The sequence below is a fragment of the Manacus candei genome, unplaced genomic scaffold, assembly GCF_025592945.1.
Source record: "Manacus candei isolate 608988 ecotype Guabito, Panama unplaced genomic scaffold, ASM2559294v1 h1tg000014l, whole genome shotgun sequence".
Classification (NCBI taxonomy): domain Eukaryota; kingdom Metazoa; phylum Chordata; class Aves; order Passeriformes; family Pipridae; genus Manacus; species Manacus candei.
This window is the reverse complement of record NW_026138062.1, coordinates 36,568,471-36,690,080: the sequence shown is the minus strand read 5'-3', so window position 1 is coordinate 36,690,080 and position 121,610 is coordinate 36,568,471. Positions and strand designations below refer to the sequence as shown.

Sequence of the window (121,610 nt, the reverse complement as noted above, 5' to 3'; positions counted from 1 at the left end):
CATGCTAGAATATTGTAAAACTGCAGCAGACTTTTCTGATGTGGACTAAATCTAATTACACAGAAAATATCAGTTAGAAAAAACACACTTTGGGTCCCAAGAATTCTGTATTAGATTTCATCCATCACTAACTGCTTAACTGTTTCCTGTGATAAAACTGTATCTGTACAGTTGAAAGGCCAAAACCTTTTTTGTGTTAGGAGAGGAGATTCCCCACTAAAAAATAAGTACAGAGGATAGGCTCCATCTCAAGTACACTGCAGGTGAGTAAGCAGGCTAGGTCTTAACTTCTAGATGCTACGAGAAGTTTATTGAAGTGAGTCCCAGTCCAAACAATTTATACAATTACTGTTACTCAGTTTTCCCTGTGCCACACGTAACAATCACCTGCAAGAGCTGCTAGTCCATGGAAGCACCATCTTCCATCTGTGCAGCTCAGTGCTGATGGAACTTGATGGCAAGCCCTAAGCAGAAACCCTGGATAAACAAAAATTTGCATTTCCAGAACAAGAGACTGAATGTTGACTCAGTGTAGTGAACGAGAATCAGGAATAACCAGGCATGCCTTGCACAAACATAATTCCTCAGAGGGCCACACTCGCCAAAACTGATCAACCTCTGAATGCACAGCAGAGTTATCTTTTACAGTTGAAGGAGCATGACTGCAATATTTTTACAGAATAAACATCCTATGCAGCAATGCATTTGCCACATCAAGAATCTCAAAACTGGCCTTTAATTCATAGTGGAGAAAGTCCCTACACTACATAAACACACACTTTGGAGTGTTGTTGGATGAAGAATGGAAAGACTATGAGCTAACCAGAATTAACAAGTTAAACAGAGAATGAAAGTCATACAACAACTACTTATCTTGGTGCACAATTATGGACTGTGCTCTCTATGACTCAGTCTAGCATAACAGTATTTTTTCAGTGCAATTTATGTAACTTCGTACAAAGCCTAAAATAGCTTAAAGAATAAAAGATTCCCTTTATGATGTCAGATTGAAGTTTGTAACTGTGTCTTTTGTGCAGATGCTTCTCCTCAATTCTACTTGTCTTTAGATCTGTGTTTCCTCAAATTGTGATGCTTCTATCTCAAGGGAATCCTCAAAGGAGAGTTCAAACAAGGTCATAAAGTGTTTATACTACTCAGAGAACAGCTAATTGCCTAGCTGCTGCCAGCAATTAGAGGTAGTTACCTGTTCCCCAGAGAATGTAAATACTTGCAGCAGTTACAACCACTTTTCCTTCCTCCTAATGTGGAAGAACTTCTTACCCTCTGAGCAGAGGGAAATGATAATCAGAGGGGCTCAAAAGGGAGACAGACCCACAAAACTGGAGAAACACTGCATTGGATGATGTTTCAGCAGCCTGGCATCTTACGGTTTCACTACTGCATTGTGGGGTTTTTTTCCACACACACTTCAGGCAGGGTGAAGATGGACCTTGAGACTTCACAGCATAGAAAGCAAAGTCTTCATCGTAAAAGGCAGTAAAATGACCCCAAACAACAACAACAAAATGTCAAACCACGCAGCATTTAACATGTAGTAAATACCCAGAGGGGCTACCAGGTAAAACTCTGGCTAAACACTGCCCTCCAGCAGAACTCATCTGTCTGCCCACACACTTTTCTTATACAAATCTGTCTGCAACAAATTAGTTATTAGAGCACATGGATATATTTGCATGATGTGGAGGAAAAAAAAAAAATCTTTTGTTGCAACTCTTGTCCTGCAGGCATTAGTTATTGGAATAATTTTGAGGTTTTCAAGTAACTAGAGCATGTTCTGGGAATTCCTGGGAGTTGCAAACCAAGATTAGGTAAATGGAACATAATCAGTTTCTTCAATCCAGTAAAACAGATGCTTTAGCGTAGAGCTTCAGAAATTGGATGACTGAAAGTACTACAGAACTGCAAAATCTCAGTGGATCAATAGAATGAGTATGTTGGCAACCTCCTTCTCGTCACACTGCAACAAGTGCAGAAAGCTTCCCATGGTTACAAGCATCTTCATGTTATCTTGTTCAGAAGCCTGTTTTCCTTTTTTAATCTTTACCCTCTTCTGTGACAGACTTTTTAGCTGAGCCAATTTGCTTCCCAGTGTCTCTTAAAATCCGTGTTTATGTTTTAGCATGAGCAACTGTTTGATAGTTTGTTAGTGAACAACTGTTTGTTAATACTTAACATTAAGAACTATTAGCTACGCAAACATTTGTCGATCTTCAAAATACCCTTCCATCTATTCTTTCTCTCCACATTACTCATGTTGAAAAGGTTGAGTATTAAATGTAGTTTGCATTTGTTTGGAATTGTTTTTTTTTTTTTTTTAACGAGGTCATCACATCATGGATTTATATCAGTTTCACTTCAAATGTGGTGTGATATTTTCCAGCTTCTAGCCCTCTGGTTACAGCTGCTGCAGCCTTGCCTTTAATTTGCATGGGGGAGGGAGGGTTCATTGGAGTTGCTTCAAGGTTTCACAAACTGTTGACAGAAGGCAGACATGAAATGCCTCATTGAACCAACTCCAGCCCCAATAAATGCAAACAATTCAAAGCTGGAACTATCTGGCAGCTGCAGCTGATTTGAGAAAATTTTTTGTTGTGCCAGGAAAATCTTTTCCTTCAACAAGGTTGTCCCTGGAATATATTAGAAGCCACAAAACACAGAACAATATCCTTGGTAAAGACATTATTTTCTTCTCTGTAGTATCGCTTAAGATAGGTTGGAAAATTCCTGTCATTCAGGAAGGTTGAGAAAAGCCCGAGATGCTAGTTTTGGTTTACTTTCCAGTCATTACCTGAAGATGTTTGTCTGAATAGGTAAAGATCTACAGCTGCAAGTGTACATGGAATTGCATGGGGGAACATGAACACGAAAGCCACAAGGGGAAAAGGGAAAAAGGCTGTAATGTGGTCACAAAGCATTAACCCCATTAATCTCCGTGGGATTAGGGAACAGCCATAACTACCTGGACTAGGGCACAATGGAGATCCAGTCAATCCCACGTGTTTTGGTGGCACGAGCTACCACTTGGTTTTGCGGTACTCCCATCTAAGGAGGCTGCAGAACATGAGCAGACCCAGAGCAGCAGCACAGCTCTGACAGTGGCTGACGAGGGGCTTCTGCAACCTGTTTCCAGCTGCCCTGTTTCCCATCTCAGTGCATGGCACTGGGGCTGCTCCCAGGCAACAAAGGCAGAGTGACCGAACCAACCATCAGAGATACCTCCCAGTTGCTCTGGTCCAGAGGGGCACGGGCAGATGGGTGGAAGCAATTGTGTGGCAGAGACAGGCTACCTTTGCAACACCAAGCCGAGGGTGATATTTTTAACAGAAGTGCAGAACTTATTGGCAGCAGTACCTTGGACTTCATGCAACTGCATTTCCAGAAACAGTTCATTTCTCATCTGGGGTGAGGTGCAGGCAGCTGCAGTGTATTCTATTCACCCACGGCCACCAGCCTGTGAACAAGCCCCCACATTTTCTCTGCCAAGTGTCCCAGCCATACCAGCAGCAGGGCACTGAGATGTCCTACTCCTGCACAGTACCTGTTACTGCAGATAAGAGGCTGTAGCACAGGACTCTGTAGTCATAAATGCCCCTGGAAAAGCAGCATGGTGCTAACACTCCACCAGTCTGCTCCAACAGAAAGTCCATCCATGAGACATCAGCAGTAAGGAAAATCAATCACTACTTGACACTGATGTTTTTATTCATAATCCTATTACAGAAGAGAGATTTTGTTGTCACATAATATTTCTTAATGTTACCATGATGGCACAAAGCACAGATTCACTATGAATTTTTGTGACTTGTACCTTCTCAGAAATAGCTTCTGCCTTGGAATCATGTAGGACAAAAACAGCTTACCTTCCATCACTGATGAAGTCTGTAAAAGTCACCAGTCAAGCTCTGCTTGGGCAGCTGCCTGCACTCATCAGGTTTTTAAGAGGGAATTTGGTGGACAACGGGCTGCTCTGTTGAGTGCATCTGCACAGATTTATATGTACTCTCATTTTCATAACTGTGCATCTTCACAGTGCCTCTTTTCAAAGCTGTCTGACCTACGTGTGAGAAGCAGCAGTTATTTTCTTGGAAGTGAATTTCTTGGTATAACTGAATGGTGCAGTTTTATTTTTTTTTTTAAGAAAGGTCTCTGATGAAGCTATCAAAGTTGTCTTTTGATTTTGCTGTAGAGAGCCCAGCAACACACATTTACCAAAATAAAGCAAACAACTGAAGGAATTAATAGCAAAGCAGCAATATCGGTGAAGCTTCGATTTGAACAGCACATTCTAATTTAGGTGGATGGCAGGGGAAGAATATCCTCCCTTCTGACAATCATACCTGTCCCCCTTGAAGCCTCCATGGAGTTATAAACAAAGTTTCATGAGTTATTTCATTGTCTCCATCTGCTTGGTAATAAATCAGTTTACAATTGTGAAGTACAGACTTGTGCCAATAACCCTGCAATTAACACTCTGGTTTGCTTTTTTTTTTAAACTGGCCACATAAAAGTGATGGTGAAGCCTCCTGGAAATAAACAGATTTCTTGGAAAATGGAGAAGAGAGCTACAGTGGCTTGGATGGTTATTTTTGAACCACTGTTGTGTCCAGCTCAGGCAGCACGATACTCTGAGCACTGAGAGAGGATTATATTCTATCTACATTATTCCTCCTCAGTTGTTTACTCAACCAGATGGGAAAATCTGCATGTAAACAGCAGGAATGCACAGAAACATGAGTGTTATCTCTACCTTATAAAAAGATCTCGTCTCACAAGCTTAATAAGGTTTATTTCCACTGCAAAATAAATTTCTCAATACTTCATTTTAGGTGATACATTTTGTAGATGCAGCATTTCTGGTAGCCTTTTACACAATAGGGCATATAAAGACAATTACTTCTGTTTTGTACAGTGTATTTATAGATTATAAACTGTTGAGTGCCTTGGAATTTATGAACCAACTTTCACCTAAAAATACATTAGTAGTGTAGTTAGTCAAAAATAACTTTAGAAATTCCCAGTTACCAAAAACATCTACTATCCTAAAGCAAAATTTTTCTAATGTATGATCTATTTTGATTGAAATATAGTCCAAACCTTGTATATAAAATCTAACATTTGAAACAGTGGGAGTTTATCCATACATTACATTATTCCTCAGCGGCCTTTTAAGATTCAACAATTTCTAAGAAATTCAACAATTTCTACTGCTCTGCTGTTGTCTGTGGAACAGGAGAGAAAGAAAACTGGGCAACTGGAAAAAAACAAACTGTTTTTGTAACTATAAACTTGATATACCTGTAAATCATCTTTAGTTTGATATTGAAATCTATTAAAAAGCAGGCAATATATTTAATCAGAACTGCTATGATTCAAGATTTAAGGGACTAACATTACTACAGAAGTATCAAGTTCTTTTGCAATGACAATTCTGATGTCTGCAAAGCAAGACATGTGTTGTTATAAGCAAAAATCACTTCAAAAAGGTCTCTGAATGGTAAAAGTTACCAGTTAGAATTAAATTCAAACAGAGAAGTTCCTGTTATCCAGCCCCTGCATTGTTTGGTCCACATTTACCTAATAGGTAAAATACAAACACAGTAACTGCAAATGCTTACTCATTTAAAAGAGAGAGGCTAACACATGTTGATTAAAGCTAGTCCAGGAAATAGTACTCAGAGCTAAATATTTCAGCACTGAGAATTGTGGAGTCACTGATAAAAATCAGAAAGCAGCTTGACTGAAGAAGTTGTAGATCTTCTTATGAGAATCAGTCCAGTCCAGAAGCATAGTTCACATAACATCGAAATTCATTGGCTAAATTTCGCAAGTGTTTGGGAATAAACTTGCACATCTTCACACCAAGATGCTTTGCTGCCTGTTCCTCCATGATGGCACCTGCAGCAAAAATAATTGGCATTCAATAAGAAAAACAGTAACAGAATGTTTGGACTTTTTTAGTAGCTCCTCACAAATTCATATATAACAGAGCCTGTTTTTTTTTTTACGGAAGGAAGGCTTAAAGTAGCTACATTGTCAGCCCTCCTTAACAACTGAATCTATTGAGAAATTTAAAATAAATCTAAAAGAATGGAAGACACCCCAAGGAAACGAATGTCCAAAAACTTTCATAAAAATAGGTAGAGGGTATCAGTGCCCTTTTTACAGAAAAGAAACTCGAACTCAGTCTTCTTGCTACATGCCAAGTATGTAGCAAGTTAAATGGTAGGGAGCCATGGGAAATGCAAACAGATTACATATACTCTTCCACTTAAATAAACCACAGCTATGCACTGAGAAATCACTTCTTGAACAGTATTTCTCAAACTTTGTAAACTGAAGGACCACCTACCCATTTTAGGCAGAACCACCCTTGTGAGTGACTGCCATGAGCAATTAAGCCAAGAAGTAGACTTTCTATGGCCACGTTTTGTTTTAATTTTTTATTTACTTTGCCTGCTTGGTTGACTTCCCCCAAGCTGTATGTAAAAAGGGCTTTTGTCCTTTGCTTTTTGCAAAAGTTTCCTGGATGTCTTCAGATGTCTTGTAATAACAATACAGTTTAGGAAATGACACGACTAAGGCAGATACACATCACTTCTTAAGTCAGCAAGTGCATTTTCATAAAGAAGGACCTGCAAGTACAATTATCTAGTTATCTAGTTTCACTGCTTTTATCACTGGTTTTTAATTCCTCCTGTTGTATTTCAGTGCCTATGATACCAACAGTAAGTTGCACCTATGTTTGCCATACTCCGACTTCAATCATTCCAATTACAGAGAGTGGTCTTCTTACAAGAGAAAAAGTATTTCTGGAACTTTGCAAGATGATCTTATAATTCTTCCAAAATTCAGTAAAACTCATAATGCTGTAAGAAAAAAACCTGACTTTCAAAAGTCCTATTAAAAACCATTTCCTCCAGTTTAAAACAAAGTTTGAACTCAAGTATTCAAATATAAAGCTTAGGACACATACTGCCCCTTAATGATAATTTAATATTACAGAGTTAGTATTTCTCTCACATGAGTGAGTTTGTCTTTTGAGAGAGAGAAAAAGATCCTTATGGGGACCTAATATTTTGACTAGTTATACCTGTGCAAAGCAGTATCTTTCCTTTGGTCAAGTATTTGATCGTCTCTGCAGTTTTCTGAAGACATTCCTCAGACAGATAGGGTGGATCTGCTATTACAATGTCAAAACTGTGTGGCAGGAGATTTTCAGGTAAGTTCAAAGGCTGGTTGTAATCATAGAAGATAAATTCTTCTCCATATACAGAAAACCTTCTGTCGTACTCAAGTATACACACTGAAAAATCTTTACCATCCAGTTCTTTCAGTTTCTGGTACACACTCGGTGCACTAACACATGCTATCCTGAAAAAGACACAATAACTGAGAATATTGATTTAAAGGGCAAACAACAGCAACAAAACCCCTACTCCAGTCGTCACAGCTGCTTTGGGAAAAACATTTTTAAACATTAGTCCCCAAAATGTAAGCTATTCTTTCTCCATTCTAACAACTAATTACTTTAATAACTTTAAGCTATTACCTATTCAACCTCCATGCTGCACAAAGACCTTAAGCCTAACTACAGAGAAAATCTTGTTTCAGAAAAGCAAGAAAATATACTTGAAAACTTAAAATTAAAAATGACTTCTTATAGAAATAGGAAGAAAACAACTTTTTGCATCTGTTCTACAGAAACATTGTATAAAACCAGAGAAAATAATTACAAGTTATTAATATGCTCTAGAGCTCTCTGTATTTCTCAAAAAATAAAAAGATTCATAGTAAACTTTTAACAAGACACAGCCTACAGCATTCAGTAAAATGGTAAATGGGAAGATCAGTATAAACTATTAACTAAATAACAGCAAAGCAGTTCTGTAATACTGCAGTTGAACAAAGGTGAAGTACAATAAGTAATGAATTAAACTGCATACTCTATGTAGTAGAAACAAAAGACATGTTAAGTCTGCAATGCCATTATTAATTCCTACCTGCCACCTTCTCCAGCTGCCACAACCGCTTCCTTGGCCAGGCATGATGCGGTTTCATCACTGTACCAAAACTGACTCAGTTGCTGAGAAATAATGCACAATTACAAACAACATCAAAACTTCTGACTGTGTTATGTACAGTGAGGTGTGGTGAGTCATAACTGAAGAAAACCAAAATCCACAGCAACCTCCCAGTTCATAAACTGTAATGCTGGAAAAGTAACTGTTTTCCTGACAGTCTTTCTACTTCTGTAATCCGGGTAGTTTACACCACATGTTTCCAAAGCATGTATGGCACTATCAGGAAAACCAGGTAATCCAAACCACTGACAAGGCTATTTCAAACCCCATGTGCAGATGCACAATACTTATGTGCTCTTAAATTGAGTTACTTTAGCAGAAGAAGAAAAAGGACCTTGAAAAGTGACAGTATAGAAAGAAATAAAGGATAAACTACTAAATCAGAAGGGATCAGGAAAAGGAAGAGAAAAAAAACCACCAAACAATCCAGAGACAAATAAAAAGTCAGTCTGTCACAAATAAAAACAAGCAGTGAAACAGTCATCCACAAAAACAAAGAAATAAAACACAGAGAGAAATATGAAGTGAAAGGAAAGATCACTTGATCTTGTTACACTGTGTTTGTCTCAGTCTCAGGGAGGAGTCTTCACTACCTTCACATGCCAAACTCAGGTTAAAATTTCCAGAAGGGACAGATGTTTCTGTCAGCAACTTTATTCCCCCTCCATGTACTTTCAGTTTGTACTCCCCCACACACGTAGAAGAGACAACTATACCCAGATTAAATAGTAAAACAAATCTCCCTACAGTGTTGCCATCCATGAATAGGAACATCTTGAGTGTTCCCCTTTTTAATTTAATTTCATTATCCATCCACAAAAGAAACTCAGTAAAGGCTACTCCTCCATCTGTGCTTCATTCATCGAGGTTTATAGTTTCTTACCCAATCTTCTTCTATTGAGCCAATGGAATATTGATTAAACCCTTGGGAGGTCTTCATGCCCTCTCTCTGCTGCTGTTCCAAATAGAACTCCTGGAGGGCAGCCAACGTATGGGATGAAAGCTGAGGAATGTCATCGTCATCATCATCCATTTTCCTAGACGTCAAACAGAAAAAAATAAATTCACTAAATCAACCTTTTCAATGGTGAATGCTTTTAATAACAGCATAATCTTCTGAGATAAAACAAATTCCACCAACAATGCAGCTAAAAATAAAAACTGCCTAACAAAAGAAAACATATTCCTTCTACTTAGGTGGTCTTAAATCAGTGAGAGGCCAATCGGAAATAACGTCTCCACAGAGAATTTAGGAACAGTAGCAACACTGTTCCCTTTCTGTACAACACAGATTTGGCTTTTATTCTTACAAGGAAGTTGTCATTACAGTTCTTGGTTTCCTGAATCCATATACTTTGTATGTATCACCTTTCAAAAAAAACTCCTTTAGTGGATTTGAAAAATCCCATAGAAATTATTCCCTTTTCTCCTAGAAATATCGATAGCTACTGGTCATTCCTCTCCATGTTCAAAGTTACACAATTTTGACTCAAAATTAAGTAAACCAGCATTCTAGGTCAGCATCACCTGGCTTTAGCTTCCTTGCCATAAAAAGATTCTTCTGAATGCCAGAAACTTTAAAAAAAAAAAAAAAAAGGCAGGCAAGAAGCTCATAAAGATGTTTTTCTAACCCTACTCCACTGAAAACTTGTGCATTTTGCGTGCAAAAACCTGGACATAACTTGTATCAAGAGACACGGTATATACTAATGGAAAAGTACAGCCATTTCCAGAGAACTCTTGACATGGGTTCTGCTGCGCAGAATGCCTGAGCCCTGCTGACCCCAGGCAATGCAGCAGAGTTTGTGTCCTCTGCAGAAGGGACGGTGCCACCTCGTGGAACGACAGTGCCAGAAATGACCCAACACATGGAAACTACTGGACGAAACCGGAAAATATTCTTCTCTGAAGAAACCCATTTTCTCTGCACCCAATCTCAGAACTAGCACACGAGCAATGACTTCAGCAGAACCTGGAAACGGGAGTACGCCTGACTTTATGCAGAAGCCACTGAGAACCACGTATCACCTGAACAGTGCGTAAATGTGAGTCATTTCAAGTAGAGCCACTCAGGGTTTTTCTTCTCCCTGTCCCCTGGACTGCAATGAGAACTCCAGTCCCCTCCCCGTCAACCCTTCCTTCCACTCTTGCAGAGCTTTCAAGATGAAGTTTCCTAAAACAGCTTCTCCCTGCTTGCTGGAAAAAGATACCTTAACCTGCCACCGTGGGGTGACTCACACAGTTACTCTACCATTCCGGTGACACCGTACGCACCTACATGGGATAAGAGGAAAGCACTTGGCTTTTCCAGAATATTGCTTACTGACTTGCTGGCTTCTCAGGCCAGGCTTGCAAAACAAGGGATCATTCAGAGCCTAAAAACCCACCTATGGTGTTAGCCTCAAGCAAGAGGAGAATTTCAAAGTCAAGCTACCTAGTAAGACCAAGATCGTAATTTCCCCCCCTATTTTTAAAAATAAATACATTATTAAATTATGTATTAAAGTATTTTTTATAAAAATGACTGCAAGTTCAGACAGATAATACAGTTTCTAGACACAATGCTCTTAGAATACAAAACACTATGATCCATTTTAGGCCCTATACAACAATGAATTTTCATTAGGACATGTAAAAAATTTAAAATCACTCCTTAACTCACAACTTTTTTTTTTTTTAAGTGACTGATACATGTAGTAATCTGGTTTGCTATTATCCCCTAAGCAAGGACACATCTATGCTTTGACATTAAGAAACCGAAACAGATGCAAAGTTGCAGTTCTTAAGTCAAAAGCTGGAATCTTTATTTTCTCTTCAGTGAGCCCATACAGGCATTTGCAAGGACTAAATCCATGCCCATGAAATGAAACCCTCGCAGACAAAATTGCTGATGAAGAGTTTCCCACTGTTTCAGTAGATAAAAAGGCATACTCCCATAGACATCTTTTATCTATTAATAATTTTTCAGTTTACTTTTTAATAGCCTCCCTTTTGGTTTGTAAATTAAAGCCTTAGGAACTAAGCAGTAATTAACTGTGAGGTTCCAAGGAGAGGTAACTCAGAACATATGGTAGAAATATATTTTACATCTATTAAGAATACTCCCAAAATTCAATATATTTTTCTGAATGCACGTATTCTGATTTAGGTCATTAGCATGAACAAATTCTTGTGCTTAAGAACTACATCAAAAAACTATTAAAGTGAGTTTATGTGAAAAAGACTTGTAAATCCTTTAAGGGAGACAGTTCTGCTGTTTGAAAGCCCCTCTATACCCCTTCCAGTTCACTGCTCTCAAGTCCAGAAGCAACCCTGAAACATTTGGGGGAGGATGGGAAGAAGCACAGAAACCCACAGTGCCTCTGGCTCTTAGAGAACCTTTACACTCTTAATTCCCAAGGCCCCTGAGGCTCCAGCTGACCCATCTGTGCTTGCCCCAGGCCCTGGCTCCCTCACCAGCAGTCCTTTCTCTGTCCTCATGTAGACCCCCTACATGAGCCACACAAGGGTTCAGGGCTGTGTTTTAGGAATACCCTGGGATTCAGAGCATTCATAATACATACAGTGCTGATCCAGCCATTCTACCTACACTAAACCCTTGTGTTAATAGGAATGCAAAGTTTAAAAGTAGCAAAGTGACAGATCTTCTTTACTATTAATTCTTAGTTTACATGAACAGCTCAAGAACACTGCACGAAGTTTAGGAAAATAAGACTCATGGTGAAGTCAAAGTTAGCCTAGAGGAAAGGAGGAAAAAAGGGGGTAAGCTTGCACAGATTCAGCGGAACAGGAACTATTTCAGGCAGGACTGTGTTCATACAGTAAAATGGCAAATTTAGATGCTACTGGTCTCTAAAGGGCCAGATCTACCCATAAACCAGTAAAAGTGAGGTGACTACAACTGCACCACATGGCCTACAGTGCAGCAGGCAGGAGGAAGGGGGTGGAGGTGCCTGCAGACTCCTTATTCCCTTCCCCTCTGCACAGCTCAATCCCTCTTATTAGCTCATGAACTGTTCAGGCAAATGTCATCACTACAGAGTGAAAGCTCTTCAAAGAAAAGAAAAAATAAATTAAAAGAGATAATAGTAGCACAGGAGACTCCAAGGCCTTGTCTACACAAGAATCCTGTACCTATTTAATGACAGTTTCCAGATGTCATGTATGAGAACTCTAATCTTATACAGTCAAATTCTAAAACTGAGGGAAAAAATACCCTAGGTTAGAAGGAACATAAGTATCAATGCTATAGGAAAAATTAACAGTCTTTGGTCCCCAGTACATTTGTTCCACCTGTAATTATGATCACCTGAAAAACAGTATTCTCAGAGACAGAGCACAGCCCTTACGCCCAAATGGAACTGTGCCCCTGTCCAGAGGTGTCTGGAAACCTGCAGTCATAGGTCAGCTGAGATAAGTGCCCTACATGCCCTTGCACCACTGCTCACCCCACAAAGACAGAACACGTAGCTTGCTCCAGAGGTTAGATCTTTCTAGATCCACAGCACTACTCAAGAGGAAACTCCTCTCATACAGGTAAAAGCAGGCAGGAGGTGGGATCTACATTTACAAAGTCACCTCAAAAAATACTCTCCTGGTAAAGTATCCAATTGCTGCTTCAGAACTTTTACCAAGAGACTGCACCAAAGGTGACTCCAATGTCTCTCTGCCGAAGAGGCTGCGTCAGCCTAAACCCATACCTGTAAGTCAGGGCTCCCTGAATGCCCACACAACTTGGAAATACCATTTGCTGGGTGTACAAGCCACTTTTCACTGCTCATTCTTTTGTGGCATCCTAAAGATGCCATCTCATTGTAGCAAAATGTTCCTTAGCTGAAGGGGAAAGGAGAGACTGCTGAAAGGCCGTGGAATAGAAATACAACTGGAAAGCCACACTGTTCATAGCTGGGAAGGGGGAGGAAGAAGACAGCGTATGCACCTTAGATCTTTTACCGACAATATAAAAAGCACATGTGCAACTTCAGAAAAGATCTTATTCTAGAGTAACTTAGATCTAAAGACAGAGAGCATGAAATGGAGTTAAGTGTAGCCGTTTGTATTTCTTCCAAGCTGCCCAAGTCAGTCTTTGAGACAAGTAGCTCATCATCTATGGTGTCTGTAGCACACACCAAGAAAGGCTGGGCAATGGTGCGCAACCATAATGAAAATCACCTGGAAGGGGCTCCAACCACCTGCCTGGAGGTAAACAAGCCCTGATCTGAGGGACTGGAATGGTTACTAAAGGCCAGACACATGCCCTGATACTTCAAAAGCCAGAAGATACTGCACTCTGCTCAAGCTTGAGCTTGTTATCATGTACAGGAATACAAATGCTGTGTCCGCAGACAACCTGCCACAGATCTGAGACAGCTCCATTTCAGGATTAAGTTTGAATAACTTTTTGTTTATGTCCATGGCAAATGGTTCAAGAAGAAAGCTGTACTAGTTCAGGTCAAGCGTTGATACCAGTCATTCTTGTGTCCTCAAGGGTTGATACTGGTCATTCCACCCTGAAGACAGCCAAAACCACTGCCTCAAAAGGACTGAGGTAAGGCAAATACATGTAATACCTCCCCACTCTATACTCTCACAGCCTTTAACCATTTTCTACTAAGGAAGCTGGTTTTGCATCCGAAGTGGTTCATTCCATGAATGCTGTTCTCGGAAACACTTGTCCAGTATCCCTCAAATTCCCATAAAAGTTTTTCATCTACAATGTCATCTAGTAAGAAGCTTCATTTTATCAATCATTTTATGAATAACTATCTCTTCTTGCTGTGACAGCATGCACTCGCTTCACATGGTGCAGACACTTGGTGTGTCAGAACAGAAAGCAAGTGGCTGAGCCCTGCACTCTCTCCACGTGTCATTTCACAGACACCTCTAAGACATCCCCCTTCCCTCACTCAGCAAACTGGCTCTTTTCTAGCCTGAAGGGTCTTAACCCTCTCTGATGTGTTGACAACAGTCTTTCAATGCATTCACTCTTCCTTGTTGAATCCTTCTAATATACCCTTTTTTTGAGGAGACTAGAACTCTACACAATGTCTAAGATACGAGTGATCACGTTTATGCTGTTGTTTCATGATGTTTTCTGTTACATTCTATTTCTTTTCCCAAAAAATTCTACCATTTGATGTGTTTTTCTTGGCTGCCACCAAACAGTGATTTTGTGTTTTTTGAGAATCATGTATCATAATCCCATATCTCCTGACTGTGTGGAAATTGTGTCTGATAACACGATTAAGTAGAATTTACAAAGAAATTTAAAAGGAGCTGTCAAGAGCTCCAAGTTACCAACACATACAGAATAAAACTGAATAGCAGTTGTGGTCTCTTTATCTCAACAAAAAACAGGGAAAATACTGAAACTAGAAAAGGTTCAAGAAGGGTATTGAGACATCCAAAGACTAGAAAAGCTTTTGTAGGACAATGAGTATGAGGAAGGAGTAACTGAGAAGGAGTATGACAAGAGTCTGTAATCATGAGTGGCATGAACATCACGGACAGAGATAGACCACAGTTTTCCAAGGCAAGAATTAAAAGGCCAAATGTAGGCTGCAACGGCCTTGACAAAAAAAAAACAAACCCAACCAAACCAAACCAAACCAAAACCAAAAAAAACCCCAAAACCCCAAAACAACAATAAGAAAAACACTATCAAAAGGAGCTGGTTCATGACACAAGGTGTTGCTGAGCCACGGAATCCCTTGGTGACTGAATTTCACAGCGCATCAAAGTAACACAAGAACAGTTCGCAGCAAAGAAACTGACTCAGAGGATTACTGAAGATGTGGAGGCCTAGCCTATTCCCGCTCTTCTCAGAGAGCACGGAGGGACCGCCGTCAGGGCTCAGCACCGCCAGGACCCTCCGACACGTGAACGAAAGACGGGCACAGGCGGCGTCTGGAGAAGGCCCATTTCTCCCGTCCCCTCCAGTGTGTATCGCTCTGAGGGCGCCCTGCAGCCACAATAAACCCCTGGGGGCTACAGGGTGACGCCGGCCCGCCCGCCCGCGCCTCGGCCGACACCGAACCCGGGCAGCGGAAGGGGCCGGCGGGCAGGAAGCTCCGCGATATCCCGGTTCCGGCCTCCGCGCCCCTGGAGCGGGGAGCCCGCCCGCCCTCACGGCGAGCACGAGCGGACGGACAGGGGGACTCCGGTCCGCACCACCCCCGCCCCGCGCCCGCCTCCTCCCCCACTCACCACCCGTGGATCCCTCCGCGCGCGCGGAGATCGCCCGGCCGGCCCCGCCCCGAACGCCGCGCGTGGGGCGCGCGCGCCCCCTGCTGGGCGCTGCGGCGGGAGGGGGCGGGGATTCCCGATCCCACCGGGATCCCTCTCCGTGACCCGCGCACCGCTCCCGGCGGCACACGCGCTCTGCCGGGGGGTTGCTCGTGTCGCTGTGCCCTCGCCTTTCCCGCTGCACAGCGGTCGGCGGAGCGGCTCCCTCTCAGCTGAAGTACGAGCTGCGTGCTGCCGCCGGCGCTGGACGGGCTCCGGCGGCTGAGGAATTCCGCGTCTGTGGAGGGACTTCGACAGATACTGAAGTCTGAGCTGGGCTGTGAGACAGCGAAAGGCGCCCGTCATGTCAGATTGGGAGATGACAGGTTATCTCGAGAGAGAGTGACAAGTGTTCAAAAAGCGACGAGCTTCGGACTTACACCGCAACCCCGTGCCTCAGAATGGTTTTCTACATCTGGCTCTCCTGCCCAGGCTTTCCATTTCCGTTAAGCATGGGCAGGTTGGAACGACCTCGCCTTCTGGCATACTAACAGAAGTCGAGCTGATTCTTGGATACTTGCAAAGAATAGCAAGTTTTAAAATACTTTCCTTGTTTAATTTCATAGAATCTTAGAATGGCTTGGGTTGGAAGAGACTTTAAAAAGCATCTAGTTCAACCCCCTCTGCCATAGACAGGGACACTTTTCATTAGACCAGATTTCTCAGAGCTCCATCCAGCACAGCCTTGAACACTTCAAGAGATAGGGCATCCACAGCTTCTCTGGACAACCTGTTCCAGTGCCTCACCACCTTCACAGTAAAGAATTTCTTCAGAATATCTAATCTAAACTTACCCTCTCCCAGTTTGAAGCCATTCCCCCTTTGTCCTGTCAGTGCATAACCTTGTAAAAAGTCTCTCTCCATCATTCTGACACCTGCACAGTATTATTGAGTGCAGCAAGAAATGCAGTTTAGATACTACAGAGAAATGACACTTAAAAGTATTTCCTGTTTCATGTGTATTTGTAGCACATTTTATGTGAAAAGTGTTTTGTACAGGACTGAAAATGAAAAGATAAAGGAAACTGGGACGGCACATACTCTCAGTCCAGATTTCACAGAGCAAGTCTACCCCTGACAAGCGATTCCTCTTCACCCGAAGAGTTACAGAGATCATGTAAGGGCACATGGCTGTGGGGGGGCTTGAGGGGTAGGCGGGGCAACACTATTTAAGTTTTGATACCAGACACTACTTGGAAGCAAACAGACATCTCAAGACCTTGCTTGAATCCTGTTACAAGGCAGTTCTAGAAGGAAAGCTTGGAAGGAGCTCGAGTGACTCTGTAGGAAACAAAAGAGGTTCTCTTGCAATGCATTTTCTTTGGGATGTAAAGACAAACCAACCACAAACATGGGAGCACCTGTTAAGTGCACCCTGCAATAACTTTCTTATTAGTAATTGGGTTTTATTTTTCCTAATATTTTTTTGCAGGAAGATGTTTCTAGTTAAGCTATCGCCCCTATCCTTTCACTGACAAAGTCATGTCACACAGCAGTGACACCAGTGTCCTTAAGATGAATCTGATGACATAACACCACTGCCTCTTCACAAATAAATTTGCTGTATCAGAAAGTTTTTAAAAACACAGCAAGAGTAACTTGTTACTTACAAGGCTTTTGTGTTTTGATGTTTATTATTTTTACTTTAGTTTTTCTCAAGTAATGAAATTCTATACGTTTCTTCCTCTTGCTACAGGCACTAGCCATAGCCATATGAAAAAGTATAATTAGTTTTAATTAATATGAAAATAGATTATTAAATTCTAATTGTAGAACTTCTTCTGCTCCCATTAAGCCTAAAATAATTATTAGCTTTCCCCCCCAAAAAAAACTCAACAGTTTTAGGGCTGGCAAGCCAATTGTACGTTGATTTGGAAGGCAGCCAAGCAGGCAATGCTTTACAACCATAAAAGGATTACTTCTAGTTAATGTCAACAGAACATGGATGATGGAAAATAACAGAAGTGGAAATATTCTACTTTTGCAGAACAACCTGCAACAGCTCACCTTTGTAAGCGAAGCTTGCTGTGCTTTGTCCTTCAACACTGAGCTGTTCTCCTACAAATGCAGAATCAAAGGTGCATTGGAGCCCCATGGGGTAGCTGTGCAGGCCAGGTGCATCACAGCTTCCTGAGACCTCGGGGCACACAGGAGGACAGACTGTTAGTCAGCCTCTTAAAAGCTTGCAGTCGCTACATGAATTCAAGTACAGTAGTGAGTTTCCATCCTCAAACAGTTTACGGACTCGCAACTCTTTCTCTATGGGGATGCAAGTCTTAGAAACATGACAGTGATACATGATCCCTGTGACTTCTGTTTTGCCTGGCTTTCTGGATCTCTTGGAAGTAATTCAGGGGCCACAAAGAGGGCTAAATCTTCAGATTGAAAAATGCTCTACTTAAGTCACTCTTTCGCATCTAGTACTGACATCTTAAATGGATTTTAGAAATGTTTAAAAGAACCCCCAAACCAACAACCCTGAAACAGAATTACCAGCATCTATACCTTTGTACATTTTCGTATCCCCATCGATTTTACCACTGCTTCTGATTTATGCAGTTGTCTCAAAAAATGTCCTGAGATATACAGTAACATACAACCTTTATCGAATTTTCTGGCCCCAAAGCCTTCTTATGGTTGTTTTTGATTTTTGCCCCAAAAGATGTAATCACTCTGCCATCACAAGAAGCAGGAAGGAAAATATATAAAATATATTTAGCAAAACCAGTAAAATTAAAGTGGAACAGAAAATGCAGTCAAGTAGCAAACATGTACAGCAGCAGATTTTACAGTTTTTCCTGCACATACCTCTGCACTTATTTCATACACGCTTTTTAAGGAGAAGAAAGAAAATAGAAATCAGATAGTGTTGAGAAAGAAAACATTTTTTTTCCTGAACACTAAATGGGGTTTATTACTGCTTTTTGCTTTTGAAACTTCAATTCAGACTATATATATATCTCTAAGAAAAATAAGAGGATACCCTTTTCTCTGTCCCTAAAGCAAAATTACAGTCCTCATTTTACAGACTATACTGGTATCTTAAATAGTTACACTCACAGGATCTAGATATTATCTGGCCATCTAAAGGGATGCATTTACAAATGCAAACATTTAAATCAAGATACAAAACAGGTATCCGATTTTTCCAGCTTTCCTGAGGCTGACTGAATTGTTTAAATACATGTGCGCTTATCAAAATCCATGGTACAGTACATTTTAACAGTAGTTTGTTAAGAAATCGTGAAAGTGCATAACAGCCTAAAAGCAGGCAAAAAGTACTTCAGAAGAACAGTCTTTCCTAAAAGTGGTAGAAGAATATAAGCCTTCCCCAAAGTAGTGTTGACCTTGTGTGAGGACATCAGTGATCTTCCTAAAGACTCCACAGTGTGGTGGTGGGGTTTGGGCCTCAGGTTAGTTTTTTTTCTGAGTTACAACAATCATTTGAATGAACGAAAGACCATTACCAGTACCGGTGCAGTTCCAAAATTAAAGCAAATGTGCTGACAACTTGTTAAACTGAGTTACGAGTGAGGCTTTCACATCAATACTTGTGTTGGAGTCTAGTGATGACTTTCATTCAGTAAACACCAAACACAGCAACTGGAAGCAGTTTGAATATGCCACAAATCTAAACTGCAGCATCCAAAACAATAAGTTAAAGCAAATCAAACATACATGTCTTTACAACCATGAACAGTAGGTCAGACACAGAAGGAAAGAAAAAGGGAAGTACATGACACTCATAGCTTTGCTCTACTCTCACTTGCAAAGGCACCAGCATGTTAGAAAAATCAAATGTGATACCATCTAATAGATGTTGAGGTGAAAACAGCTGTTCCATAAGATTCAAATATAGAAAAGAGAAAAACTAGTAATGAATCACGTATCAGTCACAGTCGGTAACTTCAGCGTTCTCTTTGGAGATGCAGATTTGTCTGGAACGTCTTCCAAAATAAAGAAGCATGTATTATTTAATTAACAAAACTTACACTGATAATATTGCATTTCATTTCACAAAATTCCAAAATAGCACTTTCTCTTTTCCCCAACCGTGTTGATGGAACGGCAGGCTTTTATTAATCCTATCAAGATGTTATGGGTTACAAAGTTACGGGATAACACTTGTATTATAAATTTCTTTTTCTTCTTGTAGAGTAGCTTGATTTGTTTTTCTTTCTCCAGATAACGTTGCAAAGTTTTTCATTTCTTCTCCTCCTCCTTCCCTCTTCCAGTTCATGTATGACCTCCTCCTCAGCTGACGGGCCAGACAAATTCCACTTGGAGGGTTGAGCTTTCCAACATTTCTGCTTGTAAGACATGGCAAATCACTGAAGGAAAAAACCCACCACAACTCCACTACTCACAACTGAAGCAAATTTAAGTTTCATAAAGGCAAAATTGATGGAGTTTTGTACACTTAGACAGACAAGTCTGAATGAAGGCTTTGTACCCAAATCATTCAAGTTTATTCCAGACCTTGTATTTAAGGTAAATCAGAATAGTTCCATTTTCTACATGAAAAGCTGCTTAGTTATGCTGCTGTTAGTCTTACCAGCTGCTTTAAGGAATTTCCTCAAAATTACCTTAAATGTTTCCATCCTTCACCAAAATGTTCACTAAACTAAACCATGCCAATATAAATATATAACTGCAGTAATTTTACTTCTGAAACCAGTAAAATTCTAGTGCTACATACAGCCAAGATATATAGCAAGCTGTCACCACCATACCTGTCGCATAGTTTTACTTTCAGGATTTGTGAAGCTTTTTTTTTTTTTAAAAAAAAGATGTGGGTGCATGGAAGTAAGAAGGGAGCAATAGAAAATAACTGTAGTTTATAGCACATTAGGAACTGCTGCCTGTAACTGAACTTTTCTGATATCCATGAAGTAACATACTGTTGATGTCCCTTACATGGAAAACACTTCTGTGCCAGATATCATCAGAAACAGTTTAGATGAAATACACACACAAAATTAAAGACCCAGAAATCATTCCTTCTGGGTAGACAAATACCACCAATAATAGTGACCTGAAAGGTCACTGTTAAAAATTTTTTTGGGAAGATGGGGGGGAGATTAATTTGATTATATATTTATTCATGGCCATTTCTGGTAATTGCAGTCCAGTGTGAGATACTCCTGTTGTACCCCTAATCACACATTTTTTCTGTTGATGGACAAACTCATGCCTTAAGTGCCAATGCAGATTAAAGTTACCCCATCAACTTTTAACCTAATTACTGTGCATTCATTCACTGTAGTCAAAGAGCAAAATGTGTAGCTCAAGGTTTCATAATGTTCCTATTTTTGTTTCTACCATAAGGAGTTATAACAAGTTCTATTTCAGGGATTCAACACAGATGAGATTTTAGAAAAATATTAAACAAGAATACACACAAATCACACATGGCCAAAACAAAATAATAAAAGTCTTTAGTGGAAAACAATTTGATCCTTCTCCTGCTTATGGATCTTAAAAATACACAAAGTGATCATTTCAAAATTGAAAAATCAGTTGTGATAAGGCTTGATTACACAGCCATTTCCCAAGTCTTATTGCAATAAATTGTGAAATACTTCTATGCAACTTCATATTTTCAACTGTACAGGTAAAACAATACTTGAAATCAACTAGCACTTCAATCCCTGTGTTTTTAATATATAAACTCAACACAGTACTGAATGATACATTCAAAATATTTACACACTTGACCAACAGCAGTACTAGCATTTATTGCCTTAAAACTGCATGTTCACTGCATGGAGGTTCCTTATTTTGCACAAAGGGAACAAATAAAAGAGGATAATATTTTTTTTCATAATTATAAATTCTAGAATGGTTCAATGGGAGATTGAAACATGCTGGGGAATGCTACTAGAAAGGTTTTTATCAATTTCAAGTATCAAGCCGTAACAGATTGGAAAATCACATGGGTAGTATCTTTCTATTGAGGTTGGAGTGGTCATCCAAAACCACTTTAGAATGGCTCAAAAGGACAGGAAAAGCAGGACAAGGAATGAAAAAACAGAATCAATTTCAACCCACTGAGGAAAAGGGAAAGCCAGGGATATCTCAGTTGCTAGGGCCCCAAGAAATCTCATATTGAAAAAAGTGTTTTATAAGAGAGCTGAGCTTAAGGCCCTAGAGCAAAACACACTTCATGATTTGCTTCATGATCAGTGCCAGAAAGCATTAATCTAATTTGCTGTAAAAAGGGCATAATCTACTCATATTAAATGCAAATTTACGGGGTGGGAGGAGGGGGGGGGGCAGAGATGGTTCCTTAAATTTAGTTGTTATCATTAGGCTTTGGTTATACTGAGAGACTGGAACAGACATGGTAGAAATGAATGGTGTTTGTTCCTTGCAGAAAAGTATAAAAAACCCAAGACCAAACCAAACAAAAAACCCTACCACAAGCAGCACTTGTCACAAGTAGAGGTACCAAAGCCTGAATAAATCAACAACTGTCCTCTCCCTGTGTAGACCAGAACTGAGGCACACTGGTGGGGAATCTCACCTTATTGAAGAAGAAGCCACTATTTCAATCAGCTGTAATTGAAATAATGACAATTTACAACAAGCATTCCTGTACTGCAGTAGATCAGTCCTGGGGAATACTGCACCACTGCTGCCTCTCCTGGGCTTTATCATTATGAAAATCTGTTCTCATTACAGTAAATCTTACACCTCACAAACTAAAGTATATAATATTTACATAGTATCTCAGATCCTCAAAGGATTTTATACGCATAAACTAATCCTCACAACATCCCTGTGAGGTAGGCAGATGTTAATGCTATTTCAACAACACAGTTCTAGCTACTTGCCAATGGCCACAGAGGATCCAGTGGAAAAACTTATTAGAAAATTAGAGGAGCCTGGCTCCTACTCCTGCGCTTATATTCATCAAGCTACTTCCATTAAAAAAAAAAAACAACAAACACTCCTTCTTATGTAATTACTTAACCAAAACTGAAGTTACTTGAAGTGTTTTACAAGAGAAATGCTGCAATTCGTACTTTTAATAGTTTTACAGACCACAAATTAGAATTTGCTCTCCCTTTTAAAGAATTTTATATTTTAAATGGACAACTGACTGCTCTGAGCAAGCTTATTTTCTAGAACTACATGGCCTAGACATAAAGGGATTTGCCCAGATAAACACTGGGGCTTTAGTGAGCACTATGCACTATGAAAGAGATGACTCCAGTTCAAACCCCCCTCTTTCAACCAGTAGGATTTGGACATGCTGAGAAAGCAAGTTTCTTGTTCCTGAGAAAAAGGTGAGCTCTTTACCACTAAACAGTGAAACACAAACCTCTGGGCAAAAAGTAGCAGATTCTGGCAGTGATTCAGTGAAGTTAATTAAGGCATAAATGCATGTGAAAGTGGAGTTTTCATGTGGAAGTAGCAGTCCACTTCTGCCTGTCCATACGCATCTGTGCTTTCTAGGTCTTGAATTTTATGATTTAACTCGATGGTCATGCTTGTCAACATCAAAAATGCTATGCTGAACAACAGAAAATTATTATGCCAGCACTAGAACTATTACAATGGGAAGGAGATAGCAAAATGGGAAAGCTACTTGATTTTTAGCTCTCAGAATGAAAACACTGGATCAATAATCTGTTTTAGCAAGAGAAGTCCAGACAAATACATTAGTTATAATTATATCATGCAGCATTTATAATTCGGTTTGAGTTGCCTTTTTTTCCTTCAAGAAACAGGTGCATATTTAGAACCATTATTCACTTTGCACAGTGAATGGAAAAATCAATGCAGTGATGCTGTAAAACTTTTAGAACACTTTATGGAGCCAGCTCTCAGTGTTCATTAAAAATGGTCTATGAGTCTTTCCTGTGGACCTCAGTGAACTTCCACATGCCGATTTATAGCAATTGGATGTGTAGAAGATCAGTGAAGGACTTTTTTTTTTATCTTTTTCTTTTAGTAGGGATATAGAAGCCAAATAGTTCAGATAGAAGCAGCCACCAAGCCAGCAGGAGTATGAATGAATAAAACTTATTCCCAATTTCACTGATGTCACTGAGCGGAGACATCTTAGAATGTGCTCTAAAAGAAACACAAAATGGCATGGAAAGATCCCTGCTGAATATATGAGAATGTAAGAAAAATTAAGAAACAGGGAAGTATAACATTGAAGCAGGAAAATTACAAAAACACCCCAAACCCTTACTAGGACAGCTTCCCTTTAACATGAAATATTGTTTTATGTTAAGGGAAAAGGAAATTCTTAAATAACCTTCAAAACTAGTCTTTGAAAAGTAGGTATTCATACTTAAGCAAGACTTGATACTCAGAAGATGCTATGTGTCTCTGATTGTTACAACACAATGGGCCTGATTAGAACAATAATGGGTATGCACATTACTTTGTCCTGAATATGAACTCAATTTGTGCTCCAATTCTTTAATTACAATATGCAAGAGGATTTCAAAATTTTTAAGTTAATAAATATTTTTAAATAGTGAGTCAGCTTTAAGATTTATGAAACAATAGTGACAGAGCTAGGTATAAAAGAAATTAGTGAAATCAGTTATTCAGTCAGATCCAAACAAATTGAAAGTATTTGCTATGATGTCTTTGAAGACTTTGGTCAAGGTATTTGACATCGAGCACATCATAACAAACTAGCAGCTCCTACTGCTGCTTATGTTCCCAGGCTTCAGTGCCCTTCATCTGGAAAAAATGAGTTTCAGAACCACTGCCCCATCCAATGTACAAACTCAGAAAAACTCCAGAAGCAGTTTCAAAAACCATAGCAAATCCCAGACAACTAAAAAAAAAAAAACAAAAAAAAAACCAGCCAGCACAACAGTTTGAAACAGAAGGATCTGCCAAGATCATTATCTTTTGTGCAAGTGCACAGTCGAGAAATCCTTTAAAGAAATGCATTAGTTTCAAGAAAAAATTGAGAGTAATACTCCTGTTCTAAAATACTATGCAAATATCTTAGAAATAAAATACTTGTTGTGAAGGTACATTATTATCTAACAAGTTTTATGGTCACTTTGTAATGTGTAAATCTGCCCTTGCTTAGTTTTCACATCAATTAAAAGAGAAAAGTATAATAAAGAGATGGCATTTTTGGCCTTGTGGATCCATGCTTGAGATACATATGAATTTAACTTAAGGAAAAAAAAAAGCCTTAGATCACTTATAGTACAATATTAGAGATTTGTGTCTTTTAAAAATTCTGGCTATTGTGACTAATTTTGAGATGAATAGCTGAAGAATGCCACAGAATTGCAAACATGAAGTTACACATTGCCATATAAAGATGTATACTGTACATTTTATATAAATTTAAAAAACACATAGGAAATATTCAACAGCATAATCTAGCAGAGATCTTAAACAGAAGGGCCCACTTCTTCCTCCATGTATTTCCACAAAAATAATTTTACTAGACATGCAGCATTTGTGTTTGCTTCAGTTTTCTCTGGCTCATGACAGGAGAAAAGCAGGCCTTGCTTTCATACTCATGTGCAGCTCTGCCTTGTTGGTTCCCTATAATCAGGGCACTATATTCTGCTATTCTAATAGCTAAAGTGCTGATACAAAAAACCAAGCAAGAGCAGAGCAGTTGGGAGGGCTCTGCAGAAGTGGAGCTAGATTCAGCAAAACTAAAAATCTCCCACACCAGTAGACATCCCCAATTACCTTTCCCTGCTGGAGTCAAACAAACACAAACCTTGAGTAAAAGGGTCTGATGCCCCTGTGCTACCATAATTGTTTTAGCTAATGCCCCAACTTTACAAAGTTTGCCGGTAGTTCACACCTTTTGGGTTGTTATTGCTTAAGCAAACAGTTCAGTGTAGAAATACATTGCAGTGTCGTGCAACCCCTTAAGAATCAAAACAGATACTGAAAGTAAAATTACACACGAGCCTTGCATTAGACACTCATTCCAAAATGACACATCATCATGAAAGGCTGCAACACGTACACAGCAGCTCAGTGCCAACATCCCAAACCAACTCTGAAGAGTCAAATCTTGCCTTAAATCTTGCCTTATATTTCTTACCTAAAGTATATGAGCTTTTTTCTTCTTTTAAATTAAGGCAATGAAATGGCTACAGTTCCTAAAGTTCATTTTAGGGGAACAAAAATATACACCTTTTTTTCTTTGAACTTTAGGCAGCAGAACATAATGTAAAAACATGCATTGCATTAAACATGCAATGTTGGGTTGATGTAGAAAAACAGAACTGAACACAAGTTAAAATGCCATTTGGTTTTTCTTCCCCATTGGAACACAAACTCAAAGAGAAGAAAAATAAAGCTTAAAATCAGCTAAACTGTTTAGAGCTTTACATGTATCTACATCACACTCTAACATGATTTTGGGTAGAAAAGAAATCTGTATGTTTATATGACCACTCATATTTTAAACCAGTGCAGGGGGAAAGGCACTGCATTTATTTTTCCTTGTGCCCATATCTGTTTGCACATATATGGAAAAAAATTAAATTCAAATTTTCTGTTCATTCTCTCCCACACATAAGTATGACAGATTGCAGCTAACACATAATAGCAGAAGCTGATTCAAAGTTGACCTCTCCTATTCCACTGTGTTATGTTCAAACTTCCAGGCTCTCTAGAATCTGAGATGGCTGCAAAGAACCCAGAGACAGGTACAAGATTTAGTCAGCATTCAGCATTTCTCAGTGCATTTCGCAGAAAGGGTCTAAATTAGGCATAGAGTTTTGTTGTTTATTTTACACAGAGAAGTCCACCAACATTTGCCATAAATTCTTCTAAACTCTTTAAGAAGGCCATCTTCTGCTTACGGTCCAGTGTAGGAGGAGTGCTGCTTGCAGTAAGTTTGTTGAAGGCATCTGCTAACCGCTGGTAAATTACTGGATCTTGCTGAGTTGATAGCAATGTTTCAACTAGCTCTGAATATTCAGCCTGTTAAATAAACATAAAAAAAAAAAGATACAGTATATACAACTTCTCTCATCAGGACAAGATCCAGAATAAAAGTTGTGACAGAAAACTATCAATACTTCCTCACCTGTTAGCCAGTTTCATTGACTATTGTACCAGCAGCAACTATGGACCCCACAGCCTTTCACCTACCTCCAAACCAGATAAAGTCCTTCATCCAGGCTGGGTATTTTTGTAAGGCTAAAGAAGTCTTCAAAGCTAGGTACAGTGCTTTGCAGTGCAGAGTAAGATGACAATTTCAGGCACACACTCAAAGGGCCTTCTGGCTCTTTCTTAGCATAGGTTTATTCCTGCAAACTGGACTGCTCTTTTTTCATGCCTGTCTTGTGTTTGGTGTGCCATACCAACCATCTCCTCCCACAGGGTCTCCATTTTCTAGGGTCCCCTCTCTGGGATAGAGAGGTTAGATTCCTTTCTAAGAGCTTCCTACTTACTGTCATACTTACTTGGACAGAAATAGACAACAAAGAAACATGTCAAACATGACTAGAAGGACACTGCCAAGGGACACACAAAACTGGAGTGATTCCAAAGTGACTGAGATCTGGGAGCATGGGTGAAGGACACAGGAGCCAGAATGGCGTTCCTTTCAATTCTGCCAGTGAGGGGTTGGGTGGAGGTAGACACAACATGAATTTGCCACCTCTGGGTGATATCATAGGATCTTTTTGTCTTACATGATCACAAGTCCCTCTTTGAGGGATAAGGTTGCTAGCAAGAGAGAGGATCCCTAGGACAAAGCGGCTTAGGAACATCTTTGCCAAAGGCTTGCCAACCTGGCAGGAAGGGCTTTAAAGGGTATGTTGGGGGATGGTGGTAACAGCTTGCAGATAAGTGAGAAGACAGAGACCAAGAGTATTAAGAACACAAAGAAGTGTGATGGGTTTAATGGTGCTCATTGGGAAGTATTAAACATGATAAAAGGAGGCCAGTCTCAAATGTCTGTGTAGCAATACATTCAGCTTTGGAAACAGACGGAGCTAGAGCTCCAAGTGCAGGTACAGAGCTGCAACATCACTGCAGGCACTGAGATGTGGTGGGACAGGTGGCATGACTGGAGTGTTTGAAGGGACAGATGGAGGCTCTTTACAGAAGAAGACGACAGAAGCTTGCCACTTCTGTGAAAGGACAGCTCAAATTAAGGATGCTCTTCTACAGACAGGGCAACAATCTAGTTGAGTGTTTATGGATGATGATCAGAGGAGAGGTGACAAAGATGACATCATGGTGGGGTCTTGCTACAAATCAGTGGTTTTTAGTGGACTGAGTCATCTTCAAGCAACTTGAGGAAGTTTCCAGATCAGACTTAAAAGAGATTATCTCTCTGACATTTGCTCAAATACCAGATGGGCTACCAGCCAAGTACAGAACCTGGACATCATGAGAGCAGATTTCACCTTATTCAAGAGACTGGTGGGTGGTATCCTGTAGGAGTGAGCTCTGGAAACAAAAAGCTCAGGAGAGCTGACAGGTCTTTAAGGACAACCTCTTCCAAGCACAAGAATGGCCTGTCCAGACACTGAAGAAAGCAATATAAACATGTAAGGACACCAACTCAGCTAAGCAGGGAATTCACGACTGAACTGCAGTGCAAGGACAATACATGCAGGAAATAGAAGCAGGGACAGCTACAAAGGAGGAAAGTAGAAACATTGTCTGGATAGGAACAATGACAGAAAAATGAAGTTCATCTAAAGCTGAATTTAGCAAGGGACATCAAAGACAACAAAAGCAGCTTTTACCAGTACTTTAACAGTAAAAGAAGGAATACAGAAAATATGGGTTCTGTTGCTGAATGGGAACAGCTGCTTTAATGATAGTAGACAAAAGGTAAGGATGAAGGAATCAATGCTTTATTTGCCTTGGTCTTCACTGACAGGTTTTTCCAGACCTTTGTGACTAGAGACAGGGTTCAAGGAGGAGAGGAACTATCCATAGTAAAGAGGATCAACCCAGTAATCTCTTGAGAAATCTTGATGCATACAAGCTCACGAGACCTGAGAGAATCTATCCAAGGGTTCAGAAAGCTTGCTCACATCATTACAAGGTTGCTCTCTATCATCTTAGAATGACTGAGAAAATTATGAAGTACTCCTGGAAGCTATCTCTGGGCATGTGAAAGAGAAAAGGATTGAGAAGAGCCAGTGTGGATTTACCAGTGATAAATCATGCTTTACCAAAGTGTCTTCTGTGACAAAATGACTACATCTGTGGATAAGCAAAGAGCAGTGGATGCCTGATGTTAGCAAGTCTTTAGCAGTCACACACAACATCCTTGTAACTAAGAGGGCATTTTCTTGTCTAAATGGGTGGGCTACTACATGGGTGAAAACACACCTCTATCATCAGCCTATAAAGGCTTGAGGTTAATGGCTCATATTCCACCTGAAAGATGGTTACAAGTAGCACTCAGAGCTCTCATCTGGACTTTGTCCCTTTAAGTGTTTTAGTCAGTGACCTGGATGAGGAGAGGAAATTCACTCTCCTCAAGTCTGAGATGAAATCCAACTGGGGAATGCAGCCAGTACGTTCAAGGGCAGGACTGACATCCAGTGCCACCTACTCAGGCTGGAGGAATGAGCTGACGGGAAACTCACAAAACTCGACAAGGACACATGCAACGTCCTGCAGCTGAACCAGACTAACCGCCTGCAACAATACGGGAACTGACAGGCTGGGGAGCAGTTCTGCTGAAAGAAGGGCCTGAAGGCCCTGGGGACAGCAGGCTAAGCAAGTCAGCTGTGTGTCCTGTCAGCAGTGAACACTAACTGCATACTGGGCTGTATTTACTGTTTGTCTTTACACTGCACTTGTTAGATTAGATGTGGAATACTGTGTCTAGTTTCGGGCTCCTTAAGGATATTGATGAACTTGAATGAATCCAGTGGTGGGTCAACAAGTCTGTCTGGCAGGTGCTAAAAGCATATTATATGGATAATCAAGCACTTGAATAACGGGCCACTTAAAAAGGCTTTGAAATATCCATCTTGCAGGTTTTCAAAACACAGTTGGAGAAAGTCCTGAGCAGCTTGATCTGAATTAAACGTTGACTCCACTTTGAGCAAGAAGTTGGACTACAGACCTGGTGGTTCCCCCTTCCAACCCAACTGATTCTATGATTTACCAGGCACACAGTAATTAACTACTCTCCTTTAACAAATTACTTCTTTTCAGGGTGTGTCTAAATGCCATACCTGATGCAAACACACTAATGTGTAGAATGCTTCACCTGCTGCAGTTGTCATTTCTGTATTGTGCTTCTGAAGTACCAGCATATCAAAAACCATCTGAAATCACAAAACAGAAGTAGTTACATAAGTGTAAACTTAACTTTCTACTTTATCAACATATGCTGCTGAAAGTCATCTTCACTTCTGGTAATAATAATGAACATGTACTTACAAGCATGCAAGGTTGCTGTTTGCTTTGTTGCCCCCTCCCCCTTTTTTTTTTTAAATTGAGGTACCAGTAATTTGGAAGCCAAGTTCTTTTAGAAGTTAAGTCTTGGTTTAACACCTTACATTCATATCTTAAAGCACTGAAACCTTTTGTTGATTTATATCAACTGTTCTTCAGAGAGAAATGGCACCTCTTGTATTTTTCTCCAAAAGCTGCAGATATGCCAGAGAAATAATGAAAAAAGCCATCGCTCTTCCAGAATAAAACATAGAACTTTTTCCTCAAGTTTTGGAGACTCACAGAAAGTCAAAGAGGGGACAGATTAATAAAAGCAGTATTATAATTTTAAGTGGAAATTTAGAAATAAGGCACGAAGCTATGTTAACTTAGAAGATACATAAAGACAAAATTATTCAAGAGTTTCCCATTCTCTCAGCTTGGTTGATGCATCCTTTTAATAGCAATCCCCAGAAGTTCCAATATCAGTTTCGTAAGAAAAGACTTCTTAAGCGAAGAACAATATGTGTTTTAACTGAAGTCTATACAAAAATCAGACGACAAGCACACAAATTCCACAATTACTTTGTTGCTAATTAGTAGGAACCTGATTGCTACCAGGTCACTCCAAAATTCGGTCCAACTGGATGGTCCTAAAAGGAAAGTACTAAATGTGATATTAAGAAAATTTATTAGATACACTGAATAAATATCAGCATTTTCTTTCTAGTTCTCAACTATGAACTTTTTTATGTCTTTTGTTTTAGTGCTCTACTCAGTCTCCAGTTCACACAATTCTGGTAGCTTTCTTTTCACAGTAGACATAACTGCTAAAATTGTCAATCAGTTCTAGAGCTCACATGTGGAGCATTGGTAAATATAAATTGCATTCTGAGAAGCTCAGTCTTTTGTTTATTGGCATTAAGGGATTGCTTCCCTTTACACCTCTATCCTCCTTTGTACTCTAGACCAATATCTTCAGTTCTTCATGCCCTCTTTCTTATTAAACTGCCTTTTTTTTTTTTTTTTAAGGTAATAGGCTGTTTCTTACTATATGTGTGATCCTGATTAATCTGGATTTCATCACTGTCTGGCCTCTGGATTCAAAAAAGCAAAGTAACAGGAAACACAGATGCCTTACCTTAAGAAAGTGCCTTGTTGCTAGAAAAAGAGTTGAATCTGTTTCTTGTGCTTTTGCACACTGTTCTGCTAATGGTGTTACAGCCTCCAGACAGAGCTGGCAAACCTCTGAGCTCATTCTGATAATGGGCATTAAAGAATCAAAGTCAGATTTCAATTAGATTGTGAAAAAATTACCCAGGTGTGACAGAAATAGAAAATATTTTAAATGCTTGTATGTTCCAAGGTTTCTTTTCACTATAAAGCTGTCGATAAAAAAAAATTAAATAAAAAGAAACTCAAACAAACAAACAACTAGAAAAAGAGGGGGAAGAAGAATTTAACTTCATTGCCTTCTTTTATTAGCTACAGGCCCTAAGGTAACATAACCCTCTCTGACATAACATTTTCAGAAAGAGTCCCTTATGGTCAAGCTCATCTGTTTCTGACACGTGCCACAGATTAGAGAAAATGGTACTCTCATTATGAGAGGGAGAGCCCATTGGCACCCTGACAGGAAATGCTCTGGAGCCAGCCCAGTAGAACAGCAGCAATGTTTTACATTACCAGCTGAGAAACTAATTCAGGAATGGCTTTGGGATACCAGCTGAAGGCTTATGAAGTTACACACTATGAAATGAAGTAATGGAGCAGGCAGGAATGGCTGCCAGAAAAAACTTACATGCTAAACTACTTAAAGGCTGCCCCCAAGCACAAGTCAGAGGCAATTCAGCTAATACGAGAATCTCTAATAGACACTACAGTGAAACTGTCAATCCCCAGAGAGCAGAGTAAGAGTCAGTTATCAATATACAATTATAGATACAGATACTGATAGAAAAGGAAAAAAAAAAAGATAAAAAATGAGATTTTTTAACATGTTCTTATAGTTGTTTATAGCAACTTAGATTTTTTAAAACACTCCCAAATTCTATAAAGGATACGATGACATCCCTAACTCCAGTGAGTACATTAGGCTCTTAAAGAGGTCTTCTGGAAGTTGTGGAATTTTCTCAGGGAATATTTCACAGATGAAAGTGATTAATTTGTAATATTGATTACACAGGGATGGAAACTGTCAAAAGAAAAACATGTTATTTTTAGATTTAATCATATAATTATTCTGGCATAGTGTTCAACTGTACAAAGAGACAGGACTGATGCTCTGCACTGAAGAAGAAGAGACAATTTTAGGAAGCAACTTCAGTCATTAGAATGGCTACAACTTTATTAGCAAACACTGCGGTGCAATAAAAAAAGATTGTGAAAGCTAAACAGTTGATGGTGAGAGTCTGGTATCTGTTCTACACAAATTCTAAGAGTTTTACTTCAGACATTAACAAATGTAGTTCTGTGGGGTAAAACCCTTGTGAGCATTTGAAGCACAACAGAGGGGCTCTTCCAGGGTACATCCTTTGACTTGTTTCATCTAAAATGGGCACAGCCCTCTCGCTCAGCAAGTGTACTGGATGAGAAGGCATGTAAGGAGGGGACAACTGAGATGCACAGAAGTCTTCCCTGATTCAAAGTAAAATATTAACACAGTGCACCCCATGAAATGCTGTCGTCCCATTGTTTACTGTTCTACTGACAAGTTGCTGATGTTGACAATATGAAAGCCATTTGTATTGTAAAAATAAAGAGTTACTTTTAACTAATATCATTGTTTATGCTTCCCATCACATTTCTGACACTATCAGAAAAAGGATTCTGTGAGCCACATCTCAGGTTTGGCTGTGGATCTGCTCACTCGCTCTTAGAAGAAAAAAGTTTTGTTTAGAACCTTCAAGTATACATCTTCTCAGCTTATAACATTTTCAAACAATATCTAGAACTATGGAACAGTTATTTACATTTATAAAGCCTAGAAAACTCAACTTATGGAGGTAGAATGCATATAGGAATGAATTCTGGGAACTCATTACTATAAAGCTTTCATATTCTAGCAGCTCTGTGTAAAAACATACTTACCTTCAGCAGATCTTGGGACATTAGAGGCAGAACTAGATTAACCCCATATAAGACAACATCTGCTGCTGATACAGATCTATTTGTAGCTTGCCCAGGCTCATGTCCTCTAAATACTTCGTCTACAGAAAAGACAAAAACTATTTTGTGTAAAAGGAAGATTAAACATATTGAAGGAAGAGTCCTATTTCTTTATAGTAAAGACATTTTTAAAAATAGGACTATTCCCCTCTCTCTGAACAAAAACATGAGGCACTGTATCAAAATAGAAACTTAGTGAGTGGAGGCTGTCACATCACTCTATATTTATTCACTAGGACTAAGCATTTCATAATCACTTGTACCAGATGGCATGCTAAACTAGAACGCTTCAGATACTCTGAGGGCTCCCTCCCATTACAGAACATTGCATTTGTTTCTAGTGATAGCTGCTTCGTGCCTTCACACAGACAGTTAATACAAATTATTAATTTGTATTACTGCATTTTTATACATATATGTGTGTGTATATATATTATATTTACATATGTTTTAATATCTTTTATAAACAGAAGGAGAAAAAGAATAGGAGAGTTAATACAGAAAATTCTGTAGTTTGGATGTTGCCAAGTTTTCTCCAGTTACAGGCAAGATCTACATTTCTCCCATCAGTTGGCAGTGACCTTCCTGCATTGAGTCAGCAGCAGTATGCAGACAACTTGCAAAACATTTGATCTCTGGGTATTACATTTAGGTTTTGTTCACATTACTTAGTTTTGTGGTAAGTATTTTACAGTGTTTTCCACACAATTAACATCCAGATCTCAAAGAGAATACATTACATAGCACTGGGTTGTCCATTCAACAGACAAAGTCTAAATCTGGTTCTGTATTTGTGTTGTGCATGCAGGGTGAAAAAATAGAACGAAATAGCACTGAATTTTGGAGCACAAGGTTCTCTCTTCTAAGATGTACCTCAGAAAAGCAATGAACAACATCAAAACATGCCTGGTATCAAACTGAATCTGCCTATGTTCTTTTCTGTACAAGATGTATAGGACATGGTGAGATCTGAACTATGCAAATCTGGTTTCACTTATTCAGAAGCGATGCACAACAGCTAAGTTAGAACTGGCAGATGATATTCAGGAGAAATGCAATTTTAAGTGGCAAATACACGTAAAAAAGTAACAGGCTGCGATACAAAAAGGCACCCTTAATTACACCCACAAACCATAAAACACCTTCTGTGAAAGAGGAAACAGAAGACCCTCAAACATCATGGAATTTTAATGATCTCAACAGTTCACAAAAGTTGAATCCTATACTAAGAAGACAATCCACCTGCCCTCTTGCACTAATTTACTACTCCAACTTCGCTATGGGCTTTTAGTTATAAAACTGCTGCTACTACATGTTCAGACTTGCAACATTCAAATTTCAAGCTGTTTTATATATGCCCTATTTATTTTATGAGAGCAATAACATTTTCAGATGCCAGAATACTAGGGAAAGTCCTTCCTTTGCTACTGACACATTAAATAGTAATTTCCATATCCTGATCTAGTCAAGCCTAAACTTCAGTTTTCACTTTACGTGGATTGAACACATTTCCCACAATGGTTCTTTCAGTTCAGAACACAAGTTGTGGTTTAGCAATTACCAGTTCCTTAATACCTGTATCACTGAAATCTATGAATTCTTTTGATAGAAGATTAGTGAGAAGCTCCATAATAAGAAGGAGATCCTGGTACTGGTCTTCTTCTGCTGTAACATCTATCCGTTGTCGACCTAAATTATTCTTAGAATACACCTGGAGCAGAGTTAGGCAGGCCTCATACAAGTTCATGGCTTTGGCCTATAAAACAATGTTACATAGTAAGAAAACTTCCATATGCTAAAAGTGACACACTTTGTTTTAAGATGGCATTACTTGGTAGACAATTCTTCAAGATTTTAATTTCAATATATGACCACTTTTTGTAACAATTGCACACAAAATCATCAAGGAAGCAGCCACCTTAAACGGTCAGAACACTATTGATTGAAACAGCAGAACATTACTTTTATCGATTTCTCAATCTTAACAAAAAAAACCAGATGAGTGGCTTAGGACAGGCTGACACACTCTCACAAACTAGATTACCAACAAAATCCCTTGGGGACACACTTCAGCTACAGAAGTTTTGAGCCACACTACACTGTGCATATCCAGTTTGGAATAGGTTGGAACTCTTCTAGATGCAATAGCAAAATTAGCCAATGGTGCAAAGATGTAAGCGTACTGCACTGACTCAAAATTTATTTTAACTGTTAACTTCTTGATATTACTATTAATGCCTTGTCTAGGACCAAAGCACTGTCTCTTTGACATACATTTGTCACAGTGCTGCAATTCTCCTAGACCAGACTTTCGAAAAGTTTGATACAGTTAGAAAAAAGTACTCAACATTGTCCTCTTCTGTCACCTATGCATAGTTACACTAATGATAAATTGTGCTTAAATTTATTGGTATATGAACAGTCTAAATATCCTGGTTTTAATCTTTGCAAGCATATGTTTTAAAACAAAGGAATTCCTTAACAGATGTGAACACATATTCTTTCTTTCTCTATACAAAAATCACCACACCTTATTTTGTTTAAGGAATAGCACTGTATGCACACACACACGCAAACACTCTTCTCCCTCCTTCCCCTTCTGGTTGTATTTACCTCTCCAAGATAGCAAATTTGTTTATGTGCAACTTCAACAAAGACTTCTATTATGAGATTAACAGTCTCTGGTGTGTTTTTGTATACTTCCATTAATCCAATGCAATTATTAAGGAAGTCCATTAGGAAATTGAAGAGAATTGCTACGTTATCAATCTGGGTAGCCTCAGCAATGCCACAGAGTGCTTCTAATGTAGCAGTGATTTCCTGTTTCACTTCTTCCTCCTGACAGATCTGCTGAAAGTTTTCTTGGTTTATCACATTCAAGAATCGCTGCTGAAGTGGCTGAAGAACCTTGAAATTTTTTAGAAAAGGAGCATTAAGATATGCATACTACCATATGAGATGTAAGGTTCAAGTAATTTGGCAAGCTCATCGGTTGCTTTTGGCATGGCAGTACAAGAATCAATCACTTCCAGTTTCCAATGGTTCAGTTATGTTATTGTCAGCCACATTAACATAAGTTCAAGTGGTACTGATTAGTGCTTCTCATTATCCATCATTACTTGCCCACAGGTTCCAAAATGGCACCTCCATAAGTATTTTCGGTTATTTTGTAGCGTTTAAACCAATGACAATGACCTTCTCTGGCTCACACTATTTGGTTCTCTTCCAAATGCAGTATTAGGGGTAAAAATTGCTAACAATGAAAGCATAAGGATTAATGTTCACAGTTATTGTTGCCATATTATGATTCTAAATAGCGCAATCACTTTTGTCATCAGCTGTGTTTAGAAACAATTTAAAAACTTCCATAAAAATAATTGTTTTTTCCAATTACTTCCAGTGCATTATAGTCGTACCTTAAATCACTAATTTCATATCTCTGCTAATAAAGGCCAGGTTTTCTCAGAAGGTCAATGCTTTACAAACTCCTCTGGTGCTTCCTGATCACATTTCAGCTACTTTCTTGCACCAGCCTTTCTGGTAGTAAATATCAGAGCTTTAATGGAGCCAGGGCAAAAAGAGCTGGTCAAGGCTCTTCGTTATGTTCCATGTTAGCTTTTTACTTACTGTCGTTATCATTAAGTGAATAACTAAATAATTCATAACACCAACAAATTAAAATAGAAGAAGAAATGGTACAGTTCAAGGAAAATTATTATATCTTTTATAATAATCTCATTTAAGCATATTGTTATCCCGTTTGCTTCGCAAAGCTTCAAGTTAATTATCAGAGGTTTCTGTTTAGGTGGAGATGTTTTAGATACAATTTAGATACAAGACATATGACTACTGACCTTCAAAAAGAAAATAAGTTCTAAAATTAGTGAGATATTAAAAATAAAAATATGCTGTATCAGTTGACTTTGTGCCACCATAAAATTCCCTAAACTAACTTGTTGTACTGCTTGCTAAGATGGAGGTAATAAAAGCATCAAAACAGCTTACCTCTGTCCAGTATTGTTGCTTTGTTTCTGTATCCATATGAGCAAAACCTCCTAAAACTAAAGCTTTCATTAGTGTTCTCTGCACAGAACTGGACAAATAGTGAAGAGGAGGGCTTCTCCTTGCAAACTGTTTAGCTAAATTCCACCAGTTTTCACACTGAATGACTAAGTTTGCCCTAAAAGACGGAAAAAACCAATTTAAATAAGGATTTCACAAAATTATATGAATAGAGCACATCAGGTTGCTAGCAGTTGTCAGAAGTTTGTTAGGTTTTTTGAAAAAAATTCCTTTATTCTAAGGCTAAATTGCCTTTTGATTTTCATCTTACTAATGCCGCAGCTCTAAGATTTCTAAAGCATATACTCTGAAAATAGATCAAGTCATATGGGAGAAAAGCAGGGAAGTGCTTTAGTTTTATGCACATATACACACACAGAGTTAATGGACATATTGCATGGATTAAAAGCTTAGTCTCATTATGTCATGATAAAATAAGCAGTTTATTCCAAAACTGGTTCCTGTGGGTTTTAAATTTTTTTAAAAGAAAATTCCTCAAGCATTTAAAATCCTCAAGCTTCAGAACAGTCTTTCATCAGACTGTGAATGTATGATTGCATGTAATTTCAGAGAATTAAAACATTCATGAATTTCCTGCTTCACAGTATGCAATACCAAAGAAAACTTTCTGTAATTTGTCTGAATCCACGAAATCCTGGATTTAAAAAAAAAAAATTTATATGTTTAAAAAACACATTTTATACCGGCTTAGCCAATATCTGAACTCTTAATCAACAAAAATTAACAACACAAAAATCCTTGCAATAAGAGGGGAGACCAGGAGAATTTTCCTTTCTCACTTTAAGAGTGAGGCGCAAAGATAAGGTAAGGAAAGTACATGTCTAAACAATAATAAAAATTTGGTGATGTTTTGTCAAATATAGGTCTCCTCACTTTGTTAGACAAGTTTGTTGGGGTTTTTCTCAGTTATAGTATGTTACTAAAGTAATTTGACTTACAGAAACATAAATATGAAGTGCCCTGTATCTGGATTACTTTGGCCAAAAAACTTTAAAGGAAGCAAAAGAAATTTTTTGACTTCCAGAGGTATAGCAACTTACCGCTCTCTCCTTTCCACTAATGTTACTAGCAGTTGTACAGTATCATTTGCAAGGTCCTGCTCTGAACTCCACACTGCCAGGTTACTGATCACTTTTTCTAAAAGGTAACCCACAATCCACTGGGAACCCTCTGTATCAGCACCAAATGCTGTACTAAATGGCAGACTTATCTATAAGAAAAGCATTAAAATGAGTGAGTTTTACAGAAGCCAGAAGCCCAAAGTGTATGGTAATCATTGTCAGCAAATTCTTTTCAGGCTGTCACTTCCTTCCTACTTAAATTACACAAATGTTACACAGACAAAGGCAAAGAATACCTGTAATAGAAAAGTCTTTGCCAAATTTATTTTGCAATTTTAAGCACAACACTTAAAACAAAAAAAAGTTTCTACCTCATTACAAAACCTGGTTTGAGTATGTCTAGTTTTTAAGGCCAAAGAAAGTTCAAAAGCTTTAATAATCAAAAGAAAGATCCCAAAAATCACCTCCTGGAAGAGTTTTCATGAATTTAAGACAAAATTCCTCAAAATTCAGCAGTAAAAATTATTAGAAATAAATCTAGCTCTTGATTTAGATCAAATTTTTTAAAAATCTATTTTCAACTGAATTTTTCTGCATCTGCTTTCTGCAGATCGTTCCTTTAATCTATACATCTTTTAGGAAAGATGTCACACTATGGTCCTGGCACATTAAAATATGCTTCCTTGAAATTGCCTGTTCTCCTGTCATTAAAAAAAAGTTTCTCAAGAGTGAAATCCAAAGACTTCTTTAATTGTGCAGTGGCTTTCTGTCAGCACAATCACTAGCACTTCTAACTTTAAAACTCATGATATATACATGACTGAGCATAAGGTTTAAATAGAGGTTTCAATCACTTCCATATGTCAACACAAACTAAATGTGTGCATTTCCTAGATACTTTGTTTTGTTTCTTCACATCATTTTTCACATGTATCCTAACGTGCTCTCCAATTCTTCCTCAGCTGGCACCTTTACAAATTCTTAGCTGTGCTCTATGTAAAAGCTAAATAGTACTATTCCAAATATCTGCAAGTCTATGGTATACCTATTTTTGTTAAGGAGGGGCCTCCTGAAGCATTAGTATTCTTAGTTGCTTCAACAGTGGAAATAAAGGGGAGGAGGAGGAGGTGGCTTCCTTCTTGAAAAGTTAGAGCCAATAGGACCTCCTCAAGACAAGTGGCCTCTGTGAGCCAGCTGGATTACAGTTAGTTCGATAAGCAAAATCAGGATCAAATTCTAATCATGATTAGTGCTGTCCAAACATGATAAGAGGTTGCCATTTACAAAGAATGTACCCTTGAAATCATGGTATATTCAATGAGAACGAGGACAGGAGAGAAAGTAGCATGACATTAGCTAATGTATACTACTTTGTGATGGTGTTAAATATCTCAATCATCATCAGGTTACTCATTAAATCATCCATCAAGGGCAACCCCTGTATTAGAGATGAAATGTAAGATGGACAGTCAGAAGTAGCCTATAAAATTCCTGTAGTCAGTGAGTTTCACCCACTATGTGGCCTGAGAGCATTGTTATTCTGCTATGGTGATGGCTACCAAAAAAAAAAAAATTCTCGAATTTACAGCAAAATGTGCAAGAAGAGTCCCCTCACAACTTATATATTTCTAATTAACAAATGGAAGAAACCATCAAATTTCAAATTCCAAAATAAACCACAACATATTTAACACTAAAAATGCTTTAGCATTGCACTGTTAAATAGTTACACTGACATCTGCATTCACAGGATAATATTATTGCTAATACTCACCAATTAATTCATAAAAGTTACATCCTTACCTGATCATACAACTTTTCATCTACTAGGAGGTAAGTCTTTGCCCAGCGCTTGAGGAACCACACAATATCTTTGCCCATCTGGGGGCTCAGGAGGTGTGTGAGATTTGCCCTTATTGCTCTAGATTCTACTTCTGACACTCTTAAAATAGCAGATAACAACCTGCAGATTTAAAATACAATGAGGACGCTGAGACTGGTTTTTGGAGAAGGAAAGCAACTAACAAACTCTTCCATTTTTCACCAAATACAACAGGAGATCAGGATAACACAAAGTAGTTCAACTCTAATCAGGTAAAAAGCACCTGAATTTATTGTTTCTTGAATGCAAGGAGAAAGGGAGGGAGACAGACAGGATAGACTGGCAAATATCCTCCAAAAAATCATAATTGTGCTTTAAAAGGTGAACTTTGACATCAAAATTATTGCAACAAAGAATCCTCACAAGCATTGTGACAAATGGACTACTACTTGGAGCGCTCAAGCTGCTACTCCCATCCTTGCACAAGAAAGTTTACTGAGCAAATCAGTTGTAATTATGTAGCTTTCACAGTGTGACGCATACTAAAAAACAAATACAGAAATGACCACTTATTTGTCTCTTGTTTATTGCTGCAGAAAAACAGTCTGAAATAGCAGAACATCAGGTGATCATGTTAATAAATTCAGCCTATAAAATGACATTAAATATTAGTTTTTTTAGTATGTCAATTAAGTTGTATAAGAATGTGATAGTGCACAAGAAATTTAGGAGTTGACAGTGGTCTGTATCTTGAAGATATTTCAGAGCTATTGACAGAGATCCTCAAATCTCTCCTTATTTGTATCTAACTTTATTTCCATCACCACTGCATCAAGAAATCCTGTTCAGTGACCACTTTTTGAAGCAGCCAACAGTATCAGTGAGCGGTATTCAAGGTTCTAAACATTAGGCACATACATCATTGTTAATGAAGATCCATTTTTTCTAGCTTCTTCCCAGAAGAAGACTTTTAAATAGACAACAACTAATCTTGGGTGAAGAATCTTCTATGTCAATTAAGAGTTGAATGAAATCTTCTGAAGTGTGAGGGTTCAAATTAAGGAGTCCTTTGTGGGTATCAGCCTTCTTGTAAAAGGGAAAGGAAATCTCTCGTGCTTCTTTCATAGGCTAACAGTGATATGTATACATAACTGACAAAAATTCCTCCTGCTCCAAGGATCAATTCTTCTGCTACTGCCAAGCTTGGGCAGTAACTCATATTCACAGCAGACAAGCTCACTGATGCTCTGGAAAGCATTAGCTTAAGATGCACATGTGCTGCATGAATTTTAGAGTATATATTATCAACTTTTTTTACTTAAATAATTTTAGGGAGTTTCTGTAATAGATAGATCAAAGAGGAATTTTCAGTAGAGATATACAAAAAAAAAAATCTCTATTTATTTCCAAGATTTTGGCTCATGTCCTCTGTTAAGACTATTAGGTATTAGGTCCATCTAGTCACTTCAGCGTTCCCATCTTGACTCAGTGTTATCTGTTTTGATGCCTTACTCTCATTTTTCTTTTCAGTCCTTCCTTGGATCACCTTGACTTGAAATATCATCTATATTTACCCTGCCTTTCCTTATCCTAAAAAAAACCCAATCAACCAAACAAAAAAACCACTTCATCCTTTCCATCTTTTCTTAATGCTCTTTTACAGCATTACCTTAATATGACTGTTATAAAACCACTCCTCTAAATTATTTGCCCTTACTTTAATAGTAGTTAAAAATGACATTTCTTTTTCAATGCTCAGTTTTTCAGTATTGCTTCTTTACTTTTCGCATTCACAGAAGTCCACTCACATTCTCATTTCTTCTCTTAAAAAGCATTTAACAAACTTAACAGCACAAGATGTATCCTTACCTAATTACAGAATCAGTTCTGTTGTACCCTGGGATGGAAGAGGCCTTTTCTCCTGGAGATCCCAGAATCTGAAGTGTTGTATTGATGTCAACCTCAGCTGAATGTTTAATGGAATATTCCATTACTTCTGGAGGTATTAGCGGAGTCTCTCCCTGAGTATCATTAGCCAAGAGGTAGCCTTACATTAAAAAAGAAAGAGTGATCACAACCTTCTACCCTAGGTTAACTTACAGCTTTCTGATTAGAGAATCCATTGGTTTAACTGCAAACATCACACCAGAATCAAATGTTGGTACAACCTGACTAACATTGCTTAAATACAAAGGAATTAACTTTAGAATCCTTAAAGCATTTCAGCAAACAAAACCCAAAAGTGACAAGTAGAAACCACCAATTTAAAAACCAATTAAAAAAGAGGTAAGTTTTGCTTCATGTAAAAGTGCTACAGTCAATTCAACTATCTGGGAAAGGGACACCCCAAACCAACATTTTGATGTAATTTTTTTCTTGTTACGTGATAAAAAAAGCCTTGATTTTACAGCTTTCCCACTGAGTCCATCTCATTTGGGACTTCTGTTTTCCTAACATTTCAAATCTGTCAGAGGTTTTAAGACATCAAATACATATCCTATAATACAGCTTTTCTTGCACAGCAACTGCAGATCAGGTGAAGCATGGATTTTATACAATACTCTAGTATCCAGATAGTATTAATTCCAGCTTTAGTTGAGTTTTCAATGTCTGATCCCACAGCTATCTGTGAGCTACAAATATAAACTCCATTCCACAGTATTACAAAATTATAAATACATTCATGTCAACATCTGAGAGTGATTACAACATCAGACATAAAAAAAAGTCCCACAAAATACATATTATAATATAATCCTACAAAATGTATAGTATATATTTCTCCTAACAAAGACATAGTTATTACATTTTGCAAACATAAGTAAAATATTTTCATCTAAAAATTAAAACTGAAATTCAACTTCCCTGAAATATAACAAAATGGTAGGATATGGATCATCAGCACTGAGAAATTCTAGAACTTACTTGATTCTTGGCCACCACTGAGTACTACCATTATCCTGATCTCACACTGGTTCCCTTATAAAGTCATGTGCCTCCAGACAATACCACTGGTACCATGAACAGACTAATTTCTTGAATAGGTTGACTGATAACACAGCTGAAATCTATAACAAAATTAGTTGTGGGCATTTCCAAAGGACACTACCTCATGTAAAGATTTCATCAATCTTTTAAAGATAAACATTCATGTTATTCAGGCAGATGAAAGTAAAACAAAGACTTTGCAAGTAAGATGCATGTAAGATGAAATTATCATAAAGGATAAAAGGTATAGTCAATTAAGAGTAGTTGATATACAGGGTTTCTTTTTTTTTTTTTTTAAGATGTCCCAGTTGCAACAAGACTACCAGAATTAGTACTATTTAAAGCTGTTCACTAACCTGTGACTAAAATAAGCCAATGAATATCCTCATACAGGTCATCAAGCACTTTATTGTCAATTGAACCTGATGCTGGTGAGGCAAGTAACTGCTGCTGATGTCTTTGCAACTGACCATGGAGCCTTGTCACTCGGTCTTCTAACAAACTGTGGACAAATAACAATAAAATAACAGCTCTGCTTTTAAATTGTTTCGGCCAAGTCAGGCTTTTCATATGTGATGGTTTTACTGACTTGCATTCATGACTATTTTTTTTGTACTTACCTTGTAAGAAGAGGTATACAGTGTTCTGCAGCAATTCTCCCCAGCATGCCTACACTGGCCAACTGGTCACAGAATTGGTCTCTGTCATCTTCCTGCAGCTCACTTATTTCTTCTTCTTCCCGAGAGGCCACACCATTGGCAGTCTTTGGTTATTTCAACAAAATTAGAAGCAACCAGTTAAGAGTCATACTTGTTAAATTTACCATCATCAGTTTTCTGCATTATTTTGTCTCTTTCTTTCAAGGTGTTTTGCATGGATGAACAACAAATTTGTACTAAATTAAACACTGAAGAGTTAAACAGAGTCAACATGGGTTCATATTGTTTTAAAACCAGCATTTCACAAACTCATTAGCAAAATGTCACACAGTTAATTTGTCTATTTGCTACTGTGTCCAATAGTGCTCTCAAGTAAAAACATTCAGTGTGAAAAGACTCAAGAATAGGACTTATGAAAATTGATACTTGTTATTAATAGTATAAACACAAGTTGTTCAATAGCAAAGAAGCTTCTTTACATTTTATAAATCAGCTCTGTTGTACATCCACTGCTAGAATTGTGATATAAGGTACTGAATTAGTCTGGCTCACAGAGATGGCCTCCAAAACCAATGATCAAAAGATTGTTGAAGTACATTTGTATTTCAAATCACGTATATAGCAAACCAAGAACCATTTTAAATACTGGAACTTCCATGCTTTTTCCTATTCATTAGTCAAAGATATTGTTGTCAGTTGTCTGAGATCTTACAGAAATCATGTAATAGGTACTATTTTTCAAGATGAAATGAAAATCATCTCTTTTATTATTTTCCATAACCTACTGTTTGAAAGGAAATAGTAGTTTAAAAAGTACTATTTAAAAATAAAAAAGTACTTTAAAAAGTGAATGCTATAACCTCAGGAAAACAGAAGACTAATAATCATCTCAGTTTTATTTTTTGTTGATGCAAAGTTGCACTGTTCAATTTCTCACAGTTTATCTTGGTTGCATTATAAAACTATTTAAATAATAATCAGATCTTACTCCTTGAAGAGATGAACCATGATATGTAGAAACTAAGTATCAGTATTAAAAGTTTTCAAAATCTCTTGAATACTCATAAAATTTATGCAGGTAACAAAGTAAAATATAAGAGAGAGAAAGCTATCAGTTTGCTTTATTTCTACAGGTCCTGGAAAACTGAATCCACACACAACTCCTTATACCAAGTGCTTCTAACCCATCTTTTCTTTATGTAACCCAGCAAATCATTCTCTTTTGGCAGCTTCAAAGTTGCAGCTGTTTACTGAAGGGTGAGCCTCTGCTCTCAAAGTAGGGATTGAAAGTTCCTGTTACTGCTTTGATATTGAACAAGAAGCATTCTAAAATGCCAGCTGTGGCTTTTAAAAGGTTACCCATGGGATAAATGACTTATCTCACAGAATGACATGAATTAACCTGTGTATACAAGTTATGTCAAGACCGCCTGATATGAATTCAAAGTTCTCTTGTGAAATATTTCTCTTGGTTTTGGCACTGTTATTACCATCTGTTACATATCGAGATAGCAGAATTAAGTTTTATGCAGTGCTTTTCAGAATGAGGTATCTCAGAGATCTTTGCACAGCATCAAACTAAAGAGAGATTTTATACAGTTATCGAATTGAATCTATGCAATAATTAATTCATCTAACATCTACACCCAGCTTTCGGCATAAGAATCTATTCTAGAAAGATCCAGACTACTTGCAAATATACTAATCTGCTTTCTTTCTCAATGGCTACAGAGATACTTGATGTACTTTTAGGCTTTCTTTAGAACAGTCACCTGTTCAAAAATTCAACCAGGAATTCAAATTATCCTAAAGGACCACATGATATTCCAAGTTTCTTCTATCCTGAGCACAGTCAGCCCACATTTTTTCAGATATTTATGCATTATACTTTGAAGGTAATGTATGGGAGCTAACAATCATAAAATAGGCTTTCAATTTCTTCACTGAGAATTTTGATCAGGTCTCTAAGGACATCCAGAGAAGGATGGTCAAAAGTTTAGTCACTGTATCTGTGGGAAGAAAGCAAGATACACATTGATCCGAGTTACAGGTTTATTTTTATCTAATTTTTTTAAGTGATTTCCAACATTGCATTTCTTTATTTCCTCTTCAGAATGTGAGAAACAGACTGGGAAATGACAACTGAGTAACAAATTTGTCAATTTTTTCATTTCCAAAGCCACAAATAGCAATTCTATACTCGCTGCCTTGAGTTACATAATATATACACACCAAAAGACATGGGCTAGCTACTATATGTCATCATCAAAATCTACTAAAATGAGGGCTTACCAAATTCCTTGTGCCATCAGGAGCAGCTAGATGGCACTGAATGTAGGAATTAAAGACTTGAACAGCATGTTGGGTAAAGAAACCTTTATGGAAATGTTTGTCATCTTGTACCAAAGTAAGCCAAGATTCCAGTAACTTATCATATGCCTCCATATACACCATGTCATCTTTGTCAAGCTGTAAGAGATGAAAGAAACAAATGAAAAATCTTATTCCTAAACTAAACCACAGGAACGTGCTTATATTCATTATTAAACAGATGTTCTTCTACTGTTGAAACAAAAAGAAATCAGTCACAAAACCCATCTAAGGATAGCCAAGATTGAAGCAATGCATCAAAAAGGTCAGTGCAGCTTTCATGCTTGCTAGGCTTTTAAAAAGCTATCAGTGTGTTTAGCTGTTTCTCTTCATTTGATGTTGCATATGGATTTATATGTATTCCACTACTACTGAAATAAAGAGACAGAAAAGACGATTCTCTGTTCCACAGGAAATTACTGCAAGACTGCCATGTGTTCAAGAAACCTTACTCCAGGTAGCCAGTTTTGATGAATAATCACAACTTCTCATTCTATCAGCAAACCAAAAAAACAGTGGAAATGCCTGCACCTCCAATTACTTGGTGTATTTCAACTGAGGCTTCATGTTTCTAATTATTCATATGTGCTTCTACGTAGCACTTAAGCTGCAGAAGGAAACAACTTATCTGAAATACAAAGTCCTGGGTTACAGGCAGACTAAAAAACCCAAACAGCAAAGAGGCCATTTATTTTAAAAATATTTTTAATATAACTATCAACTTTTTGTCTTGATGTAAAAATTGAACTTTTGTAAATATATCCAACCTCCAATAACTCCAGTGTGACTGTACAGATAAACATGCTGCTAAGACGCTAAACTCCCTCTAAGAAGTCTTCTCAAGTTTTAACCAACAGGATGGCTCACACAAGTTACTTTCAGATAGCAGAGCTTAGTAAAATGGTTCATTGATGAAATAAAGAGACATTAAGGCCTTAATCATGCTCCAGACACAAGAATTCCTGACTTTCAGTGAAGTTACAAACATGGTTGAATGAACAGGCAAGGAAAAGAAAACATTGGCTGATTAAGAGAAAGAACTGATATCATACTGGAAGTGTTTCAAGATAGCTTCACCACATCATTTTGTAACTGCAAAGTGGTCTTATTCGCATAAGTTAAAATATGGGACACACTGATGCAATTGCAAAAGCTGAAGATGACAAGGAGAGAGGCAAAATTGCATTCAACACTGACATAAGTCACAAATTTGGGAAGGACAACATAACACATCTTTTTAAAACTTGGCTAAAGGTCACATGAATTTACAGACATTCAATCCTAAAATATTTTTATATGTATGTAATATATTTACATCTATTAACCTACATACAACTTTTCATAATTTATAAGAATCAAGAGCATAAGCAAATAAACACACGTCTTTATGAACAACAAAATACCCTCAAAATACACCCACTTCATTTATTTGAAAAGGTAATAAAGAAGATAATGTCATGAAGAAAAAATTATTTTAACTCTAAGGTATTCTCATAAGCAATCTAGGACTAATATGCCTCTATAAAGTACATGCCCAATAGTAGAAAGATTTTATCCATATTGAACCAATACGGTCCCAAAGAAACCTTACTAAAAATCCCAATCCTTATTTCAGATTACCTACAGCTGAGCTACTGAAGATGTCCTACGGATAAAGTGTTGTGCTGTAGACTGGAGAGCTTAATCATTCTGATGGATCAGAACTCAGATCTTCAAGAAAGGCAAGATAAAACCGACAAAGTTAAAGCAAAAATGCTTAATTCCTCTACTACAGGAAACAAGAAGAAATTTGTTCCTTCTTCCTTCACAGTTTGCTGACCCTTTGAAGAACAAACACTACCAAAAATTGTCAAGTAGCAATAAGCTAGAAAGCGTTGGAAGCACAGCAGAGAAGACCAAATTCGGAATGATCTCTGCCATCACATGATACTTAAAAAATATCATGAAACAGAACAACGCATTAAGATTCAGTTCAAGAAAAAGAAGCCTTTGATATAGTTTCTTTATTTAAAGTCAAATTAAAGTCAAATATAATTTGACTTTTCATCCAACATCCTGTTTAAACTCTTCACTACTTCAGAGGGACTATTTGATTTCTACTTTTGCAAAAGCATTAGGTGTTAAGCAAGGTGGAGCATAGCTGTGGACAAGTATTTTCTCTCAGACCTAGTGCCATTAAAGGAAGAGATTACTGGTCCAACTTGCACCATAAACCAGCATTGCTGAAGCTTACTGCTCTCCCTCCATTAGCATAGCTGTTCAGGCAAATGTTCAAACTTCCTTCAGTCAATCCCTCCAACCCTAAGCGGCAGGTTAATGTGAAACAGTTTGAACATGATATTTAGATTGTGGGTTTCCCCCCCGGTTGAAAATCACTATTAGCTGCTTTGAAGTGGTTTGCATGTTTTGATCCAGTGCCTCCACGTTTTGACAGTTTTCATAGCAGATCTTGAGCAAAATAGATTCCTTGTCCCTCATGGGCTTTCTGCTGTGTTCACATGATACGTTCTGCTGGCACACAAAGTGGCAGAAATATGAGGAAAACAGCTTTTTTAACCAGCAAAGCTTAAGGAGTATGCCTGCCAGCCTTCTGCTGCACTTCGTATTTCTGAAAAGCTCTGAGAACTCTACTGAGCCCAACACACATGGTATTTTATATATCAAAAAGCTCTTAATTGCAGACAGCACATGAGCTCACAGAAGGTATCACTACACACATTCTAAGCAAGAAGCTTGGGGAACACATTAATCATGGCTGGGACATTCCTAAGCCAAAAGATCGTTTCCAGGGATGCAAAATAGTACTTCTATAGGCACAGCACACATTACACCATCAGGACTAAGTTAGCAGTAACTTGAAAGTCTTGGTAGCACGCCTTATTGCTCATGCACTGTGTGGTGGTTTCACTCTAGGCCTTCCTGGAGACCAACTTGTAACCAGGAAGGAACTAGAAAAGTGATCACTTGGCAGGAAGCCAGCTCGAAACTTGCACACACTGTTAAGATATAAGCATTATTTTTTGGAAGGCACATCACTACAGAATTCTGTATCATTCTGAAAATGATGAAGTTGAGACACCTATAAGAGCATGAAACAACATGAAGTTGAGACACCTATAAGAGCAGTAACAGAACAGGAGGGGTGAAAGCGTAATGTTCCTCTTTTCACAGGATGATTTAAAGATTGAAGGACAGTGAGAAAATTCCCCCAAACAACAATAACAAAAAAAAACCCTCTTGCATCCTCGTTTTGATGCTGCTTAATCTGAGAACATTTAATACTGACAGAAGTTTCTTCAGCAAAACCTATGGGATTAAATATGTGTAGCAGCCACAGTTTACTAGGCATAACTAGCTAGTCATTTCCAAAATAAACTTTTTATCAGATAGCGTACATGCTATTGTAAGATTTTGCTGAGAAATTAAGTGTTTTGAATGGCATTATGTTGAGCACTGTTTTCATTAAATATGATTGCTTATTCTAGTCCTCAAGTATCAAGAGGCTAACTGAGGAAACAACATCCCTTTAGTCCCTTGAATTTAAATGACAGCTGCCTGTGGTTTTTACTAAATCTTTTCTATAAGGGCTTCAGGAGCATTCCTAAATGTATCAGTGAGCACTAGAACATATGTTCAATGTTCTACTAGAAAATTCCAAAAGCAGAGCAAAATTTGACCAATAAGATCTGGAAAGTAGCTGTATTTCAGACTCTGAATTTAATCACCAATTTTTTGATTAAGATATGAAAAAACTTAAACTTTAAAGTGAGCACTGGGCCAAATGTAATACATTTTAACCTTGCAGTGAAGAGATGATTTAATGCCCTGCAATGAATGGTAATTAACACACCTGTGTTCTCTAGTAACGAAACATGTCCATCCAACTTTGTAACTAAATACTTCTATAATTATTTTCAAACTCAGGTAATTAACCTTAGTCATTATACAAAATGAGAAAAAAAAATCATACTTTCTCATGTTAATAGGGAAATATTGGTTAGTATCTTGATAATCTCATTTTATATCTACATCTACTGCATATAAATAGCTGAAGTGCAAGATTATTCACCTTAATTTTTATGGTTTTTTTTTTCCCTTGAACTAGGTCTCCTTAGGGGTTTTTATTTTTAATGCAATTTTTAGAAGCAGAAAACTTGGACTTCCCCATTGGTCTTTAGCTTTACAACCGAAATTTGAAAGAAGAGAAGAAAATTCTCTAAGTTCCTGTGCTAGATTTGTACACACAATTACCATTTGAACTGTGTCAGTGATGAAGGCATGATCTGAACAGCTTAGAAATCTGGAGTTAACAACAGATCTTAATGGCTACATTCACTTAAAACAGAAACCCTGAAACAGAACTCTTGACAGCAGTTAATTTGCAGTCTGTCCATATGTTCACATAGTCATTTTAAGCTTTTGGGACTGTAGCTTGTTTACTACCTACAACAGTTTTCAGAGAAGTCCTACAACAGTAAGTCAGCAATATCTAAGACTTCAATATTTTTAAATTAATCCATTCTTTTTAAAATTAAAAATTTAAGACAAGTATTTTAAATCAAAACAAAATCTGAAAGATGAAAAAAGTGTGTAATTTTGTTCATTACATTGCATGAAATGAAAAGAAAACTCTCTAGAAAGGATTTCAGAAATCTAGGACAAAACCACTGAATTCACAACGGTTATTAACAAAACAGCCAAATCCTCCTGTCGCTTGTGCTTATCACAATTAGAGAGAAACAAAAAAAGATTACCTCCTATTTGCAGCTACTTACCACTTCTTCCAAGGCAGCACTTCTTCCAAAGGAACAGGTGAGGTGTGCGAGGCAGTTTACAAATGAAGAGAAAAGTTCATTTGGAATGGCCGTTAAAATATTGCGAGGAAATACAGTTATCAGGTTGCTGATAATACTGGAAATTCCCACTGCTTCAGAGTCTTCTATTTCAATTCTATAGATAGAAACAGCAGGTTTTTGCCATTAAGAAAAATGTTAAAAGGGAATAGGTTTTGTTGATACACTTTCAATCAATAAATCTACTTCATATTATGTAAGCACCACCTACTTTAAATTGCCTTTTCTTTCAACAGTACATACAAATTATACCCAGAAATAAGCAAGCCATACCACTTCTCCACACAGCTATGCTACACCCCAAACTGAAGATTAAAAGATGCCATCTAAATTTAGAGAGCAGGCATACATACCCATTGATAGTATTCAGTAATCCCTCAATGAAGTGTGCCAGGTAATCAACTTGTGAACCTTCATCAGGAAAGACTGGCCCGTGCAAAGACGCCAGCTGTGCCAGGCACTGTAATGAATCTTGGGCCATATCTGTATCTTCTCTGATTTTTCGATGTACCTTTCAGGAAGTGAGGTAGTTAATAATACATGAAAACAGGGTGTTCTTAAAACAGTCACATGGCTCTCAATCCAAAAGAGCACACACCAAAAAAAGCTTACTATAACTTCCATTCAGTCTGAAATGCAAGGGTTTCTATAACTCCCTAAACCATGGCAAATGTCAAGATAGTGACTCAGCTCACAAAATCGTAAGCTGTGAGTTAGCTCACTGAAACTAACATTTAGTTTAGGCTCACCTACATGTTGAAAATTGAACTGTCTACTGAATGTTATGTCTTAAAGAGGGAAACAGATGCCAGCCAGTCAGACATGCTGCTCTTTCTAAAAACAGCAATAATGACAGTCATCTCTATTATGCTAACTATGCCTAGGCTATAGAGTCTTGCTAAAGTTAGTCAACGAGTTCAATCAAGATTATATAGATGCTTCTTTAGCAGAGGTAAACACTGAAGACATATACAAAAATGAATGCATCACTTCCTTGGCAACACCCTCATGTTATACAAGACCAACAGTAATCTTCCTGTATTTCTGCAAACTGTTATGTCATTACTTCTGTTGTTGAGACTTTCTAGATTAAAATCTTACTATTTCAACAAACATATTCTCACATACTTATCTGAATCGTCAAGAATGGATTTAAAGAATTTTCTTGGGCTCATGCCTCCTATTTTTTCACATAAGATTTATTGGATAAATAAAGAAATACAGAGTAGTTTTTTCAGCCAGAAGCAAAATTTAGTTAAATTATTTCAGCAATATTACATATAAAAAGTATAGTTAAAACACTAACCATTTCTCTGTGGTGTTATAGTTGCAAGTTCACCCAACTCATAACTAGTTGGATTAGCTGCAAAGTTAATCCCTGAAAGATCAAACTAGCAGGAGAAACAAACCCTGCAACAGAAATACCCTTCCTAATATACAACCCACACGAGGCTGAGATTAGAACTGGAGGCACTCACTTTAACATGGCAGTCCAGCCAATTTTTGCAAGGTTATTAAAATTTCTCAGATCAGATAAGTGAATAAAAATTACTACCAGTCACTTATGTTACTTCAAACAGCAAGCTACTACTACAGGGCTCAACCACTGCAAATCAGGAATCTAAAACCAAAACAGACAGCATACTGCCCTGGCTAGTGTTCAGTGAAGCACAGGCAAGCTTTGGTTACTATTAAGTAACACGCAAATGTACTAAAACAAATCTGTATATTATTCAAAATTTTTTTTCTTATCACAAATAAGTAACTGTAAACCAACCAAGGAAATGGATACCTAACTCTGACAAGTTCATACTATTAAATGTGGAAGGGTTCACATGTAAGCCAAAAAGTTATATGCATGTGGAGGTTCACAGCTGACAGTAGCAACTGTCTGGATAGTCTAGACAGCTGTTCAGATTGTGTGTAGCTGCTAAGAGTTCTGCCAGTGATTTTTTTCACCTTTTCAAAACTACCGGAACAGATAAATTTTTACTTTTATTGCAAGTTTTAAAAAAAATTAAATTTATCAAAAACTCCTATAAAGTAAGGACATATATCCAAACGTCCTGTCAAGCAGCACTAGAGAGTTAAATTCACATTGTCTAATGACAACTTTGTCCAAGTTTCGAGCACATCATTTCTCTGCTTTGCAAAAATGAAAAAAGCATGACAATGCTGAATTCTCAGGTCCCAAGAGATGTAATGTAAGTTAAATCGCATAGTAAATGAATTTATAAGTCAATATATCTTGCTGCTGCAGTTAAGTCCTTGCTGAGCAATAACTACAAACTTCTCCCAACAGCTGCAGAAAGAAAACAATACTAGTTTTATCCATTTTTAAAACTGTAGGGTTTTTAAGTTAAGGAAATTGAATTCCCCTCTCTCAACACTACTTCTTCCTCATCCCTCTAGCTTATTTTCTATTTTAACTTGTTTGGATTTACTTTGTGCTGAGGAAAGAGGTAGAGAATTCTGTATGCTGAAACTGGCTAGAAAACTACAATTACATTATTTATTTTCAGCTGTTCCCTTGAGTAAATGCTTTAAGATCTGCAAACACAAACTGCTCATTTGATCTTTTCTGAGAGCCCTTAGACTTATCTGAAAGATATACTCTACTACTGCTCATCAGGCTTGGTTTTGTCTGATGAGAATACGTCCAAAAGTATTAAATGTAAAAAAGTTTAGATAACTATAATACCTTTTTCTTTAGCTAATGGTTATCAATTTAAAACAATTAATAGGCAAAATATATATTCAAACCTAGGAAAAAGACAATCCTGTCTGCTTTGATAAGCAAGCTGAATTTAACAGAATCAGTCCTACCTGATGCAAAAGGAAGAGTCCAACAATACAGTTTTAGAACAGGAAGGAGTTGCTTTCCCTGCGGTCTGGACTATGAAAGTTGAAGAAAGAAACTTACTGTAAAGAAAAGCTCCATAACTCTGCTGTCCAGGAGAGTCTCGCGCCAGGATTCTGTTGGCTTTAGCATCACATTTTGTGAGGATTCAAACATAGCTATATAATGTCTGCCCAGTTATCTGGTGTCAAGGTCAACAATAACATTCCTACTTGGCTTTAAAAAAATCCTAGATACAACAGGATCCATTCAGAAAGAATGTAATGGAAACAAACTTTAAGCCTCTTCACATACACAGCATAATTCATGCATGAGGCCAAGGAATAAAAGGTATTAAGTATTGAAAAAAAGAATGCTCCAGGAATGTTAGATAACAGTTTGATCATAATTATGAGACATACCATAGCGATACGATCACTTTGATAACCAGGGTGTCTAATGCGACACAGCGAGAAGGGAAAAAAGCGACCGCCATTAACAGGTGTTAAAATTTATGCAAAATAGGAAATAATTTTCTAAAAAATTTTCCTGGCAGCTTTTAAAAAGGTCTTACCGTAGCTAAAGATAGCTCATTGAAATCTATATCCTATTTTTCTAAATAGCCAAATATGCATCACAGAATACAGATATGTTAGCTCTGCATGAATCTACGTTTTCTAATCACACTGAGAACAAAAGCATAAGACAGCACAAGGCATCGTCATATTAAACATGTTTGTAAGAGATGCATGTGAAAAATGAGCACACTGTGAAGCCATGATTTTACTGCACTCATTTCAGCTCTCACCACATATTTTGGCATAACTTAATTTACAAAATTCTGCAAATGTTCTAGTACAGAAAAAACAGAGACGTAAGCAAAAATATTTAAACAAGCAGGTTCAATTCTTTGTCAGTCTGGTCACACAGAAGAGCGTTCAAAGATTTCTGAAGTGCTTCCTTTTGTGACACCACCCAATCCAAGTAGTAGTAAAAACGCTTTAACTCAGCAACTTACGTTTTATTTGTCTTTCTTAAACCCTACATTATCCTCCTTGATCCCTTTCTAACCCAACCGTCAGAGTAAGTAACAGCATGTTCAGCTGCACGTAATTTACTTACTGGTAATGAACTGCATTAACTTTTGTACTGTAAGTAATCAGGTATTATAAAAAAATGTGTATAAAAACCTATTTCTATGTCTAGAAAAAAAATTAATTCTACAATGGTATCATGCAAGATAGTAGACCCCTTAACTTTCGATGGGTTTTGTTTGAGGGAATAATATTTAAAGTAAGCATCTAGTTTAATAAGAAGAATTGTGTCAAAACATGGGATGCACACTTTTAGTTTAGTTACATGTGTCTTCTGAGTTCTGCCACAAAACAAAATTCCTAACAAAACTGTGCAAAACCACATTCCAAAAAAGGGGCTTTTTCCACAGCACAGTACCAAGTGTACCTTCACTGGTGCTATGTGTCCAGAACTTCTGTCAGCACGTTATACTGCCTAAGAACAATCAGATATTTTCACATGAGTGTAAAACAAAACCAGTTTCACAGTTTTAAAAATTATCAGTGTATGTTGAACCATACCAGATCTGCATTCTTTCAAATGGAGAAACGCTAAAAATTACAGAACTTTCTATTTTACTTCCCTCTGAGAGACAGACACAATTTAAGTGATCAAAAACGGTTTGGGGTTCTCCCCAGTGGAAAAAAAATTAAAATTAAAATATGGGCATGAAATTATCACAAGTAAACATGCTTTATCAGGAACAATATTACAAATTAAAACTAATTTTACCTGGCAAATTAAGAGATGTCTTTTTTTCCTTTTCATGTGGAATGTTTTAGTCAAAATGGTATTTTAAAACCGTTTACTGACAAGAATGCCCTTTGCTGTGAAATACCAATATCAGAAGACAATCACAGATACAATATCGATCTCTTAAAATAAATTTGTTCTTTGCTAGGTTGAGCCCACAGAGGGGATCAGCTACAAAACACTTTTCATGTGGAATGAAAGAAGGGCTAGTTTGCTGTCACTATTTTAACAAGGCTCACTATTTAGCAGCCCTATCCTGTTATTTTTAGTCCTGTTTCTCACGCTAATGGACTGATGACACATCTGACAATAGGAGATTTGTGGGTAAAATATCTGTTCACTGAACATCACAAATTATGCCTCCACCTATCAGTGGAGATCTTGAACCCATTTTCCATCACATACTAAATGTATGCAAACATTACCAGAAGTTGGCTGTGGAGATGCTTGCTGCCAAGAAATACCCCAGTTTATACTGTGCTATGGTTCAGCCTTATTAGCAGCAGTCTAGTTATGCCAAATCTGAAAAAAATGGCACTAATTACCTAGTACATGGGTTACACAGGACAAATGCAGTCTTCATCATCCAAAATTAATTTACTTCTCAATACTTATGAAGAAACAAAAAGTACAGTACTAGAACAACACTTTTTTTCTAAGCACTCAAGCTTAGACTTATGATTTAGACTTTTAATAGAGATTTATGATAAGTGTAGATCAGTCTACCGTGACATCCTGGAGAGTTCGGGAGGTTTTCTATTTGTTTCTAAAATGAAAAACATTTGTAAACCACTTCTGGTAATAATACAAATGCTTCTAACATTCCTAGTTCAACTGAGGAATTATTAACTCTTACTACAGTTCACATTGAATGACATGGAAACTCAGGCTAGGAAACAGCTACCAGAAGCATGTCAAAGTTTCACCCATTTTGCAAGGCTTAGGGCACTGATTCCTTCAGAGAGTAGAATCTTCTTCATGAATCAGAACAGATTATTCAATAACGTGAACCAAATGCTTTTGAAAAGCATAAGAATATAACTAGATGCCTTCAGGTATGATAAGGCTCATATGCTCACTATTAGTGTCTAGAGAGGAAAAGGAGAAGACCATAATGTTTAAAGAGAGATTTTCTTTTATCTTTGCTAAATTTATGCATGTAGACATTATGCTTGGTTTTGTTTCATGAGCTGGAAAAATACGAGTAGTCTTTTTAAACTTACAAATTTTTAAAACTAATTTAGAAAACAAAGTTTGAGGTTTTATGTGCTTCTTGGAGAAACATATTAAGAAAAAGAAAATAAAAGACCAGCAAATGTGGAGTTTTCCTCCCACTCTTAGCCTCTGTCCCAGGAAGGGTCTGATCAGTGAAGATGCATATCAGAATATTTCATATCCTAAGGCAGCCATGACGGATTATAATGTTTCACTTCATGTTTCACTTGCTACAAATTCCAGTATCTGAGAATGGACCCCACAGTCTTTTCCTAAGAGAGGCAAGTCTTGTTCTTCCACAAAGCAGTAAGTTTGGAACTCAATAATCAAAGCTGAGATTTCTCCTGCTAGAATCCCATTCACAAATTTGTCCACAGGAGTGAAGAACATCTCAGAAATGGAGGAAAAGCTCCCGGAGTGCTAAGGTCCAAATATCTTTCTTAAAAGTTATTTTAATCACTTTACCTTTGTTGTTTGAAATATCTCTGGACAGCTTTGTGCCAGTCTCAGACTTGCATTTTACAATTAAAAAACTGCATTAGAAAGGTAAGTGCTTGGAGATCTGCCATACACTGTTAACATACTGATTTTATTCAGATTTTTAAGACCTCCTCTGCCTTTCTAGCTAGTCAGCCAAGAACATGGGATGAGTCCAAGGAGCAACTGCCTAAAACTGATGCAGAGGCTTGCTGCCCCCTATGGAGAAATTCCTCACAGACCTTTCCATACCTTACACTCTTGGCAAATACATGCAGGAACCAGGACAAGGAACATATGCTTAAATATTTAATTATTAAACACAAGTATTCTTAACTACCATGAGAATGAAACAGTATTTTGTGTTGGAGACACTGGACTCAGACTGCAGCAACAGGGGGAGGAAGTGTAGGAACACCCAAGCTAATTTTAAACCTGGCCAATCCCAGAGCCTCTAGCAGTTTAGCCATTCCAGTACCAAGGCTCATGACCACCCAAGTGGATTCACCAATTCCTGGTACATTCTGCTGCTATGGTTATACAGTTAATGGTATGCAAGCTAATCACCCCAAGCCTAACTTGCATTTAAAGCACCTATGCACAAGTAGTTGCCATGCAGATGCGGTTTACAAGTCATAGTGGCTGCCATCTAGGATGCTGATGACTATCTTTAAAAAACTGGAAACTTAAACTACTGGGGCAAGCGAGCAGAACATCAGCTCCCCTTCATAAAAATGGTGATTACTAAGATGCTCTTACATTGCAACCTGATTTCAAAATACATTCAGGAAAACCTAAATGATGAAAGACTAGTAGTTAAAAAGTTCAGTATCAATATAAGTATCTTTAGTGCAATTGTGATCAAATTCAGGGGACCCATCAATCTTACTGCTTTTGCCCAATGTTGTCTTAAAAAGTTGCTAGAAAGGACTGCCAAGAAAACATACAGTACCCTAGAAATAATTTATAAACATCAAGGATTTCAAAGTCAGGTCAGTTTTCACCTAAAAGTGGTAAGTCTAAGAAAAGTAAAATGCAGCTCTCTTTTGCACTTTCATAAATACAGCTATTTCAGTTACACTGAATTTTTCTTTATATCCCAAACAATAGCCAGGACAATGCCCCAACCCTTCATTTTTCAGATAAGGACAGGCTGTTGTAGTAAATTCAGGATAATTCCAGGCTGCTAAAAACAAGGCCTATGAAAAGCAGCTGTGCTGCTGAAGAATTCTGTGTTGTAACTCTTTGGTACAGGTTGAATCCTTTCTGTAGCTATGCAGCAAATCAAGCTGGGGACCATGACCCGATAAAAAAAACACCCCCATGCCAGGTGGTTCCCTGCTCAGTATCATGCTCATGGGAGGTGATAAGGCAGGGTGCTTTTTCAGCAGCAATGCCAACTTGAATAATTTCTCAAAACAAAATCTCGAGTTTTCTGGAGCATTCTGTGTGGTTTTCATGCACTTCCATTATGTGCAACAGATGCTTCCAATCTGGGTTGGACTGAGTTCAGATCTTGAAAGTCTGCAGAACGGTATGGTTCACAGAATCTCCCAGACAGGTGTCTCATTCTGGCTTGAGGTTTAAAAGACATTTTCAAAACAGAGATATGAAAAGCTTTCTTCCTTTAACTGTGCAGCCAAGGAACACACACAAAAATGTTCAGATCAGACAAAAGCTTCAGTCAGTTCATACAACTCCCATTGCACCATTAACTTCAATGGAATGGTAACGATGCATATTAGCACAGTGCAACTCATTAGGTTTACATAACCTGCATTTTAAATCCCCTGTTCTACATTTATTAGAAAATTTGCCAGCTTGCCTCCAAACAAGTAAAGGCACCAAATCCAAAACAAGAACTAAAGCTCAAGCTTCTCTTTATGTACTATGACCTACACATTAAAGAGAATAAGGGATAAGTACTTCCATGACAGCTTCTAATGACAGATAACAGACACCTGTCTGTAGATGGGAGACAGCTGGACAAAAATCTTATGGTCTGCTGAAGAACTTTTCCATTTGAGGACATTCATCCAAAGCGCATTAGAATGTGGCTGCCAAGAACAGAGAAATCCCAAAATCAAGAAGATGGGAGAAACACCTTTGGAGGTAAAGTAATATAATTTATAATTACATCTTGACTTCACAGGACATACATGTTCATGCCAAGGTGCATTAAAATCCAGCAACATTCAGCTCCCCAACTAGAGACTTAGGGTACTCACAGTGTACTAGGAGTGAGCTTGAACTTCTATCTAGTGCAATAGATGAAGGCAGTCTTGTAAAGGAGATGGCTGTACCTCTTAATACTGATCACCTGCACTTCCTTAATTAGTAAAAACATTCATTTAAGAAAAGATGCAGTTAAAACTAGTTCTATTTGAGTAAACAATATTTAACAGTACTGTAACAGCACTGAAAAAAAGAAACTGTACAGAAGCCAACATGCCACAACAGACTATCTCCGAATCAGCCGCAAACACCGGGTGAACTAGTATCTCAAGGCAGCACATAAAAATAACAGTAGATGATTGCCAGAAAATGAAATGGGAGAAATTGCAGATGACCAAAGGGAGGCCTCCAAAGTCACTGTGCCATGTCCTTCCTATTGCAGGCACTACATCCAAAGACACTTTAAAAATACTGAGTTCCAATCTGAAAGTAGGTAGACCCCAGTCTCCTTTTGTTGCTCCGATGTGGTGGCCATTTCAGAATTTGTCTTTCCTGGTGGCAATTGACAATACAGACTTATTACAAGTCTTCTGTCAGGACTGGTGGCAGCACTGTCCAAGACTGCATTTAACAAAGCAACACTTATCCTATAACACTTGTCCCATAACAGCACACAACTCTTCAGAAGTGCTATGTTTTGATGCAATTCTCAAACTTGGGGATTTAAATAACCTGCCTCTTGCAATGGTCACTGTACAGTTAATGCACATTTATGCTACTTCCCTTTTTTGAAGGTACAAGAATCTTACTAAAGATTACATAAATATACTGCAGATCACTGTGACGCTGCAGGGAATACTGAGAATTAATACTATCTTGCCAGGGGAAATACCAACTAAAGGAAAACGATATATCTGAGGATACAATGGATCGATTTACTCCATGCTTCGAGTACTAAATTTATTCCCATGGCTTCAGCACATGTACTGTCAAGATTTGGAAAGAGGATACCAAAAGGATGCCAAGCGGTCAATCAACACAGCAATTCTTACGTTCCATGTAACGTGCTACGTATTTAGAAACTACAGCCAAGTTAAGTTTCCCTGCCCATGAGCTAACAATTAACAGTTACTTTTAAACCAGACTTCTTAAGGAAGAGAGATTTACGCCACAATACGATCAACATGGTGCTGTAAACCCCAACAGGTATTGAATCTTTGGCAGCTGAGACCCACATTTCTCAAGGATGATTGAGGACATTCCAATTTCTGTGAAAACAGGTTGCTACATAGAGCAGGAAGACCCAAGTTGGTGCTATAATTCTTACTGCAAAATGAAACATCCAGTGGTAGAAAACAAAAAGATGGTATCAAACGGATCAGAAATTATGAAAATATTTGAAATAGACCCATTAAGAGCACTTGTGGTTCACACTAAAGGTCCATCCAATCTCCAGAAATGGCCAGAATTTGTCTAACAACTGTAGTATCTAAAGTAGGCCAAGTAGTAGAAAACATTGTTAACCTTAAGAAGCAGTATGGCTTGCATTGCTATTTCTATTAACACTTCTTTAGTAGCATCTATCTACAGACTAAATCAACTTCATTTATACGGATGTATAAAGAAAAACTAGAACTCCCAAGGCTCACCATCTTACTTGTATCTATTTAGCTCCACCACTACAAACCTTAGCCTGGGATAAAGAGCTCATGAAGAACTATAGCCTTCACTTCAAACTGTAACAAGATCAGTATTTAGGACTACATCAGAGGTTTGTACAGAGCAAGACTAAAATTCAGAGGGAATCACCACTGCACAACACAAAAGCATTTCCCTTCTACTTAAGATTACAGCTTAGAAGAAGTGTTCACACATGATTTGAATTCTTACAAATCCCAAATCCACTTCCAAAAACTTTTATAAGGTGCAATAATTTGACTACAGTGTCCATCTTGTAGGCACATGCACTAAATTCCTCTCTGAACCTCTGCCAAATCACTTCAGGGACAACCAGAAGCAGGGTATTTACTTTTAATCCATGGCACCTTCCATATAGCCAATATAACTGGTATTCTGCTTTACAGATGTGAACTAAGAAATATCCAGTTTCAAATAAATTTACTTTTGCTGCCTGCAGTATAATGAACAGACTCAAAGAAAACAAAATCTCAGAGATATCACCTTCTGACTTCCACACTAGGAAAGCAAATAAAATCCCTCACAGTGTATTTGAAGGCAACATCAAGATTCCTGCAGTATGTATAACTTGGTAGCCATTTCAAACATTTTAATAAAAAAGTTGATAAAACAGATAAAAAATTTGGCTCTTGCAAGGTTTGTTGAGCTTCTTAAAGACAGTCTGGTTATTAAAAGAGGTACTATAATGATGTACTATATATGCTGTCTTAAACCCCTATTAAATACGGAGTGTAATTGAATATTTCTACAATATTCATCTAGCCCATTTTTTGGACTGAACATTTTTGTATCTTTTTCCTTCTCTCCCTCACTAAGACCCTTTCTCCTTCTGATTCCCATTTCCTCCTCTACTGTCCAACTCCACCTTTCTCTGGACTAATAATCAGCACATATCACAAAAATGTCAAAATGGAAGCAGTGGAAGCCCCTGCATTAAAAGGAGATGCCATTTCTTCTTTCAGCTATCAAACATTTTTTTCAGACTGAAGAGAATCTATTTTATGTTCTAGTATACAACCATGCTCTTTTATGGGGAGTTGGTTGAGCATGCATGTTCCTAGATCGGACATTTGCCTGCCCCTTTCTCTTCTGAAGGAGAAAAGTAGGACAGATCAGATCTCTGCATAAAAATTAAACAGAACTTAGACTTTTCACCATATGGTTCTACACTAAAGCAGCATATTACACATTTCCTCAACCCTGAACCAAACCAGACAGACCATGAACCTGTAACAGGGCTGCTCTGTTTGTTTTGTCTTTTATGTAAAATACTTTAAAACTTTAATGAAGAGCAACAGCAGCTTCTGTTAGCAAGCATGGTGGTGACCAAAAGCACTCATGGAAGAAAATATAAATCAAGGACTAAATATAAGGTTTATAAAGTTTTACTTTTTTTTCTCCTTTCAAAGACTTTACTTCTCACGCAGTAGGAAGTGACCCAAGTCAACAGAAACAAAAGTCCTGACATAAAAAGGATATAATTTGGAGGAAGGAAGTTCCAGCTTAAGACCTGATTGGCTAGTGCAAGATAACGCTGAAACACTGAAGACATCTGAGCATTGAGGTTTTCACGTCTGCTGAATTCCTGAAGTACCTCTACCGTGAGCATGAAGATCTGCCGCAGATCGTCCTCCTATAGTCAGGACGAACACAATATATTGAGTATCTCAGTCATTAATTAAAACGCTGATTAAAAAGGAATATTTTTTCTAAAGAGAAAATAATTTTCTGGTTTCACCCTATTTTTCATTACAATACAGAAAATATTCTGAAGTTGTCAGTGAGAATCCCCTCCTTTTGCCAAAATCAATTGATTACATTTGCAAAGACTATGAAAAAAATCTTCTGTAAATGCCAGTTGTTAAAAGATTAAAAAACAATATGTTTTTAAATAACTGGTGGAAAAGAGTTGGTCTTTGGCATGAAAAAAAGTTGGTAAGTTGTTCCACAACAGTCAGTTTAAAGCAATGGCTTCACGAAAACATTTCTGACTGGCCAAACAATACATCTGAGACAACCAGACTACACCATCTGCAATAATATTTTTAAATACATACATAGCTCTCCTTGGCTTTAAACCAAAGCTATATTTAAGACTATCATTGTTCCACAGAGTATTCGTTTTGTTTGCAATTGGTAGCCAAGGAATTAAGAGCCCAACCGCATAAAGATCTGTAGCTCTACATTCACAAAATGGGCACAAAGGGATTGCACCTTCTTGATACAAGTTTTTTAAAAATACATTATCAATTTTCCTGAAGTAGCCAGTATCTGCCTTTGTAGTATTTGTTCTAATAAACGCTTTTAAAGACACAGTGCACCTGAATGCACCTGGCACAGGAAAGTACTTCTGCTTCTCAGTGTTTAAATTTTAGAAAGAGAGGTATCATATATCAGTACAGAACTAGTTTACCTGAAATATACGTTTACAGTTACCATGGAACTCCATGCTTAGTCCAATGTTGCTGGTTTTACTTGAACTTGAGAACTCGCTCAACAACGCCGTTAGAATGGAACAGGCCAAAGTTTGCTATAAAAAAAATAAGGGGGAATAATATAACTAAAAGATGTCCAATAATGTAATAGCACCTACAGTGTCCTTCAATTTTCTTATTAGCATTTTAATATGACTATTGCTTCCGTTCCTTCTAACACAAACTAAACAAGTCAAAATTTCAGCAATATAGATCCTTGGATGAACCATCTCCAGAATCATCAGGGCTCCATCTTACACAAAAGAAACCTCAATTATTTGAGCAATATCAAAGCTGGCACCTGTGCAGTCTTCACTACAAAACAGAAACCAACTTATTGCAAACCATTTTCCAGCCTTGCCATTTACTTTCTCTCTCTGTGCACAAGGCTTTACAGGTATTAGTTTCAGGGAAGATTCTTTCCACTTATTTCAATTGATCTAATAGTTCAGGTCACATCACTTTGAAGTTTGTTTTGGTCCTTCTTTGCATTTGCTACACTTACCATGTTGGTATTTGATAATGATTAAATTTATAGCACTAGAAGTGACAGAAGTTTGTCAAAAGCAACACTTGCAATAATACACCGTCTACATCTTTTCCCTCTCCCTCATCAAAAAAAATTGAGAGGAATCCACAGAAACCTCTGATTTTTGAAAGGTCTTTGATACTTCCCTCCAAAGCACAATATCCACAAGCCTCAGAAATAATCTTTAAGACTACTCTTATAAAACAATGCCTCCGAAGCAATATAAAAATCAGTGAGAAAAAGGCATGCTAATTTCACAGAGACAGATTCATGAAGGCCGAAGGTTTAAGTATCCTTTTCATTCTCAAAATTTAAGGTAAGGTAAATCAAATGCCTATCCTAAAACACAACAGTCAACCTTCTTTATGAAATACATGGCTCCAGCCTTTGTTGCTGTTTTCTTAAATATAAAAAAAAAGGCTTTTTTCCTGATGCCAAAGGCCAGTAACCATCATCATTTGTTTTAATATCTGTTAACCCATCTTTGCACACAAAAGAGAGCAAGTATTGCTCACTGGAGATGCAAGTAGTACTTCAGAAGTGTGCCATACACTACTGTAACAAGCACAATAGAAAGTGTATACCAGTGAAATGAAAACATCTTTCTGTTAAAGAGATGTTCTTAACAAAAAACTTCACAATTACTGGCTATCCTCCCAGACTGTTTGGAGCCAAGGTGCTAGGGATGGACAGAGGGATAGGAATTGTTAAAGGGTCATGCATGCCAGCAAGTGTCCAGGGGTTAAACAGAAATATGCACACTACCTCTGAACACCCGAAAGATTAAAGTGGAGATGATACTATTTATGCAAGCTCATACAACAGCTGAGACCAGTGCCATCCACCCACCAACTGCAACATCTTTGTTCAGAAATGCCTCTGAAGTCAGTACCTTGACCCCCCCAGACAACTAGTTATCTTAGCCAGTATACACTAAATTAACATTCTTACTTGCTAAATAAGTCCCAGACAGATCAAACATAATGGCTTCACGATAATATATGGGTTTTCTCTTCTATGCAATAAAGCTGTATCAGCACAGGAGACAGTATATTGCTGATCAGTTGCTAAGTACAAGCTTTACATTTTAAAGAAATAACCGTTTAATTTCAAGTGGACTATTTCTCATCTACAGTCACCTCTGTCAAATGACACATATGACAAAAGCAATGTTCAGCCAGTGAAAAACAGCATTACATTTTAAACTATTCTAGTAAAAGTTCAACTTTGTCAGTTCTATACTAGAAGTATTTCTAATTAGCTCAAACATTTCAGTATTTTATTTCCAAATCTATGTGTAAGGTATTCATACAATAAATATTTTTTCTGTAGAGGAAATCCTGATTTGATCTAATATTAAAAAAAATGAAAATCAGTATAGACTAGCATTGAGTTTTAAATCCAACATTAGAAGTCCCATATGAAAAGAATTAACCTGGGTTAAAAAACCCAACCAACCAAAAACCTAAAAACACTTGAAGTTTGACTTTAGAACAATGCTTCAGATAAAAATACATGTTTTTAAAGAAATAATGCAAAGCTGCCAGAGAACACTGTTCAATTTCATTATGTTCCAGGAGATTCAGAGGTCTTACAAGACTCTCTAAATAGTTTAAAATACAGGCTTTTATTTGATGCTTAAATTACTGACACACTCACATTTTTCAGCTCAAAGCATCCATGACATAAGGACATCATTAGCTGTAATTACAAATCTGTACACTTTGATGCTCTATAATACACCCTGATTAACAAGTGGTATCAGTGGCTCCAATAGTACAATGGTCTGGGTAAAGCTGAGCTGCTTCTGTGTTACCATGCAAAGATCTTCACACCAAGCCACCATCCAGACCACCACAGGACAAGCAGGGCAGCAAAGCAGACCACCTATCACTTGCAGTTGGTTGCCAATTGTTGGAAAATAAATCAGTAACTTCGAATGACAGATAAGGAGTAAGAGGAAAACAATGTCTGTTCCCACCATGATTACAAACAGTTAATATTAGTTAAATAATAGATATTTTCTCCTTTCTTTTTCTCCAGTCTGTTTATATGTATATAATAATGTATCCTTTCTCTTTGGAGAGTAATCTGTTACTGAATGATACAAGTGTGTTCCAGTTTTTTTGTGTGCTTTTCTCCTGATTCCAAGAAGAAATTATATGGAAGGTTAAATTTTATGACTGATGGTAAACACATCTCTTGGAAGGTGGAAAGAGCAATGGATGCAGCTAGGCTGACTGAATCTGCTAAGAGCCCAATAAAGCAGTTTGAGCAGTGACCTGTCTCCCTAATTTCAATGAGAGCTATTTCAGGTAGTTCTGAGACATCACTACCTGCTTTGAGCATGACAGAAGTTACTAAAGATGTACACAATTTATTCCCTCCAGCATCCTAGTTCATGGCATACACCAGGGCACAATGCATCCCTCTGCTCTCTTCCCTCCTACTGAGGACCCAGCATGCCATCTACTTCCTCAGCTTGGTATTTCAATACCTGGGCTGCAAATCCTGCCCCATTCCCCTACCATCCCAAGGGTGCTGTGTGCAATATGTGCACACCCATGTGATCCTGTCACCATCTGCACCTGCATTTACCCCTTGCATCCATGAGTAATTGTAAGAACTCCAGTATATCCAGGTCACCAGAGCAGCAGGAGAAGATATTGGCCAGTAATTTAAAATTTACTGCAACAACAGGCTGAGACAAGATAGCTTGAGACTGGTTTCCTAGAAGGCAAGTGCCAGCCCCCATGAGTTCAGCTTTTAGACAAGAGCTGAACAAGACAGACCACAGGACCTGTAATCAGTCCTTGCAATGTCAAGCATTTGCATAGAGCTATACGAAACTACCAGTGGCTTCCCAAAAGTGGCATACGGCTGCAGGAATATTAACTAACTGTTGGCTCAAAGGAACATGTGCCCTGCCATCTATTAAACTCTCCTGAATACACAGTAATACTTCAGAAACTTTGGAATATAACTTAAGTACACTTTACTAAAAATAAAATTTGACTTTTCATAAAGTAACTTTACTCAAAGTTAACTACTAATATTTTGAATTATATTTTTTTAATTTACAGGTATGTTTGGTGTGAAGACACTAACGACATCAACACAAATACTATTAGAAGAAAGATTTAAAAAATCTGAAAAACAACATAATTTCAGAGAAACCAGTACTGGTGTTCTCTGTGAACTAAAATTACTTCCTCTTCTTACACATAAGAATATTGAATGTGACTAATACATATCCAATTCTAGGGTGGAGTGCTTTTTCTGTTGTTTTGTGGTGGGGTTTTGGGTTCTTTTATAAAGGTTTTTGCCACACCACAGAATAGATCAACAATCCAAGTTAGTAATACCACATAGTAATAAGTAGAAAATGCACGTGACTCTAGGCATCATATTAAAAGCCAGATCTGAATGTCTATTGTGCAGTAATGCCATTAACTTCATACCAGTAAGAGTACACCTCTGAACCCAGTTTGACTCACTCGCTAGCAATTTCACCAGTTCTGCCACAAGTACATACCCAAACAATAACCCCATCTAACAAAATAAAATCCTCCTCTTGTTGAGAGTGGATTGCCTCTGAGAATAGCTTGGCACTCACCCCAGTTAGCTTTATTACCAGGAATAAACTTTATGAAAGATCACTATACATAAAATAGACTCTCAGCTGCTCAAACAGAAGATCAATGGGACTTGTGATAAGAGATTAACTTGGCAATCAGACACCCAGCGGTAACATCGTTTTAGTGGTTTTCTTTTTAAATTACTCTAATGAAACAGACACTACAGAAAGACTGTGCACCATTTTAACAGTAAACAACATTTATATACCATTGATAAAACTCAGATGCAAAAGGTAAATGCAACTTATTCTTCCAAATGGAATGCCCCCTATAAAAAAGTTAAACCCATAATGTTTGAAGGGATTTCACACTTGTGCCTGCGCTGCCCATGGAATAAATGAACTGCTTCATTTGAGGGTAGTTAGGTTACAAAGCATCTGAAGGGGAGAAGAGTTCAAATACAGCTTAGGAAAAAATGGACATGTGGTACACCAGCTCTGAGGCAGAAAAGCCAACAAAGCCAAATGAACTACAACACCAAAACAGTTTCCTCTGCTCTAAAATTCAGAGCAGAGATACACTTAGGCTGTCAGAGGTTTGATTAAATAATTTATTTTACTGCAAAACCTAAGCTATCATGCGATGCCCTCTACAAGTGTTATTTATACCTACAGAAAAAGTTGTAAGCGTATTTAAAAGAATGAAGGTCTTACCTTCATAGAAAAAATCATAGTATCTACCCTGTTACATTAGATCACTGCCAGCCGGAATATGCATTTAGAGGACTTTTTGTCTCCACCTGTACAAGGCAAACTCTGTTACTGAAATCAAAGAGAACTGGCTTTATATTTAATAATATCCCTAAACTATCTACATTTAACTTGCACAAGAGCAGGAAGAATTTAAAAAAAAAAAAAAAACAAACTAAAAAAATCTATCAGATTTACTAGAACTTGCTATGTTGCTTCTAGGTGATGGAATTCTGTAATGAGAATGTGTCCAAAGCAATTTTACCAAATAAGTTGTTTAAAGCAAGGCTTTCTTTATAAAGGCAGTAATACACTTCTTTCCTAACTTCCTTGAATAAGCACAGCTGTATTTGCTAACATTTTCAGAGTATCTAAATCTCCAATGTAAGCTGCAACTACAAATGGAAAGTTTAACAGGATGGCCACAGGGCCAAAAGAAATACCAGAAAAGACATATATGGAGTAACTGGGGCCACTCCAACTTTTCACCTTCTGAGTATTGCAAAGTGAGTGGGGGACCCAGAAGTTGAAGTAGTGGTTCTTAACCAAAGAAAACCAGAATATATTCTGAAGAAAGAGAAGCAAGCACTAAATTCTATCTGTTTGTTCTTTCCCAAATGAGCCAACTGGTGGAAATAAGCTGTAGAGGAGGGACAGGATGATAGGAATAGGATCCACAGCTGCAGTTCTGTGCTGTCAGCAGTAAGGGACTGGCTGGGCAGCACACTCCTTTCCTCTCATTCCCTCTCTGCCACTGTGCTAAGACAATTGACCAGTGTCAGGTTAACACACCACAGCTACAGCAGCACAACAGGTGAGACCTTGCTTCCCTTCCTTGAGGAGAACCAGACAAACCAAGGGGAAGCCCCAAGGGTGAGCTGAGAAAGAGAAAATCAATTCCTCTGCAAATCACTGGGGGCTAGAGGAAGATGATCTTGTGGCATGTGAAGCATGCAGGCTTTGGCCAAAGAGAGAGGGGAAGTAGCAGCCTCTACTCATAATGGAAGAGGTTCAGACAGAGTTTGCTGGAGCATAGGGTGCAAAACATGCTTTTCTTTGTTTCTCTGGAGACAGGTGAAGCTGTGAAGCAGAAATCAGGAGGAGTAAAAAAAAAAAGTAATCTCATTAAAAAAGTGAAGGTCTGAAAATCGTTCATCTAGAGGTAACATATCCCTCTCCAGGTTTTTGTCTGAAAGGCACCAGTTGAATCTTCACTCCTACAACAGGTGCATGAACAAATATCAGACTTTCAATTAAATTCGAAATAACAAACAGTAAGACTAGCCATGCAGCTTGCCTTCAGTATCACCCAGCTTTAAATATACACCATCCTAACAAGTGCTCTTTGATGGGCAGGTGTCGTCCCTCCCCCCTTTTCCCAGTACTCATTCCTGGTCTTTTGTGCCCACCTCTGCCTGCCATACTGCCAGATATGCCAAATGAGTGCTCCACAGCAGATCTGCCCAGAGAAAAAATAAGAGGTTGTGAAGGAGAAGGCTGGGTGTTTTTAAGCAGACTCCCACAAAGATCCAGTTTATTACTGAACACATGTATCTGAAGGGTGGTACCTCTGAGAGGAAGAGGAACTTAAGAGCAAGCAGCTCAGGTCAACAAACATCTTCAAGAGGCTTTTCCCCTCAAGTCTGTTTATTTGTATCACGACAGTAAGAAAAGAAATACAGGTGTAACACATAGAAAGCCATAATGTCTTTCTATGTCACAGGTGAGGGACTCCACAGGCACACACCTCATGAGATGGCAAAATGGAGGAAATGAGGAGTCCTGGATGCCACGCATAAAACAGAGGATGCCCATCTCTCCACTGTAACACATTTTCTCACTTCCCAACCCTATCTTTGAAACTGTGGCTCTAGTGTAAATTGCTATACTGGGAGATATCAATTTCTAATGTTAAAAGTTATTAAGCAGCTAAGCTGGAGTCTTGCTGTATTGCATCTCTCCTAAAGCAGGCTCTCTTTCAACAGAAAATCTGAAAACTGCAAAAGCCACTCTGGTTAATACAACTACAAAAAAAAATACTTAAGTTTTAAAGTTCTCTTACATTCCTACTACCAAGTTTTAACCTCATACTTGGAATAATTTCTGGATCCCTGAAATTCCCAAACCAACCTTTAAACACACTAACTTAGGCCTTCATAGAGCACTTGTCAGCAGGAAGGAACAGCTTAAATATCCTGGTTTACCATCTGGTTTTCATACTCAACATCTTGAGGCCAGTGAGGTTCATAGGACAAGGTAACAATTTTATTAGACCAGAAGATACAGCCTGGGGGAGGGGATAGTACATATGTTTTTGTTTAAACGTAGAAGTCAGGAGAACCTCTCCAACTCCTACCCAACCACATGAGACAGCAACAGCTAGACAGGGCTACAGAAGTAAAATTCCTTTCAAAGAACAGAAATAAGAACTGTAAATGCTAAATAAATATAACTAGTTATCCATGTAGCCATTATAATGGATAGATTAATCTCAATGAAGATTAATGTCTAGAGTTTTTCTTAGTAATATTTCCCACTGCTCATATGAAATCCATTCATAGCACATCCCCCGAAAGCTTTAGGTAACCTGAAGCATCTGGATCTTCTCTCTAGCCCAACTATCACATTGAGAAACAGAACAACAGATTTAAAAACTTTAGGAACTATCAGGAATCCAGAGCTCTTCCAGTAAGTTTTGACAAGTCTCCTTCCACATACAGAAAAAAACGTAGGCTTCAGATATGGAGCTTTGTATTAGAATACATTCTACTGTATGCATTGTAGATATTAAAAAGCACAGCTTCCATTGCTTCCCAGTCCCATGTCAGGTCTACAGCACCTGGACCCTCTGCATCTGCCTACACATTCTGGAAGAAATCAAGGTGTGACCCATATCCCAGTCCAGTTTTAAACAAAGTCCATCTGACTGTGTTCATATGCAGAGGAGATCCTCCTCCTGGGAATCAGTCACCTTAGCTGCCAGGATTCCTGTCTTTCTGGCAGGGATGAAGGACAAATGAAATCCCTCTGCTATGCAAAAGCAGAATATTCTAACACAAAAAAAAAAGTCAAGAAATTGAAGGCATTTGTAGTTGAGAAAAACTTGGCCCACAAAACTCTCCAAAATCTTGAAATCAGTGATAGAAAACATGTATTTAGCATTTTAAGATTGGCTCATGATACTGTGTCTACTGCCAGAAGCTTGGTCCCCTAGAGTTGAAGATTTTTGAAAAGAGACCCTGAAATTGCTATTGAAGGGAGATTACACATTCTCCTTCATAAGCAGGAGGATGGCTTTTACCAATGCTACAGGAGGAGCCAGGAGAAACAAAATCAAGAACTCCAAAGCTAATCCTTGTCCTCCCAGAGGACTACTACCTAAACTCAGTTCTAATAACTAAGAAGTCAGACTCAAAGTTCACTTTCTGTTCTCAGAAAAGGTTTCTTCCATTAGATTCATAAAGGACCAAATGGCAGAGAACCAGCAGCAGAAGCCAGCACTCCAGGTTCAAAAGCTGGCTCTAATCACGCATCCTTCCCATCCCTGTAGTATAACCTTTCCTTAGTGCCCTGTTATTTCCCTCGTACGTACACTGTGTTCCACTATTAAAAGATTACTCAATACTAAAGCCATCTTTTTCATCTCCTGACCACTTTCTTCCTCTCGTCACTATTCCTCACCTTCTCTGCCTTCTAATTTCCTTTTCATCTTTTCATTCTCAACAGTTTATCCATCAGTCTTGCTCACATGTCAGTTTGCCACAACATCCCTTCAAGTTCCATCCTCAAAATACATCCATCTCTAAAGATATTTTTAACTAATATTAAGGTATTAAGCATATCAAATCCTGCAAAAGGACACACACAACAGACAGTACCTTCTACATTCACTGCCCTCCTTATTATTCCACCCATAAAGACGTGATCCTGACAAGATGTTGCTGAAGAGTCTGAAAGATTTCACGGACCAGGACTGTCTAATGATCACAAAGCTAGTACAGATGTCTGACAGAAACTGGGTGGAGGGCTGCACAGAATGGAAAAGATTAAGTATTTACTTTATTCTTGCAAGGCGAAGAAGGGTCAAGAAGCTTCAGAGCCAACAGAGTGGAAAAAGTAAGCAGGAAGCAGGCAAGAGAACACTACTTTTTAAAAAAGGACTTCCTCTGACTTACAAACTGCTGTAGAAAGCCATTATCAGCAAGTAAGAGCTGCTGATAGCTCTCATTTAAGAGCTTTAAACATTTTTAAGTATGAAGTGACCTGCTGCTGACTCCATCTGTTATTTCTCAGCTGCTGGAGTGAACCTCAGGCAGAAGGTCAGCGGAAACATGGAGTAGAAGTCTGGGAGGGATACAAAAGGTGACCAAGAGAATTGACAAAGAATTTATAGTCACAAAGGTATCACAGACTTCTGAAACTTGAGTTTATATGGAGGCAAGAATGCACATCAGGAAAAAATGCACTCTACAGGAAAGACGTCAAAAAAATCGAATTACTCCTTCCATAGGGAGGCATGGAAGGCTGGAAAACATCTGCTGATCTCCCCCAACATCTATATCCCTAGCCTCCTCCCTAACTTGGATGAGGACCTGTTTTTATAAATAACTAGTATAAACACATCTCCAGAAACATCCATGACAGTTCATGGCACTGTCCTGACCGCACATCTTGGATCTTGAGAGCAGCACCACTCCCTCAGCTTCTCACCATACCCTGAAGCACCCTCAGCTGAGACTTCACATGGCAACAAGGCAACTGCACGACTGAGGTCTCACACAGATGAGCACTGCTGGATGATACAGGGACACCAGTGAAGAAAAAAGTCACCTAGCCATATTTGAAAAGATACATGGATAATTCATCATATGAATTATTTCACACAACCTTTCAAAGTTGTTATATATTTATGCAGGAGACATGTCCTGACCCCATTCAGAATGCAGTCGTGGCAGGTACTGTGCTAACACACCATTTTATTGCTGCTTATTACAGCATACACCGGTCCTGGGCCACATGAAGCTGCACCTGTACCAGAATCTCTCTTGCAGCAAAGTTTCAGAAGATTGCAAGAACGTTTTTATGAATAAGAATTGGTTTATAATGTAAACATTCACATATATATGGAAGCATGTGCTTATAACCAGTTTGCCCAAAACTAACAACTGTATCTGGTGCCACACAGAAAAGATGTTCCAGCAGCATCACGTGTCATTTTCTGCTAGTAAGTCATATTAGTATACCAGAATAGAAGATATCATTATATACCCTAGACATTTTCAACAACATTCTTACAACTTGAGCACTAATACTTTGGAAAAACTATGGAGAAAGTAATACTTGTGAAGAGAGGTGGATAAAGGGAAATATAAAACTAAGCCCAACTTGGCAGTGAGATGAACTTGGAGAAGAGTGAAACACTGCCCCTTCCACCAGCCAGAGCTCCTCTGTGATGTGCTGTTCTGCAGCATGCCTGGGATGATACACTTGCAGCAGGCAGTCTTAGCTTGCTGGATGCTGTGGTCAGTGCAGCGTGTCTGTACACCACTGCATGCACAGAATACAGCTGCAGAAATTGAATCGTGCAAGAGTTAGTTCAAAGAGGACTTCTCTGTCAACATCCAGGTTTCTATTTACTGCACTTTTCTATTTTTACTGAAAAATCCTATAAACTACATGAGCATACACAGCGTTGTGCATAAAACTTGAAAACCTCAACTGTAAAACTCCATTTCAATAACAGGACTATGTTTCCTGGAAAAAAGCATTAACTCTGTTGTGCTAAGCAAATACAGATTTCTATCCAAATTATGTACAACGAAAAGGCTAAGATGGTAAATAACTGAAATTAAGGTTTACAAGAATAAATGACATTTCCATACCCAGGAGGGATATTACTTGTGCTCAAAGGTGATACACTATTTTTAGGACTATGAAGAGCTGCATTACTTCTAGCACACTTTGATTGAATTTTCAGAGTTAAACATTCGCTGCTCACATCTAGTACAACTGCTGCTCTGAACGCTCAGCAGTGTTATGAGCCAATTCCCTCAAGATTTTTGTTTGAGAAAAGCTTCAGTTAAAGTTTCAGCATGGGATCTACATACTCTTTGATTTTCTTTTGGTAGGAGAAAAAAATCACCTCTCTTTAATCTCTAGTTACATGCCTCTATTATGACCTATTCTAAACTTATCCCCTGGCATAGCAAACGGAATTTCACTAAATGCATAGATAGATATTGGACACCTTGTTTCCACTTTGAGCTCAGTATCGAAGGTAACACTTACCCCTAGTAGTATGACATTAAATTGAGAATAAGTTTTGTATTTCCATTCCACATTTTACTTCCTCACACCCCTTTCTCTCCACCTACTAGCCTCCCAGAGAACAGCAGAAGCCTATGCCTCTTGCTCAATAGTCTATTCCAACAGCTGAGCCACAGAAAGAGTGCAGCACCGCACAGATGGAAGGGGAAAAGTGTTCAGAGAACCTCCCAGCTAAAGGAAAATCCTTTTTAGATCTTGCTATTTGATTAAAGAAAACCAGAGGAATAAAAAAAAAAAAAAAATTCCAAATCCACACCAAAAAAAATGGCCAAAACAAACCATCAACCCACAACTATGGCATTTAAAGCAGCTATTCAGAAAAACTTATTCCCTAAAAAATATGGTCTAATCGTGAACCAAAGAACTACACATACTAACCCTCGTCTCAAAACAACTTGGTAAATGATTGCTTAATAGCTATCAACTCAACTACTAATTGGATAAGAGAAGTGTAAAATATTTTATAGTCACTAAGTATATAACAACTTAAACTGCTGATACAGATTGCTTAAATTTTGAAGAAAAAAAATAAATACTTACCACAGTGGGGTTACCACTGCTGATCAACTGGCTGACTTCGTGAAAAATGCTTTTGCAGTCGATTGATTTGTCTAATGATCCCCGTTTCACTATCACCGCTACTGCTAATAAAATCTGCTCCCGAACGTACTTTTGAAGGCTGCAAACAACATTGCACAAACATAGTTGCAGATAATTCTGGACATCAATGCTCAATAAACTTTAAATACATTTCTTTTTCAAATATTTTGTGTGAATTCATAAGGGAAAGCTGACAACTCTACAGAAGTTAACTGCTAAGAATGGAAGACAAATTATTGTTATAATGGTCTTCCACCACTGCCTTGGGAAACAAAAAGGATAACCCAGACTTTATGCAGGATCCCACAAGTTCAGAAGTATGTTTTTGATACTCACTTAGGCCTTTGTAAGACATAGGTTAGAAGGAATGTTCGCAGTGACTCGATGCTAGTTTTTTCCAAGAGAATCCATTCTCTTACAACTGCTTCCATTATCGCTGTAGCAGCTTGAAAAAGGACATAGTCTACTTTACTAGTTTCTGTGGGGAAAAACAAAGGTAACTTGAGTATTAGAAGACATGCATGTATTCAGCTTGAATGTATTTCCAACAAAAGAAAACTAATGGAATTTACCATTATTTATTAATAAATGGGATTTTGTTGCTATAAAAACCAAGGAGGAGAAATAATCAATAACCCAATTATTAAGTTGTCCAATATTATTCAAGCCAGTGACTTAAGAGAACAGTTGTCTATGCTACAAGGCTGGTTCAAAGATCAGGAATAAGAATGCTAACACAACTGGGGAACAAAATAAACAAGATGATTTAGTCCCAACATCTTAAATAATTAAAGTGACTAAGCTGACATAAAGAGAAACATGTCCGCTTACACTTAAAGATAATATTTGTGTTTAATTATCCAAGCAAAAATGTTACAGACTAGTATTTGAAGTTTTCTACATCATGTTAAAGCTTCCATATTTATCTTAGGGTAATCAAAACATAACTTCTGACCACAGTGTAGGAATCATTGGTCCTTATTATTTGAATATGGGATTACTAGGTTTACAGATGCACTACAGAAAGTATAAAAATATGTTCTGGAGAAAGGTAACAGTTTGGTGATTACAAAGTACAATTTAAAGAGAAATGCCAGAATATGAATATAATTCCTATTAAATAGAAAGCTACAGAGACTTTTTTGTTGTTGTTGTTACTTTGCTTTTAAAAATTTTAACTTGGAAATAGCAGGTAGTATCTCAAAAGCCAGTTTCAAAACATTCTGAGCTCTGCAGAAAACACAAGAACATTAAGAAAGGGTGTAGCCACAGGATGAAATGGTGAAATAAAATTCCCAAACAAGAAGCATAGTGGGTGACCCACAGGACTAGAAAAACTGAGTTTGTTTGAAAAAACATCAGTCATGAGATGAAGGGTTTTAAACCACTACAAAACAAACTTTCTTCCTCCAATTACATACAAGCAAGTTTATAATATAAATTTCCATTATATGCAAGTTCTACATCCAAGATGGCAGCTAATTTGCTACGGTATTTTTATGTTATTTAATCAGGCTCCAAATCTAAACCTACACAGATAAACATGCTTAAATCAAAATGAACCACCTTAAAATCAACTTAGCTTAATTTGGAAAACTAAGTAACCACTTAAGTAAAAGATTATTGTGTATGTCTAACACACACATAAAACCGAACTGATTTATTCCTGCATGGGAATTTTAATGCTGGCGTTTGTCCACTTCCAGGTCTTTGGTTTTTCTAACTGTACAAAGCTCACACAAAACAGAGAATGCAAATAAAAAAGGACGGAATTTCTCTTTTGGTCAAGAACTGCAGATGCACAACTGGAATCATTAACAGCACAGATCTCCAGCCCCCAGTGTAAGCTTATAACTAGCCAGAGCACTGTTATCCTCTACGTGAAGTTACTAAAGAAAGGGAGGGCAGGCTTTGGCAGTACATTGAACAGTTATAAGCTTACAGCAGAAGAACGTAGACTCTAGTGCTTCCTGGGTTCAAGTCCAGGTTTTTAAAGAAACGGCACAGTAGTGGCTGTTCCCCTTTTCCTTATGCTCATCATCTCCATTATTCTCCCTGTATCATTCACATACTCCTCTTTCCACAAATGACATCAACATCCTTTTTATCTCTCTCTACATCCCTTCCAGTTCCTGCCTTGACCATTTTTTCCTGTTTCTTTTTAAAGTCATCTACTTTGTTCCTCTGGTTCCTGCCCATCCTGATCAGCACATATTCCTTCTACACTTCCTCTTTTATTCTTCGTCATGAACAGCTTGTCACCATTCTCTAGTTCCTGATTTCATAATCCCTGCCTCTCCCTTTTCAGCAACCAAGTTGTGACAATAAATAGCCTCAATTTTGCTGACCCATAAAGCAAAAACTGTGATTGCAGTCTTCAGGACCAGATGAAGTACTCCTATAATATGCTAAAACCAGAAGAAATCCATTTGTAGAAAAACATTTGGTTTGGGAAGTGGGTGTAGGAAAAGAAGCACACCCTGCTCTATATATCACAGTATAATTTAAAAATACAGTAGTAGGCCTGCAATATTGACATCATAATATTCATGAATTTAAGTCTCAATCCAGTAAATTTAGAAATAACTGTTAAAAAAAATACTATGGAATGAATGAAGTATGAAAATAATAATATTTTAAACAGAATTCTAATATTTCTCTGCTCATTCTGGCAAATGCTTTGAAAGAAAAGTTGCTTTTTGTGGTTTTGGCATGTGTTCTTTTGCATAAACTTCTAGGTTTCCCTCATTGGGGCTCAGAGTCAGCTTTCACCGAAACCTCCCCGTTGCCTGCCCCCAACACTCACATCTGGTTAGTACAATGGTGCTTGCTACATCATTACTGCTCCTGTAATTTTCAGATTATTTAGCTGCTCAACTCTAATAAGTCTCTATAGCACCTGTAAAAACAGATTTATTCTTAAAGACTTGTTAACACAACCACATTTACAGCATTTCCATTAAAATCAAAGAAATTTCTGATAAAGGGTGACATCTGCCTATCTCTTTCCTTTTCCACAGGTATAATCACACAATTTCAAATCACCTGCTTTTACCAGGTGGACAGAAACTTTTCTATTTTTCTTTAACAAAACAGTTGGACATAAATCGAAAAAAGGCAGCAATAAGCTTCACCCTTCATCAAAAAGTACCCCTCATCAAAATCAAAACTGATGTTCATACTCCCAGCTGCAGAAGAACAGCACAGTTCGAATTATAAAAGCGTGTACATATTTAACTTCATTTATTAAAGCTTACCCAAAATGTGTTTGCAAACAGCAAATGGTGATTTTGATTTTCTAAATGATAAGAATATGTGCTCAGCATGTTGGCGTTGTTCATTATTGACCATGGAAGGTGGTGCCTGGAAAAAAAAAAAGTTATTCAAGCACTGAAACCCCATCCTGATTGTAAATATAGTAAGAGCAATTGTCATGAACTTAGAAATGTTGCCTTGTTAAATATCAAAACCAAGTATCTCCAGGCAAAACTACTTGCTCTTTCTCAGTCATAGCCTCTTCTTATATACCACTGTGTATTTACATTACATGTACGTAAGTGTGAATATTGAGACATCAGAGAGTGAATAATTCTAAATACACTGTTCCTAATGATGCTTCTGAAGAAAGCTAAATGTGATCTAAATTTAACCCATTTTTCTACTCAAACCAAAAATATTACTGCACACTACTAAATGCTGCTGCACATGCTCAGTCTCGGGAGCAAAGCACTGTTTTTTCTTTAGTTCTACATTTGTTTTAAAATATTTAATTGTGTAATAAATTCAAGGGATTAAAAAATCACTACAAAGACATTCAAAAATAAAGTATTGTCAGTAACATACTACCCTCTAGTGTTTAATGTTGAAGTTGACATCCTGAAGACTTGAGTGCAATTGAAGAGACAGGTGAGCCTATTTGGGGATGGCTATAAGTGGTTCCCCAGCTGCTTACACCCAGCCCCTTACATCCTGGGCACCTTGGCTGCTCAGGTAATACCTGCTGCTCTGCTGCTGAAAGGCAGCTCCATGGTGGTTCCTACCTGAAAATCAGCTCCAGGTAAAGCACAAAACTACACAATAACCTGGACCACTGCGAGGTGCCTACAGAGCACAGGTGAGAGTTAATTGCCTGCACTGCAGTCTCACCTCATGAAGCAACTCCAGGAATTCCCCCACACTGTCCCACAACGTAAAAACAACCCTGCAGAAACCATCAGCTGCTCACAACACCACACTCCACTTCTGCCACCAATATTCTCCAATTTCTGCTATTTGGGATTTATCTGAACGAGCACATGGCACATGATGCTCTTGCAAGGGATTGATACCATAAACAGGATAAGCAGAACTAAAGCACCTTTGCACATGTAGAAAGATCACATTCAAACTGCAGAGCCAGGTCAAGGTGATAGCATAGGTTATTGAACTTCCAAACTCCAAATTCCAGTCCTGTCCCTAGCAATCTGAGGAGAACATGGGTGCCACCTATCTTTTGGCTGTGATTTATACCCACTGCTTTGGGAATAAAAGCACAAAGACCTTAGCATACAGACCAAGGTTTTTAACTTAAGTGAAATATTTGCCAGTAAATAAAACATATCAAATCTGATTTAATTCTTTCATCCTTCATGGAACACAAGATGACAGAAGACTCACATAAGAGGAAATAACACCAGAGATTACAATTTAATAATCTGAGTAAATGAAGCAAGGAAAAGCAGGCTGCTGATCCTTTGATCAAGGGGGTCCTAATAAACAGCTGTCCACCTCCTTACATAGCAAATTTTTGACTCTCGCAGCTTTTCCTGTGCAGATATGAAGAATGTCTGTGCGGGGAGAAAAATAAGTAGTGGAGGAACACGGCTTATGCAGAATAAATGCTCTGTCCCTTCACAAACCTGCTCTGCTCTACAGCCAGTTTGAGGGCAGGATGTCCCTGGACAGTGATTTGAACCTGTGCAGGACAGCTCTTACCAGCTCTGGGGACAAGACCACAGTGTTTGTCCATGCCCCCTTCCAAGCAGACAGCAGTTCATTGTTAGGCTGGGCACATGCATAGATGCAGTGTGCCTTCAGTTCATGTCCCTCTTCCACATCCTTGGAGCAGCGTCTCAGGGACTAAGTCAGCACGCTGCAGGCAGATATGCACACAGGAAAACTTCTGGATATTTGGTACATTACATACTGCTGTATATCTGAGACAGAAGTAAGCTCCATGGCACGGTCCAAGTCTTTCCAAGACACTGAGCTGCAGTGAACTCCAATCCAATGCAGAAACTCAAGCTTTAAGAACTTTTTAATCAAACGTAAACTTGTAGAGAAGCAGCCTTATTAAATGGGATATGCAACATTTTTGTGATAAAGCCTCAAGTCTTCTGCATGCAGCCAGCCATCAGCAGGAGCTGCTCCCAACCACACGTGCCTTCTGCAGTCTGAAGGACAGTACTTCTCTGCATGGACCCTAGCTACATTCCCTGCAACAGAACCAGCAGTACTGAATGCCAAAAGAATACTTGGTGCAGGTTATCAAAAATGCAAGAATGACCTACACAGCAACAGCTTAACACACGCTTCAGTCAGTGCTACGGCAAGTAAACCAAATCTACCAAACAAAAAAGCAATCCCCACATTTTTCCCTCATTGTATGGGCAAGCATTTGTGCAAATGTACAAAGAACCATGATCCCTTCTATCAACTAGCCCACAAAAAAACCCCCAAAAACACAAAGTGTGAGGGGGGCGCAGGGGCAAGAGGAATGAACACTCTTTTATTACTTTAATAAAGCATCAAAAAGCCAGACAAGTGCCAGTGCAACAACAGAGAGAAAGGGAGTGGAGTAACGTTTCCCTTTCAACAGTACTGACCTTGCAGCTCACAACTCTGCAGTCTTGTGAAGCCTCAATAACTACAGCCATGTTAGGAAGAATCCTTTGGGTGGATTTTACCCAACATTTTTCAAGTTGGGTAATTTATATTTGCATTTTTAGAGCAAGAAGATCAAATCAGGGCTACCTGATCTTGAACTAACTTTGCATTAACATTTGAGTTTTTCATACAGAGATCCTGTCTGTTTTCACCATTCTGTATTAAAGGCACTTTCAGGGATATCAGTTGCAAACTATAGCACCGCTAAAAAAACCAGAATTATTATGCAAAATACCCCCTTTATGCTTATAATAACTATGAAATAGATCTCTTATTTTACATTATTTTAACTCCTCTACTTCTCTGAAGTCCAGTTACAGAGACCTTAGGCACCTTGGGAGGGTACATAGCACATCATATTCCTGTATTGATTTTAAAAATCACAATAATTTAATGATACATTACACACTTAGACTCTAATAACTGTCCAGAAGAGACAAGTACAACAATTAAGGTTTAAACTGTACTATACATCCACCAGAGGGAGCTTAAAGCTCACAGTCTACTGCCTTCACTGCATTAAGATAGTATTTATCTGTACAACAATGTAAAGTACAGTTAATTTTAGGCTTTAAAGAAAAAGCCAGCATATACATATTCTGCACACAAATTTCATATTACAAGAATACTGGCTTAGTGATCCCGAGAGCCCTGTATGTCGGTGCCCAGCACCTTCTCACCACAATAAGGCTAGAAATGTACCCCAAGTACTCATCATGCTTGGAAGGTCCCCCAAACATGCACGTACATTCACTGTTTTTGTTCTAGTTGTCTCCTTCATTCTCTTCTCTATCACCCAGCTTACAAGGAATTAAAAACCAGTGATGTAATTATCAGGCTCTTGTGGCATATTGAAACTATTTGCAGCTACATCCCTTTCGCAGAATCACAGAACACGCTGAGTTGGAAGGGACCCACAGGGATCATTCAAGTCCAACTCCTGGCCCTACACAGAAACATCCCCAAGAGTCACACCATGGGCCTGAGAGCAGTGACCAAACACTTCTTGAACTCTGTCAGGCTTGGTGTTGTGATCACTTCTCTGGGGAGCCTGTTCCAGTGCTCAAACACCCTCTGGGTGAAGAACCTTTTTCTAATATCCAATCTATACCTCCCCTGACACAGCTTCAGGCCAGTCCCTTGGGTGCTGTCACTGGTCACCAGAGAGAAGAGATCAGTGCCTCCTCTTTCTCTTATAAGGAAGTTGTATGGTCTGGCATTTACCTCTAACACCCATCTGTTCTCTCTTCTGTCCTAAAAGTTACCTGTAAAAAGTCATCCAGGACAAAGATCATCTTTCTGGTTTTAGCATAACAAGCTACTGCCCCAAAAGAATAGAACTCCTACATGACACAGTACTATAAATAAAACTACATCCTTTCAGCTACCATGATTGTGTGGATACAGAAAAGGAGCAGCAGCAGCACCTACTGATAAGATCCAGAAGGACTACTCATTTAAATGACAGCTATTCACTCATGGGAAAGAAAAACTGAAAGAAGACAAGAGGCAGGCTAGCACTAATACTTGCAGTACCACTAAACTTACCTGAAAGCCTGGATTACTAATAAGAAAGTAATGTAACTCCTCACCTTTCATGTCAACAAGTTTATAAAAAAAAAAGGAGAGAAAAATTAAGGCACAGTATCAACGACTGAATTGTAACAAAGCAAATAATCATGTTAAAACATCTGAATCCTGCATGTGCTTACAGAAATCCCATACTTTCTCTGTGCTGTTGTGAAAAACCCCTTCTGAAAGGGAGGCATTGGAACAGGTTGCCCAGGAAAGTGGTAGAATCAGCATCCCTGGAGGTATTTAAGAGACATGCAGATGTGGCTCTTGGGGACCTGGTTTAGTGGTGGACTTGGCAGTGCCAGATTAATGGCTGGACTAGATGATCCTAGAGGTCTTCTCCAACCTAAGTGATTCTATGGATCTATTTAAGGAAAAAGCATGGAAAAACCAAGGTCTTTGTTTACTCTTCTCACTCCTCTTAGCAGAACACAGGTATTCACTAGGATTCTCCTCAATCCATCAATGGTAAATGAGCCAGTAGAAAAAAAATCTTTTTGAAAAGAACAGAAACACTAAACTTTAGGATGAAACAGAGCCTGTGAAGAAAAATGTAGAAAACACCTTTAACACCTCACAGTCAGAAAAGAAGACTGAGGAGAAAAAAAAAGAAGAAAAGAGTTGGAGTTTGAGGTTCTCTGTATTAGGGTAAACACTGGGCAGTCTTCAGCAGTCAGCATCTTTCTAATACTTCTGGGATACAGGCAGGCAGATGCAGCCTGAAGGAACAGTCAAACAGAAAAGCTGTCCAAATCATGGGCATAAGCATATTTTTCTGGTGTAGCCTAAGCATGCTCCAACTTTACTTATGAAGACCGAATGCATGGGGAATGACTTACAGCTCCTTCTGCATATTCTGATCAGTTCTGCCAAGAGCAAGTCACTCAGTCTGCACCTCAGATGCAGGCAAGCCTTCCAAAAGTTGGGCAGTGATATTTAATGGTAGAAAAAGAGAGAGATTTGGCTCTTATATTCTTGATTAAGATCTTAATAGTTTTCTTTCACAGAGTCACATATCACCCTACATTTGATTTTTCGCTTTTTGTACACTGAAAAAACCAATAACACCAGCCCACTCTCAGCTCACATGGGTGTTACAGCAACAAGACAATTATTTTGGAATGATAAGAACTGTTGTGTAAAACTAATCGCAAGTCAGGTTTTCCCCTCCTTAACTATTAGACCACATACCTTACAAAAATCTGAACATAACTTTCATGCAATTACCTTTTCTTTCCAGTGTGATAAAAACAAAACTTGATTCAGGTCTCCATCAGAAATAAAAGTTTTTCCTCAACAAGTTTGAGGTCAGCACATCCTCTTTAAATCCTATTTCTCACCACTATGAAACTGTTACAAGAAAACATATCATGGATGAAGCTCCATCATCCCTCTTCGGTGCACCAACATTGTTCATCACAACTGTTTACCTCAGCAATCTGAATATAAGCAATCCACGCATCCAAAAAACGCAGATGTCACAAACGCAACAAATTAACAACACTAAACCCCCAAACAGCACAGGTTCCTCAACAGCCACCAGTGTACTAGTAGGTATTTAACTAGCTTTCCCACTCTTACTGCCTGCAACCATCCTTTTGTATCATGGGAAGATAAGGACCACCATTAATTCCATAAGTTTATGTGTTGCCACTTTTTTGCCAAAATAACCCATCTTTGTTCCTTCCTTATATAATATGGATTTTTAATTTCTAACTTGGATTTTTTTATTTTTTTTTTTGCTCCTCACTTGATGGTACACAAAGGACAAGGAGTGAATGACTAAAAATGCTAAAAGATTGGCTACTAACACAAAAGGTATTACAAATTATTTATAATATTAATTAATACCAAAACACGGAGCAGGAAAGTAGTAGATATGAGAAAAGGTCAGACCAGCTGTCAAGGAAAATACACACATGACTAGGAAACACCTGTTGAAGGTACATGTGGAAAAAATAAGGGGTAAAAATAAAAGAAAATCCCCAAGCTCTTATTTTACATAGGAGTAGTTAGACGTACATAGAGGATCTGAAGCTACACGTATGTATCCAGAAACACCTGTTTTGTACAAGCATTTCCTAGCTCAGTAACATACCTCTAAAAAAAATATATGTAATTATGACTTGACAGGATGGAAAGTGCCAAGAAATTAAGGTAATAGGTACACAAGAAAGGAAACATATGGGTTGCAAATATGAGATGTTCTCTTCCTAAGACTAAAGTTGAAGTCATTGTGTATTTGCCAGTAAGAGGCTGAAAAAGTAAAACCACATCAACGTTTGAAGTCTGCTTTTTTAGCTCCTTCTCCTTATCTGAAAACACTTTCTAGTTTAAAAAAAAAAAAAAAAACAAAACACCAATCCGTATCAAATTCCACTCCCTCCTCAAGCAATTTTGTTCAGGCAGTTTCATGTTGATCATCACAAATATAAAAAATAGAACTTTTTTTATCATATATTTTAAGTTACATTATTTTCTTAATGGTTTGAGATCATAGAATAGAATCACGGGATCACATAATAGTTGGAATTGGAAGGGACCTTTAAAGGTCATGTAGTCCAACCCCCTGCCATGGGCAGGGACACCTTTACCTTCCACTAGACCAGGTTGTTCAATGCCCCATCCAATCTGGACTTGAACCCTTCTAGGGATAGGGCATCCACAAGTTCTCTGGGCAACCTGTACCACTGCCTCACCACCCTCACTGTAAAAAAATTCTATCTTCTGAGAAGGCCAATAAAAAAGACTGAATTGGCTTCTGACATATGAATCTTGACCTCTTCAACATCTTGTAGTTGAAGTTTGTTCAGTAGTTTGTTCTCATATTGTTGTGGATTCCAGAGAATATTTGTTATTGGTCACTTAAGACACTGATAGTATCTTAATAGTAACAACTTCTACCATTCAACATTATTATTAAAATCAATAATGGGATAGTTTTTTATTAAATATGATTTAGTTAGCCAGCTTGCACTGCTACTTCTGCATTGTAATTTTGCTAAGAAAAATCCAGCTCGTGATCATTTATAAACATAAGGATGAGGTGAACAGCATTTATTCCTTGCAGACAGAAAAGCTTACTAGAGACAAATTCTGATTTTTTAGGCTTTTCCTATGGCAAGACAGCACTGAATACAATCAAAGTCAGCAATCTTTCTACAATTACACTGGGGGAAATCTGCAAATTAGTATATCACAAAGAAGAGTCACGCACTCCTCCAGATTTTGCTGCTTGAGAGAACACAGAGGGAGTACATTGGAGTGATTTAAGCTGACACCCACAGTATTCCCACCTACTTCAAGGTCCCCTATGAACAGTACAGCCTAAACACTAGTAGGATTATGGAAAGGCAAACATGCCTACTAGAAGAATTTCCTTGGGTTTAAAAAAAAAAGATCAAATTGCTGGTACCTGCTACTACTAAAGACAAGTAGGAACCTTCTTGCCAAAGGCAATGTTTATGTCTGCAAGTAAAGCATATTACAAAGTTTGACAAGGGCAGAACAAAAAATCTGATATTTCTACTGAAGTATGACTTGGTAAAAGTCACCACAAACTCTCCAAACTGAGCTTCCCCAAATATGTAGGGGAATCTTGCCTTCCTTGCAGTCAAAAGGTAAAATAAAACTGTTCTCGAACTCTGGTCTGTGGGACATCATCAGCTCAAAAAAACCCAATTAAAGACATTCGCTCTTCTTCAGAATGGTGTCTAGACTCTGTGCCTCAGAGAGCCTGGAAGTCCGACAGAGTAGAGCAAAAGCAACTGATCCCCATCAATACATAAGGATAAGCAAAAGCCAACACAGTCGGCAGTGGCACCACTGCGTCTGGACCTTGCTGACAGCCACCATCAGGCAAGACTCGCTCAGAGAAGCGAGGAATAAAGGAAACCCAGATGGCTCACCAACATGTCCCAGCAGGCAGGGAAGCCAAGTAACAGTGAGGCATATGCGAAGGAGAAAGATCGTGAGTGAACCTGAGAAGCATGTGCAGGGGAACACCATGTGATGGTGGTAACATAGTCGAGGATTATGGGCAAAAATAGAAAGAGAAAAAAAAAAAAAGGAAAAAATAATCAAGCACATGGGCAAGTAATAATTTTTAACTAGTGCACATACTGCCTTTAGGACAGCTACATATATTACTCTATCCATGTAAGCAATTGTTATAGCTGCAACATAACTAAATAAACAAAAGTACTTAAATTTTTACTTACCATATGTGCTCTTCTACTAAGATGCTCAAACCCCCCTGAAACCAGATTTCTGTGTCTAAAACAATAAAAGTACCTTAAGAGAATTACTCCCCAGCACAGATCTGCTGTATAGGCGAGTTATAGAAAAGAATCAGACTCTCAGAATAAAGAGATTCCAAATTTAACTCTACCAAAGTCACATCAAGCAGCATGCCCCAAGACTGCATTACTCTGACTTCTGTGCAGTCAAGTCATAATGACTTTGCATTCCAGTTATACCAGTCACACTTTTCAAGTATTTTAAATAAGCTTTCTCCTACAGTATATCACAGCACACTCAAGAACTGTCACTTGTCTTATTAAAATAGCTAATCAAAGAGATTAAATATGGGGGTCAGGCACAGAGAACTGGACAATTAGACACACTTTTGTTCTCAGATATTCACTCTACTTCTGTAGCAGACAGTGACACCTAACAATGCAAGAATGTCTGGTCCACTCATGAAGCAGACGCCAATTCAAGCAGTTAACAATTCAAGCTATATGAGGATGCTCAGCTCTGCAGTGTTTGGCAGCTGCTTCACAAGTAGATGAGACATTCAAGCCTTGGGGACGAGGCCAGAAGGAATTTAGGCAACTGGTATCGAGAGCAGTTTCTGATGTCCCAGTCAGATCTGTCATTATACAACTGCTAACCTTTGAGTAATAGTTAAGTTACTACAGAAAACCTAGTTAGCATAATGAACAACTCCAACTACGTTCCAATCGCTTCCTTCACACTTGCTTTTTGGAACAATCATTTAAATTACAGTAGTAACTCCTCTTCCAATTTAAAATATAACAATCTTGAAAAATAATCTTGGGTAAGTAAGATGAAATAAATAACTTTGAACCAGATGTGCACTAGAGACGATATGGTGGAGACTTAAAACTTTCTGAACAAAAACTTTCTTTGATTTTTTTTTTTAAATTCTTTCCCAAAAGTAATTATTACTTAAATAATTTAAACCCCAGAGTGCCCAGTATTTTTTGGTATATATTTGGAACAAATGTGTGACTGCTGGAGGAATTGCCTCCTACACATCTACTCACTCACGTCTTGCTTTCATGCAGAAACTTAACAATAGGGGAAAAAAGACTATTTTTTCATATCAGCTTTTGCTTTGTATTTTGAAGCTGAAGTACTTTATTAAGTCTTTTGCAAGTAAAACAGGAGATAAATTGTGCTTTGTGATCAGATCTATTCTCAGTTTTAAAATGGTCGTATATAAGATATTATATATACACATTAATTGACTAAAGAGCCAAAGTAAATCAACTGCCATCAATATCAAAAGATTTTCTGAGATAAGACTTCCTCTCCAAGACAAGAAACAAAAATTGCTGAGATTTTATTTCTCTACTAACAATTTGACCCACACTTATAGACTATTACAGGTTCTCCACTGAAATTACCATTCTTTTACATGGACAATACACTTCAGATACATGATTTGTGGTAACTAGTCTGCAGAGGAACTGCTTCCACTGTTCATGTCTGCTTCTCAGCCTCAAAATAGGCACCAGACATCTCCTGGGGATGCAAAAGGGAGAAATGCAGAATGGAATCTCTGTTCGGGGAAGCAGGACCATAATGGAGCAAGAGGAAAGAACAGAGGATGATGAAGGTATAGGCAGCAGGTACCTGTGACAAGACATTGACAAACAGATGCCTCTAAGTGATCTACATACCTGGGTGAGCTGTTCATCCAATCAGCTCTGACTGCTGTCAGTCGCCTCACAGCTTCCATTTAGAACTTTGCTAACCACTGTGCACATTGCTCAACAAGAAATCCATACATTCAACTAAATTAATATTACATTGGTTCATGCCAACCTTCTGAGAGCACCAGATGAGCAGGATCAGCCCGTACTCCATCCACCCCATAGAGGATAGCTACAGCAGAATTTGGGAAAATGACTGAATTCTGCATAGCCCAAGAGCTGCAAATTTAGGCTTGTCAGTGCTGGACCAGAGCCCCATATAAAGTTACAGAAAGCCTCATCGTTCCAAATTCAAATATTTTTAAAGCATTTGATGTTAACAAATAAAATCAATCTGCTTTGACTTCAGTAGAAATGGCATATCACTACTGCAGTAGCACAGGAACCCTAAAAATACATATAACTGAAGGACACAAAAAGTCAGAGTAGCCCTTACTACAACTGCACTCACACTAGCCTCAAGTCCTGCTCTCTGTTTCCTTCTGTTGTGTTAAGGCCAATTTTTTCTGTTGTGTTAAGAGATGGGAGATTTGGCAGAAAATAAACTCCCCTGCATTCAAGCTGGTCCTCAGATATCAGAGGGGCTGGCAGTGGCTGACCTTACATTCTGAGTGATAGCCAATTTGACAACACCTTCCTCTGACCATCTCCTGGAGCTGGAGTGAGCTTGGCCTCATTCTGCAGCAAGGAGGATAAGGGTTGGGGGGAAAAAACCAAGCTTTTCCCACCAACTGAGAGTGCTTCTCTCTTTCCCCACAAGGAGGCATGGAAGATACAAGTCCCAAGTTGAGACCCTCTGTTATCCAAAAAGGTGGGAAGAAGAGGAGTCTCAGCATCAACACACACTACAGACTTCATTGCAGCATGGACTATCCCCATGATAGGCCCTGGTTCTCCAGCAAGAGATAGACCCTAGGCCATTCACAGCCTCCAAAATCCTAATTACAACTTGATCATAAGACTCAAGTAGCTCAAGTCTGTATTGCCCATTTCTGTGCCTACAAGACAGCATAGACATGACTTAACAAAAAGTGCCAGGATAGTAACAGTGAATTTCAATACAAAGTTTAATGGAAATATTCATTTTCCAAAGTTCAGATATACTTGATATACAACCCATTTATTAGGCTCATTGTATATCAAATACAGTCAGCATCTACTCTCCTTCTGAAACTTCATATTGTCTGTATGTGTAGAAGTGTCTAACAGTAGCTATTTTTTCCTACTGTCCGATTTCAAATTATACTTGCTGAAAGAACAGCTATAACCCCCCCACACACACACTGCTGCAAGGGTGGTATTATTTTTACTTGCATGTAGCCTTCTGCAGTAAGTATGTGCAGATGGAGTAACAGGGTTAACAGGATATCACATGAGTAGCCCCCCTTCCACCTCCCATACAGCCCCCAACACAGAAGTCAAAATTCATCACCACATGAAATATTTAAACTGACACAGTGATGCAGTTTGGTTTCTGAGTGTTTTAGGCTTTGACTCCTCTCACAAAAGCATTTCCTCTCACCAAGTTGATGAAGAAAGGCAGGCACACAGGGTAGCCAGATTCCCTGCCAAAATTCAGGTTTTAGCAGTTCCTCCTCCATCCATCTTGATAAAATCTCAAAACAATTTTGCCCCATCATAATTATTTAGGAAGAGTTGATTAAAAGGAAGGTAAGGGAGTCTTTAGAATTCTCAGAGTTTATCTAAATTTTATGTGAAAAACTCCTTTGGTTTAGTGTACTTTCAAAATGGCATGGCCTAAAACACCTACCTTTATTAATGGCTTTTAACTGTTAGGGCATTAATAAAAACCTACAGATGCAAGTAAAATACACACAAAATACAATATCTGAATCGTGTAAGGAAAAAGAAACGTAGCTACAGACAAAAATCAAAGTTTGGCAAAAAAAGAGTAAAAAGATAGAGAAGGAAGCTCATCACCTGTGTTAGGTGGAAGACAAGGAAGCCAAAAGAAATTGTGAAACTGAAATGATTTTACAAAGAGGAAAACTTCTTTCCCTCAAAACCACGAAATATTACAGACTTGCACTGAACACATCTAGAAAAAGCTCCTTTCCCGTACATCTAGAATTGTACACACTTGAGATGGTAGGATGTCCTTTACTTTTACCTTGTTTCACCACTTTGTTCCGCTGTTACAGCCTGAACCACATTACCAAAGAAGTTACGTATCTCTGTATTCATCCTCTGATATACAGAACAGACACATGACATATATTCTGAGAAAACATCTCCTAAAAAGCATTTCTTTTATGAAGAACTTTTTTTTTTACTCCACATAGAAACATTTTGGGATTTTATTTAGAAGAGGCAATCTTCAGGACTCCCTTAAAGTAAGTATTTGAGTTCACTCTAAGAAATCTGCATAAATTAGCCAAGTCTCAAGTTCTGAACAGTCACAGTGCAAACATACTTACTGAAAAAATGATTGTGAAGAAATGTGGCCATAATTACACATTTTATTCTCAGTGCTGTTAGAGGAAGTGTTATTGTAACATGAACAGAAGACTAGCTCCAGAAACAATACTGTCATTTCTCTTGATACTAGAATTTTATATTTATATATTTCCCACTAAACAATTCACTATCCTGAAGCTACCCAACATCTGTTCCTAACCTCACTTAAAACAACCTCAAAAAATAAAGGGTTTGCAGCTTAGCCTCCCAAATTCTCTCAGGAAGAAGTACATTTGTTTTTTAGCTTGGGCCTTGACGGTGGTTGTTGACAGGTAAGGAAAGCACTATTCTTCCTTCACCAGCGAGGAGTGTCCATGTCTTGTAAACCTATTTGCATATTTCCTCAATAATCAATAATCTGGGAGGCTACCAAGATTATGGTTGAAAGAAAAGTCAAAGAGCAGCAACATTATTAGCAAAGAAAGCAGCAGAAGTCAGTGACTGAAGAGATGACAAAGGTAAGCTAAATGTGAACAGTTAAGACCCTAATGAGAAAAAAAAAAACCAAATGATGATGCAGAAAACACACAAAGCTCTCTTTGCACTTAAGATCAGTGAAGATTAATGTAATGCTTTTCAGCCACTGCTTTAACAACACACCAATTCAGCTTTAAGGCACCTAGCACCAAAACAGCTTCTAGCTACAAGGGGGAACATATTCCCCCCCCCAGCCCAGGGCTGCAGTCCTGTTGCAAGAGAGCTACAGGTCCAGTCTCTCACCTGGACATCTCCATTTTCTGTATGCACACACCTAACTATCGATGGTGTGGAGAAGTCCTCATGAAATCTAACAGTGACAAATGTGTAAAATGTAGCAACAACAAGAGGAAATTAACTGAGCTGTAAGGTGAAACCCAGCACTGGCAGGCAGGGTCTGCCACCACCAATGACTGGCTGAAGTCATGGCAAGATGAATGAGGAACTGACTTAAAGGACCATGGGAATGCCAAAACCACTTAGATCTGGGGGAAGTTCATAGCAAAACCTTCAGGATCACCTATTTGCAGAGGCAGGCAAAATCAGCAAAAAGAGAAGAGCCTTTGCTGCTTGCCCAAGGCAGAGAAGCTACACATGTAGATCCTGGGCCAGAAAGGATGTCACTTCACCCCATATCACAAGCTTGGACACCTTCCACCTGTCCCCAGACAGGCACCGTACGGAGGGATGACTTCTCTTGCGCTGCCACAAGACAGACTGGTGGCAGTTCTGGAGTAACTCATCAATGAGCACATAAATGAGCCAGTGCGGTTTGTGTTTACAATTGTTTCTGCTTCTTCTTAGCTTTGATACTGTTTGCATACCATCACTAATGCCACAATTAACAGCATTTCCACTCCTAGACACACAGTATTATCCTATTCTAGTTTTGGCAGATGGTTCCAAAAGCCAACTCACTAGTCCAACTCACTAACCTAGCAGATAATCAATCCAGCAAAAAGATAAGCAATGTTTTTTCTCTGACACTCACTTGTAGTCTGGTTTAGGCTTCTGTGAAAATACAGCCTATGTCTGTGTCACACTTACAAATGTGAGACTATGGATATTCTTCACCTTAACCAAGCCTTTTGAAACCCCAGAGACTGCCATCACAATCCACAAAATTCCATGGCAAAACACCTTCTACATTTCATCAATTGCCAAGTCACAGATTAATTATACAAAGCCTTCAAGAGACCCTGGCATAAGGCATATTTTCAACTGTGCCTCTTTTTGCACAGCTGCACGTAACACAATTGGACTGTATGACAAAAAATACTGACATCTATAGTTTAAGCACAAATCATGATATATCTTTAGCCTGTCTTCATATTCACTTTTATAGTTCTGCAAATTTTGAATTTGGTAGGCACCACTAAAACAACTTATCTGATTTACAAAGTATCAAAAGCAAAAAAAATTCATTCACTTGCTTCTATGTTAATCTAAACCTTTATTTTCTATTAAAAAAATCACTTTTGATAAGAATTATACCTGCTACTTCCTTAGTGATTTAACAACATAGTTTGACCAAAATTTCTTTCAGGAGCATAGGCAAGCTTTCTCATCTCAATCAAGGTAGTAGAATTGTCTATAAGGCAACACAGTGAAAATTACTTCAATGCAAAAACCTTTTCTCCCTGCATCCACTTCCCAAACTAGTTCACTATGCAACCACTCAGGTGGGTGTATTACTACCCTCTGTTTGGGCAGAGCCAAAGGCAGCACTGTACAGCGGCCACTCTTAGTTAAGTCTCAGAAGTAGGAAAGTTTGGGCTTTTTCTGTTTCAGAGGTAGACAGGAGGAAGAAGAGGAACTATGTAAAATACATCCTCCTGCCTTCATTTCTTAAAGTCTCTATCTGAACAACTACTCCCTATTCAACAGGATGTTTTAGACAGTTTGAAGGGATGAAAAAGAAGTAGAGATCTGCATCAAAGTCTCCCACAGCTCAGATCTGACAACTTCCCTACTACACCACATCTCCCAGCATGTATGTAGGTTTATGCCACTCATACACCCCACTATGCATGAAAATCACAAAGATCTTATGTATACCTAATTCAGACAGACTTTTTAGAATCAAAATACTGTCAGAAACTGATGAAAAGGAATATTTTACTTATCTGCTTGTGACAGGATCAGCTCAACTTAATAATCAAGAGGATTTCTTCTACCTCTCCATAGGGAAAGCTGTTAATTAACTAATGAACACAGATTAGCATAACAACGATAAGACTCTTAGGAAGCAGGTTAAAGGGAAAACAGCAGTAGGTGGTGCCTGAAGAAGAATTACCCAGATGGAGTTGTGGACTAATGAAGCTCCCTGGCAGATGAATGTAGAAGCAAACACACAGTATTTACATTGATTATTCAGAACAAAAATATAGAAATATGCCAATGCTACTGTGACATGTCAAATGGGTGCAAAACATTATACTGATTCACAAAAACAAACACTCCCTCTGTGAAATGGTCAGAGGAAATAAACTCTAAGCATAAAGAACATCATTTCACTAACTTTTAATTTCATCAAACAGTATCTTTACTTTCCAAAGGTCTCTATCAGTTCTCACTTCCCTAATCTCAACCCTTCATCCTTAGTACAGATATGCTCCATGCACATTTGTTCTCAGCTCCCAGGTAAAAGTTTCACTAGCACAATGTACACTGCATGTACTTATCTCCCAAGCTGTAAATCTGAACTGTGTGCCTGTAAAATGCACCAACCATAAAAGTTCTGAAGCAAAAGATAATACAGCACACATCCAGCTTGTTTAGCAGGTGATGACTTGGAGGATTTCCACAAATCTTCTCAGCATTGGAATGATTAATTTGTCTGATTTCTTCCAACAGGTAACCTGCCATAACAAAAGCAGAGCTAGTCCATCTCTCCCTTTCACCCTTACTATGGAGCCAAGCTTCACAGTCTGAAAAACTGCCCCACAATGAAGACAAATTGCAACAAGAAACTGAACTTCCTTGTGGAAGTAGGAATGTCATGGCCCTCGTGGAAAATGGACTGGCTTATTATGTCAAGCTACAGAGAAGCCATGAGATGGTGGAGAATTGACGAGGCTGGTTGGGCAAAAACACAAGCTAAGCCACTTGCTTATCTTGCACCTGGGGTCAAGCAAGGTGTAACAACTAAATGGTGCCTGGGCTGAAGTGGAGGCCTCACAGCCCAATGCTGTCTCAATGAAGTGCAGAAGAGCATCCACATCTCTGTGCCAGCCCTTAGCCTCATTGCCCCTTCAACCGTGCATAACAATCCTTGTTATAGATCTGTTTCTTTAAGGAGATAAATGGGAGTAAAGACCTGGCAAAGGTCAGATGGTCTTTGCTGCTGCTTCAGCCAGGTGGAGGAAGATACTGAAGTGCCATGGTTCTGTGCTGCCTTTGTTTAAACTGTAAATTCTATAACTCAGTTTGACTGAAGGTAACCAGAGACCCTCTTTATCCCTTGTTTACATATAAAAAAACACACCCACCAATACGAAAATGAGAAAACAGCTGCCCCCATCCCACATCTATGACAGCAACAACAGATAGTGATTTTTGACTATAGTCACACCTCCATTTTTCCATGGACTATGAAATTGGTATTTCAAATTCTCCATTGTGGAAGGATAAGAATACAATCCCACTTCACAGACAAGTCAATGAGCTTGCTCATCCCAGCTCCCCAAAGCAGAGATGACTCTTCAGTAAGATTTGCACCTGACTGTGTTGGATCGCATCCGTGAACAACTGTACACAGCACTATGCACTTATAATTTGTGCATCTAGTGCATTTATCATCAGCAGTCTAACAAATGCTACTTCAATAAATCAAACTATTCATGAATCTGTGACCATGAAAATTTTTATTCAATGAGACCAGACTTATAGCACCTAACTGGTTATAAATCAGAAATAAAGCACACCCAGCCCCTCTGATTTCTGAGGACCAGCTAGAAGGGAAGGGGGGTTATTTTCTGCCAGTTTCATGCACTTACCACAACAGCCCTGATCTCCAAGAAAGGTAGGTCAAAAAGAGCCAACCATACAAATTGTCATGGTTGATGGTATAAAAAACTTGGTCTTACTAATGTGCCCCCTTATACTCTTACTCTATAAGCTTATTTGAACATCTGAAAGAGCAGTTTGTATGACCACCATCAGATTACTCAACTTTAGCCTGAAATCTCCCTCAGAAGGGCAGGATAAACCACTAAGTAGTACCCTGAGAAGATGGTGATGTGTGAATCCACTCTACCCCAAAAAACACATCACAGTGAAACCAGACCATTTACAAACTTTTAAAGAAGGGAATTCTGCAAAGGCCTTTGCTCAAATGTTCTTGAACCTGTTAACGCTACCCAGAGTCACAGCACATAGAATAGCTTAGCATGACAGGAACCTCTGGACCTCACTTCACTCAATCCTCTGCCCAAAAAAGAACTCGTTTCAAAGTCAGATCAGGTTGTTCAGGGCCTTGTTCAGTCAAGTATTAAATATCTCCAAAGACAGGAGAGCCCATAGCCTCTCAAGGTAGTCTGCTCCACTGACTTCACCAACCACACTTACTGTGACTTATATATATTTTTTCCTTCTCTCCAGCTGGAATGTTCCTTTCTGAAACTCATAACCTCTTCTCTTTCTGGTGTGCACCTCTAAGCAAGGTCTGGCATTTCTAATATCAAGACAATCTGAGTTAGCAAGTAAATTGTACTGTGAAGGTATATTATACACTTGAGCCAAGCTGACAGCTCACCACTAACAGGGACAGACCAGCCCTGTACATGTCCCACAATCTAATTTCAGCGCCCCTGTTCTAGCTCTGCAACTTAAACGGCTGCACAGGTAGCCAATTCGTCTTGTTAACCTGACAGAAATCCATTCCCTTGTTTAGTTCCTATGTCATCTCAGCAGTACTAATATCTTCTGCACAGGGTCACAAGGGAGAAAGTGGAGCTGCAGGTAAGAACAGAGCACCCTTTTTGAAGGGAAGCGGGTGGAACATGCTATAGCCTATGACTTTCCATTTAAGTGTCACAGAATATCATATGCTAAAAAATTTCCATCTGCTTTAATAAACTCTCAGCCAATAACTAGATAGTCCTCTTAGGCATGCTTCCTACTTTATCCTCTCACCTCTGGGATGATATTTTCCATTTCGTTCCTCAATAATACATCCTATGTCTTCTGTCATCCATGAAGACAGTTATTAAAATAGCACTTAACTAGTACTAATTATATTTGGCATTAATTACCACCTGAGTCAAACAGAACATAACAGATAGGAAATACATTTGATTAGGGGATGTTATGCCAGTTGGAAACGGAGGAGCAATAAGTTCATTCAGTTCATACAGATGCTGATGTATGATGTTTACCAAGCCAAAGTAGTATACCAGTCTGTTGCACTGAAAAACTTCACAGTAAAGCCCTAATGGGGATCTTATTTCAAGTAAACACCACTTAGCTTTACTGGAAAGGAATGAGGTACCCCAAAAAGCACATACTTTTTATATAGCAAATATTCTCACACACACCAAAGAAAACTGTCATAGTACCAGCCTTCGAAGTCACATTTGGCAGCTAATGACAACATAAGTTCCATGTTTTATAACAACTCTTCAATTATACCAAATTTTGATAATTTCCCAAACTAAGCCTTTTGAATGTGGGCTACCGAGAACCTGCCGAAAGTTGTTACTGATAACAAAGGAAAAGCATTTCCACAGAGCTGTAGAGAAGCTTGGTGAGAGAACAAATTGAATCTTTCCAGTTTTTAAACATGGCATGTCATGGTTTGTAAAGTCCATAAAGATCAGCAATTTATAAGATCAGGACTCATGTATCCTTTATATGACACATAAAAAGTAATTTTCCAAAGGCAAACTCAACTAACCCAGATCAATGATGAAAATACTTATCAAGATTTAGAGAGCTCACAGTAATCCATATTTATCCTCGAGGAAAGTTAATTAAACTCATTCAGGTCTTTTTATTAGCACATCTGAATTTCTCTAGTCCATTATTCTCCTACAGGCTCAATATTTCAGTCTGAAATCAAGACAAGTTATCACATAAATCACCACTCCCTGCTCCATCCTTTGATACACTGTACCATTTTTGATGCATCCCTAGCCAACCATATTTTACAAGGATTGCTCCGGTATTTTACAGGATTGTCTTACCTGCAACAGACTGCCACAAGAAAACCTCGCTGAATCCCTCCACAACTCTCTGCCCAGTTAAAACTTCTGCCATCTATTGTCAGACCATTCACAGCTTAACCCTTTCCCACTGCTCCACGTATGACTCCACTGCAAAGTGTCGACCTCTACTCATACCCTCCACCACTAGCACCAGGTTCACCATCCTCCCTCCCCCAAGTCCTCAAATTTTTACAGAAATGCCTTTCTAAGTGATCTCACCAGTTTGCTTGATCAGTTCACAGCCTCTCAACTGTCACAAACAGATACTTCCTGCCCTCATTCCCAAGCAGACCTTTTGCCAAACAGTGCAGTCCTCTAGCTAAATGATATTCAGATCACCACTGTCCACGTGCAGTCCTGAAACACAGCTTGTGTTTTGCATATTTGCTAGCAAGAGAGAACAGAAGCAGTGCACATAACCTTCTCAGACTCTGGAGTCTCGCACACACCTTTGTAAAGCACCTGGTGACCTGCACTCCTCTCCTCCAACACTCCAAAGACCCAATGATTTTTAAGAAGGAACACAGAGCAATAACCCTATACAGTTCTCACAGTTCTTCCACAGCCAACCCTGCTTAAAGCCTGACTCTTGGGTCCTTACCCTAACAGAGAGCTTTTGTAAATATCTTTTACGCAGCTTCCTCAGTAGAAGCCATCTAACTAATTCTTGTCAGTTTAGTGTTGCCTATAAAACTTCCAAGAACAGATGTGGAAAAGAAATAAGAAAAAGCTAAAGAGCACAGCAAGTCAGCTTTCATACAGTCAGAAGCTGATGGGAAGAAGCTGGACAGTCAACAAGGATCCTAACACCCATGTGCTTGCAGATCCAAGATATATTTTACCAGTAAGTTGAGCATCTATTCTTCAACAGAAGCATAAACATTACCATAAGAGGCCTGTATCTTTTCACTGTATTAATACATTTATTTAATTTGACTCCACAGTAAGTTGCTTTTCCGGCTATGCTAGGGAAACAATGCCCACACAAGTAACATTTAGTCTTCCAGCACAGATGCAAGACTTTGGAGATATCACTCCACGTGCTGTTGATTTGATACTGAAAATTTCCTAACCACCAGCTTCATTTCACACACACGTTCTGTCTCATAATACTTATTTCCCCTATGCAGTCAAACATTCCTGACAATTACTGCAGCTGTGTTACTTTTGAAAAGGTGATACACAGACATTGCGAGAACATCTAACAATCTATACAGTCATGTTTTGCAAAGCATGCACAAATCAAAAACAGCTCAAAGTTTAAAATGCATCACTGGTCGCATACTTTTAGAAGTATTTCTGTAAAAGGAATAGTGCTTGTTGCCAAGCTATCTATCTTTACTTTCCTGCTTGGAAACACAGTCAATGTTTTTCAGGCTTTGACTTCATAAGGAGTAACACACATGCATTTTGATGGGACACCCTGCAGTAAAGCTGATCACCTGTCGCTTTACAGTCAGGCTGTTTCAGCGAGACATTGAGCTGCCATTGTTCAGGCTCTGGCCATTGATTAATTATTGATACCAGGCAAACTTTACTATTATTTCTTTGGGTTTTTTGAAACCCCTAACTATCAACAATTTACAAAGTTTATTTCTGTTGGAATTGCTTCTTGGTAAGATAAGTTCTGTGGGGAAGGCTTTCAGTTGGACATTTTTGGAAGACCTGTAAACTATACTAGCCAACATACAGCTTTTCATTCAACTAACAAGTCTTTTACAAGGATGCACAACCAGGATTGTCTTAACACCAACAGTCACTGCCAGTACCCAGCTGCATCACATTTCTAATCTTTTGCCATATGGACTTAATTTTCCATGCCATTATGAAACTAAGACAACACATTCACAGTCAGTAGGAATAATTAATTGATAATAAACAGACCAGGGTGCGAAGCACCATTAATGGCTTTGCTTCAAGACCGCAGCACCGTGAACCTGTGGCTGCTCGGTGCTCTTCGGCTTAAAGGAAAACTCTGGAACGGGATCGCGCCACTCCCGAGGTCGCTTCCACGCTGCCCCCGGCGCCTCGCTGCCCGCGCTCCGCTGGGGACGGGCGCGATGTCCCGCCGCCCCGGGACGTGCCCGGGGCCCCGGCCCCGCCGCCGGGAGGGAGAATTGCTCACTGGCAACTTCGGCGAGGGTCTCCGCAGCGGGCAGTGGCGGTGCGGGGGCTCAAGGACGGGACGCCCCGCAGCCAGGGTGTGCAGCGCGGGGCGCGGGTACAGCCTGCCCAGGGCGGCGGGAGCGGGCGGCACATGGAGCAGCGGCGCGGCGTGCGCGGCGGGGCCGGCCAGGCTGCGGGGCCACAGAGACCGGCCGGGGAGGGACAGGGAGGGTCGGAGCTCGGCCGCCCGGGCAGCAGGACGGGGCGGTGTGGGCGCCGCTCCCCGCCGGGCTGCGCCCCGAGCCCCGCGCCCCAGGGGCGAGAGCGGCGCGAACGGAGGCAGGGAGGGGAGAGAGGTCCGGCGCGGGCGCCCCTCTCGGGGCGAGGCGTCGCTCCGGGCGCGGCCGTGCCGCCGCCCGCCTCACCATGAGCACTTTGGCCGCGTTCTCCAGCTGGGCGATCACCTCGGGGGCACCCCCCGCCGCCGCGGCCGCCGCCGCCATCATGGTCTCTCTTCAATGACGCGCCATGCGCTGCATTCTGGGGCGAGGCGGCCGCGCGGCCAATCCCGGCCCGGCCCAGCCCCGCCGCGGAAGCGAAGCGGCGGCGCCGCCGCAGCACCGCGACCGCCGGGCGGGGACAGCGCCCGCTCTGCGCCAGCCTCCCTCCCGCCTTCCTTCCCCCTCCCCTCCCACCCCGACCGGCTGCCTGCGGGGCGGGCCCGGCCCGGCGGAGCCGCGGGGCGGGGCAGCCGCCGCCCCCCGTCTTGTCGAGGTCGCCGCACCTGCCCGGCCCGCGGGTTGTTATGGCTGGAAGAGACCTCTGGAGATCGTCCAGTCCAACTCCCCTGCCAAGGCAGGTTCACCTAGAGCAGGTGGCACAGGAACGGATCCAGGTGGGTTTTGAATGTCTCCACAGAAGGAGACTCCACGCCCTCCCTGGGCAGCCTGTTCCAGTGCTCTGCCACCCTCCGTGCAAAGAAGTTCTTCCTCATGTTGAGGTGGAACTTCATGTGTTTTAGTTTATGGCCATTGCTCCTCGTCCTGTCGCTGGGCACCACCACACCACGAAAAAGAGTCTGACTCCATCCTCTTGGCACACGCCCTTGAGATATTGACCTGCATTTCCTTGTGCCTCCCGGTGAGCTCAGGCGTCAGTGAGGCTGCAGGCGCTGGGTAGTGGCATTCCCTTGTGCCTAGCAGTGTTTGCAGACTTGTAGTGGGATGAGAATCTTAGTATAAAATATGGCTTAGAAAGTCGTGGTCAGCATCTTTGCAAATGACTGGTTTATGACAGACAAGAAAACCCCAAGCCAATGTTTAAAACTGATCTAAAATGCACTTGTTCCCATGTATATCCACCCAGAGCTCCTTTCATGTTATTGGATGTGGAGTAGTTGACAGTGTCAGCTCTGAAAGATATGCTGAAGAGAACGTTGTTGTACACCTGTAGGAGCAAAAGAACTCTCGGACTGTGCTTTCACTGGCATTTCATTTTGGCTAAGAAGTTTCCCTTTTAAACAAATCTGATGGTTTCCGCGTCAGTTTGCACACTGGAGCAGAGTCGGAGGTTTGATACTTTCAGATGAAACCAAAATGAAAGATCTGCAGCTACCAAGGAGTATTCAGTGTATAGGACCAGGCCAGATCTCCTTCAGAGCACGTCCCTTGCAGTGCGGACCACTGAGCTGCATCAGATGTTTTATTCCCCAGCTCCCACTGGACCACTCTGCTCTAAACAGAGCCAGGTGTTTCCAGCCATAGCTCCCCCAGCCTTGAGGAGACGTTAGCTGACCTTTAGTGCTGAATTTACGCAAAGTTGGGAATTTATTAGCTAACAGAGCAGGCTGATAGGAGTGTTGAATGCTTGCAGACTGTTCGCATAATCCGAGAGTACATGTGCAATGTTTCCGTGCAGGTGATACAATGTAATAGCCAAAGGCAGAGGAAAGAATCAAGGAAATGAATGACAGCAACAAATCCACCTTTCCTGTTCAGGTTGTGGGCCTCAAGAGGTCTCTACACCAACCTTCTGCTTCTTGTATCTTCTGACCAAGCTGCTTAGGGCTTTGTCCAGCAGGGTCTTGAAAACATCCATGAATGGAGAGAGCACAACTTACCTGGGCAACCTGTGCCAACTTGATTGGTGATGCTTTTCCCCCTTAAATCAGAACCTCCATATACGACTGTTACCTCTCATCCTGCTGCTGTGCACCTCAGTAGAGAGTTTTGCTCTTGGATTTCCCTTCAAGCCTTCTGACTGGATGCAGTTCCCTCAGCCTCTCCTTACAGGGCATGTGCTTCCACTCCCACACCAACTTCACTGCCCTCAACTGCACTCACTGCAATTTGTCAACTTCTTTTTCATACTGGGGGGCCCCAGAGTGTGATGTGGTTTTCCAGGTGTGATCTAACAAGTTCTGAGTAAAGAGAAATAATAATTCTTTTGATCTACTGGCTTCATGCCTGTAAAAACAACCTAGAATGTCTTTATAAAGGTAGCCTTGCTCATCACTGTGGCACCCTGCTTACTTATGTTTAACTTGGTAACTGTCAGGACCAAGTAAAGTCCATGGCTGGGCCTTAACTGCCCTGACACCCTCACTTGGGACTTTAGCATCTGGAGTACTATAGGTTTGCCTGTGCCAAGTCCTGTCTCCTATTGCCTTGGCTTATCCGTTGGCCTTCCTTGATGGACCTGTGTAATAAATAGCCTTGCCTCCAACCCTTTCTCCTGCATGGACCTTTTCTCTGTCTTCTGCTGTTCCTGGCTGGACTTTCTGTCTGGACTCTGGACATGACTCATCTCACCTTGCCTTGGACTCTCAAGACCTATGACTACCCCAGCCTGACCCGGATCCAATGGGACTGCACCCAGGTTGGTGAGGCCATTGCCTTGCCTGTCCTGTGGTCAGCTTCGGTTCCCAGCTTATCCACCCTCATGGAGTGGCCCTGCTCATGTTGTCCTTGACACAATCCACCAGGAGCTCCAGATTCCTTTTTCAGTGAGTGTTCAGTCTATACTGCTGCAGTGGTTATTCCATTTTAGGTAAGGTATGACCCACAGGATCCATCCATCAGTTCCCTGAATAGGCATAGTGTTTTGATCAATCTGTATCTTTCCTCTTTCCCCTGAAGTTGTCTGTTTGAGCACACTTCAGCATGTTCATTAAATCCACTTCTCTTTTACAAGTGATATGACATGTGCAAATGAAATCGTGCATTTTGCCATATCATCATGAGGTGTATCTTGCCCTCATTTTCAATGAAAGGATTGAGTGGAGTAATCTTCAGTAAAAATGAACATGTTCAAGTAGTCATATTTTCTGTCAGCTGTATTACAATCCTAACGTTCTCTTGGCTAGTCTTAGAAAAGCTGATTGTTCATTTGTCTTGTCAGAGTGAGTGCTGAAGCTATTTCTGCTGTTGGCTAAAAAGGATGCATCACGTTCTTCCTTCTTGCTTCCCTCTTTTGTGGTGTTAATACTCTTAAAATAGTTCAAAGCTTTTGGACTTGTTGCCAAAAGAATATTGTTGGTAGTGGAGCTTGTGCTTCCTGCTGTAGCAGCCTTCCTCTAGCTTGCTTTCTCCCACATCTGAAAACAGCCAACTACTGCTAAAGAATAAAATGTTAAGGAAAATGAACCCACAGTTGGTAGTAAAACAGTTGTGACTTAGGTTTTTTTGGTTTTGTTTTAAATATGTAATCAGTCCTATGCATGCATACAATAAAACTAGGAAGGATCTGTTGTAGTCAGGAGCATCTAACAAAGTCTAGAGTAAGGAAACAGAAGTGACTGAGCTAGATGAAGTAAGGAAATCAAAGTCAGTAGGGAAGTGGATCACTCGTATGAAAGTGCAATGACAATTGCAAGCATGCAAGTGGCAAGCTTGGGAGGAATTAATCTTTCATCACTGGTTAGGTAGGAGCTTTAGAAACCATCCTCTCATCAGGACATGCATCTTGATTTATTTTCTATGCTTGATTTCATGGTGTTCCTAAGATTGTTTTCCAGTTGTTTTTAAGAGATGTCTTCCCACATAGCCTGAACTTATATTTTCAGGAGACCTCATTTCTCTGGCCAGGATGTCCAGTTTTCTTCCTTTCCTGGCACCTTTTTCCTAACATCTACCTTCGCTGGCTGGATTTCTGCAGCAATTCCTGTAGGAAATTCTGTAAAGAAATTGCAAATAAATTCTGCAATAAATTCCTGATTTATTGCTGGCTTTTCATCAGCGCTTAGCAGAAGTCTGTTCAGAGTAGTGGTTCCAATACTAGCTGTTCCAGTTGTTATAGTCTGTGATGCTCATTTCCAGTGACACAGGAGATCTCCCACCAGACACTTCAAAAAATTCTGATTAATTCCTTTAGACAACGTGGCTAGATTTCCATACAAATGGCCTCAGTCAAGTTGCCTGGGCATAGTAAGTCACTGTGCCCCTCTTGAGGAAAAGCTTCTGCCAAAATTATTGTAAGCAAATTTGGTAGCACTGGCCTGTGCTGTTGGTCAGTACTTCCTGCTGTGTCTATTTTTATGGGTCTTGAATTGATTTCTGGGGTCTATTTGCAGCAGAACTGCAGTACTAAAACTGCAAGTAAAGACACTGAGAGCGTCATGGAAGTACTTATTTGGCATCTGAAGAAGGGTTCTTTTGGATTGTTCACACTCTGAAGTAAACATTTGCTCTTCAATTTATTTCTTACAAAGCAGCAGTACACAATGTTGCAAAGCTGGATTAGTCATTCAGGTAATTAATTTCAGGTTCTCAGTTTTGTTAAGAATGGAGTTCAACTGGGAGTACAATGTGTCATAAGTGAGTTTAACTGGGAAGAGGTTAGGGTATTAGGTCTTTAAGTGAACAACCTCCCCATTGTAAGACTGGGTCTTACTGGAAGGAAAGTACAAACTATATTAACCAGTGTTCCACAGACTGAAATACAGGGGAAAAGCATGAAGTTATAGAGAATTGATATGTTGTGTAGTTGTGTGTGTGTAGGACTTGTGACACTGTCAGAGCAGGGAACAGTGACAATGGCTGGGAGCAGCCACGGCACACCCAGAACCGCGGTCAATTTGCCACAACAGCAGCCTGCAGAAGGGGAATTCAGGAGGATGTCAGACACACAGATGTCTGAGTCACACTCAGTGTTTATTAAGCTAATATTCCACTGAAGAATTGAGGCACATGCCTCTCACTTAAACTGGTGTTTCACAAGCAATGCCTTACCTTGGGGTAGATTGACACCGGGAGGCAAAATGTCAGTAGAGGAAAAAAATACTAGTTGGGTAGGCAGTGTTACTAGATCTAGACTTTTGGCATCTTGTGATACTTGCTCCTGTATTTGAAGGTATAATAGTAGGAGCTCAAGAATTGTTTAAAAAAAGTGAGTGCATTAATTGTTGTACAGGAAATCTGCTATATTTGTTTTTGTGTCTACTTACTTTCTGTTTCTTCCTGATTGCTTTTCTAGCAACCACCATGTTGGTTAGCACTGCAGCGTGCCAAGAAAGGGGGAGGTGAACATAACAGTCACTAAGTTTGACTATTTTGACCTGCAGAGTTATCTCTAGGATTTAGGACTGGATTTGACCAGAACACATTGCATATGATTCACACTTGGAAGTCTATCAGCAGTAACTTAAACTATTTGGAAAACATACATGCTTTCCTCCACACAGCCTCTGCACTGCCTCTGCAAAGGTCTTCTAGGGTATTCAGGAACACTTTACTGGTACACTAGGTGGTAGGATGATAGCTTAAGCTAGCCTGTTCCATCTTGTCTGTAACACTTAAAGATCTTCATGCAGCAGATATCTATGTTCAAGCACACAAATGCCAACTCAGACTGCCAGCTTACTGCCTCTTTCATCTCAAGACTGTTGTCAAGGCAAACTTGCAAACCCAAAAGGGATCAATGCAGCACCAGTGTATTTTAGACCACTGTCTGTAGACACTTAATTGTTTCATGTAAGTGTCATTCACTCAAGATTGAGTCACTTTTGATTAGCATAGGCTAGAGTACTGATGCTTTAGTCTCTCCTCTGAAATTGTTCTGCTCTGACCCTGCTCTAAAGATGACTGTAAAGGGCTTCCTACTCCTAATAGTTAATTCCCAAGGCCACTTGCTTAGGAAGTGACTTTTCATTCCTCTCACTAGCTTACAAGTCACAATCAAGTTGTCACTAATTCTGCATAAAAAGCAAGGACCTAAGTGGAAGTCCCTTTATTTCTTTAGGGGGGTGCAAGACCCTTAGGTAAGACTTACTCTCTTAGTACTAGGGGATTTGTGGGCCTGATCTGGATGTGTGACTCCCCCATGTGTTATATAGGTACAAAAGAGTGGGGTTTGGAGAAGCTGACAGGTGAAATATTTGTGGTAGCTCACAGATGAAGGTGCCAAGGAAGCCTATGTAGCTTTAACAACACACAGACACATCTGTTTTACTTGTACTATTTGGGAACACTCATACTACTTTGGAGGTTTTACCTTTAGCAGCTCTGACACATGCTGAGAACTTTTGCCCCTAAATTTTCCTCCTGGCTACAGACATACCGTGGAATACTTGCAAGTTGGTTCATCCTCTGTCCATTTCCTATTTTGAAGGCAGGCCAGGGAAAGGAAGCTAATAACTCACCTGTCCTCTGTACAATTGCCATGTGTGTGTGCTGTGTAAAGAATCAATTGCAATAGAGGAAGAAAGGTCCAGTAGTTAGTTGCACATAGGCCATCTGTAGGTGGTTAACTTCTGAAGACGCAGCAAAAATATGCAACAGGACTCATTATTTAGTTTCTCTTTATTTCTGTCCCATATGCATAAGACAAAAGTAGTGGAAAGCATCTGCCCTGCCAGTGACAGATTCTCCAATAGCTGAGAGTACACGGACAGAATGGTCATTGCATAGAACCGTTTTACTGCTTCAGCTTGGGTCTGTAGCTTGCACTGGCTCCCTGAAAAGCTTATCCTAGGGATGAGGAGATTTTTCAGCTTTTGCAGTTCCAGAATAAACTTGGATTTTCAAAGCATTCCTTTCTTCCCTTGCTGATGGAACATAACAGTGTGCCTTGATGAGTTAGTATGAGCTGTGGGCATTGTGCTTACCTGCTAAGTTTCCAGTGGGAATAACTACTGACACCCTGGTTTTGAACCAGTTAAAGTCTTGCCTTGAATTTGCATCTCCCTCCTGTCTCCTGCAACACACCACAGCACTGCACTGTTAGAAATGAACTCTTGTTGGCCTCATGTAGATTTGACTGTTTTATTGAAAAAATTAGTATTTATTTTCCTGGTGTGCTGAGACATCAGAAAGAACCTTTAGCAGCTCCAGTTACACCATATAGCCCAGACCTTTGGGTAGCCTTATCAGAGATTAGTATTGTTCATGCAGATAGTTGGTATGACCAGAACTATGACAGCCTAATTGTGGTATATAAATAATTGTGATTCATGAAACAAATGGGTGATTATATCAAAATAAAACAAACAGATAGTAAAACTTAATTACACCCCCCTAAAGAAATAAAACAGACCCTCACAAGGTCAAGAGGTCTAAAACCTCCTTACTATCCTAAAAATAAAATATAGTAGAACTTTAAATCTTTAGGCGCCTGTTCGTCCAAGGATGCGTGAATTATGACTGGTTGGAGAGATAACCCTTTTAGCTTTAGCTGTAAGAAAACCCATCTATTAAATACTTAGCAAAAACCTGTAGAATGTATATGTATATGATATAATTAATATGCATGAAGTAGCTAAGATAAATAATAAATGTACCCTGTAGTAGGTGTGCAGATTTGGGAAACTGGTCCCATTTCTGTCACCCAGCCAGCTGCTTGCTTTTACCATATAATAAACTATTATTCGAAACTTATAGAAACTCGAGACTTTGTTTATCACACTGATGAAGTCAACCTGGAAAAAAAAGTGTCGTCTATCATCTACAATGAGAAGATGATAAATCAGAAGTGCCTTAGAGTTCCAAGTTTAAGCCCCTCACACTGCAGAGTCATGTGCACCCCTGCTGATAGTATCAAAGTCATTTAGTTTTTCCTGTTATGGTACTGTTAATAATCTTTTACTGAATGTGCCTGAATACTATTTGTAGATTTCATTAGTGTGTTCTACTTCTTGTTCTCAAGCCATTTATAAAAGCATTAAAATTGGATCTATTTATAGGCTTTCCACCCCTCAACATGCCCCTTCAATGCAGTCTGTGTGGCAGAAATACCATCTCTGTTTTTCAGCAGCAGCCCCTCAGGGACTTCAGCACAGATTTTCTTAGCACTAGAATCAATTCTGCATAGGGCAATTAATATAAACAACTAGGAAGAAATTCCCAATCCTTATCATAAATAAGGAAAAGGAATTCTCCATCTTGCAGGTGGATTTTGGAAGTCTCAAGCATCTGTATACAAATTTTAAATTATACCCCCATCCCATGTATGTGCTCACCTCCTATTTATTTACCAGCCCTTCCTAGCAGGAATTCTAGAGAACCCTCAGCCAGCCCCCCCTGTCAGCAGCTGAGGTCCCTGACCCTGCTCTACTTTCTCTGGTTTGAGGTCTGACAGGGTAGCAAATGGGTGCCTTGGTGGCCAACCCTGTAACCTCAGTTGAAGAAACTGGTCAGCAAATCCTTTTACTGCTGCTCAATCTCTCTAGTATGAGCATGGGGGAACTAGGGGATAAATCTTTCAAGCTGTTTTTCCCAGATTGGGTTCCCATTTGGTCCCCAGACTTGGCGTTCTCGTTCTGGAGATACAGAACTGGGCAAAAGGTGCCACATAGAGAATCTCCACAAATTTGTTCATATTATTGTGTATTCCCTGAGTGTTGTAACATTTTACATGCTTTCATGGCTATACTGCATGTTTGCCAGAATTCAAGAAGCTGCCTATGTTCATGCACAGGTACTTTTCTTGAGCTGATCAAATTAATTTAGACCCATTGAAGGTGTATGGACAGTTTACTTTTTTTTTCTCCAGTGTTTATTAAATTGTGTTTGTCACTACTGAATTTTCATTTGCTAGCATATTGTCCATTCAAATATTCATAACAAATCTCTCTTAAGTACCATGGCCTCTGCCTGTTTGGTTTTTTTTCATAATTAATTTACTTGTACAATCTGCAGATTTTTTATCTAATACTTCCTCTTCCAGATAGTGATATCTTAAACAATAATGAAATTAATACACAACCTTGAAGCACCTGTTCCTAATTTTTATCAGTGGCAGCATAAATCTCTTTTAGGTTTTTGTATTTTTAACCTGTTCTTTTTTATTATACAATTTGAATTCTCATTTCTGGGCCACTTAATTTCTTAAACAGTCTTCTGAAAGCCAAAATAAATGTAAATTACCTCTCCTTTTTTCCATTATTTTATCACGATTTTTAAGTAAAGCTGTGATATTGCTGAAACATGATTGTCTTATGCAGAAAGCATGTTAGTTAAACAATAACATAACATTGCATTATTTTCTAGGTATTTTTGCCTTCTCTCTAAGTAGCATTTCAACAAATTTGTCAGATACATATAAAAGGTTTACTGGTCTATGATTTTCACCACAGAGTTATTTTACAAAGCAAGCATAATCATGACACAACCCCTTAACCCTTACAGCTGATTTAGGTGGTGGATTCATGTAATGGCTGGGGTTGAAGATGAATACTTTGAGCAGTATGGTTATGAAGATTTTATAAGCCAATGCACTGTCATAATGTGCTTTACCTCCTTGAGGCCATCACAGCTTTCTCTTGTCATAACTTCCCTCTCTTCTTTCCCAGTTAGCAGAATATGAAAGGAATGCATATTAAAAAGGATCTCAACAATGATTTTGTTATCAGTTGTCCATGTACAGTGTTGTCAGTGAAGTTACATTCACATGATTATTCAGATAAATTCAGATGAAGTAAGTTGTCTTCATTTGTTTCTTCAGATAAAGGCTTTGGTTTATTTAATCACACTGTAGTTTAATTTTGTGATTACATTTCCATCGACCGGAAAAGCAAATACATAATAATTTGGTTGCCTTTCAGAAATTGAAATATTACATTATGATATAAGGCATTATATCTCTGGGATAAGCACCTCGAGTATTAACTTTTCAAAGGAAAAATTGTAGGAAACAGATGAAACTTGCTGCTAACACAGCTTCTCAAACTAGGCAGTTGTTTGCAAACATTTTTATGAATAAAGAAAACCATAATGTTGAATTTGTGAAACAATCTCTTTTCTTAGTGAGCTCCTGGTCTCATTGGTGAAAAACCTCAGGGCCTATTCCAGGTGTAATTCCCATGGAAGTCTGTGCACAGGGCAAGATTAGAGGTGAAAGCTGATGACCTGAAATCCATGCGTGATCTGTTGCAAAAGAAAAACAGTAACGTGGAGACTGATGACTCGTGACAGGCCAGTCTGTACGAATGGATTTCCCTGCAGTGACAGAGCTAGTCTCAGTACGGCTACACTGACATTTTTCAGCAAGAGGAACAATTTTGGCAGTCCCAACCCTGCCCATCGTGACACTGTCCTCACTTCCTTGTGCTCCTTCACTGTGCCAGCATGACTGTCCCTGTCGCCATGCACTGAAGTGGCTCAGAAAATCAATTCAGCTAAAATTAGCAGGCACTGTTTCACTGTGTTATTTTTTGGCCTAAGCTCTCTGCTCTCAGTTGGCTGACCAGTTACACCAGCGCAGCCAAAGGGGACAGGGCAGGGGCAGTGAGCAGCAGCATCATTAGCTGTGCAGTCCTCACCTACGCAAATTCAATGGGCAACATTTGGAACCGTTGCTTCCTCTGTGCTGCCTCCAGCACTGCTCTGGCACAAGCATTTGTGAGGCTGCCCACTGACCCATGCTGAGTGGTTTTCCTAACCAAAAAAAATAATCTAACATCCCTCCTTGTTTGTTTTTCAGCAAGAATTTCCATTCCCTGATGTGGAAGGTCCCATGGTCACACAAATCCCTGTCCTGGGAAGAGGGTGCCATGGAGCTGCAAAGTCAATGCAGTACGGAAAGAATGAGCACTGAGCATGTATTCAGACAGTGCAGTTGCTGATTGCCACATCACAACTTTGGTAGCCCAGCAGCCTAATTAGTAGCCCAGTCTGCCTCCCAGAAAAATACCCATTCAGGAAAGAACAATAAATCTTATAATGAAGATACAGTTTGTATGTTACACATTTTAAAAATTTTCTTCCCAAATTCCATGGGATTGACAGAATCACTGTTACTTCTCAGGGCTTGAATTTGGTTTGGCTTGGAGATTTGGGGGTCATTGCCCTTAGTAGCATGCTTCATTATAAATTTACTATATTAATTTACTGTATGAAAAAATACAGTTTTAAAGCCAGCTTAAATTAAAAAAAAAAACAACCGAACCTTAGTGAACAAACAACCAATGTAAAATTTAAGTATTGAGATTAATTATCGTATACAATCAAAAATAATAGGCAAGGGTCCTGCTTTGGCAAAATGAAGGCAGTAATCCTAATTTATAATCAGTCCGTACATTTCATTTGTAAATGCTCTGACTGTTTATTTTAAAACTTTAAATTTAAAAACCAAATTGATAATTTATTGATACTTTGCCATAAGGAAAATATTGCCAATTAGAATTTTAACTTAAGAAAGCAAGATCATTTGTTGTGTTACTCATCTCCATAAGCAGAAGTTTTCCCTGTGCAAATCACCTGCTTCATGTTATTCTTAGCTGTAGTATCTGCCAGCACATTTTTCAATAATTATACATAATGTTTCATTTGAAAGTGAGCATCAGAGTAAACAGTCTTGCCTAAATGACTAGAACAACTGAGATAAACAGTTCTGTTAGCCTCAAAGAGAGTATTATTGATTATTTACTCAAGAGGATGGTTTTCCTCAGACTCCAATTGCTTAATGAGTCAGAGGGGTCAAGTTTTCAGGGTCTCACAGTAAAATGCAGTGAAACAAGAAATTTCTAAGGCTTGGAAATGCCATTTTCTGCACAGAAATACCAACTAAAATTGTCCTTTACCTTGTCTTACAGAAAATGGTATCACCCAAACAGGACTGTATGGATAAAGGAGGGAGAAATGCCACATGTATAATAAGAAGGTGTTACACTGAGTTAGATTTGGTCTTTTTCTATTGGGCAATCAAAGGACTTGTACAAAATGCTGAATGAAGTTTCTGTTGGGATCTTGGGACAATAAATATGACAGGAGTCAGGTTAAGACTGTTTGCTTTGTTCTATGGCTGCTGTTTTGAGTCCCTCCATTCTTCAAAGCTGTTAGTACAGAACTTGCTTTATTTGCTACCATAGGTATAACTTACTGTCAGCAACTGCATTTAGAAATAACTCCTTCAGAGTAATCAAAGTAAAATGTGTATTGATGCTCCTATGTTGAAAAAGAAACACCTGATAGGCAGTAGCAGATCTGTAGGATCCAAGAGAGGAACATTTCAACAGTTCAAGCAATGCCACTAGCATCACCTCTCTCTCTTTGCTGAGATCCAGCAGTGCAATGTCCTTTGTCCTATTCCTTTGCTAGCCATAATTATGACATCAGGATGTGTCTGAAAAAAAAACAAACAAAAAAAGAAGAAATGCAAGAGCATTGTTTTTGACTGGATGAACTCTGAAGCGGAAGGCCAAGGTGATTAAGGCAAATAAACTCTGAAACTGTGTTTATTAACCAGGAAGTGGTTATTACCAAATTGTCAGGAAATGCACTGTAGGCTGATGTACCAACTCCAACATAGCTATTTGTATCAGTCATCTTTTCTCAGTGTTGTTGAAATCATGGAATAATAATGGCAAATGCATTAACTTTTGTTTGAGAACAGGCAATTCCATTTCTTTTTAGCTGCTCTTGCAACTGCATCCTGTTTTATTTAGAGGGATTGCATCTAGTTTCTCTGGTCTGAATGTTTTGTTGAAGATAGCACTCATGAAACAGTGAACTGGCCAGTGTGCAGAGAGATGGCAGCTGCACCATGTGAGGATGTAAAATGGCAAGAGCAAGCAGAGAGAGGAAGGATGGAGCATGAGGAGCACCAGAGAGATCCTTGCAACAGCTATCATTGCTGGAGGCAACTTCTCCTGAAACACCATGACATGGTTTGGAGACAGGTGGGATGCCAGGGGCAGGATGGGAACCCACCCTCGGACGCACCTTCTCTCTATTCATGAAGCAGCATCCTCAGCTGGAGGAATCTCTTCTAGAAACCATGGCACAGTTCAGCCTCTGTGACCTGTTTAAGTCAGTCCAGACACTGCTAGTAAACTTGTCCATGGACTACCTGAGGCTGCTTAAAGACAACACCAGCTGCCTGTGTTTGAATTCCATCCTTCCTTTCCTCATGTTTTGTTTCCAAGTAAGGCATTGCTGCACCTGCTTCAGGGGTACTATATATTTGCAATGGTGGAGAGAGGCAGGTGGTCTAGCACAACTTAAGGGAAAAGAAAATTTGTCTTCTCTGTCTGAGGTGAGCAATGGTCCTGTGCACACTCCTCCTCTCTTGATGCAGTTGACCTGCTCCCCATTACCAGTCTGTCCTGTTACATGACCATAGATGGAAAGGGAATTGGTTGGGGACAATTACCCCTAAACTAGGACCTAGAGTGGGAAGAAGCAGGGTAGGGCTGACCCATCAAGCAATAGTAGTCCCCAGATTAACACAGTGATTCATCCAGTTTCTCTGGCATGAAAAGATGACCTTTCTGTGTGGTTTGTTTGGGGTTTTTGTTTGTTTGGTTGGTTGGTTGGTTGGGGTTTTTTTGGGTTTTTTTTTGGTTTTTTTGGGGGGGGGGTTTTGGTTTTTTTTTTGTTTTGTTGTTTTTTTGGGTTTTTTTGTTTCTTTGTTTGGTTTTTTTTTTGTTTTTGTTTGTTTGTTTGTTTTTTCTTTGTTCTGGAAGTATTTTTCAAATATTCTGCTGTCACTAGTTATTTGAAGCAGAGGATTACCTTATAGTCAGCTCTGTGAATAGGTGCTTTTCTGAAAACTGAGCATTAAAAATCAAGTAGGTAAGTGCCACTTGTTAGACATCCATATTAATTAAGTCTACAGTGAGAAATAATATAATGTAAGAAATAATGTAGTTCAAATGTAAGGCTTTGTTAGTATAAATCAAGAAAATAAAGAAAAAACTCATCTTACTGGGTTTAATATTTGGAAAATTTCAGAAGACAGTCAGTTTACTGCTGGTTATAACATGGTGTAATTTTGTTTAAGCACTTTTTGATGTGACAGTTATCTTGACTCTGCTTCAAAGGACACCAAGCTGCACATTCCCTTGCACATTGGCCAAAATATGCAGCAGTGGAGCATCTCCATCCCAGCTTCCAAAGTTATTCAGGTCTGGCACCACTGTTTTCACTTCCTTGACTGGCTGTACAACAGCCTGCCATGCTCTACTCTGGCATGAAGATGATGACCTGACTGTGGTAGTCTGTGTTTAGCACATTTGTTATAGTCTTGTTTTAGCATTTCTATGGAGTTGTCATAAATATGGTATTTATTTTAAAAAGTATTCTTGGACACCATTTTTAAAACTACCAGACAATTCAATTTAAACCATGAGATTTTTCTAAAATCTACCTCAAAAAGATAAAATCCATTTGTCTTTAGAGCCCAGCTCAGCCTGTGACTGGGATCAGTCCATCACTTGGCTGTGTTGGCAAGCCCTTGCCCAGTAGGTGCTTACTGGAAACTGTCATGTTCATTTTTGGGTTCCTAAAATATTACCAGTAACACAGATAATGGGGTGGCTCAAATTATTCTTTTGAACCTAATGGCATCTCCTGATGGACCATTTTTAAATGCCTGTATGAGTGCCTTACCGCAAGATGGTCCCAACCAACCACAGCCCCTGCTGAGTGGTCATATGTTGGCTTCTGACTCCTGCAGGGTCTGGGGATTATTATCATCATTACATTTTACTCCTCAAGTGGTTTTCTGAAGTATTAAGCCTGGGAGATGTGGGTTCCCTTGGGCTCCACAGTAACTATACGTCAAGTCCATCTTGCTGTCCAGTTCATGAGGGATAGACATCGTGAACATGAATTTTTTACACAGTTAATTTGGTTGTAGTTATGTGAAAACTGGACAACACCTAAAGGGATCAGGTTTAGAATGAGATTTTAATACTATATCAACAGGTCCCTCAAAGATAGTGGCTGAGGGGTTCTGTGAGGAGACAGTTCAGCAGCAGGGATGAGCCCCACACAGGATACTCCTGCTGAGAGATTATATTACATTTCCAGAGCATTTTTCCTCTCCTTGGCTGCTGGAGTGGGAACATTGAGATCAGCAGTTATTAAGGTTAGCGCTTAATCTGGTAAATTCATGGGGTTCTCTCAGCTCTCATTAGCATCATCAGTTGCTGAGGGCATCCAGACCTCAGCCTTAACGATCACTGAGAGTAGAGCAACAAAAGGCAAATCAGTGTCTGAACTTATGGTGTCACCTATTTTACATACCCTTAAATTACACAGACAGGTCCCATAAATAATTCTTAGGGTGAGCAGGATATCTTATTAGAAGCTTATAATAAGTACAGCCCTTTGTTGAGGGAACCACTTGAGACACCCACATCTGGTATAGAGAAAAACCCCAACAATTCTGTCATCAAAAGCCCAGCTTTCACACCTGTGAACAAATAGGAAGCTGCTTTTGCTTGAGCGTAGTCAGTGGCCTCATGGCTGGAGGTGGGAGGGGGCTCATGTCGGACTTCTGATCTCCTGGAGCCAGAAGTTTCTCTTACCCCTCTTGTGACAGTCCCTCTCATCAGACCATTGGCTCTCATATTGTGGAAGCTCTCTTGATTTCACTTGTTACAGATGTTTTATTTTACATAAATAGCAGTAACAAGCTAGTGAAGGATGAACTCTATTTCCAGTTAATAAGACATTCTTTTAAAAGATGAATACTTGCACTTACCAAGAAAAATCTCTTGCAGAAAACCCATGTAAATCTATATAGGTTATAGAGTAGCATCTTCAGATATGGAACAAAGAAATCGAAAAATTTTGCTCTGAAGCAGAAACTTCATCCCACACCCCATTCCAGCACTCCAATGAGCAAGGCACAATTAGCCACACTTTTCCTTAGAGATACCCAGAACATGTCTAACAAAATGGGCTCTCCTGGTCAAGTAAGCAATCCGTTGTCTACATTGAGAAAGGCAAAGGCAGGCAGCAGGATCACAAAACATCACATTTTCTGAACCTGCATCTCCCTCATTTCACTTTTTGTCTTCTGAAAGCAAGTGTGACGAGGAAGGGAAGCGTGCCACCCATGCACAGGTGTTTTCCCAAAAAATCTCCACCGATTCCATACTGGTCACCTCTTTCTTCTTCTCACTGATCAGCTTTAGCTGCCTGTGCAGGGACACAAAGGGAAATGTTTCACCTTTCACTCATACCACAGGATTTAAAAATAAACTAGAAGCTCATTTGCAAAGGCACAGGTGTTATTTCATGTCTTTTCCCTGGGCTTCAAACATCCTTTTCTGCCTCTGCATTTCTACTGCTTTTGTCTTGGGACATTTACCAGTATCTGCTCTGATAGATTCTGGTATCCCCCTTGTGACCACTTAACTGCTGTTACTCACTTAAAAATAAATACAGACACTAGGGGAAAGAATCTTAATAGAAGCACAATATGTTCATGTTAATATAAGTACATATTAACTCTGGGCTTCCCAGCGCAAGAGAAAACTATCTGAAAATCAGGCTGCAGAGACTGGATAAACCTACCCTATTCTCCCTGGTATCCTGTATGCAACTAAAACTCATGCCTACAATCTGAATTCGTGATCTAGGGTGTCCTGCAGCATGGAGTTGTTCAGTGCCTGTAGGAACCACAGAAAAAGAACAGGGGGGCAAAGAAACCTGACTAAATAAATCCTTCATAGGCAAGCCACTGTTAATTGTAAAGGAACATACAAGCAGCATATGGAATTTGGGGCATTCAAGGATATTATGCTGTGTAAAAAACCATTCCACCACTGTGCTCCCAATGCTGAGATAATTCAGTATCTGTTGGTGGCATTGTACCTCGACAGACATGAGCAGTAATTATCCTACCCAAAAGAGGGCAGCAGTTAAACTTCTATGGCATAGTTTGTATTATATTCAGAAATGGTTTTTAGCAGTGACAAATGTTGTTTCAAGTAGCTCAATGACTGGGAATTGTGCCAGACCCTAACAGTAGAAGATGTTATTTTATTGATATTTCTCAAAAGGAAGTCAAGCTTGATTATGCATGTTGACACTCAGAAAATGCAAAGTAACATTTAAATTCATAATAAAGGGACGAGGACACTTTATGTGAGAGTGAGGATGTTAATCATGTAATTTAAGTCAGTCATTGAGCTGCAAAGTGAATTTCAATGTGTTAGTAAAGAGCAGACAAGCACCGAGATCTGCAATCTATTTTGGAAAGTTTCCTCCCTGCCCCTTGAGCTCCAACTGCTGTCACTGGGGTTGGCCTGTCTGTGCTGCACCATGACTTGTCCTTATCCGGGAACCACAAAGTTACTCCTAAGCCCACTGATCAGCACTGTTTTCTTTTTCTTGCTGGTTACAGCCATGCTTCATTTTCCCTGCTGGTTCTCAGCTGTTAGAAAGGGGATTTTGTCTTCCAGATAAATTGCTTTCCATCTTATTTATTGGTCCTTCTTTTTCTGCTGCTCAGGCTTCCACCCTCTGGCCAGAGGAGCCTGCAGCATCTCCTTGCCATCCTTGGCCCAGAGCCCCAGATTCCCCCAGGATGGAAGGAGCCCTGCACGTCTCTAGTCCAGCCTCCTGTGCTGAACTCAGACCAGGCAGTGTAAGGTCACTTCAAGGTGTCTTACAGCTAAGGTAGAGCAGGAACCAGAGCAGGAATGTGCTGGAAGCAATTTACTCTGCTTTGGCAAAACCACTTATTAAATCAGCTGATTCCCAAACCAGCTGTTAAAACCCCCTCCAAGCTATCACCGCACAGAGCAATTAGAATTTTGCAGCTTGCCAACAAGTTTCTCACCTTGTGCAGGAGATCTTGAAGTAGGCTCAATTTAATAGAGGCCAAACACAAGAGTAAAGCAGTGCAGAGAGACACTGCCATCATGGTTGCTCCGCAGACTACCTCTGGTAGGTTGCCTCCAACCTCCAACCTGCCTGAATTTCTTCATTTCACTGTGACTTTGAGTAATAGGCTTCAAGGTCATGACTGTATTAATTACCAAGGCCAAGTGCAAGGCTGCTGGGCATGTGGAGTTTGCTTTGGCTAGGGAGCTACAGAAGGAAGGGATTGGTCTCGATTGTCACACCTGTGTGGAATTTGATTTCAGTCAAATAACACCATTTGATTTTAGTCAAAGAAGGCCCTTCCATCAAACAGCACCAGTTTGGGGGGATATGAAATATGGAGGCATCTCAGAATATTTTTTCCTGTGGGCATCATGTGCTGTGCTCAGCCTCACACCTGCCAGGCACCTGATGTGCTGTGCTTAGCTGTGACAGTAGAGACACAGGCTTGGCTATCACCCATGGGTGGCTGCACGTCCCATTTTGTGTCCTCCTGTAGTGGTGAGATGACAAATCTCCTGGGCCATGACAGTCCCCACTGCTGAGCTACCCACTGCCCTGCATTAGGCTGTCCCAACTAGCGGGGACACAAAAACTTCCCTGGGGGATGGGACACTAGTCCCAACCAGTATGGGCACAAACCCATGGGTACACTTGCCTTCAGGAGTAGTAATTGCTCCCTGGTCCGCTTCTGTCAGAAAAGGTATAGCCCACACAGAAGTCATGCCCTTGCAACATGCTTGCTCCTGCTGCTCTGCTCGTGGCCTCAGGTTAAATGACCCAAAACTGTCAACCCTGAAATGGTTTCACATTACTATGTCTTGTCATCTACACAACCTCCCACTGGGAAAGATGCAAAGCACATCTGGGCTATGGTTCATTTTTGAGAACAACAATAGCAAAACAATCTGCATTGCTGCAAACATGCAGCCATTTGGGACACCAGTTCCAGCAACCACTGTTGCCCTGACTTCATCACAAAAGAAAAGAATACTTACAAATCAGCAAACCACAGCATTTCAGTGAAGTAAAGAAAACTGTTGTGTGCAGTGGTGTCAATCCCTCAGCTACGGGTCTGGGTAAATAAGCCTTTGCTTGTCTCATGGTCTGTCTCAGCATGTGACTCCCACCACCACCACCAAAGATGGTACAGGCACCAGCCCAGTGCATCACAACCTCAGTACCGCTCCTGCTGTGATTCCTGCTCCTAGCCCCGGCTGGGATATGGATTAAATGTAAAAAGAGGACAAGAATATTGATGACATCAGAGTTACATGAGAGATGAGGTTGTCAATTAAGTTAATTTTAGTTTCAGATATTAGTTGGATTTGTTTGACCTCTTTTGTTATTTTTAGAGCTAGTTTAAGTTGGCAGGTCCTGCTATGTGGGAAATTGAATGTTAAAAAAAATCCTTTGGGCCTAAATTAGAATGCACAGTTGGAAATTTCCAAGAAATATTTCCAAAATCTTTCTGGAAACTTCAAAATGACATAGTAACAGCAGTTTATTTTAATGTTTATAATTTTGAATAGAGTGTGTTATACACAATATAAGCCCTTGGCCTTTTTATTACATTTTTTGCTTAGATTTCTTTGGAAACAAAATATTTTTATCGTTTTTTGGATACATGATTGTGAATGCACTGGTAAGTTCCCCCCAAATATTTCCATTTTGTCAAACCAATATTTTCCTATGAGAAGTGTTTTCTTTGGAAAAAAAACCCCACTATGGATTTGAAGTTGCCTCTTTCTGCCCAGTGACTTGATCTTCAGCAACACATATAGAGTTCCCTGAGGGAAACAGCCTGTCCCCACCCGATCCCTGGGAACAGAAAGACAACTTTCTTCTGGGAGATACTTTTATTTAAATAATTCCTCCAGAATTGAGCATTTGGGGGGCAGAGCAGTGACGTGTGTCAGTGTTACAGTCCTGCTGCACAGTGGGGACAGGGAACACATTGAGAAGATGGATATTGAAAAGGCATTATTACACTCCCCGGTGACGTGCCATGGGTGCCCCACAAGGCTCACAGCAGACCATCGTCATCCCTACCAGTGCTCTGCCATTTATCTGGCACTTCATCTGTGAAAAGGCATCTGGTCTCTGGCAGTCACCTCTTTTACCTACGGCTATGCGGGTGCACATTTTCTGAAAAGGGCTCCTTTAGGTGAAACTTTTGTTCTGGCTGTGCACGGCTCCATTCAGTGGTGGGCAAAGGCTGGGGCATAGCTGAGGTTGTTATGTACCCCAACATCTCAACAGCTTCAGAATCCTTCATACAGCCCTTTAGCTCCACTTTCTTTCAAGATCTTTTGGCTGGGCACTGCCTCTCCATGCGTTCCTGCAGCCACGGTACAGTGCTCTAGGGTGGTATGAGGCTTCTGATGCCAAGAACAACAACAACAGAATCCCCACTACCAGGCTCTGAAGGGCTTGGAGAGCAGCAGATATGGCTGGTGACAGTCATCTCCTGTTCCAGTCTGCCTCAGGCCCTTGTGCTTGGGAAGGATGTGTCATCCCCAGAGGCTTTTCCTGGACAAAGTGCTGGCTGACCATACCCGGCACTGGCTGAGAGCCTACAGCGAGTGGGAGGTGGGCCTGCAGATCTCCAGAGGTCTCTGCCAACCGGCATTTCTATGGTCCTATTGTTTTTTCACCCCTGGCCCCATCCAAAGCAGATCCAGCTGTAAAGCCAGTCTTGATACCCACTGCTGTTCCTGTCACTCCCTGTTCTGCTTGGGTATCTGCAGTCTTCCCGGTTTACACCCGAGTGAACTCCTTCTTTAAAAAAACCCCTCCTTTTCTTGGAATTTCATCATAACATCAAGTTAAAACATGCTCTACACAGGTGCTTTTGAAGCTGTTATCTTATAAATCAGTTGTGAATTGTGACCTTTCTTATCTGTTGGATTTCATGCCTAGAAAATCAAACCAAAAAACCTCTTACCAGTCCTTCAGTGTTGAGGTAAACCCAAATATGTAAATAACTGGGGAGCACACCTGTAAAGTATTGGACAACTGAGCCTTTCATAATGCTCATGTGCCAATGAACATTTTTGCCCCGTGCCGAGGTCCCAGTAGCAAAGTTAGACACATAAACCGTACGTGTGTGTTCCCTTCTTTCCTTTCTGATGGCTGTATTATTCGGCATGATCAGGTCTTTTTTTAGTGAAGTTAACTACTCCGAAATTGGCATCAGACCAATGAACGCCACAGGCAGTTACTGAGCTGAGCTTACTGCTGCTATTACGGTCAAGAATGACCAATGCTATGGAAAGCAGTTGTCAAGAAGACACAGTAACTCATCAGACCACGAGGCCACTGCAATGAGAGGCTGAAGAGAGGCCACCCTCAGGAGTAGCGATTTCATTTTCAGACTTTGCATTACTAAAGATAAGCCATCAGACTTACCATGTTACTGGCAAGTGACCTGCAGATCCTTCTCCTTTCGAGCTCAGTTTCCCATTTTGGCCATAAAAAGCTATCAGTGCCCCTTTTGGAAAGGAGCAGAGTTGTGCAGCTCTGAAGAAAGGAAGGGAAAAAATCTCACCCATAGCTGCCCAACAGCAT

The 121,610-nt window shown here is 39.2% G+C and overlaps 2 protein-coding genes across 5 annotated transcripts; both read right to left on the bottom strand.

Annotated features, from left to right (window-relative positions):
* Positions 1 to 3,702: 3,702 nt before the first annotated feature.
* Positions 3,703 to 15,400, bottom strand: EEF1AKMT1 (EEF1A lysine methyltransferase 1). The gene is made up of 5 exons (XM_051779153.1): positions 15,309 to 15,400; positions 8,986 to 9,139; positions 8,022 to 8,104; positions 7,112 to 7,392; positions 3,703 to 5,916 (listed from the first exon to the last, which is right to left on the bottom strand). Exons 2-5 carry the CDS (start codon positions 9,133 to 9,135, stop codon positions 5,789 to 5,791), a joined length of 642 nt encoding a protein of 213 aa, XP_051635113.1. The 5' UTR covers positions 9,136 to 9,139; positions 15,309 to 15,400; the 3' UTR covers positions 3,703 to 5,788.
* A 4,727-nt stretch (positions 15,401 to 20,127) lies between these two features.
* Positions 20,128 to 101,097, bottom strand: XPO4 (exportin 4). 4 transcript variants are annotated; one of them, XM_051779112.1, is made up of 23 exons: positions 100,772 to 101,097; positions 78,515 to 78,620; positions 75,594 to 75,735; positions 75,198 to 75,336; positions 63,414 to 63,530; positions 62,480 to 62,633; positions 53,693 to 53,805; positions 51,123 to 51,280; positions 50,692 to 50,866; positions 45,839 to 46,015; positions 43,508 to 43,650; positions 43,244 to 43,389; positions 41,769 to 41,946; positions 39,881 to 40,040; positions 38,057 to 38,226; positions 36,939 to 37,113; positions 35,547 to 35,840; positions 34,509 to 34,689; positions 32,856 to 32,974; positions 31,829 to 31,959; positions 30,907 to 31,024; positions 29,564 to 29,656; positions 20,128 to 26,330 (listed from the first exon to the last, which is right to left on the bottom strand). In XM_051779112.1, exons 2-23 carry the CDS (start codon positions 78,606 to 78,608, stop codon positions 26,133 to 26,135), a joined length of 3,375 nt encoding a protein of 1,124 aa, XP_051635072.1. In that variant the 5' UTR covers positions 78,609 to 78,620; positions 100,772 to 101,097; the 3' UTR covers positions 20,128 to 26,132. The 4 variants fall into 4 exon arrangements, with proteins under 4 accessions (XP_051635072.1, XP_051635069.1, XP_051635070.1 ...); XM_051779109.1 differs by lacking the exon at positions 100,772 to 101,097 and adding an exon at positions 100,413 to 100,659; XM_051779110.1 differs by lacking the exon at positions 100,772 to 101,097 and adding an exon at positions 99,766 to 99,876.
* Positions 101,098 to 121,610: the final 20,513 nt, after the last annotated feature.

Bases quoted from the DNA above. Each gene is read 5' to 3' on its own strand.
- EEF1AKMT1 (XM_051779153.1), bottom strand. From the start codon at position 9,135: ATGGATGATGATGACGATGACATTCCTCAGCTTTCATCCCATACGTTG. The intron at 8,105-8,985 runs GTAAGAAACTAT...ATTATTTCTCAG, and splicing joins GCTCAATAGAAGAAGATTGG to CAACTGAGTCAGTTTTGGTA. The intron at 7,393-8,021 runs GTAGGAATTAAT...TGTCTTTTTCAG, and splicing joins GCAGCTGGAGAAGGTGGCAG to GATAGCATGTGTTAGTGCAC.
- XPO4 (XM_051779109.1), bottom strand. From the start codon at position 100,493: ATGATGGCGGCGGCGGCCGCGGCGGCGGGGGGTGCCCCCGAGGTGATC. The intron at 35,841-36,938 runs GTAAGCTGTTTT...AAAAATTTCAAG, and splicing joins AGCAACAATACTGGACAGAG to GTTCTTCAGCCACTTCAGCA. The intron at 34,690-35,546 runs GTAAATACAACC...ATTGTTTTATAG, and splicing joins AAATTTGCTATCTTGGAGAG to GCCAAAGCCATGAACTTGTA.